This window comes from Rutilus rutilus, assembly GCF_951802725.1.
Source record: "Rutilus rutilus genome assembly, chromosome: 2".
NCBI lineage: Eukaryota > Metazoa > Chordata > Actinopteri > Cypriniformes > Leuciscidae > Rutilus > Rutilus rutilus.
The window spans coordinates 50,056,660-50,192,854 of NC_140210.1; the positions used below are offsets into that span (position 1 = coordinate 50,056,660).

Sequence of the window (136,195 nt, forward strand, 5' to 3'; positions counted from 1 at the left end):
TAATGCAATATTGGTCTTCATATATTTTTCAATGTATTTATATTAATCATAAATATGTTTAATATGGAATTTAATATGGAAATATATTTTGGTTCGGTAAGATCATGTCTACATCAGGGAAATCACGTGATCATATTAACAGTAATCTCACATCACCTTGTAGATAGAAAAGCAGAGACAAACGCCACCCAGTGGACAGACTAGAACAAAACACAGAATATATCTGGACTGGGATTATGCAATATTTATCAGCTGATATCAGTGGTTTACTGCACATCTAGGAGAAAGAGTATGCCAAGTGCTATTTTATATTTTATATTTGTTTAACTTCTGCAATGAAGTCATAAGGAGACAGAGTGGTTGTATGCAAACTTATGCATTCAGCTGTTTGGTTCAAGATGAAACATACAGCAGGTAAAAGTTTGTTTAAAAGACATTTACATGTAAACAAAAGAAAGGACAGGCTCATTGTGTGTTGTGAAGTGCAAATGTCAGTCATGGTAGCCTATTTATCTAACACATCCAATGTATTTAGCACTTTTAAATTAGGCTACGATTTAACTAAATTAATAATACCTTAATATTTTTATATTGCACTTGGTTGTATTATACACGTATTCAATTAAACTATCGCCATTTATAGAAATTTGTTCACGGTATAGCCAACATCATTTAATTTTAATGTTTAGCATCACCACTTATCACAGGCTTATTTAGACAATATCAGCTGGATAACATAACTAAGATTATATCACTGATACGGATACAACATCAAGGTAAGTTTCAGTTTCTCTTTCCCATTGAACAATGAGCTCTAAAACACACACACACACACACACACACACACACACACGCCTGGTAAACAAGGGTGGGGCGCATAAGGACATTTGCCTTCCCACTGTTGTGCCAGCTCGCGCTTTGCGACATGCATAATGGGCATCTTTCATTCTTGAGCAGGAGATCAATCATTTAAATTGCCGTCCGGTGCTTTAACTAGTTGTTTCAATGCTCAATCGGAGCTCTTCGTTGTTGCTGTTATTAATGGCAGGAGGAAATAGCGCAACGTCCTCTTGACGTGCACGCTCTGCGCGCGCTCTGGTCTAGCGCTCGTCCACAGTTGCGGTGAAACACTTTTTCGTGTTTTCACAGTTCCTTTTTGAAACACCATCGTCACTTTAAATTGTTTACATAATCTCGAGACTGAGAGCTGCATTATTAAATGCAACCGGTATCCTTATTTGGTCATTTGAAAGTGTCAGCAAGAACTGTCGTATAAATCTTTCTAATCAGTTAGCTTATGACAAAACAGAGTGACGCCCTGGTGACCTGTATTGAAGAGAGCGTCATCACACACAGGAAGAGACAGACCGAGCAAGGTAATATTTTCACATACAAGTCACACATAACTACAATAAGGAAATATGAAAGAAACATAATAATAATTGAGTCAAATGTTTTTCAACTAGGCTAATTACCATGACATCACTATGTTACCTGACATGAAATGTTATCTTGTTTTCCCTAGGCCTATAATCCTTTTAATACACCTTAGTTTTGTACATGTTTGTTGTTGTTGTTGTTGTTGTTGTTGTCAATTATTACTTTTTTAATTTAAAACTGTACTTTGGTTTACAACATAAAGCCTTTCTAGGCTAACTTTAATTCCTTGATTACTGACTCAATGTTCTCATAACTTTGGCTAACTTTAAGGTTTTTTTCAAAGTTATGAACAAACATTCTTCCCGTAACATTAATAAAGTGTTTCTTCAATGTCATTTGGTCTTTAATAATGTTCTCAAAAGGTTCGCACAAAAATATTATTTATACATTGTTTGTAGAAGGTTCTTTAAATGTCGCCATAATAATGTTAACAACTTTAACATAATAAACAACTTTCTTGAAACATCCTTTAAACATTAGAATGACAACGAACTTCAAATGAATAATGTTGTGTTTGCTCTTTCAAAAGAACACCCTTGGAACGTGGGAAAGTGTTGTATCCTGTCCCATAGTTGTTCCATTGTAAGTTTTCTCTTGAATGTATTTAACGTTTATGTAAGCTTTAGAATTAAAGACTTTAAAAACAATCTTCATGAAATCATCACAAAATGCAATTAGTATTTGATGAATGTTCTCATAATGTTGGCAGAAAACATTCTTTTAATATCATTCTTCGAATGTCCTTTAAATATTAAGGATCACACATTTTGTGACTTAAAATGGCATACGGTTGGATGATACACAGCAAATCCCTTGTGTTTCAGTAACACAGTGTTCAATGGCCCTGATTTATCATTCTTGCATAGAAACGGGCGTATATGTTGGCGTAAGATTATGCTTACACTCCTCTCACCGCCTGATTTATGAAGCTGTGCGTACCTTTGAAATCCAGGTGTACGCAATACCTGCCCTTGATAAATGCCGCGGCTGAAATCGATCGTCATTAGAATAACACACGCCCCTATATATTTAAGTCTCCGCTCCCCCCACGCCCTCTTTTTACGCCATGGACACACGGAAGACGGCAAAGAAGAGAAACTTCTTTGAGAAAGAGAAAGAGAAACCAGGGAAGTGGAAAGAAACAAAATTGATTTCTAGATTTTTATTAATGACGCTTATTGTTATTTAGAAGAAGAATGTCATTATTATTATTATTATTTGTATTATTATTATTATTATTATTTAAAAGAAGAAGAATGTAATTTTTATTATTTTGTCAGTCTGAATTATTTTTTTTGGTCATTCAAAGCCTTTCATTACTAAACCCAGTCCGTGCGCTCCTGCCGGGCCTAACCCTGGCCTAACCATCGTTTCAAAGAATAGTACAACGGCGAGCACGTCGAGTGTAAACGCCTCGTCCGTTTGGGGAGGTGCGCGCGCAGTCTGCGGAGACTCGCGCTGCGGAGCCAGGCGAAAGTATAAACCAGGCTTGAAACGTCAGGTAAAGCGCACAGGCTCGCAACTTAAGGAATACATATGCCTACAATTCAAATGCTTTGGTAAAGTCACACAAATTAAACATTGAAGTCCATGTTGCACAAAAATAAACACTGAAGTTTATAAGTACTATGTTTTTTTTTTTTTTACAGTGGGCCATAATATATCATATCTTTTAGTTTGTCAGTGCGTTTTGTGGTGTTATAGGAATTGTTTTTCTGCGCATTCCCGCACTCAAAACATGCGTACACCACCTCCTGAGCTGGCGTAGGATTTGAGCGTGACGTACGCCAACGTCCATATTGATAAATCTCAAAGTCACCGTGGTTTTGGGTGTACGCCAGGTGTACGCTGGAAATTTGGTGTACGCACTTTTGATAAATGAGGGCCAATGTGAGCATTAGTGACGACTCTGAAGTTGCAAAAGGACCATGGCTGCGTTCTCCGAAACTACCTTAACGCTACGTCGTTCTTAAGTTGTACCTTAAGAAGTACCTTATCGTTAATACGTGTTTTCTGAAACCTTCTTAGTTAAGTATACCTTCTGTAAGTCATACGTTCGTAAGGTTGGTCTGGAGCGCTCTTAGCTATACCTTATCGCTGCTGACGGTTCATACCGCTAGTGGCCACCACTACGCAAAAAGCTTTTTTACATCGCAGTTTTAGTATTAAAATTACATTTTTACTTTACTTTAAAATTTTACACATAAAATACTTAAGTTGTTATAGCCTACACCCAGTGTATGGAAGTGTTTTCATTAATAAAGTTTCCATACACTAATGGTTGTTAGCTTTTTTAATTACTATCCTAAGGCACATCAGCTGGCAAACCATTTGACAGAAAAGGCTTAGGAGTCTATATAAAGAAAGATGAGTTTACACAAACTTTATAGCTATGGCAGCGAGACAGCGAGTACTTGTTTTAAATCAAAGACGGCGCCGTCCGCGGAGCCAGTTAGTGTATGTCAACTACTTTATAAGAGAACACTTTAGTCCACTGACTACCATGTCAGAAGAGACCATTGTAAAAAAAATTACTCAGCATACGTTGTGGAGAACATTAACACACTTATGGCCGTGAGGGTTTGGGATTGCACACTTGCTAAATTATAAACACATACTCATATTTATTTCTGCATGTACATATTTCAATGAGCCCCGATAAATGCAGTTTGTACTATTTCTAAAACGCTTCTTTATAAAGAACATTGTTTTCTCAATACTTTACCTATACCGCTGTGAAGGAAAGAGCGCACAATCGATCATCGAGGCATCGATATCAACCTATTCAGCGCCTCCACCATGGACAGCGCCTGCTAAGGTCGAACTTAAGAAGGTTTACCTTAAGCAACATCCTAAGGTATAGTTCGGAGAACACACGTAGGAAAGGTATACCTGTAGTTAAGGTGTACCTTTTGAGTCTTCGTAGCGCACTAAGAGACAACGTTATCGGAGAACGCAGCCCATATGAAGGAAAGAGGAACACACATTTGAATTGACCATTGTCTTGCTCAGTGTTTCCTCTAGTTGGGCTCTTCCCTTATACAAATAAATATATATTTCCTATATGAATGATCAATATATTAAATGGTTTTACAATATTTTGGAAAATATTACATAATTGTGTTGATAAATTACAATATATTGATTAATACATAAGAAATTGCAACTTTTCATATATTAAAAACATGTGACAATATATTTGCTAATATATAATAATGTACTTAAATATTTATTCAGTAATACACTTAATATATATATATATATATATATATATATATATATATATATATATATATATGTGTGTGTGTGTGTGTGTGTAATCAGTTATGATATTGAATTTGTAATATATTGCAGATATATTTACTCATGCAGCATAAACACACACAGAAATAATGTATTTATATTTTATAATGTACATTATATAATGTATTATTATTTGTATATATTTTAATTATTTACATTGTAAATATTCCTTATTTGTATGCTAATTAACCAATGCACAACCGCATGTACTAAAGTATTTATCACTGTGCGGAAAAGTAAACAACTATTACTTCTATAATTCAGCAGGTGTAATCTGACTTATCTTAGGCCAATCATCAACCTCACCACATGCTCTACTCTTCAGCACAATGGTCACCCCAAAAACTCAGAAAAAATATCAGAAAACCTTTTAAATTCCAAAATAGTAGAACTTTAAACACTAACAGATCTCCCCACTATGTTAATATTGAGCAAAACAAATTAAATAACACTTAATTTTAACATTTGCTCTCCTTTAACAGTCAGAAGCAAAGCACGCTGGGAACTATTGTGTATATATATGAACATACTTTCACATTTATATGGGCACATCTATGTGCAATATATGTACACAATAAGGTATTTTATTACACAAACCACTTTGTGAATATTACATGTAATGGTATTTTTGTCTTCATTTATAAATATTTTATATGTATTCATATATAGCCATACATGGTCAATGCATACATGTATATTGCAGTATATTGAAAAATATAAGCACTAGTTTCCCATATATGGAAATGTACAGTATTATGTAATATATTGAATTATATTTTGCAGTGTATTCCCATGTAATTTTGTTCTATAAGGTTTGACCCTTAATCAATTTAGTAGATTTTATCTGGCTATATTATTAGTGTGTTCAGTGACCAGATTACCAAAATCAGATTTGTTGAAAAATGAAAACATGACTTAAGCCTGAAGTTAATAACAACAGGATTAGTTTGACACTCACAGACATCAACAATCAGCATATGAAACTCAACAATGGGGAAATGTTTCATCAGCATACAAAACTCATTCATAGCTCCCAGCATGCATTGCGGTATGAATAAATCATGCACCTGGATTCTTTTACTATTTGTATTTGATGATTTTTTATTTTATTTTATTTTAACCAGTTATGAGGTTTGCATGACGATTTGTCTATATGTCTCAACTTTTTATCTTATAATAAGTTTTGGACAATCTCACACAGATCACTTCAGTGTTACAAGTGATAGTTATCACATCAGTTGAGTTTCAATAATGCTTCAATTCCATAAGTCAGCTAAACAGAAAGAGCAGTTGTTTAAACTAGGGGTGGGCGGATCGATCCTGAAGTGTCGATACTATCGATACTGACGTGGTATCGAAAAGGATCGATCCTCACATAAAAATATCGATCCAAATGTGTTTTTTTTTTACCAGTCATTTTTTATTAATTTAGCATGCAATTCAGTGCGTAAAATAAGCTTCTAAGTGGAAAAATAAGCGAATGTTAGCAGATAATTTTTTCTCCTAGTCATCTGGATACAAGACGAAACCAATCAATCACAGAGAGCGTTCGATGCTGGTGCTTCTCTGAGCTCACAGGCCCAGTGCGTTTGGGAAACAAAGCCTTGCTTAGATGACAGAGAAACAATCGGGAGTTATCTCGCAATAAACAAAGCAAAAGTGTACATAACGGTTCAAAATGTTGACGTCAGTAAGATGTCTTTAATGAAATTTATATTTTTATTCAACAAGGATCGATGCATTGATCAAAAGTGACAGTCAAGGGTTTTACACTGTTAAAAAAAAAATCTACTACTGTTCTCTCAACTTTGTTCATCAAATAATTCTGCATAAAATGTATCATGGTTTCCACAAAAATATGAAACTGTTTTCGACATTGATAATAATAAGAAATGTTTCCTGAGCAGCAAATCAGCATATTAAAATGAATTATCATCATGACTGGAGTAATGATGCCGAAAAATTCAGCTTTGATCACATGAATAAATTACAGTTTACTATGACATAGAAAACCTATGTTAAATTGTAATATTACAGTTTTTACTGTATTTTTGATCAAATAAATGCAGAAGAGAATTAAAAATCTTACAGACCCCAAACTTTTGAACAGCAGGCTAGTACTAGTAGGCTAGTAGTAGGCTAGTACTATAATTAGGGTAATTTTGTAAAAGTCACTGACTAATTACAGGCGAGTTGAGAGCACAAATCACAAAATATTTAGTAGTCATGAAAACGTTTTCAGATTTAGCATATTAATGATACATTCACCTCATAAATCATGACACACTGCTCTAGCACAGGAAAGTGCATTCAAGTTCAAGTGCATGCTTTTAAAATTAAAAAGTATTGGTATCGGTATTGATATCGGCGATACTGGCCCTGTATTTACTTGGTATCGGATTGGTACCGAAATTTGCAGTATCGCCCACCACTAGTTTAAACCACTTTAATGTAGTCACTTGACTGTCATCAATGCAGAAAAAAATCATAACTGAAGAATACAATTTCAATAAAACATCAACATCTAAACCTCTGTTAATTCTCAATAAGAACTCCTGTAGACGTCTGACAGAAATAAAGTTTATTTTATTTTATTATTAAGTACTTTTGTCATTTTATTAAATTAATTGTTGTAGAGAATGTTTACCTACAACCTATCTAAATGTTTACCTACAAGTTCAGTCTTTGTGTTATTTTTATACAGAAATACTGCGATCACTGGCACTGAGATAAGAAGAGGAGTGATTAAGTGACAACAAAAATGGCCTCAGCACAACACGGTCAGTAAATGTGTAAAATGTAGGTTGCCAAACAGGTTCCTGGAGCCTCCTTTTATTCTAGCTTCATGCATTTTTTTAATCAACACTTAAATGTGCAGAAGTTTCATAAAAAAGCAACATTTTGAGCAAAAAGCTGAGCAAAAGATCTGGATCAAATTCAGAACGATGATTGAAACATGGAGTAGATCGAGTCCATCAACACCCCTAATGCTCCTATATAGCTCATCCTGGGTCGACATTTCATTCAGTAACATTTGGCACTTTTGGTTTATATGCTGTTTAATATTGGTGATCGAATTTACTTTTGAAGCTAGTTAAGTTATTTCTAAAAAAAACTTTAGTAAAAATTTATTTTGTTTGTTATTTTGGCCGTTTCCCCTCCTGAAGTCCTATCTTTATATCCCATTGATTATGTTAAAATGAAACTTGTGTGAAATTTTTTTACTTTATAAACTGGTGTCCTTGTAATTTGTGCTTGTCCTGGGACCTGGAGATGGGAGTTCTCTCACTCTCTCGCCGAAACTTTTGTTACCTTCCTTTCCTTTCCTGCCCCTAGACCTGAAACTGATCGTAACATTCCTTAATGGCATTTAAAGCTATATTTGTGTTTTACCTTGAAATATCAGTTTCAATTATGCTGATGGCACACTGACTTCTAATAAATCAAATGGCTTCTTTCGCTGCCCATAAAAGACTGTTTTGAGACTATGTAAGTCTGGTGAGAGGAACTAATGCAAAAAAGGCGGACTGCTTTTATGGGAGCAACGGATGCAATAATTCAGTGTTTGGAATTAACTTAATTTTTGTTTTAATGAAGCATGAAAAATCCTGAAAAAAAATCAGTCACAAGAAAAGCATCAGCTAATTAAGTTCTAATGCCTGTTTCACAGACCCTGATGAAGCACCTGATTCACATGATCTGAGGATTGTGTTACTGGGAGTCTCTGGAGTTGGAAAGAGCTCAATAGGAAATGCAATACTGGGTCAAGAGGCATTTAAAGAGAGCAGAACCAGAGAGAGTGAGATACAGAGAGGAAGAGTAGAAGACAGAAACATCTCCATCATCGACACTCCAGGATTCTTCAACACTCAACTGACTGATGAAGAGATGAAGAAGCAGATGATGAAGAGTCTGTATCTCTCTGATCCTGGTCCTCACGTCTTCCTGCTCGTCATCAACCTGGAGAACTTTAAAGAGGACCAGAGGAACATTGTGGAGCAAATTCAGGAGAACTTTGGAGCTCAGGCTTTGAAGTTCACTATGGTGCTGTTTATTGGACGAGAAAAAATATCCAGAGGAAAATTTAAGCAAATCACTGAGAGTGAAAATTTCAAAGAGTTGCTGAACTATTTTGAGGAAAGATTTCATGTGATGAACAGCAAAAATGAGAGTGATCCCAGCCAGATCACAAAGCTCCTGAAGAATATTGATGTAATGGTGGAGAACAACGGAGGACAAAACTACAGCAATGAGATCTACCTGAAGGACCTGAGAAAACTCAGAGAGCAGAAGGAGAGAGTGAAGTCTGAAGAAAAGAGTCATACACAGGAAGAAGAGAGAAAGAAACAAGAACAGGCGTGGACAAGACAAGAGGAGAGAGATGCAAAAAAGCAAATAGAAGGGGTAAATCAAGAGGAGGAAATAAAAACTAAAAGCAAAGTAGAGAGAATAAAAGACCATAATGAGAGGAAAAAAGAGGATGTGAAGGAGAGAGCACAATATCTGAGAGTGAAGGAAGATCTCAGGAAACAGATGGAAAGTCGCAAAGAGAAAGAAAGACAGAGATGGGCACTGGAAAAAGAAATGACACCTGGACATTCAAGACTAGGTAAATATTGAACCATTTGTGGTTTTATTCCCAACATTTTTTTTTTTTTTTTTAAATACATAACATGTCATGTTTACTCAGTAAATAAATGACAGCAAACTAAAGCCTTCATTTGTAGATTAAATATCTAAAGACTTAATGATCAGTGAGCTGTTGAAGTGCTTTCCAAGTGTGAAGTTGCACTTTAACCAATCAAGCCCCTTCATTTGGCTCCTTTGCATTTGAAAGTGACCGAAGCCTTGAAATGGCGTAAAACTTTTTTATCTATATACGTGACACAAACTTGCAACTTGTAAATAAATGTTCATCAAAACCTGATGTATCATATTTGATACTCACATTTGACCATGCTTTTTTAAAATCTTGTATGGATAATTAAGTAAACTTAAGTTGCTTCAGTCCAGTAATTGTTCATCCTGAATTATTACTAATACTAAAGTTATTCTTATGCTTACTTTATAAGAATCCATAAAGATTTCACAGCAAAAAGACATGTGAAGCACAGCCTGAAGCTGAACATTTGTACACTAAATGATATTTTCCTTGATAAAAAATATAAACTATCAATCAGACGACAGGAGTAGATTATGTACAGCAGGTTTTTCAGTTTTGATCAATTTTGAGGCCTTATCAAATATGATTGAATTTTGTTGAATGCTGTTGAACTTTGTGTGTAAACAAAGCATATATTTATCTAATTTAGCAGATCTAAGGATTGTGATTCTGGGTAAATCTGATGTGGGAAAGACTGCAACAGCAAACACCATCCTGGACAGAGATGTGTATAGATCGGAGGCTCATTCTGGTACTGTAACCTGTGAGAAACGAGAAGCATTGGTGTCTGGAAGATCCATCTCAATCACTGACACTCCAGGACTGTTAGATGCGCCGTGGTACAAGCACTTTCAGCATGGACTCAAGCGTGATATTGAGGAATGTTTAGAAATGTCTGCTCCTGGTCCTCATGTGTTTCTGCTGGTCATCAGACCGAATGGCAGATACACAGATGAAGAGAGAAACACAATGAGATGGATTCAGGAGAACTTTGGAGAAGAAGCTGTCCGTCACACTTTTGTTCTGTTCACTCATGTGGATTTGCTAATGGGTGAATCACTGGATCAGTACATCAGGAAAAGCCCTGATCTACAGTTAGTGATTGACAGCTGTGGAGGCAGATTTCACACATTCAACAATAAAGACAGAAGCAATCAAAATCAGGTCACTGAACTGCTGGAGAAGATTGAGCAACTGGTGAAGGACAACAGAGGAGAACATTACACCAATGAGAAGAGAAAGAAGAAACAAGAGGAGTTGAGACAAGACAATAGTCAAGAGGACACAGAAAGTGACTTAGATAAACTGCGTAAAGAAACTGAGGACCTTATGAACCTCATGATGAGACTCGAGTTAAGTGAGATGGCTCTGAGACTGTCACTAGAGAGAGCAACTGCACACAGCAATCTGTCAAGACAAGGTAAATATCAAAACATTTGTGTTTGGATTCCAAACATATTTTCTTGTGGTTCTGCATGTGTTACGTGTATAAGCTGAAGACATGCATTAGAAAATCACATGGGAACCTCATTTAAACTGAAGTAAATGAGACGTTTTATTTTACTTCAGCAACATTTTAGGTTTCACAATTACATTTCTACTGGCCGAGGACCCAGCATTTTTTAATTCTTAATAACCCTAATATATCCTTCTTACTTGAACAGATCTGAGGATTGTGCTGCTGGGTTTTCTTGCAGCAGGAAAGAGTTCAACTGGGAACACCATCCTGGGAAGAGATGTGTTCAGAGCAAGTTTAAGGACATCCACTAGGAGCTGTGAGAAACAAGCATCATTGGTGTCTGGAAGAATGGTCTCAATCACTGACACTCCAGGACTGTTAGATCCATTCTTTTTCAGGCACACTCATAATCATAATAAGTCTGATGTTGAGAAAAGCTTAGAAATGTCTGCTCCTGGTCCTCACGTGTTTCTGCTGGTGATCGGGATGGAAGGGTTATCAAGGGAGGAGAAGAACCCGGCTAAATGGTTTCAGGAGAACCTTGAAAAAGATGCTTTAAATCACACCGTTATTCTTGTCACTCATGCTGATTGGCTGAATGCACTCATAGATCAACCTCTGAATGAATATGTACAAAAAAACAAGGATCTTAAATCAGTGATTGACAGCTGTGGTGGCAGATATCACACATTGAACAACAAGGACAGAAACAACCAAGGTCAGGTCACTGAACTGCTGCAGAAGATTGATGAAATGGTGCAGAGAAATGGAGGGAAGCATTACACCAGACAAAACATCTTTAAAAGACAAGATGATACAGGTGGTTGTAAGATACAATAAAACCCATTGATACCTAGCTAACCAATTTTTGTTCAAAAAACGTTTTCCAAACATTTTTGTTTTGGTTATGGAAACGTTCAAACGTCCAGTAGGAGAACATTACACCAATGAGAAGAGAAAGGAGAAACAAGACGAGTTGAGACAAGACAATAGTCAAGAAGACACCAAAAGTGACTTAGATGAACTGCATAGAGAAACTGAGGAACTTATGAACCTCTTGATGAGACATTCCAAGACAACTCAACATTCCAAGAACATAAAAATGTACAGTTTCCTTAATGTTAATAGAACGTCATTTAAAGGTTAGTATGATGTTCCTGAAACAGCATTTCAATCAGTCAAACACCTGCTGTGAACAAGCAGAATCACTGAAGGAAAGAGAAACAAGAACTACAACTGACTTCAGACACAGCCTTAGATGAAATCAACTAAAGAGAAATGAAGACATTAAATCTGTGAAGATCTCAGTAGAGGAGGATTAAACAACTCCATAAAGCTGCCTGATTTTAAGCAATCTATTGTATAAAGCGCTGTATAAGTAAATGTGACGTGACTTTACTGGAGTGCTGAATTGCAGAGCTTGTGCAAACATATCCACATTGCTATGATCAGATGCTTTTCTTGTGCTTAATTAAAATGCTTGTTGTTTCTCAATTTTGTTGTGTTTATTTTGTAATTAAATATGTGCTGCACACTTTCCTCTCAGTGTTATTCACTGATCTCATTCAAGGTTTAATCACTGATTTTATAGGCAATGTTTTATGAATATCACCTTATTGATGAAAGTAGCCCTGTCAACACATCTTGATATTAAAGTGTTGTGTTATTATGAAAAACAGAAAAAATTCACTTTTGTATTTTTTTAAATGCTGCTTCATTTGAACACACAGACATCAAGAATCAGCCAATGAATCTCAACAATGGTGACACGCTTCATGCTGCAATGCATTCTGGGAGCCGCCATAGTTTAAAACATTTGCCAGCATTGAACTTTTTAATATTCTATATTTATCCAGCCCTTGCGTTGTTTTTAACCCAGTGTTTTTCAGTGTCCGTAAGATCACGACTCAGCCGACATGAGACTCTATTTGACATCGGGTCCCTAATGAAAGAATAATTTAAAGTATGGGATACCCAGAATAATCAAATATCTAAATTTAAACACGACTAATCTTATGATCTGCTGCTAAATTAGAAATTAGAATAATCATTGGAAATTGGAGTTAGATTAAGCACATGAGCTAAAGACAAATTTCCAATAAATTAAGTGAACTCCCCAGAAAAGCGAGTAAAAGACCTTAGCCCACATTGTTGGAGTGGACCATACAAGGAAAATAATAAACTACTGATATAATATACTGTTACTAAATAATTGGTTAACCTTTACAATAAGGTTTCATATGGTGACACTGTTAACCACATTAGGAGTGTCTGTCATCTGGATGTGGGTGCTACAATGTGATATGATTATTATGACATCATGTATATTATTAAAAGAGGGATTTACATGAGGATCATACCTGTACATTGGATGGGGTGCCAGCAGTACTAAGGTTCGAGTTTTATTTTTAATGTCTTGATTTAGTAGTTACACACTCTAATGAGTATACCAATTTTTATTTCAAGTAATCTTGTCTTTGTTTTTTGTTTTTTTTAACATTATGTCCTATAGATGTCTTGTCAAGGATTGAATTTACATCTATATTCCTTGCTTTGTTTCTTTGACCTAACAAATGGAGGACAGATGAAGCATATGGGGAAGCTTGAGCTAGGAAGCACAGGTCCAAATGCTGAAGGATTTTATTTTTTTTATTTTATTTTTGTCAAAACACCTGATACAATAGGTTTCATTCACATTTTACATTTGCAGTTTAAAACAGGCCTGCAAACACTTTAATTAATTATCACGTTTGGCATCTCTTTGGTGAGGTGGTAGTTTGGGAGGAGCAGAAAGTGTCATGATGAGTAATGAGTCAAGAATGATTGCACAAACACAAATACATTCCAGCTTGAAATTTGAGTAGGCCTACCTACAGAAATGCAAGTCATAACTGTTTCCATGAGATGTTATTAAGAATGTGTGATGTAAAATAAAAAGGTGTGTCATGAGAACCAGATCTGTCAGAGTCAGAGACCAACAAAACACTCCACCCAAAACACATTCATTCAAGGTAAAGATTCAATGGACTCAAAACAAAACCATGACGAAGAACCACGTTTCGCCAGCTACACGCAATATTACCACTCCCAGACCTTGATACTAAAAATAGAGATACAGTTATCTCTGTTTCCGTCACCCTGTTTTTATGCACATTTTGAAGTTTCGCATCAGAAACCAGTGATGGAAACGCCAAAAAAAAAAAAAAAAAAAAAAAAAGTTATTAAATATTCACAAAACCAGTTTTTACGCTTGCTTGAGGTGGTTTTTGAAATGTGTGAAAAATAGATAATGCGAATAATGGGAGATGGATACACATTTGCAGAATAAGTTCTGACAAGCGAACACTAAACCCACGTGACTAATTGGCTGAATCCGCTGACGGTGTTTTATTTACTGTTGGTTGCTAGGTTACCAATACCACCGTCATCCGCTCCAACAACTTGATGGAAACGCACCAACTCGCATTTTATGTTTTTGTTAGTCAAACTTTGACAAGATTCGCTTCATGTTTGGATGGAAATCCAGCTAATGTTAGAATTACAGGAACTGGTAGCCACGCCCCGAACTCTGACCATTTGTTGAGCCAATTAAAACATTAAATAAAACATAAAACTTCCGTCGCTGAGCCACACCGATTAGCCTACAGTTTAGAGGGAGATAAACCAACAAATAGCTCATAGTTTGCCTTATCAACATTTATTAAAAATAAAAGTAAAGAAATGAACTACATGAATGTAGGCTTAATTCTCAGTGAACACAAAATTATTGAAAGGCAGAAAGCTCTTTTTTTTTTTTTTACTAATAACTAATATTAACCACTGAAAATGGCAAAATACTGTTTTAATTAAAACACCTTTTTCTTTAAAAAACAAAGAAAAGCTCAAACACAAATATTTATATTTTCTATATTTGGAACATATTAAACCTATATTTGGCATACATTTTAGTCAGAGATCATATATTTAAAAACTCTGATGTTTAATGGGTAATACAATCTTTAGGTCCAGCCTAATGAAAAAGTATGAACAGTACAATTTATATAGTCTTTCACTGGTTTTTTTTTATTATTTTTTTGTCTTTTTTAGAATCTGTAATATTGAAGACAATCAAAATGGGATTTTCCAGTTTTGTTCATATTGCTGTGCTGTTGTTCCAGATGTTCATCATCCCTCAAAGCCAGTCTGAGCGACCGCTGCAGCCGCGAGCGCTATGAAGAAAATAAACACTCCTTTCAACCAACTGGATGGGTTTTCATTGAGTTTCTCCTCTTTCTCTGTGATGTAGAGCTTCCCTGCATTTCTCTCCACCATCCTCTCAATCTTCTCCAGCAGTTCAGTGACCTGAGAGCGGTTCTTCATGTCTTCATTGTTGAATGAGTGAAATCTGCCACCAAAACTCTCAGTAAATGCCTGTAGATCTGGAGAGTTTCTGATATACTCATCTAATGATCGACCCTTCAGATGATCAGCGTGAGTGAACAGAACGATGGTGTGACGAACAGCTTCTTCTCCAATATTTTCCTGAATCCATTTGACTGTGTTTTTCTCTTCATCTGTGAATCTGTCGTCCAGTCTGATGACCAGCAGAAACACATGAGGACCAGGAGAAAACATCTCCACACACGTCTCAATCTCAGCCTTCAGCTGGTCCCTCGTCATCGACGGATCCAACAGTCCTGGAGTGTCGATCACTGAGATGTTTCTTCCACACACACCGGCTTCTTGTTTCACACAGGTTTCAGGGCTTGATGGGAAACTCTTATTGGTTTTGAAGGCATCTCTGCCCAGGATGGTGTTTGCTGTCGAACTCTTTCCTGATCCACATTTACCCAGAAGAACAATCCTCAGATCAGACGCTGTGAAGAAAAACAATATGCATATTAGTTCAATAACTGTCTATGATAGTTTTGAGGCTCAAAACACTGTGAAAAATGTCTTAAAATATTGCAAACGCTGAATAAATGCAAATGTTCTGTCAATGTTTCTGTAATATCATGATTTATGAAATCATCTGTAAATTTATATCCAATACAATGTCATATAATCATCAGTGAATATTAAATAAATAATTTTATGATGCATAGAGTAATATGCATATTAGATTACTAACTTAAAACTTAATAAAAAGAGGTGTACATTTTCATATTACAATTTTATTGTGTTGTAAATATTAAATAACTTAATTATTTAAATATATAACAATAATTTAAATCTAATACAAAAGGGAACATATTATATTTTCACATCAGAATATACAATTGTGTACAATTTAACAGCTAAATATTTACCTATTGAATGATTTTCTGGTGTTTCTTTCTTCTCCTCGCCGATCGAACATGTTTCATGTTTTCTGTCGCTTTGATTTCCATCCAAACATCCTTTTTCTCTCTCATTTGTTGCTCTTTGTTCTTCCTGAACACTGTTTTCTATCTCTTCTTCTCTGATCTGATGCTCTGCTCTGCTCTCCTCTTTCTCTTGGCTTGTTATTTGCTCCTCTTGACGGATCTTCTCTGTCCTGTCTTGTTCCGTCCTCGTCTCGTCTTCACTGTTCACTTTAACGTAATGTTCTCGTCTGTTCTTCCTCACCACTTCATCAATGTTCTCCAGCAGACTGGCGATCTGCTTCTTATCTCTCTTGTTTTTGTAAATGATCACGTCGCATTTCTCTTCACAGAAGCTCAGGAGTTCTCTCGTTTTTCTGTGCAGCCTGAACTCGATCCATTCCCGTTTGGACATCGCCTCTTTTCCCGTGAACAACACCATGGTGAACCTGAAAGCTTCTTTTCCGAAGTGCTCGTGAATCTTTCTCACGATCTTGTCCACGTTTTCTGTGAATCTGTCGATTCTGATGACGAGCAGGAAGACGTGAGGACCGGGATCAGAGAGATCCAGACTCTTCATCATCTGCTTCTTCATCTCTTCATCAGTCAGTTGAGTGTTGAAGAATCCTGGAGTGTCGATGATGGAGATGTTTCTGTCTTCTACTGTTCCTCTCTGTATCTCACTCTCTCTGGTTCTGCCCTCTTTAAACGCATCTCGTCCCAGTATTACGTTGCCTATTGAACCCTTTCCAGCTTCACTTTTTCCGATCAGCACAATCCTCAGATTCTGTACAGCAAGTGCTTCATCAGACTCTGGGAATACAGAAATAATCATTAGAGGAAAGTTGTGGACTAAAGCCTGGTAGTTGCAATATGATCTTCAGTAAATGGTTACGGTATCATAAGGTAGTGTATTAGATACATGTCAATGTTTGGATCATGATCATCGTGGATCATCGTGTTACGTAATAAAATATAGCATGTGACTGTTGAATAATAAGAGGAATTGGGGACAGTAAGTTCCATAAATTAGTGGAAAACTGTGTAAAATGTATCTAAACTAATTTTAATGTTTCTTAACAATTTATATATTTATTTTAATTCCAAAATAGATCAAACCCTAACCCTGCCCCTAAACCTACACTGTAAAAAGTGATCAGTTGACTTAACTTAAAAAAAGTGAGGAAACCCGTTGCCTTAAAATTATTCAGGAAAGAAACTTCATCCTTAATTGAAAAAATTAAGTTATGTAAATTTGCGTAATTGAACATATTAAGTTACGTGACCACATAACTTAACTCTCAATTATGCATAAAGTTTATTTACCTAATCTTAAGGCAACGGGTTTCCTTACTTTTTTAAGTTAAGTCAACTGATCACATTTCACACTGTTATCCATCCCTGGGGTTTAAACAGATCGTACTAAAACGTACGAGTGAGATTTTTTGGGAGAAAAACTTTACTTCCACAGGAAGTGCTGCCTTTTCTTAAAGAGACAGTGTCTTAAAGACCAAGCACATGATCCACAAACATTACTATATTAGTAACTAAAGTACGAGATTAACACAGGAAAATTTACTTTTATTGTATATTATTAAATTGACTGTAGATTATGGCCGATGAACAGTGTTGTCAGACGACAAGACAAGACCTTTTTAAAAGACTAAACCCTATTTTTGATTTTAAAAATATATATATTGTAATTGGAACAATGTATAAATAAATCATTCACAATAATACCAGACAAAAAATGATAAATGGTATACTAATTAAACTGGCTCATGTTAACTTTAAAACTGAGGAAGAGATTACTTCCGCCTAAATTGACACATCTACAAACATATTGATTGTATCTGTATCGTATTGTATCATATTAGCTAAATGATCATATACTTGATAACCTGACAGCACACAGATTGTTGTATGTGAACTATGGTTTACTATTGTATTTACTGCCTATTAGTGCAAATATACACACATCTTTGATACAACATGTTTGATATATAATTATAGATATTGTTTCATTGTTTATGTGAAGATACATATACAAAATCTAGGCTATATCACACACCTTAACACTGAGAGTCATTGAGATCAACTACAGTCTAGTTAAACAGGTTTTGTCGTGTATGCTTTGCCTTTGCCTCTAATAACAAAATGATTATAGTAGTTGGTTAGAGTTGGTTAAAGTACAGTAATTGAAACGTACCTGTACGCGCTGGATTCATTTCTCTGTTTGGTTTATTCCTGTAGTTTCTCAGCTGTTCAATCTCAGTGTGAATCCAGAGACAGAATGAAGGTATTTGAGCTCAACTCTTGTGACTGTGAAACTCCCTCTATTGTCATGAACTAATGACAGTTATTGCCTAACACTAGTGTGTGGTTAAAAGGCTTTCTGGCACATGCTTTCATAAATGAAAACACATTTCATGCCAGTTTAATTTGCCTTGATGGGATTCAATTTAAATACATCATAGCTAAACTGATATTTTTGTGTACAATTTTAGTGAGCACTGGACAACAAGAAACATGAAAATTTCACATGTTGACTCTGGCGTTCATCTCATAACTCTGTTCACATCCCTGATCTCTATCATTCGCTTCACAATCCATATTGAGCTGCAACACAAAACTGCTGAATATATATCAGTTCAGTTTGTTTCTGTGCTCCACCCTTCAGCACACGTTAAACCTGTTCAAATACACCTGAAGTGTTATTTATAGACCTGAATGACACTTCAGTTGTTTTTGTTGTGTTTGTTGAACAGGTTTAACGGCAGGACATTCATTGTGTGGTTTTAAAGCTGCGGTGCACCTGTTGAGCTCCAACTGAACAAACCAATGAACGGAGAGTGAGAATCATCACTGAAGAGACACTGAAGAAAATGAAAAACTATGATAAATTAATGAATAAAAATAATAACTAAAAATTGTTCAAGCATTTATAACATTGATTCATAGTGGATTCAAATGTGGATGAAATGGTCTTACATGTTCTGTCTCAGGTAAATGTACAATCTGATCACCATGTGCCCATGTTTAGATAAAAGATAGCATATTACTCAAAGAGTAAAATTACAAAAATAATAACATTAAAATCCAAATAACATTATAAACATGAGTTAAGATGGATATATATATATATGGATATACATATATATAGGCCAAAAAAAATTGGTGCAAACTGCTGTCCCGCAACCAAAAAAAAAAAAAAAAAAAAAAACCCACATATTTAAAAAGCATTTAAGTTTTCAAACAATTCAAAGATGTTTACTAAGATCCTTCTATTATATAATGAAACCCACAATAATATTCAAAATATATTAACCCTCTGATGGTTTATGGGGTCTTTTGGGACCCCAAATGACTTTTACTCAAATAAAAAAAAATGTTCCCTTTGTCCAAATGGTATGAAACCTTCTACGGCTCTCAACACTTTCTAGATCTACAAATTGGAATGATATCTGTTTTTATGTTAGCGTGACAAAAATTGTGACACTCGTTGTCAGACCCCGCAATCAAAATAGACACAATTCATCATCAAAATCAGAAACAACGCAGAACACATCGACAGAAATGGCACAAATTAAGTGGCACACTTCCACCAATGCAAAAAACATCCACAATGCTAAATTATATTGCTCACAACACGCGTGTACACACACACACACACACACACACACACACACACACACACACACACACACACACACACACATATAGAGGAATACATGTTTGAGACTATAAAAACTGTTCTCTTATCATTTGTAAAATAAAATCATCCAAAATGCAGTACCACCACAAAAATAAATTGGTGACACTGACACATTGAAAATGTGCACACACACACACACACACACACACACACACACACACACACACACACACACACACACACACACACACACACACACACACACACACACACATTTGTAAGGCTATAATTTGTCAAATAAAATCATCCAAAATGTTTGTTCAGGTTTGGTTCTAATCATAATGTAACATTATTGAAAAACTGGGTTTTTTTGGTACAAAAAAATGCTACACTTTGACAAAAATATTTTATTTTTGTTATAATTGTGATTTTATAATATTTAGATATGAATCCAACTGAATCCAACTTGTGAAAAGATATATTTCAGGTAGTCTAATAGCAAATAGCATATACTGGAGCTCTATAGCCATATAGTGGTTAAAATTATTATTTTTTTATTTTAAAACTGCATTTTCAAAAAAATGGGCAAAAATGTTACATTAAACCATTTAAAATTATCCATGTTATCCCCATGAATGAAAGTTAGAAATCTGGGTCTTTTATAAAGTGCATTTTACATCAAATGCTGTTTTTTTGTAAAAAGGCTATTTAAATATTTATTTATTTATTTATTTATTTATAGAAATTTAAAAAAATATCATAAATTCTCCAAAAACTGCACAAATGTTGAGTAAAAACATTAACAAACAGAATAAAATTACATTTGTAAAAAAAAAAAAAAACTATTATCTTGTTACAAAATTAAATGTTATTGTCTGGGGTCTCTAGAGACCCCAAAAACCTCAAGTGTAGACATAAAAAAACCCATCAGAGGGTTAAAAAAAGCATAATGTATATAAAATCATTATTCATTGCACAGCAAAATCCTCAGAGAACATTTGGTCCCTCTCTACAGAGAGTTAAAGTAACTCTGAATCCGTATTAAAGTTAATGAGATAATTATTAAAATTATCTAAAATTGTCACTACTGAAACCGTCATGACCAAAACATGTGGTGAAGTTTCGGTTGTGACATCATTTAGGTAATGACAAAAGGGAACAAATAATGCTTGATTTGGGGGATATAAAAGAATGCAAAGCATTAGTATTTTAGTATGTTTTAGTGTTTTATCATGTGAGTTAAAATTCTGAAATGTGATGTGGCCACTACCAAAACATTACTGTCACTACCGAAAATGCGCAGTCATGACTGAAACATGGGATGTTTTGTCAAAAATAAAGTATATTGAATTATCAACATTATAATGTTATTTTAGTGTTTGGTTCAATGCATATTCAAACTAATGCATCCTTTGAAACTTTATGCCTTTTACACAGAAAGATTAGATTAAGAATACAACAAATCTCATAAATTACACTTTTTATTATAGTCAATATTATTGTTAAAATTGTAATTGTTATTGATTTACATGTGATAGTAAAATAGCAAAAAATATATTTATAAGGTAGATGAAAACAAAATCTTAATAGTTCAATATAAGCCTTCTTGTTAATTAAATTATGTATTATTGTGTTTCGGTAGTGACAAATTTGGGGAGAGGACAAATATTCTAAAACTTTATGAAAATACATGCAACATGAGAATTAACTTAACAATTACTAGAAATGTGTACCTCGATATTATACAATTTGCATACATAGAAAATTTGTGGAAAAAGAAATTTGACGTCAATATGTTTTCAACTCTGACTTTGAACCAATTCTGTTGAATGGATATATTAAAATAAATTTGAAATAAGTATGTCGAGAGCTCAAATGAACCCTACCAATTCCATGAAATTATGTTGCAAAGGGAAGAAAAAGAGCAAAAACTAAAACTGGAAATAAGACATCATGACTCAATTAAAGGGAAAACATTCACAAATAGACAGCTATACAGATATGACGAATTTTGTGTTAATTCACCTCAATATATTTAACAGTATAATTTCTATATTGGTAACATTAGCTATATGACAGAAAATCTGTACGATCCCATCTCTTATTTGCACTTGTGGAAGTTGTACTCCATAGCTCATTGAAGGGGAACCTTGTTGTGGTTGTGACTTTATATCTGTTACTGTTACAATTTGGTTGCAGCAATGGAGGAAATAAGATCTAAGTGCAGCAATCTTTTATTGAACGAAATCCAAATCTTACAAGGAACAGAACAACCAACTTAAAGCAATGATAACAACTGACAAAGAACAAGACAGAACACAGGGTTTAAATAGACAGAACTGAAGAGTAAATTACCAATACACACCTGAACTGAACTAACAATCAATCAGAAACTATAGGAACAAGCCAGCAGGGGGCGAAGGAAGACAGAACTGAACTAATTGACAGATAAACCAAACACAAACAAGAACAGAAATCAAAACAGACTGACATTATGACAATTTCTTACAATGTGACTTTAAATCTTGTAATTGCAACTACTTCTCATAACTGTAACTTTATATCTCACACTGCAAATTTATATTACAATCTGACTAGTTTTTCACAAAGCAACCTCATGCATTGTGATTAAAGCTCACAATGTCAAAAAATTGTCAAAAAAATTTACTATTAATTGATTTCACAATTGTGAGAATATCGCATTGACAAGATATAAAATTGTAATTACTTTTCTTTTTTTCGTGAAAAAAGGTTTAAATGTGTCTGTGGTTTCTTGCAGGAGGTTGTTAAATCTGACACAGAGACACTGAAGATTCGGGATAAACCCCAAATCCAGCATAGAGTGGTTCAGTGAATCTGGTGTTGAATGTGTGTATGTGTGTGAGTGTGTGTTTGTCAGAGACGCTGTAGAAGGACAGAGTGCCGGCCAACACGTCCACATACACTCCTACTCTATTAGAGCGGGCTGAAGGGCCAGATACATCAGTGCTTTTATTATTGAACCAGACTGTGTAATTCATATCAGAACAGTACAGACTCCAGGACATATCATTCAGTCCAAACCAACAGTCAATCCCACTTTTCCTGCAGATTTCTTTATATGCCACTGCTACATGCCCCGAGCCACTCCATTTAACCTCATAGTAACAACGTCCAGTCAGACTCTCTCGACACAGAACCTGCTCCTGCAGCTCAAATCTCTCTGGATGATCAGGATACGGCTGATGATCTTTCACACATGTTGTTTTTTTGTTCTTCTCAGACAGAATGAGTTGAGTGTGTGCTGTATTTGGATCCAGTGTGAGATGACAGGCATCTGAACACAAAAAGAGAGATCAGAACATCCCACATAGCAACATTTTGATGACCCAGATACGACCCACATCTGGCACACGTGGAAAGATGTTCTGGCCCACATGCAGCGTGGAATAACGGCCATTGGGTGGCTCACTCCTGTTTGCCAGATCTGGGCCACAAGCAGGCCATAGCAATGCCACATGTCAGCCAAGAGCAAAGAAATAAACCACAACTGGACCTTATCTGAGCCACAAAATCTGTGTATATTAAATATGGAGTCATCTCAGCCTTAATAAGTCTGTTAACAAGCAGAATCACTGAAGGAAAGAAGAGAACAGAAAAAGAGACGAGCAGAAACACAAGAACTACAACTGACTTCAGACACAGTCTAAGATGAAATCAACTGAAGAGAAAAGAAGACATTAAATCTGTGAAGATCTCAGCAGAGAAGGATCAAGCACAAACAGCATTACCAGCTTCACTTATTACTAACCAGACTGACTTTATTTATTACAGTATTTCATACGTCTACAGAAATTCCTAAAAAACATTTAATAAATTAAACTTCACAAGTTTATAGCAGTGGCTATTTATAATAAATAGTTTATAATAAATGATTGAGCTGAGAGTATCTTACTCTTACCTGACACTGATATTACAATTTCCATTATGTGGCTCCATTTATTAATTGTATGTTATTGTTTCATTGGATACCATCCATATTGAAATGGAATTAAAGCATGCCAAAGATTGGTGCACAAACAATAGCTCTGGTAGGTGTGTGTGTGTGTGTGTGTGTGTGTGTGTGTGTGTGTGTGTGTGTGTGTGTGTGTGTGTGTGTGTGTGTGTGTGTGTGTGTGTGTGTGTGTGTGTGTGCGTGTGTTTGTGAGGACATACATTTTCCAAATCCTGGTGTGATCCTGGAATATCCTCCATGGTCCATACTATACAGAGACAAAAACATACTCAAAAACAAACAAACAAACAAAAATTACATGATATGTGGGAAGGTTCTTAAGGCCTGTTGTTTGTATTTTACCCTGTCTGGATTATCTTGATCTCAGTATGTTTGGACCTTTGCCTGCTTTTGACTACTTTTTGGATTACCCTAAATAAAGACTGCATTTGTATCTTCAGCCAAGTCTCAAAGGATTGTTCTGAACAGGTGCAAATACTTCTCAAGGAAAGCTCAAACTACAGGACTGTGAAACTACCTGAATTGCTGTGGTGCTCTCACTACAGAACAAGGTTCCTTGTCATCTGTCTTATTCTTGTCATAGCAGCAATAATACACAACATAGATGAGGTACATAAACCTCAAGACCTTGTTGGCCATGATCCAGGGGTTTGGTCGTAGACCTTCTGTCCATGACACAATCTGTCTGCAACAGCAAAATCCTGTGGTGTGAGACTGCCTTAAGCTGTCCTGGGTTTAGGAGCTAATTGTAGAATTTAATGCTTGTTGAATTACTCCTAGATGAAAAATGTATTATTCCTAATATTAGGAGCAACATGCCCCTAGGTTTTAACAGTTGCTCCAAATTTTTTGCATTACGAGCAACTATTAGCCTTAAGATTTTTTTGTTTTTGTTGTGAATACAGCCCCTGATTTTGCATCTGTGTCACGTGAACCACCGCAGCACACACCAGTGTGCTCCAGACGAGAGACAGTATAGCACAGAATTAATCCTATGTGCAGGTCAGCACAGATAACAAAACATTGCAATCAAACATTGCAAACAAAAGGGCACAATAAAGTTTTAAATAAGTACTGCAAATTGTGATAGCATTTAACCCTTTAAAACTAGGCTCCCTTGAATCCTAGTAGGACTTTAAAAATATATGGGTTGTAGTAATTTGGTATTAAAGTAACAGGTCTCTAGTTTTACACCCTACATTTTTTTTAGAACAACTGTTTTCACTTATCTGAGATTTGTGGATTCTGCTGTATTACATCAGACAAAGCTATTTAAAAAGTAATGAGACCATAAAAAATATTTCAGTAGCAATTTCTTAACCAAAGATCCCTCTTAGGTGACCCCTAATCACATACAGACACACATATGAGTTATAACGTCTACACTGTAAAACCTAACAGTAATATTAACTAAATACAATTGAGTTCACAGCACTCAAATATTACCGAAACTTGAATGACTGAAACAGAACTCAAACTGAATGAGTTATAGAACATTTCTAGATCCCAGAATGATAATTGTATAATTAAGTGATTAATTAAGTGATGATTGAGCATTAGTGATGAGCACCTGCTGTTAACAAGCAGAATCACTGAAGGAAAGAGAAACACAAGAACTACAACTGACTTCCAGCCACAGCAAAATCAACTGGAGATGAAAGAAGACATTAAATATCTCAAGATCTCAGCAGAGGAGGATTAAACAACTCCACAAACAGCATTACCAGCTTCACTTATTAGGCTACTAACCAGTTTGACTTTATTACTGCCATTCGTCTACAGAAGTTCTTATTAGAATTAACAAAGGTTTAGAAGTTGATGATTTGAGTTTCATTTAAATCACCATGATGGAGATCAGCGTTTGCTTTAGTTGAGCTCTTGGCCCTTGACTTTTGCACTTAAGATTTTCTTTGGCTGCTATAATTGAGTGTTTATAAAACATATTGGTTATGGCACAAAAGGCAAGGAGAAGTCTGATTGGGCGCTGATGGTGAAGGACTGATGATGACAATCATCATTTAGTGACTTGATTCACTGATTTCATTCAGAGTCTGATCTCTGATTAACAGGGTAACATATTAGTTTCACTCAAAACTGTTATTCTACAGTATAAGAGCTAGCCATGTTGTGACCATCAGATATTATGAAGGATTTTACAAAGAGTTGTGCACAATAAGTTTCACAGAAAAGATATTGCTTTACTAAGACTCACACAGACATCAAGAATCAGCATATGAATCTCAGCAATGGTGACCATTAACAAATTATTCATTCTGCAATGCATGCTGGGTACTAGCATAATGCAAAACTTATCCATGGCTCCCAGCATGCATTGCGGCATAAATCATTTTTTAATGGTCACCATTGTTGAGATTCATATGCTGATTCTTGATTACTGTGTAAGTCAGCATGATACCATAGAGGTTTTTAAAATCTGATTGTCACAACAATGGGTCTTACAGCAGAATCAGTTCTATTATAATGAATAATACAAGTAATACATCACCTGTCTAATCAGAGATCAGAGAATCAAGTCACTAAATGATGATTTGTATCATCTAAACACAAGCACATGCTCATATTTTCTTTTGGCGTATGTGCCATAACAAATGTGTTTTATAAACACTCAGTTACAGCAGCCAGAGGAAAAACTGGTGTTATAAAGTCAAGGGTCAAGAGCCCAACTAAAGCAAACACTGATCACTATCATGGTGTCTTTAAATGAAACTCAATAAATCATTAGCATCTAACCCTCTGTTCATTCTCAATAACAACTTCTGTAGACGCATGACAAAAGTCAAACTGTTTAGTAATAAGTGAAGCTGGTAATGCTGTTTGTGTAGTGGTTTAATCCTCCTCTGCTGAGATTTTTAGAGATTTAAACGTCTTTTATCCTGAGTTGATTTCATCTAAGGCTGTGTCTGAAGTCAGTTGTAGTTCTTGTGTTTCTCTTTCCTTCATTGATTCTGCTCGTTAACAGCAGGTGTTAATCACTAATGCTCAATAATCACTTAATTAATCACTTAATTTATTGACTGCAATGTATATCTACTTTTAGTAAACTCAACTGAAATAATTGCAGAGTACTCATAACTATTGTTTTTATAAACTTAATTGAATTAAGGCAATCGGTTTCCTCAAATGTAATAAGTTAGCTTAACTTATTGAATTTGACTTTGTGTGTGACATTGTGAGCTAACAGTAACTGCAAGTGCTCTGAGTTCATTTAAAGTTTGTCATGTCACTGTTTTTACTCAATAAAGTGAAGTTTCAGCTATATAAAGTATTCAAATGCAGTGTAAAGTTTAATTGTGTATTAAGAAATATTATTGTTTTAGTGAACTCGATTAAAATAAGTTCAGAGTACTCATAACTATTGTTTTTATAAACTTAATTGAATTGAGGCAATCGGTTGCCTCAAATGAAATGAGTTACCTTAACTTGTTGGGTTTTACAGTGTAAACATACTTGAGACTCTGCAGTGAGCAGGTTGGATCCTTCAGTTTGTCGTTGAGCAGCTGGCCTCCTGATTCTCCTGGGTGATTGTAGCTCAGATCCAGCTCTCTCAGGTGTGAGGGGTTTGAACTCAGAGCTGAAGACACATAACCACAGCCTACCTCTGTCACCATACAGCCAGACAACCTACAGACAAACACACACACAGTCAGATCATTTACAGACACACATCAACATTATGATCGGCTGACTGACTGTACATTATCCATTATATGTTCTAACACACCTTAGTATCTCCAGCTGACAGTTTGTGCTCTTCAGTCCATCAGAGAGTAGCTTTACTCCTGAATCATGTATGTCATTGTTACTCAGGTCCAGCTCTCTCAGGAAACAATTTGTGGATTGAAGAGCTGATGACACAACTTCACATGACTGACTACTGAGATTACAGCTAGCAAGACTGAAAAAGATTAAAACACATGAAAATTAAGTTTTTAATCTCATTCTTCAACTGTATTTCTATATCATATATTTGTTTTTGCAAAATACGTTCAAAAGAAAAGATTAAGACACAACATTACGACAAAATTAAACACATACAGAGCTTTTGTGCAGTTGATCACAGCTGGTATCAGTCTTCTTCTACCCTCATCTGATGTGTTGTATTTCTTGAGGTCCAGCTCTTCCAGCAGCTCCTCTGACATCTGAAGCATGTAGGCGATTGTTGAGCAGTGAGCAGCAGAGAGTTTCTTCTCTGAGTGTTTGTCTGATTTCACAAACTCCTGAATCTCTCTGGACAGAGTCTGATCTTTCACTTCCAGCAGACAGAGGAACAGATTGATGGATTTTTCAGTGGAGATTCCATGTCCATCATTGATTTTCTCTTTAATGTACTCTGTGGTTCTCTTGATGCTCTCTGAGACGTTCTCTGTGTGTGTCAGAAGATCATGTAAGAGTCTCTGATTGGACTCCAGTGAGATGCCCAACAGAAACCGCAGGAACAGATCCAAATGTCCATTCTTACTCTTAAGAGCTTTATCAGTTGCATCCCTATGCAGATTATGCATCACATCACAAAATTTTAACTTATCAAAAATTTCGATAGCATAATGATAAAATGCATAGAAAGCAGCGAGAAACTCCTGAAAACTCAGATGAATAAAGCTGTAGACTTTCCTCTGATGAATAACAGATTCTTCCTTAAAGATCACAGTGCAAATCCCATAATGCACTGAGACATCAGTGACATCTATGCCGCTCTCTCTCAGGTCCTCCTCATAGAACATCACATTGCCCTTCATCAGCTGTTTGAAAGCCACTTCAGCAAGTTTCACAATCACTTCTCTGTTGGACTGCAGGATTTTCTCTGGATCTCTCTCCTCATATTTCTGATTCCTCATGTTGATCTGAATCAGCAGGAAGTGGATATACATTTCAGTCAGAGTTTGAGGGATTTCTGCACCCAGATCTTCTTTCAGGAGTGTTTGAAGCACTGTGGATGAGATCCAGCAGAAGACGGGTATGTGGCACATGATGTGGAGGCTTCTTGCTCTTCTGATGTGTGAGATGATTCTGCTGGCTTGATGCTCGTCACTGATCCTCTTCCTGAAATATTCCTCCTTCTGAGGCTCATTGAATCCCTGAATTTCTGTCAGACGGTTGATGTATTTCGAGGGGATCTGATTGGCTGCTGCTGGTCTGGAGGTGATCCAGATGAGAGCAGAGGGAAGCAGATCTCCTTTCACGAGGTTTGACATCAACACACCCACTGACGAAGTCTGAGTCACATCAGAAACTTTCTGAGTGTCTGAAAACATCAGTGTAATTCTGCTTTCATCCAGACCATCCAAGATGAACACAACTTTACACTCCTCATAAATCTTTGAGTCCAGATCTTGAAGTTCAGGATGAAAATCCAGCATAAGTCTATGAAGACTATACTGATGATCTCGGATCAAGTTCAGCTCTCGAAATGGAAGCACAAATATGAAATCTACATCCTGATTGGCTTTTCCCTCGGCCCAGTCCAGAATGAACTTCTGCACAGAGACGGTTTTTCCGATTCCAGCGATGCCTTTAGTAAGAACAGTCTTGATCTGGTCTTTCTCCTCACATCCTGGTTCAGGTGAGGCTTTAAATATGTCATTGCAGTTTATTGGAGTGTCTTGTGAGTGTTGTGTTCTGGCTGTTTTCTCCATCTGCAAAACCTCATGTTCTTCATTCACTCCTTCTCTCTCTCCCTCAATGACACTGAGCTGTGTGTAGATCCTGTTCAGGAGGGTTTGATTCCCCTGTAGTTTAATTCCCTCAAATAGTCTCTCATACTTGTTCTTCATGCTGGTTTTGTGCTGATCTTTGACTCTCTGCAGGTATCCAGTCTCCAGTGTGTGTGTCTGCAGGACTTCTTCAGTTTTGTCCTGCCTCATATGGGTCTGATTGTAGGATGTAGAGGACGGCACAGATCTGATCACAACATACAAAAGACACAACATCAACAAAATGCATGCGTTAAAAAGTTCACATAACATTATAATTAGTGATGCACCGATCATGATTTTTAATGGCCAATTTGGATACCGTTTTTTTTACAAGCAAACTGTCCGATTCTGAATTCCGTTTTATTCTTTCTTTAAGCAACAAACAAGAAAGAATGAAAGTATTCATAAACAAGATGTTTATTTGGTATTTAACCCTCTGAGGTCGGCAAACGCGCCCCCGCGTTTTGTTGGATTTTCTTCACATTGTAGCACTTTAAACTTAAATTACTCCATCATTTATGGTCATACAGAAAAAAAGAAATATAAAAAAAGAATCTGTGATATTTCTACTTTTGTATGTGTCCACTTACAATCAAATCAAAACATTGTGCTTTTGAAAAATAAAGAAAATAAACAGGGTGTGCGTTCTGCCTCTCCGTCGCGGTGAACTTTTTTTTCTTGAGCACGTCTATAAACTGAAACAAAACTCAGCGAATACTTGTCACACATTTATGAGCCATATACCTTTATAAACATTTAAGTGTGTACTTTTAAATGATCGGATTCAAACTGAAAACAAATATTCTCTGTTTAAGTAATTTGTATAAAACCAACAAGATGTCCAGTATCTCAAACGCTTGCTCATTAGTTTTAATTTGACCACGCCTACTCGCGCAAAAGATATTCACATGCAAATCTCCACATGGAGCGCGAACGCGCTCATTACCTCAAAAACAAAACACCAAAACACTTCATCAGTCTCTGCTTTTCGTCGAGATTGAAAGACGCGTCGTGAGCTTACATTGGCTTTACCCCAGAAGATGAACGCGATTTGAAGACAAGAAAGATAAGGTAAGAAATTCTTACATATTAGTTTGTTATTGTTGCATAAATTTCACATTGCAGTTGAACTGTTGCTAGATATATGGTGACTATTATCATATTTAGACCCGTGTTTACTGTTACTGTGTCTGTGGATATCTGGTCAAACGTAGATATGTATGGTAACCATAATGTTTTATATTTGAGCACGATCGCGTTTGAATGTATCACATTTTGGATCGCGATCGCGTTTGAATGTATCATATTTTGGAAAAGCAAAACGCTCCAAACGGCTTCATGTTTTTACTATTATCTCATTTCATATCATCATAACGAATGGAAACATTTGAAGTAACATGATAATCAATATATTTTTCTCTAGCTTAGTTACTGAAATCTTTTGGAAGATTTATATAGGCTGCTATATTGTTATTATTTTATGCAGCACTGCGCATAGCCTATACCTACAAGGCACAACAAACGTGGTGTTCATTATATAATATATTGTTGGAAACATTTGTGTGTGTGTGTGTGTATTCTGTGAATTTTAAAAAGCAATTTTAACCAGAAAAATCTAAAATGTATTCCCAAAATCGTGCAGGCCTTTCTCTTGATATCAGTGTGTTCACTTTTTTTTTTTTCAGGACCCAGATGCCACTGAGTCCTGCTGACTTCAACATTCACAGAGTCTCTGTACATGAACATGGTAAAGTGAAAATCAAACACCTTGGAAATGAAAGGTATGTACAATGTTTTTAGGAATGGCACAAAGGTCTCTTTCTTTGGATCATGTTGTGTTGTAAATAGTGATCGACCGATATTGATTTTTTATAACCGATACCGATACCGATTATTTGCATGTTTATGTGCCGATTACCGATATGCAGAACCGATATTTATTTACTGTTATACTTCTGTTTTTGACACAATTATTACAACACAAATGAACTGAACAAACAATTTTATTTATAACAATCACTCCCTCCTTGCATACATAAAAAACTTTATATTTATACACAAATAAATAGAGGGGTCTGAGTCCAAAAAATAAAGTGCATTGTTACTAAGTGTCTTTGTTTAAAAATAAAAGCTTTGATGAGGTAAAAAATAAAGCACAAAAATTATTCTAACATATATTCAAAGATAGTTGAGTGATGTATCTTTAAGTGGTTCCACATGTTGGAGGTATTTTTTGTATTGTATTGAAATGTAATTCATTTTAAACAGTTTTAGAAGGTTTATATGTGCCATTTAATAGGTTTAAAGAGTGAGGAATAATTCACTGAATAATATTAGCTGGAATATAACATTATCAGGAAAGTAACAAACAAAACAGCATATTTGCATTTTCCAACTAGTATGTTATTAATTATTAATAATGTTTTTGTCGGTCTAGATCATGAAATCCTTTCTGACAAAGTGCTGTTTATCTATGCGTTTACACAGAACTATAACTTAGGCCTACTCAACCGCGATCGCGCGTGGAGATAATAAATAATTAATTTCCACAGAGCGGTATTTATTTAGATTTGTATTAGCGAAATAATGGTTATGCAGTAAATGATAATATAATTTAGGTTGTTTAAACGAGATAATCTTGTCAAAAGTTTCATGCAGTAGCCGTGCTTGAGCATTCCTGGTCATCAACCCAGTGAGTGCGCAGCAATATGAACAAACTTTTTTTTTCGAGACTATATAAACAGCACTTTGTCAGTTGACATTTCATGATCTAGATTGAATCTAGATCATGAAATGCCAACTGACAAAGTGCTGTTTATCTATGCATTTATTTTACACAGAACTCAACCGCGATCGCGCGTGGAGATAATAAATAATTAATTTCCACAAAGCGGTATATTTAGATGTGTAACGTTATTAGCGAAATAATTGCTATGTAGTAAATAATATAATCTAGGATGTTTAAACAAGATAATCTTGTCAAAAGTTTCATTCAGTGGCCGTGAGCATCAACCCAGTGAGTGCTCAGCAATATGAACGAACTTTTTTCTCGAGACTAATGGTGAGCAAATACAACTGATAGAGAATTAAATTCAGTGCTTTTATTTTCAACATGCACTCATTCATGTCTGTTGTTTTATTTAATTCATGTAAAGTTACGTCTTTATTGGGGCAGGACATGACGGATTATGCTACGTGACTCCATGAGTTCGTCTCAATTTTTTAGAACCAAGCTGCATAAATAAACTAGGCTATATCAGGCATTCATGTCTCAAATCTCATTTCTGCATGTCTGTTATGTTAAATAAAGTTGAAAAATTAAAGCAAAGCAAGCAGAACATATGTTTTACCTGTGCACAGAGTTGTTGTTGACTGATCTCCTCAGACGCGGGCTGCAATGGCGGAATTCTCAAAACAGCCACAAGATGGCGCCGTTTATCGGCGAATCCGATATTACAAAACCGATACCCGATTATGGGAAAATGCTTAAATATCGGTAAAAATATCGGTAAACCGATACATCGGTCGATCACTAGTTGTAAATAAATCCAAACAATCTAAAAGCCATTCTTTTTTAAATCTCCTCATTCTTTGTGGAAGGTTGGTCAGAATGATGGGCCCTGATAAGCTCCTAATAGGGCCATTAGGGTGTGTCTTTGTCTTTCTCAGGTGTAAAAAGCCTTACATATTAATGAGATGATCCGCCCCTTCGCATATTGCTTTTTCACACAAAACACGTCGTAAAAATTTCAAATCAATATATTGTCTTCTCTGAATGAGCAGTCAGGGTGATTTTCACATAGTTTTGGAGCAAATATTCTAGGCTACGCCATACAATTTTCAAAAGTCTTGTGAAGAAATAATCAGTATGGGTTTCATGACCTTATTTCAGTGAGAATTTTTTTTGGTATTTTCACAAACCACGCATAAATGTCATTATCTCAAAACTACAAACTTTTACACACATGCTGCTGATATATTATTGTAGCAGAGTTTGTGCTGAATACAGTGTAATTAGACTTTAGCCATGAAAATGTCACAAGTAACAGAAATAACCACAAATGTCAGAGCATGTCAGAACACCTCCAGGGCCCAGAAAACAGCTCAGACCTCAGAGGGTTAACAGACCAAACTGGATTTTGGCTATTGAAAACAAAAACTTTAACCATCTGAAATTAACAACAATAACTGCACAGTAAGCACATCTTTTAAACAAAGATGGTACTGACATTTAGCATCAGCATCCCTTTTGTTTTTAAATTTGGTTGAACTTGAAACTACATAAAACTGGACTTAAATGAAAACATTAACTGTAACCATGTGAAAATAAAGGCAACAACTGCATAGTTCTGCAATCCAAACAACACAATTAACACACATTCAGCAATCCAAACAAAGATGTTAGGCTACTTAATCAGCATTCAGTATTTTTATTTTTTTTTATTGGTGTGAAGTAAAATAGAAGTTATGAGTGCTTCATATTTACACTTAAATTGGTACTTTCTGCACTTTGCTGCAACATAAAATATAATCCGCTCTGTGCTGTCCAGTGGGCCATGCAGCTTTGACACACAGACACAGATTTTGATAGTTGGACAGCTAAATAAAACCAGAAAGTGTGCCAAAAAAGTAGGCTGATGAGTAGTGTGGGTGCATTCATATTTTCTGAAATAATCAGCTAATATTTTTCCTGGAAAGCAGGTTGTTGAAACCATGCCTATAGAGGAGAAAACCCTTTCTGGGCCCTGCCCAGTGTGATTTATGTCAAAGCATTCCTTAGCCCAGTTGTTGGATTTAAAAAAAGAGGTTATTTGTAACAAACGCTTTAAGAAGCCAAATTCTCATTTTCTTTTTCTTCATTTTTTTCAATATATAAAATATATATATATATTTATATTATTTCTACTTTAAATTGTAAGTCGAAAAATGAAAAATTTACATGGACCACCATCCTTACAATTTAATTATTTTCCTATCTGTTGGAATGCTTGCTCACAAATATTGATACCAAATGTATACATACTATTTATAAATTGGCTCTTAAAGAGTTTTTTTTCTCTGCCACAATTACATTTGGCTGTTCACTGGAGACATTAAGCATACTATAGGCACACAATTAGGCAGTGTTTCTCAATTGCACTCATTGGCACCCACCTCCTAATATGTTTTACTCTCCCTGTTTAACACACTATCAAGCTGATGAGCTGAAAAAGGTGTTTTAATTTGTAAGACATCTTAAACATTCTGGGAGGTGGGTCCTAGGACTGGAGTTAAGATACACTGCATCAAGGCATTACATTTAAGACAATAAGGCATAGTCTTCTGTGAAGCTGCTTTAAAACAATATATATTATGAAACCAACTGTATTCAGATTTTTCTAATTTTGACCTATTGATAGACAAATGTTTGTCTATCAATCTGTTGTCCCAACATGTTGGACTGGGTAGCCTGAATGCACTGTAAATTGTTTTGAAAGCAATTGCCACATGCATTCATTGGTATCGTACTGTACCTGAGGTCAGAGGTGAAAGTAATGGGGTTGTGCATGGACTGATCACTCCTCATTGACACACAGCTGGGTCCTGCACCACACTCTTCTTTCTCCTTACTGTCCTCCTCTCTCTCCTCACAGTGATGCATTTTTGAGGTGTGTTCCCCTTCCCGTTCTCTTGTTTAAGGCCTTTATCTGTTAATTATCTTCAAAAGGACAATAAAAACAAATTTACAGTAACATTGGAAACAATCATGTTTCATCTCTCAGATTCATGGATTAAAACAGTACTTTTTAAGCTCCATTGCTCTTAAACTAGTTTCTGGTCAAACACCTCCTGCTTGCAGATGGCAAACTAAAATCTGATTATTACCCTAAACCAGTGGTTCTCAATTCCAGTCCTCGTGACCCACTGCTCTGCACATTTTGTATCTCTCTCTTATCTGACACACTCAGTTCAGTTCATGGAGTCTCTCTTAACCCCTTCCCCATCACCCCCAATTTTGGCAAGTGCTGCATACATGAAATGCCCAAAATAAAAAGGTTACTGCTCATAAGTAATTCTGAATAGAAACATAACACACATACATTTAGAAAGCCAACACTTGAGAGTTTATAGTTCAAGACTCAAAATTAACCAGACTGTTATTAATATTGAGATATATAAGCTCAAACATATTTTGAACTAAAATAATCTGGGATCACCAGTGATCCCTGACAGGTAAGGGGCTGAGCTGATGATCTGGTTCAGGTGTGTTAAATAAGGGAGACATACAAAATGTGCAGAGCAGTGGGTCACGAGGACTGGAATTGAGAACCACTGCCCTAAACTGTGTGCTTTCATCATTTTTTTTCCTTCTGCACTGGCACTTCAGTGTGTTTCTCAATCAGAAGGATATCCTACTAAAGCCGTCTCAGTGTGAAGGATCCTTTGGAAGGCAGCTTTCATTTTGCGTCCATCATTTTGAAGGATATATGCATCATGTGTATCCTTCACGTCCTCCAATCACCCACAATCCTTTACACAGAGTTCAATTCACAAGAAAAATAATAAGCGGAAAATGAGTCGACACTGAAAATATGTGGATCTCATAATGAACTCAGGCGAACTCAAAGATAAAGGCATCATGATAAGGGCATTATTTTATTTTTTTACATAATGCTTAACTTTCCATGATACAAATGACTGGGAGACCACAAGACGTTTTTCTTCACTGTGCTGTATTAACAGAAAGACATATAATATGAAGATTTTAATTATTAAGTATTTTTCAAAAGTAGTTTTAAATAGTATTTTTGCACCGACACTGTGGGGCAGAAACCTCTGACATTGCCATACGAACTCACAAGACTGTCTCATAGCCTTCATGCTGTCTTCATGTATTACCCGAAATATCGGAGAACAATTGTTGTAACAATTAACTCTGAGATGTAATTAACATTAACCATATGTTTGAAAGCAAATTATTCATTAATTGTCGTTCTGGTGTTTAGTGATGTTACACCATCTACATAATGCTCAGATAGACAGCAAGAGGCAAGGGCGTAACTTTGGGTCTACCATTGGGGGGGTTAAACTCGCGGCATATTTATTTATTTATTTATTTATTGAATAATTTTCTTGTGTAAAAGGTAACATGCTAATTTACGAACATCTAGCCAGCCAACTCCAGTCAACAAAACAAATCATCAGCTAACTCAGTGTTTCTCAAACTTTTTCTGCCATTCCCCACTTCGGAGGTAGGAAAGGGTTCCGAGCCCCACCTGTCCCCAATCACCCCAACAAAATGTTAATAAACTAGGCTTTAAGTTTAACTGATAAAATGTTTTTTATTAACATCACATTTTAAAAACTTAACATCAAATAACAGCATTAAAAACTTTCAAATAGAGAAAATGAAAGTGCAATTATATTATCACTTTGCATGAAATAAGACTCAAAAGTAGATTAAAAAAATGTGTTTGCATTTAGCCTCTGATAACATCAAATTCAGAAACTGAGAAAATACAAGTGTGGACTAACGTTAGTTGTGCTTCGATTCATTTTGTCACTTTGCAAACTCATGCAAAAAAAAAAAAAAAGAACGAAAAAAAAAAAACTTAATAATCTCAAATTCCTAATAATGTACGTATTTTTTTTAGGTATTTTAATAAGATAGGTGGCGCATACAGCTCAACTAACGCGATCGTTATAAAGGTGTTTGAACAACAAAACACATCCTCTTGCACATATTTGACAATCGGAATATCAGATATATCCTGCTATAGCTAACAAATTTGTGAAATTTTGAATAAAAAGGAAATAAAAGCAGATCATCAGTCATTCAGCGCTATTGTGGCTGCGGTGTGACCATAGGTTTGACAAGCAATGAATGACTGATGCGTCTCCATGGGAACCATAAAGTGATACTACGGATAACGAATAACGGTCGCCTTGAAAAACTTTTAAACTTACGTGTGAAAAGGTTAAGTAAGGCTTACATTTAAATGTGTCTTTGTTTTTTTTTTGTTTTTTAGTGTATGGTCAATAAATAAAGGAATAAAAAAATGGGCACAAAACCTGTTTGTCGCGCCCCACTTGTCATGTCTCTATTCCCCACCAGTGGGCCGCGCCCGCACCCCACACTTTGAGAAACGCTGAGCTAACTTAACAGCTAACTTAGCAATAGGTACCTCCGTTTGGTCAGGATTTTTCCTCTTTTTGGCTGGTGTCGACCAACAATGAAAAATCGTTGTCTGGCTGACTTTCAGTGTCCTTTTCATCTTTCCATCCGTTAGCATGTACCGTCAGCTTTATCCAACCATTCATACCAGCGACTGCGCAAAATAGTTAACAAACTTGATAGAGAAAGCGGGTTGGGTAATACCAAGTAGTCGGTGCGGTGGGCGGGGGGAACATTACAGATTTATTTAAAATATGATACTATCTTTCTTGCTGGCAAATGAAATTAATAAAGAAAACGAACAAAAGTATTCATTCGAAATATTACATATTTATTTTAATCTGAATGATGTGATGATATTGGGGGGGTTATATTAGCTGGATCTGATTTTTGAGGGGGTCATGACCCCCGTAACCCCCGTGCAAATTACGCGCATGATTAGAGGTGACACATGGCAAGGGTCAGCAAGTAGGTTCAGCATCAGGCCAAAAAAAACATTTTCGCCACTAGATGGCGGGCCAGAACATAGTCAAATGATAATTTAAGAAATGAATTGATGAAAAATGCAACTAGAATTGCCTGTGACAGACTGTTATGTAACTGGTAGTGAGCTGTTACTCTGTGTTAAAGGTCCCATTCCATGGATTATTTTATTATTTTATAATGTTTCCTGGGGTGCCCTTATAATGTTAGTATGTTTTTTAGATAATTTTTTTTTATAATTTAGAAATAAAAGGCATTTTTCCTAGCCTGATTTCATCCCTAGATTTGAACACTCTGTTTGAAGGGGCGTGTCTGCTGTGAGACTTCAGTGTAAACGCCCTCTGCTGTGATTGGCTGACATGCTTGCATATGAAATATCTGGCATTACATGTGGAACTATCTGGAAAACTTTTACTATTACAGCTATTATAAGTTTTTACTATTACAGCTATCGGGATTAACGAATCATGAGAAGTTTTTTAAGTATTTAGATATATTTCAATCACATAAAAGGTTGCAGTGATGAGCATTGAGCAGATGACAGTCTGTTGATCGCGTGAAAAAAGATCTTATCATTGCAACGCAGTTTCTGCACTATCACTAATGATTTCACCAATGCAAACATGAGGTATATAAATACACTAAGAGATTCGTTGTGCAGTGTAACAGCGTCATTGATTTCATAACGAGTTTTGGCAAGTGTCCAGATAAACTCGCGCTGTGTGATTGACAGCTTGGGCGATTGGAAAGGGATTGTTCTTTGATCGCTTTCTGTATATTAATCACAGTTTAAGTAAGATTATTTTCATCCTTATAAGAGAAACGATGTGAAGTTGATCGCTACTTCCATAGTAAATCACTACTTACCGCTTGCTGGAATATAGTTGAAATTTCCCCCTTCGTCAGTATGAGACGCTGAGAGAAGTCTGCTTGATATTATCCCAGGTTAGAAAAACAGTCCGTGGTGAAATGGACAGAGCAAACTAACAACTTCGAATTAAACTTTTGCGGTATCCGATTATAGATAAACATCAACCCAGCCAGCACAGCCATGTGGGGCCCAAATGGGTTTGACCTGGGCTATCTAACTGGGACCCAGCCAGTTTTGTCCTCGGTTTCCATGTAGGCCCCACATGGGTTTGCCCAGATGAAATGAACACTGCTTAGTGTGCACACTACAGGCTGTTTAATGTAACACTGAATCAGTGTTGGAGGTAATGAGATAATTAAGTGATTGAATAATGATTGTGTATTATTGACGAACACCTGCTGTTAACAAGCAGAATCACTGAAGGAAAGAGAAACACAAGAACTACTTCCAGCCACAACCTTGGATGAAATCAACTGAAGATAAAATACATTACATCTCTCAAGATCTGATTAAACAACTCCACAAACAGCATTACCAGCTTCACTTATTACTAACCAGACTGACTTTATTTATGTCAGACATCTACAGAAAATAATTAAGAAGAGGTTTAGATGTTGATTACTTATTTGAAAGTAATAGTTTGATTTGATGTTACCACTGTGGCGATCAGTGTGTGCTTTAGTCAGGCTCTTGACTTTTTAACATTAGTTTTTCTCAGGCAGCTGTGTCTGTTTGTTATGGCGAGAACAGCAAGAGAAAATATAATCAGATGCTGTAAGCTGATTGATGATAAGAGTATAATCATCATATAGTGGCTTAACTCATTGATTATGTGTGAGGATTATACGGGTAGTATGTTATTCATTTTGTTTATTGTTGTGATTCTACAGCAAAAAAATAATAGAATTTAATCAGATCATCAAATGATTTTTAAAACCCTATTTACACATGTTGGACTACTGAAAGTTCTACTTGCACACAGACATCAAGAATCAGCATATGAATCTCAACAATGGTGACATGCTTCATGGTGCAATGCATTCTGGGAGCCATGGATAAGTTTCGTATGATGCACTCAGAATGCATTGCAGCATGAAGCATGTCACCATTGTTGAGATTCATATGCTGATTCTTGATGTCTGTGTGCAAGTAGAACTTTCAGTAGTCCAACATGTGTAAATAGGGTTTTAAAAATCATTTGATGATCTGATTAAATTCTATTATTTTTTTGCTGTAGAATCACAACAATAAACAAAATGAATAACATACTACCCGTATAATCCTCACACATAATCAATGAGCTAAGCCACTATATGATGATTATACTCTTATCATCAATCAGCTTACAGCATCTGATTATATTTTCTCTTGCTGTTCTCGCCATAACAGACACAGCTGCCTGAGAAAAACTAATGTTAAAAAGTCAAGAGCCTGACTAAAGCACACACTGATCGCCACAGTGGTAACATCAAATCAAACTATTACTTTCAAATAAGTAATCAACATCTAAACCTCTTCTTAATTCTTTTCTGTAGATGTCTGACATAAATAAAGTCAGTCTGGTTAGTAATAAGTGAAGCTGGTAATGCTGTTTGTGGAGTTGTTTAATCAGATCTTGAGAGATGTAATGTATTTTATCTTCAGTTGATTTCATCCAAGGTTGTGGCTGGAAGTAGTTCTTGTGTTTCTCTTTCCTTCAGTGATTCTGCTTGTTAACAGCAGGTGTTCGTCAATAATACACAATCATTATTCAATCACTTAATTATCTCATTACCTCCAACACTGATTCAGTGTTACATTAAACAGCCTGTACTGTGCACACTAAGCAGTGTTCATTTCATCTGGGCAAACCCATGTGGGGCCTACATGGAAACCGAGGACAAAACTGGCTGGGTCCCAGTTAGATAGCCCAGGTCAAACCCATTTGGGCCCCACATGGCTGTGCTGGCTGGGAACCACGTCTGTCGTTCGCCATCAATACGCCTGTGTTCCTGTGGGCGGAGGTTAGTCTAAACACGGTTCTGGTGATGTCACTAATGACGGAAGTAGAGGGGTGTAGTCCAATCCAGCCATTTTTTGTAGTCAACTTCTGTTAAATAAAATATCTCGCTTGGCATTGAACTTTGAGCTTCATAATTTTACAGATATTTTTTATACTCTAACAACAACATTACACACTAACTAAAGTTTGAAACATGGGATCACGAAGAACGGGACCTTTAAATCCTGTAGTAGAACAGTCATTAACAAAAAGCCGCATTTGTGTGGCGGTGTCTGGGTTTTACACTGGATAAATTAATAAAGTAGTGACAGGTAACCTGGCAAGTATCTTCATTCACCAACTTGCAACAGAGACCGCCTTGCTAAAACACACATATGTGGGAGATGCGGAATGGATAAAAATAACATTAAGAAAATAAATGAGGACTTGAATAAGCCCATTAATGGCATGTTTGAGTCATGCTCTTAACGAACTATGTCTTATTTCCTCTTTCCATATTGTGAATAATAAAGGTGTATCATTTTAATTTGCTTGTTACACAATTATTTGACACTTTTACACTCAGAATTATTCCTTGGCATCCTCACGTACTAAACTTTTTTTTATTATTATTGTTTGCGTGCTGGAGGTACACTATTACGTCGTGTGCAGAGTGATGTTAACATAAGAGAAAATGGCACTATCAAAGAGTCTAAAGAGGAAAGTTGACAGTGAAAATAGGGCATACAAAGAAGAATGGAAAGACCATATGCGTTAATCTACCTAGTTTTGTCAATGCAAAGCCGGTGTGTCTTATCTGCAACGACGCGATCCACAGACTCTTTTGAATGTCTTTTCAAATTAAAAGCTCTCAATTCATCTCAAAATAAAACATTGCTGCAAAAACGTTCTCATACTTTTATTTTGAAGGCACAATCAATAAAGATGAAGTGATTGTGAGTAACTGTTGCTGTCATGACAGATCTATTTCAGAACCAGCCGCTATCAAAATAATCTGGCTGCGGGCTGCTGTAGTGTACAGCGACATGCTTCGCAACAAGGTGTGTTCGACCGCAGATGACAAACATGACAAAATACTTTCATTTCTAACTTATAAGGTTGCACAGAAATGAGGAATGAGGAAGGAATGAGCGGCATTAACCCAGATAACAGAGGATCTTGATTTGTAACATTCCAAGAACATACAAATGTTACTAGAACATTGCTAGAATGTTATTTAAAGGTTAGTGTGATGTTCCTGAAACATTCTTTCAATCCTTCAAACACCTGCTGTGAACAAGCACTGAAATAAGAACACAAACTACAACTTTCTTCAGACACAGCCTCAGATGAAATCAACTGAAGAGAAAAGAAGACATTAAATCTGTGAAGATCTCAGCAGAGGAGGATTAACCCTCTGGGGACCAAGCTGTTTTTGGGGCCCTTGAGATGTTCTGACATGCTCTGACATTTGTGCTTTTTTCAGTTATTTATAAACATGTTAATGGCAAAGGTGTAAATTCACTCTATATAGCACAAACAGGCCTACCATAATATGCGAGCAACATGTATGTAGATGTTTGTATTTTTAAGAGAATAATGTTTATGCGTGGTTATTTAAAAAAATAAAAATGAAAGTTGCTGAAATAAGACCACAAAACTCATACAAAATATGTGCCCACAAGACTTTTGACTAATGGATGTTTTCTCTTCGAGTTCTAGCTTCAAAATTATGTGAAAATAGTCTTGCTTTATCGTTCACAAAAAAAAAATACATTGATTTAAATGGTGTAAAACAGGTTTTGCTTGGAAAGCCAATATGCCAGGGGGAGGAGTAGTTTACACCTTAGTCCCACCCACTCTGCATAATGACTCTGCATAATTAGCCATTCATTCAGGTGTGACACTGACTGAGCCACAATGCAAGGACAAAACATGTATTTAGAAGAAGACTTATATTGACCATTTAAGATTTTGCTTACATCTATCTTGTAAATATGTTTTGCTATTTTATTAAAAAGGTTACAATTACAACAATAATTACAATTTCAGCAATATTTCTGCAAAAAAGTACTCTTTCTTTGTAAAAAAAAAAGAAAGATTATAGGCCTACATTTTATCATATGTATTCATTAGTTTGAATATAGCCAACATTGGAACATCTTAGTCTATGACTTTATTTTTGACAAAATAGTATTTTATATATATGAGCAGAAAAGCTTATTTGATGTGACAGTATATTCTACAGTAAAAACTGTACCCAAATCTAGTCAACAAAATATTGTCTTTCATACTTCGCCTGACTAACGTTGTTTTTATGAAATATTAGGGCATAGCCTATAAATGTTAATTTGCAGTTTAATACGTTGCTTATACAAATACATTTTATTTCAACATATTTCAGTCGATTTTTACTCATCTCAGTAGGCTATAGCAAAGCAGTTTATTCTTTCACACACAGACGCGCGATTCATATTTAGGCTAAACAGTCTTTACAAATATGTACCCTTCATTCATCTCACAGAAACGCGATTCATATTTAGGCTAAACAGTCTTTACAAATATGTACCCTTCATTCATCTCACAGAAACGCGATTCATATTTAGGCTAAACAGTCTTTACAAATATGTACCCTTCATTCATCTCACAGAAACGCGATTCATATTATAGAAACGCGATTCATCTTTTTGTTTACATAAGCCTACAACGTTATTCCATAACGTTATTCCACATTAACACTTTAGAAAGGATAACTTAGCCTACCTCACTCCTCAGCGGGATCTGCTCCTCATATTGCTCCTCATATCAGCACGGAAACTTTTCTCCCTAAGGTAGGCTATATTATGCCTCTTTGTTTACAGCTGATGTGGGCGTTTCACAGACTGAAATGGTTCTCAGAATTTGCGTTTGAATAGCACGCGCTCTCCGGGGCGTGGTCAAATTACTTTTGAATGGCTCGTAATGAGCTCGACTGGAGTCGCTCTCTTTTTATACAGATTACAGAAGCTGATAATATTAGTTTTTTATATAAATTACTTCATTTAAAAGCTGCGATCTCAAGCTTTATGCCCGTGGGTCTGTTTGCCTGAATTTTCGCGGAGTTATAGATCATTTTCGAACGCGTTTCAAATGGGAGTTTACTGACAGAGAGAAGGCAGAAATAGCATCATGTTAGTTTTTCTTTATTTGTCAAAAAGCAAAACACTTTATTTTTATTGTGAGTATACAGAAAAAAAATAGAAACTGAACAGGATCGATTGATGTATTACACGAAAATGAAAGATCAAAATTAACAGAGCATTTTGTGTTTATTTTTCATTGCTAAAAAAAAAAAACGAGCAAAACGCGCAGGCGCGTTTTTGGTCCCCAGAGGGTTAAACAACTCCACAAACAGCATTACCAGCTTCACTTATTACTACCCAGTCAACACGTTGATCTCACAGTGATCTCTCCATATGACCACAATGTGAGTTCACAGTGAGCTAAAAGTGTAACCTCACAGCGTACTCGCTGTGTGCTCACTTTATGGCCACAATATGAGGTCACCCCAGCTATAAATGTTATTGGATTTGAACATTTTAGTTGAAAATGAAAATTAGGTTGACGTCTAAACATTTGATGTCAGGCTCCAACTTCATTAAACAACTCCACAAACAGCATTACCAGCTTCACTTATTACTAACCAGACTGACTTTATTTCTGTCAGACGTCTACAAAAGTTTTTATTGAGAATTAACAGGTGTTTAACTCTAATGTGTTTCTTTTGAAGTCACCATAACAGTGATTAGTGTTTCCATTAGTTGGGCTCTTAACTCGTATTATATCTTTTATCTTTTTTGGCAGCTGTGACAGTGTGTTTGTCAAACAAATTTACAGCAGCAAAGAAAGTTAAAGTGAAATGAGATCAGTTGATGATGGTTACCTGTTGATGGCTTTATAATCATCATGAAATAGACTGCTTCACTGAGGTAATTTGAATCTAACAACTGTGTTGTACCAATAATATATTCTCATCACAAACCCTGTGTAACTGCAGCATGAGGTCCAACAATATTATAACAATCAGTTAGAAGATTTTAACAAACATGAACATGAAAAATGAATCCACCGTGACACACAGAGATATCAAAAATCAGCACATGAATCTCAACAAGGGTGACAATATATATATATTTTTAGATAAACAGATTAATTCATAACATCACTGAAAAGCTACTAAATGTCACAAAAAAAACAACAGCAAAAAATAAAAGCACATATTTAGAATTAAAATAACTAGTGCAAAATGCCCATGCAAAATCAGTTTTTGTGTGTGTTTTTAGTAATTGTTTGTTTCTAACCTTCTAAACCTTCTAAAAATGATATATTTAACGATATCTTTTGCATTTCTCATCCAAACAACGTCAAACTTGTCACTGCACTTACTCGTGCCCGTGGCAAGACACCTGTCGAATTTGAAATCCATCGGACTAAAGGTTCGAGAGATATGTGGTTAACAGGCACACACACACAGACAGACAGACAGACAGACACACAGACAGACAGACACACACACACACAGACAGACAGACACACAGACAGACAGACGTCTGTCTAGTGCAAAATGCCCATGCAAAATCAGTTTTTGTGTGTGTTTTTAGTAATTGTTGGTTTGGTTGTTTGAGTGCTCATTGTTACAATTACACAGCAAAAGTTCAGTGACTTTTTTTTTATTTGTGCATGGTAGAAAGCACACAGTGAACTCTGAGAAAATGCTATGCTTGAGCAAACAGTTTGTGAATAGGCAACTACAAATGATGCCCGTGAAAGAGAATGTGAACGCACTGAAAAGGATATGTTTAGTTGGTGAATAGCATTTACACAGTAGCGATAATGTTAAGCGCACCAGAATGAATTATAATATTCAGAAGTAAACAGCATAGCTGACTTATAGATTGTTTACATCCACAAATGAATAAGCACGTTGATTCAGAGAGCAGTGCAAAATCAGTTTTTGTGAGCTGATCGCCGTCAAAAAAGTTCAGGAGATATTTCTTAGCGTTGGCTGATTTCAACAGTTTCAATATAATAAAAAATAACTTTTATATTGATTCAATGGATTAATTGCATTTTGGAAAAAAAAAGTGTCATGAATTTATTGCATTTTTGGGAAAAAATAATCCGTTTTTATAATAAATCTTTGAAAATCAAAGTCTGGATTTGATTTTTTTATGATATTATAACCTAAAGATGCTATGTGAAAGTTTGAAACAGAAAATAGTGGTTTTCATCTTGCCACTTTCTTGGTAAAGAAAACACATTTTTACTCAAATTAATCAAAATGGATTTATCACGTTCTGGAACCAAACTATAATATTCAGAAGTAAACAGTGTAGCTGACAGAGTGTTTATGTCAGAATGTTTATTTTTAAACCACAACCTTCTTGGGGCTTCTTTGAACGATACAACCCTCTAATGTCAGAATGTTTATTTTTAAACCACAACCTTCTAAAAATGATATATTTAACGATATCTTTTGCATTTCTCATCCAAACAACGTCAAACTTGGCACTGCACTTACTCGTGCCCGTGGCAAGACACCTGTCGAATTTGAAATCCATCGGACCAACGGTTCGAGAGATATGTGGTTAACACACACACACACACACACACACACAGACAGACAGACAGACAGACAGACAGACAGACGGACATACAGACAGACAGACGTTTCTGTAATTTATAGATAGATAGGACAATTCAGCTGCATAATTTATTCATGTTGCAATGCATGCTGGGAGTTTTGTACAATGATGGTACCCAGCATGCATTGCAGAAAGGTACTTTAGATTGTCACCATTGTTGAGATTCATACGTTGATTATTGATGTCTGTGTTTGTTATCGAACAGTAATTTTTCGTGCTCATGTTTATTAAAATCTTCTAATTGATTGTTATAATATTGCTGGAACTCATGCTGTAGTAACACAGGGTTTGTGATGAGAATATATTATTGGTACAACACAATTGTTAGATTCAAATTACCTCAGTGAAACAGGTTACTTCATGATGATTATAAAACCATCAACAGGTAACCATCATCACGTTTCGTTTCACTTTAACTTTCTTTGCTGCTGCAAATGTGTTTGACAAACACACTGTCATAGCGGCCAAAAAAGATAAAAGATATAATAAGAGTTAAGAGCCCAACTAATGGAAACACTAATCACTGTTATGGTGACTTCAAATGAAACACATTAGAGTTAAACCTCTGTTAATTCTCAATAAAAACTTCTGTAGACTTCTGACAGAAATAAAGTCAGTCTGGTTAGTAATAAGTGAAGCTGGTAATGCTGTTTGTGGAGTTGTTTAATCCTCCTCTGCTGAGATCTTCACAGATTTAATGTCTTCTTTTCTCTTCAGTTGATTTCATCTGAGGCTGTGGCTGAAGTCAGTTGTAGTTCTTGTGCTTCTGCTCGTCTCTTTTTTCTGTTCTTTTCTTTCTTTCAGTGATTCTTTTTGTTAACAGGCTGAGATGACTTCATATTTAATATACACAGATTTTGTGGCTCAGATAAGGTCCAGTTCTGGTTTATTTCTTTGCTCTTGGCTGACATGTGGCATTGCTATGGCCTGCTTGTGGCCCAGATTTGGCAAACAGGAGTGGCCCACCCAAGTGCCGTAATTCCACGCTGCATGTGGGCCAGATCATCTTTCCACGTGTGTCAGATGTGGGCCGGATCTGGGCCGACACAATGTTGCTATGTGGGTATTGTGGTCACAGTTTGAGCACAGTGAGAGCGCTGTGAGGTTACACCCTGACGGTATGACCACATGGTGACATCACTGTGAGATCAAAGTGTTGACTGGGTAACCAGATTGACTTTATTTCTGTCAGACGCCTGAATTAACAGAGGTTTAGATGTTGATGATTTATTGAAAATGTTTGATTTCATGCATCATGGAGATCAGTGTTTGCTTTAGTTGAGCTTTGACCATTTTGTTATGTTAGTTTTTTTTTAGTTTTTTTATTGCAATTGCAGGTGTTTTTAGAAAACATTTATGCATTGATAACACATCAACATGGCTGCTTAAAATGTTCATCTAAAATAAAGAAAACGTATATATTCTGATATTCAGATTTCATCAGATTTAATGTCAATCAGTTATTTAGAATTGTACTGTATGTATTGAGTGAACTGATGAATTTGACATATTTTGGGTTGGTTAAATATTTTATTGAATATCTTTGTTTGATCATGTGTAAATAATTAATGTATTCTTAATTTAGATACAGGCACTTTTTTTTTTTTTTTTTGATAAACCAGGACGGCCCAGTTTACCTGAAAAAAAATGTGTCTGGAGTGCATGATGCAAAAAAAAAATAATAATAATAAATAATTGTATTGGTGCAAATAACACATCATATGACCTGTATTCAAATTTAAATATTATAGCTGGGCCTTATAAAATGTATGGAAACTAAAAGAAAAGGAAAGGGAAAAAACATCTAGTTTATATACATTACAGATTTAAACAAAAGTTGCCCACTTTACCTGCATTAACCAAATAACTACATTTTCTAATATTAAAACAAACATTGTTGGTTTTAATGAGAAAATAATAATAAACTAATCGTGGGCGGATTAGAACTCAACACCAGCGAGACAAGCATTAAACGCTGATATTTACTGACTGATAAGAACAACATGCATTAGGCTACAGTATAAGGACAAAACATGAGTTGTGTCGACAAATTAAATTTAAACTCCTGCCCCACCGACTTTTAAAAACAAAATTCGCCAATAGTCTAGATATTAGTTTAATCGAGGACGTTTTCATCATTTGTACATTCAACTATCGTCCGGTTTGAAATCCTCATAAGGAAGTGGAGAAACTTAAATGACAGCGTAGTTATATCCTACATTGTAAAGTTTAACTTCTGAACTCACCTAAACAGGCTACCGGAGTTAAATACACAGGGTTTTTGTTTTATATCTCCGGACTGGCGTCTCTTCCGTTTTTTCTTTTACTTTTGTTTTCTCACATAAGGTGACTCGAGGTGTGTTCACTGCACCCGTCAGTGCTCTGAGTGAGATTCCAGTCCGCGCATGTTCAGTGCGAACTCGCATAGGGTATGAGGGCACATCGATACATAGCCTACATTGGAAGTGGAGAGTGAAATACCTGTCACTGCCGAGACGCGACAGTTACAATGCACCTATCATGATTATGTTTAAATAAGAAAAAATAATAAATAAATTACGTTAAAACGTTGTAAAATAAACTACATTTATTTTAATATTTAACATGGCAACAGATATTTACCACTTAGATTGGCTTCAAGTTTGATATATTAACTAAATAATAATACAATTTCTTTAACAGCAATAGTAAATATTTGTATTACATAATAGGATGTAGCTAGCCTATATATTGCATTAATGTATGGTAATTTATATTGCATTTATTTACACATGTAGGGCTATTATGTCATAGTATAGCCTACTGTAATAATATAGTTTTGTATGTTGTATGTATGTTTGATGATGTTGAAAGTGTTCTGAATTCACACATTTGTCAGGTGAACTGGACTTAAACGGTGATAGGTAATATCCCGTTCTCAGGGAATACACAGCAAAATCCCCAGTGTTAAATTAACACTCCTCAGTGTACATATGTGTCCACACTCCAGGGTGTTAAAATTAACACTGAAGCAGTGTTGAAGTTAATGAGATAATTAAGTGATTAATTAAGTGATGATTGGCCATTAGTGGTGACACCTAATGTTGATAAGCATCATTGATGGAAAGAGAAAAAACAATAACAGAAAAAAGAGAAACACAAGAACTGCAACTGACTTTGACACTTTATTGATTTGCAACAACTCCTTAACAACAATCAAACTCTTTTAATTAAAGCTTACAACATGGAAAAATATTGTTATTATTTTTTTGAGTTTATATACTGTATATATACATATTTAGCAGATTTCATAATGCAAGTGATAGCAATAGATAATCTAAATAAAAATGGAAAAGCTGGAATACTACTGATAAAACGTGCAGTAATTTTAGGAGAAGTTTGATATCGTAATGCAGGATGGCTGAAACTATATTATGGATACTTCTTAGCACATTTCCTGCTCAAGTTTAATTGGCACCCATAAAACACCCCAAAAAACAACTGGATCTGTCACTAGACGACAGTTTTGCCGAGTCAAACACATGTTTGGCAACATCCACATGAGCTGAGCTCAGTATCCGGCAGGAAAACCGCCTTTCCTGCTGTCAGATTCAGCACACACTGTAAAAAAAAAGAAGAAAAAAAAGAAGAAACCGTAATTTTTTTTTAATTTTCTGGTAGCAGGGGCGCCAGAAAATGTCTGTTTAAAAACAGAAAAACACTGTCAGGAAAAAAACATAGATACACTGTAAAAAAAAAAATGTAATTTCTTACCCTATAATTACGGTTTATTACTGTTCTACAAAATAAAATCTTTAAAAAAAAGTCAAATGACTGTCAGCTACGGCTGCCAAACAAAAACTGTAAAAATAAATTAAAATATCCTTTTTTAAATGAATTGCAAATTACTTTTACAGAAATCTTCTTTTAACAGAAACACAGTTTTTCACATTTATTTTCTGATTGTTTTACTGAAAACCATGCAGTGAACTACATGCATGATTTGCTGTGACTATACGTCACTGCATCAGCAACTACACAGTTACTGTCTGTTAAATAAAGCAACATGCAACATTTCATCAGTGTTTCTCTGCTCATCCTGGACTGAAGCTCAGGCTCTACTCTTCAACACAATGGTGACACACAAAACACACCATACAGAAACACTTTAAACCCCAACAGATCATTAAACACTACCAGGTCTCTCATGATCTCAGCATCTTCACTTATTACAATCAAGACTTTAGTTCTTTCATACTAACATTCTTATTGAGAATTAACAGAGGTTTAGAAGTTGAAGCTTTATTGAAAAGAATCAAGTTTGATGTCACCATGATGGAGATCAGTGTTTGCTTTAGTTGGGCTCTTGACCTTTTAGTGTTTAATATGAGTTTTACTCTGTTTGCTTTAACTTGTGCCTTTGATGCATATTTGTTACAATAGGTATCCAAGAGAAACTGAACTCAGATGATTTTGATTACTTGTTAGTGATAATAGTCATCATGTAGTATCCTGCTTCATTTATACTTTCTGAATTGTGTGATATCTGTTGAAGTCGATAAATATTAGTTGTTAATTTTGCATGATAAAACTGCTATAGAAGATCCTGCAGTGCTGTGGTACTCACATTTTATGAAGTCATTATACAGAAAATGTTTAGACAGGATCAGCGTATGAATCACAACAATGGTGACAATGAAAAAAAAAAATCTGAACTACTATAAAGTCACAAAAAGGCTTTGTTGGTTGTCACCATTGTTGAGATTCATATGTTGATTCTTGATGTCTCTATCTATACTACTAAAAAAAATGAACGAGCTCAAAAACTTTTCTGTATAATATATATATATATATATATATATATATATATATATATATATATATATATATATATATATAAATATAAATAAATAAGATTGTTACAATACTGATGCCACAATATTTCAGGGATCATGTGAAAAATTATGACATTAATTATAGACTTTGTTTAAAGCTAAACTCCATCTATATATAATCTAATCAGAGATTTGACATATCAGTGAATCAGATCATCATATGATGACTACAAAATCATCATTAACTGACCAAGATCATCTGACAAAGCAGCCAGAAAAAGTTAATAATTCACGGGTCATGAGCCTAACTAAAGCAGACACTGATCTCAATCATGGTGACATCAAATAAATTTTTTTCAGTTTATTTAATGACAGTCATTTGACCATTTTATCGTTTTGTTACTGTAATTTGTAATTTTACATACATTTTTATGTAATTTATGAAAACAGAAAAAAATACTGTATGAAAAATACAATAAATTTTCTGTATAAAAAATTTGGATTACTGGAATTTGTCATTAATGTCACAATACCTAAAATAACAGCTGAATTTTTATTTTACAGATATTATTTGTAATTTTACAGTGTTTTGAGTACAATTTAAAATTAAAGAAAATGATCATCAAAAAATCATAATTTTACAGTGTACCTTCTTTTCTTTGTTTTCTAATTTCACAGAAAAAATCTGTAAAATATTACGTAATAATTTCTGTAAAATTACACATAACTCTGTAAAAATACAGACAAGTTCCTTTAAAAAAAAAAAAACAATTAAATTGATGTAAAACCAAAATACAAGCAATTACCTGTAAATGTAATAGTGGACCTTTAAATTACAGCAAATATCTGTAATTTCAAATTCTGTAAAAAATACAGACCATTACCTGTAAAATTACACTTTTTTTTTACAGTGCAGAGTGTGTCCCCCTCTCGGACAATCGCCTGGATCACTGATATTTCAGAACTGTTTTTTATTTTATGATTCTTCTGCTCCAAGCCTTTAATTACTTCCTGAATACATAAACACAGAGAGACAATTAAAATATTTCTCACTTTTCTGACTTTGTGTATCTTATTGAGATGACAAACCTTTGTTGTCAAGTGTAAGAATCCTACCTTATCAAAGTCCTCCTTTTCTACAAATGTCTCCTCTCCCCTGATCTGAATTCTGGGTGCTTCAACAGCTTTCTGCAAGTCATCATAGCCAAAGAACAGGTAGTTCATGATCACCTGAGAGGAGAGAGACGGGAGAGGGGAAAAGGATTTTAGATAAAAGAAAAATAGCTTTTTCTTCATTTATTAAACTCAACCTATTCAGGATAAGCAAATGTTTTTATTGTCCTGAATGATCATTCAGAATAATCAAATGTCAAATTGCTTTCTGTTCTGTGCTGTAGACATGTAATGTAAAGTATGTAAACTCTCGTCAGTGTTTTTTGTTACCTGAGCAACTGCGGTGGTGATATTTGTCCCTCCTGCACCTCCAACCACCATTTTGACGTTTTTATCTTGGTCCAATATTATTGTGGGACACATTGATGAAAGTGGCCTTTTACCTTGTCGAAACAATTAGTATTTATGTGAACATTTATATTTATATACAGCAGTAGGTAGTGTACAGTACAATATTACCTTATTTACAGAGAGTTTATGTAACTCAAGGCATGCCAGTTTTATTTATTTACCTGGTTTAATTAAGTTGTTTTTTATTGTTTTGTTGTCTCCACTCTCACACATCATATCAGGATCCATGAAATCATCCATTTGGTTATTAAATACAATGCCTGTTGAGTCTGACATCACCCTAGATCCAAAACTGTGAGAACACAAAAAAGATTTAGACAACAATATGAAAAAAAACAGTAAAGCAACAGAGCTTCATAAAAATAGACACCAAAAGTACATTAACATTTTTGTCTTTAAAATGAGGTCTTCTTAATATATAATTAAATTAATCAAAATTACTATAATTAAATTAAATTAAATTAAATTAAATTAAATTGAATCAAATTAACGAAAAAAGTGTGGTATTTTACTCTTTTGAGTACATCTTGTCAGCATTGTTTGATAAATATTTCTCAAGGCTTTGTCCCACTGGCTAGATGAAACATCTTGATTTTGTAGGCGATGTCAAAAATATCTACTTTAAATAAACACAGTGTTCAGTCCTTGCTTCATATTTTATTAGTCATTTCATTTTAGTTGAATCCCAGAAAGAAATACTTAAGGACAAGGCTTTGTCTGTCTTGTGTTTAACAAAGAGCTTTTTAGTAAGTGAAAGGCCTTGAGAACCGGTTGCACTGGCTCTGATAATGTCAAACATGTACTGAAGGAAGTTGACATACAATGATAACTCCCAACATGTTTGATTTTATCAGAGCCAGTTGGACTAGAGTTCAGTAGATGAATCTATTAATGCTCTACTGCTGAGAGACCGCAGAGTTTGAGTTTGTTTTCTCACTGCCTGTCAGGTTCATTATTAGTTACTATGGTTATGATTTGATTCATCATTCTGTTCAGCTGTTTGATTAATTACCTCTGTCTCTTGTATTTAAGTTACTGTGTTTATGTTCTTTGTTGTCCGGTCTTGTCAATGTTTAATGGTTGTTGCTGCCTTCATCTTCTCTATGTGGATTATTAATTAAAGACTTTATACTTTCATTATTTTTGTTGTGTATGCTATACAACCAGTTCGTGAAAGACACATAGCCATTCCCTCCAACTCATGATGATTGCAGATGATTGACTATGCAAATAATTCTAAAAAAAACAACAAAAAAATTGTATAGTGAGAAGTCTGCTGTCTGAAGCTGCAGTTTTGGACCTATATATTGTAATTATAAGATATATGATGTTTTACAAACTGTAACTTGGTGAGACAGATCCAGGTGCCAGTTGCATGAACAATGCCATTTTGTTAAGACTGTGTCTTAAGAACTAATCTGGGGTGTGTTTCCCAAAAGCATCATTAGCCAATGTTCGCAAGTCCCGTCGTTATCAGCAGAGGTGGGTAGTCCAGGGGTCAGAAAGTAGAAGTCATGCTATCCCAGCGGGCACCTTGATGTCAAAATTAGGTCAAGAAATAGGTCAAAAATGAAAGTCATATTGACGTCAAGAGTTTGACCTCTGCTGATGTCATTTTGCCAAACAAAAAGGTGAAACGCATGGCCGTACACTTATTCAGAGGTGGAGATTCCAGGGGTCAGAAAGTTAAAGTCCTGCCATATGTTTATTCCACCCATGAACTCACACAGCAAAAACTCCAGTGTTAAATGAACTCTCCTGGGAGTTTATTTGGCTCCAGACTCAAGAGTGTTAAAGGTAATGAGCTAATTAAGTGATTGATTGAGTGATGATTGACCATTATTGAAAACACCTGATGTTAACAAGCAGAATCACTGAAGGAGAAAAATCACAATTTTAGACACCGTTATGGAGATTAGTGTTTGATTTAGTTGGGCAGTTGACCTTCAAATAATTATCTTTAGATTTTGTTTGGCTGTTGATCTGAGTTATTACAGCCAGATGAACAAAAAGAAAAGTTGATCAGGTGGTGTTGGTTGTATTTGAACATAATTTGATCTGAATCACTGAACTCAATTAGAGCCTAATCTCTGACTTAAATGTATATTGGTCATTACAACATCACAGTAATTCTACAGATTAAGTTCCAGATTTTTCAATATAATTCAAATTATTTCTTAAAAGTAGTTCTGAAAAAGAAAATCTTTCTTTAAGGCACACACAGACATCAAGATTCAGTGTATGAATCTCAACAATGGTGACAAAAAGAATATTCAATTAGGAAAACAAGACAATTCAGATCATAATTTATTCATACCGCAATGCATGATGGGAGCCATGGATGAGTTTTGATTGGTGGCACCCAGAATGCACTGCAACATGCTTTATTATTGTCACCATTGTTGAGAATCACAGGCTGATTCTTGGTGTCAGTGTGTCCAAATAATACAATTTTTCAAAGTCCTTTGATCAGAACAACTTTCAAGAAATCTTTCTGATTACATTGAAAATGGTTAATATGGCATAATATTAGAACTCTCTAAATGAGTTTTGTGATTCAGGTCAAATTTTGATTATGTCAAAACATAACCAACACCACCTAATCAACGTTTCTCTTTGTTCATCTGAGAGCTATAACTAAGATACAACAGCCAAACAAAATCTAAAGTTATTAGTTTAAGGGTCAAGAGCCCAACTAAAGCAAACACTGATCACCATAATGGCAACTTAAAAAAGAGATTTTCTCCTTCAGTAATTCTGCTTGTTAACATCAGGTGTTTTCAATAATGCTCAATCATCACTCAAACAATCACTTAATTATCTCATTAACTTTAACACTCTTGAGTCTGGAGCCAAATAAACTCACAGGAGAGTTCATTTAACACTGGAGTGTTTGCTGTGTGAGTTCATGGGTGGAATAAATATATGGCAGGACTTTTACTTTCTGACCCCTGGACTCTCCACCTCTGCACTTATTACCAGCTTCACTTAAAACTAACCAGATTTACTTTATATAATTTCCATTTTTATGAAATCATAAAAATTTTGTATTTTAAAGTCACCATGATGGTGGTTAGCGTTTGCTTTAGTTGTGCTCTTGACTCTTCACTCTTTAATATAAAATGTCTTTGGCTGCTATTCTTGTTATAGGCAAAATAGTCATGAGAAGATAAGGTCAGGGGATGTTGGCTGTTTATAGATGATGACGACAATATCATCATGTAAATGCCTGATTCCCTAATTGTGTTTAGTGTCAAATGTTTTGATTATATAGAATTTATGGTTTTTATGATGTATTGCAATAGAATCAATTTAATTTTACAGCATTAGAGCAATTTTGTTTATCGAAGACTATAATGGATTTTAAAAACATTTAGTGCATTAAACATTTTCCTCTACATTATTACTTAGCCATCAAGAATCAGTGTATGACTCTCAACAATGGTGACAATCAATGAAATGCTTCATGCCGCAGTGCATGCTGGGTACCACCAATCAAAACTCACCAAAATCTCCCAGCATGCATTGCAGCTTTAATAAATTATGCACCTGGAGTTGATCTGATTATCTGGATATTTTGTTTGATTGTCACCATTGTTGAGATTCATACGCTGTTTCTTGATGTCTGTGTGTGTCTAAGTAATGCCATAGATGACAGGGTTTTGTGCACTTAATAGTTTTTAAAAACCAAGTACATTATTTGATAAACAAAACTGCTAGACATGCTGTAGAATCAAATGACTTCTGTTATGAATAAAACAGTTTTGAAACTGCAAGTCCTATATAATCAGAACATAAGACACTGAATAAGATCAGGGCTTCAGGCATTTACATGATGATATCATCATCATCATAATCAATAAACAGCCAACATCACCTGATCTCATTTTCTCACGGCTTTTTTTAGCTACAACAACAGAGCTTTATAAACACACAATTATAGCAGCCAGAGAAAATTTAGTATTAAGAAGTCAAGGGTCAAGAGCACAACTAAAGCAAACGCTAACCACCATCATGGTGACTTTAAAATACAAAATATGATTTAATTAAACCGGAAATTAAATAAAGTAAATCTGGTTAGTGTAAGTGAAGCTGGTAATAAGTGTACGGCCATGCGTTTCACCTTTTTGTTTGGCAAAATGACATCAGCAGAGGTCAAATCTTGACATCAAATTGACATCAACAATTTGACGTCAATATGACTTTCATTTTTGACCTATTTCATGACCTAATTTTGACATCAATTTGATGTCATATTGATGTTAAATTGACATCAAAAGCCCACTGGGATATGTTTATTCCACCCATAAACTCACACAGCTGATTTCACTAATTAGTTCTCTCTCCTGCTGAATTAGCAAATCCAGGTGATGGGAACAAAATACGTTTACTTTCTGAACCTGGACTTTCCACCTCTGATTAAGACACACTGATATATATTTCTCTTACATGTCATTGATACTGCTGGTGACTGCCACTGCATTCCCATATTTATCGATGACTGACAGGTGAGATGTCCCAGAGTCATACATCCCATTAGAGCAACCGTAGCTCACTTGTTTGATGCTATCATTAATCTTTGCCCTGATGTCGGCAGCAAAGTCGACTGAGGTCATATTTTGGACAGTCTGTAAAACAATCTGTGACAAAATTCATGAAAATAGGAACAGTGAAAGGCTCTGAGAAAATAATGTCTGTTATAACATAAGTTACTCCTGTGTATAGGGCTGGGCGATATATCGCACGATATTGTTATGCGCATCTCATCAGTAAAGCCAGTTCCTTGATTAGTACACAGCAAAAACTCCAGTGTTAAATGAACTCTCCTGGGAGTTTATTTGGCTCCAGACTCAAGAGTGTTAAAGTTAATGAGCTAATTAAGTGAAAGAAAATCTTTCTTTAAGGCACACACAGACATCAAGATTCAGTGTATGAATCTCAACAATGGTGACAAAAAGAATATTCAATTAGGAAAACAAGACAATTCAGATCATAATTTATTCATACCGCAATGCATGATGGGAGCCATGGATGAGTTTTGATTGGTGGCACCCAGAATGCACTGCAACATGCTTTATTATTGTCACCATTGTTGAGAATCACAGGCTGATTCTTGGTGTCAGTGTGTCCAAATAATATAATTTTTCAAAGTCTTTTGATCAGAGCAACTTTCAAGAAATCTTTCTGATTACATTGAAAATGATTAACATGACATAATATTAGTATCACAGGCTGCTATAATCAACAAGGTAAACTTAACTCTCTAAATGAGTTTTGTGATTCAGGTCAAATTATGATTATGTCAAAACATAACCAACACCACCTGATCAACGTTTCTCTTTGTTCATCTGAGAGTTATAACCCAGATACAACAGCCAAACAAAATCTAAAGTTATCAGTTTAAGGGTCAAGAGCCCAACTAAAGCAAACACTGATCACCATAATGGCAACTTAAAAAAGAGATTTTCTCCTTCAGTAATTCTGCTTGTTAACATCAGGTGTCTTCAATAATGCTCAATCATCACTCAAACAATCACTTAATTATCGCATTAACTTTAACACTCTTGAGTCTGGAGCCAAATAAACTCACAGGAGAGTTCATTTAACACTGGAGTGTTTGCTGTGTGAGTTCATGGGTGGAACAAATATATGGCAGGACTTTTACTTTCTGACCCCTGGACTCTCCACCTCTGTGCGCTCCCCAGGGCGGTTCAGCGCAAAGAGGAGGCGTGTTCCGGCGCAAACGTTCCCTCATGCTATTTTGCAGGTTTAGAAAACAATTGCGCCACTAACCAGGAAAAAATAGTTTAAAGTCAGTGGCGCGTTGCGCATGTTATTCATATGCTATTTTAAGGGCGCATGTTTGGCCATAATCAATGTAGCGTGTGCACAACACACACACACTTTGATTCTCTCATCTACACAGAAGCAGCAGTTTTCATTTTTGCAAATCATACATTATTACGATAGATAGATAGACAATTTATTATAAAAGCATACATCTAGCTTACACATTTACCCAAATTATCATACGCCTTTTTAACCTAAGTTAATTTGGGTGTGTTTCTCCATCCTCAACGTCCCTGACGAGAGCGTTGCTCTCCTTGGCTGTGAACCGCTCCTGGCAAATCCGCCGTTATAATAGGAATCCGCTTTAGAACAAGCGCGCCTGCTCTTAAAGGGAATGTGAGATGATGCTCTGATTGGTTTATTTCATGTTACGCCCAAACCACACCTATGAATAATGAAGCTACTTCAGAGCAACCCATTTTAGATTTGCGCCGGGCGCAAGAGTCATTTATCCCGCCGGGAAAATAGCAACAGCGCCGAGACCCGCCCACAAAGTTACTTGCGCTTTGCGCTTTGACACTTGCGTTTCAGATCGTTAAAATAGGGCCCCTGACCTGAACTAACAATCAATAAGAAACTATAGAAACAAACAGACAGGGAGTGAAGGAAGACATAACTCAACTAATTGACAGATAAACCAAACACAAACAAGAACAGAAATTAAAACAGACTGACATTGTGACAATATATAAGAACAGTTGAACTCACCTCAGTGATGTCCTCATCGAGTGGGTCTCCCAGTTTACTCTTTTCGACATCAGCCAAGTGGAACGCCTCTATCATACGATGATAGGTCAGAGTCTTGTTCTCTGTGGACACACTGGTGTTTGTGAAGTTGTAACCTAATAGGAAATGTTTAATAATTATTTAAAATGTATCTTAATAATAATTTTCCATTCTCGTTTTTACTCTCTGAATGAACACTTATTTTAAAGGAGCGTTACAATGTACACTGTTAACCCTTGCTGTAAAAAAAGGCGTAATTCAGACAGTATCATACCATTTTCCATTAAAACAGTAATATACCGTAGAAAACAAAAATAGCCTACAGGAATATACTGTAAATTAACAGTGCTCAAAATCGACACTCAGAGGCTGTTTTCCCAATCACACCCTATACCCTCATTCACTATTCCCTACATTAGTTCACTAATATAGTCCACTTGACAGAGTGAATGAAAAGAAGTGAGTGAATTGAGAAACTGATGAACACCTGATAAGCAGAATCACTGAAGGACAGAAAAAAAGAAAAGTGGTACCGTCAGACCCGGAGTTCGGCTGAATGGATTCTAAAATGGTAAAACTCAACTGTTTAACTCTGGGGGAGATGTAAAATGAGCATATTTCCGAAAAAAGTGGAGTATCCCTTTAACTCTTAATATATCTTTTGTCTTTTTTGGCTTCTATGACATTGTTAGATTCAAAAGACATCAGTGAATCAGGCTATTTCATTATGGTTATAAAACCATCAACAGGTAACCATCATCACCTGATCTCATTTCACTTTAGCTTTCTTTGCTGCTGCAAATGTGTTTGACAAACACACTGTCACAGCAGCCAAAAAAGACAAAAGATATAATAAGAGTTAAGAGCCCAACTAATGGAAACACTAGTTGTTTAATCCTCCTCTGCTGAGATCTTCACAGATTTAATGTCTTCTTTTCTCTTCAGTTGATTTCATCTGAGGCTGTGGCTGAAATTACTCCATATTTAATATACACAGATTTTTTGGCTACGATAAGGTCCAGTTCTGGTTTATTTCTTTGCTCTTGGCTGACATGTGGTATTGCTATGCAGAGGTGTAAAGTCCAGGTTCAGAAAGTAAAAGTCCTCCTCAGTATTTTGTTCCAATCACCTGGATTTGCTAATTCAGCAGGAGAGAGAACTAATTAGTGAAATCAGCTGACTGAGTTTATGGGTGGAATAAACATATGGCAGGACTTTTACTCTTTGGCCCCTGGATTACCCACCTCTGCTTGTGGCCCAGATCTGGCAAACAGGAGTGGGCCACCCAAGGGACATCATTCCACGCTGCATGTGGGCTAGATCCGCATTCCACAAGTGCCAGATGTGGGAGGGATCTGGGCCGAAACAATGTTGCTATCTGGGAATTAATGAAATCAGCTGGCAGAGTTTATGGGTGGAATAAACATATGGCAGGACTTCTACTTTCTGACCCCTGGACTATAAACCTCTGAATGCACCCCACAAACGGTGAGGAGAGTGAGTCGCTCGCTGCGTGAGGAGCAGAGGTGGAGATTCCAGGGGTCAGAAAGTAAAAGTCCTGCCATATGTTTATTCCACCCATGAACTCACACAGCAAACACTCCAGTGTTAAATGAACTCTCCTGGGAGTTTATTTGGCTCCAGACTCAAGAGTGTTAAAGTTAATGAGCTAATTAAGTGATTGATTGAGTGATGATTGACCATTATTGAAGACACCTGATGTTAACAAGCAGAATCACTGAAGGAGAAAAATCACAATTTTAGTCACCATTATGGAGATCCGTGTTCGATTTAGTTGGGCAGTTGACCTTCAAATGATTATCTTTATATTTTGTTTGGCTGTTGATCTGAGTTATTACAGCCAGATGAACAAAAAGAAAAGTTGATCAGGTGGTGTTGGTTATATTTGAACATAATCATAATTTGATCTGAATCACTGAACTCAATTAGAGCCTAATCTCTGACTTAAATGTATATTGGTCATTACAACATCACAGTAATTCTACAGATTAAGTTCCAGATTTTTCAATATAATTCAAATTATTTCTTAAAAGTTGTTCTGATAAAGAAAAAGAAAATCTTTCTTTAAGGCACACACAGACATCAAGATTCAGTGTATGAATCTCAACAATGGTGACAAAAAGAATATTCAATTAAGAAAACAAGACAATTCAGATCATAAATTTATTCATACCGCAATGCATGATGGGAGCCATGGATGAGTTTTGATTGGTGGCACCCAGAATGCACTGCAACATGCTTTATTTTTGTCACCATTGTTGAGAATCACAGGCTGATTCTTGGTGTCAGTGTGTCCAAATAATAAAATTTTTCAAAGTCCTTTGATCAGAACAACTTTCAAGAAATCTTTCTGATTACATTGAAAATGATTAACATGGCATAATATTAGAATCACAGGCAGCTGTAATCAACAAGGTAAACTTAACTCTCTAAATGAGTTTTGTGATTCAGGTCAAATTATGATTATGTCAAAACATAATCAACACCACCTGATCAACGTTTCTCTTTGTTCATCTGAGAGTTATAACCCAGATACAACAGCCAAACAAAATCTAAAGTTATTAGTTTAAGGGTCAAGAGCACATCTAAAGCAAACACTGATCACCATAATGGCAACTTAAAAAAGAGATTTTCTCCTTCAGTAATTCTGCTTGTTAACATCAGGTGTTTTCAATAATGCTCAATCATCACTCAAACAATCACTTAATTATCGCATTAACTTCAACACTCTTGAGTCTGGAGCCAAATAAACTCCCAGGAGAGTTCATTTAACACTGGAGTTTTTGCTGTGTGAGTTCATGGGTGGAATAAATATATGGCAGGACTTTTACTTTCTGACCCCTGGACTCTCCACCTCTGGTGAGGAGAGTGAATCAACATGTTGACTGGGTATGTCGCTTATGAAGGGCCGGTCCAGTGATGGCTGTATTAATATGGAGAATTATTTGCAGTAATTGGAGAGTACTGGCCTTAGAACTCCCAACCTGTAATCCACAGACAGACATACACTCACTGACCTTCGAGTATATTGAGTATCAGAGCGAGCACAGGTCCACCGAATGGAGCAGTAGGAGCATGAAACGTGTAGTTTCTCAAAGTAAAGTTTAATGCATGCTCATTTAGCTCTGCCGTATAATTCTTCAGGTCCTCACGTGTTATATTCCCTCCTGTGATATAAGACAAAAACCCCTCAGAAAGAATAGCATACTTTGATGAAATTACTGTAGGTCTGCAGATCCTGATAAAATTTAAAGAAAGAAATAACCTGCAGCCTTTATATCTTTCAGTATATCATCAGTCAATGACCCATCGTAAAAGGCTTTTGCTCCTTCTTTTGATATCGTCTCGTAGGTGATAGCAAGTTTGGGAAAGGGTTTAGTATCATTTTCCTTCCAAATTTTTTTTGAGCTGTAAATCATTTCACTAGAACAAAGAGAGACAAAAGCAGATACAAGATGATGTTATGTAAGTGAAAAGGCTGAGGCTTTAGGGAGCCCTGTGTAAATAGAGACATTCAACATACACTCAAAAAAATGCTTTGTTGGCTTTAATTAACTTTTTTATGTCAACAGGTTTATGTCAAAACAAATTGGGTTGAATGTAAAAATATAAATTTTAGGATAATTGAACTTAATTAACTTAATTGTTTTGAACAAAATTAAGACTGTTAACCTTATTCAACTAAACGGCATTGGATTAACCTTATGTAATTAACTTAAGTTAATTGAAATAAATAATGTTACATAAATCCAATGTAACCTAGTTACGTAGAACCTGTTGCAATAAAAAAAGTTAATTAAAGCCAACATAGCATTTTTTTGAGTGTAGTATTATAATACAGCGTGTTGACAATTATTAGGCAAGTCGATATTCTGATCATATTTTTGCATCTTTATTTTTCTCGAACTGTTGTTTTATGACCCAGCTGTCCCAATGAGTATTTCTTTAGAGTCATTTCTATTGTAGGGGAGAGCCGGGACAGTTGAAACACTTTTCAGATAAACGTCGTTTTCTAAGATAAGGTTACAGATAGATTTTTAATTTTTTTGTGATGAACAACTCACATATGTGTTCTCTTAGTATCATGTGTTATTCGGTACAAATATAGAATGATTTAAGTAAAATATGACTTTGAACGGGAGTTGTGCTTTGTTTCAATCGTCACGCCTGTGCGGGACGGTTGAAACACAGGGGTGGGACGGATGAAACATGACAGTTTAAATGGCAGCTATTCATCTAATGCTTTTTTTTGTGAACAACACCTGACAAGTAACTTGTGTACATATTGTTACAAACATATTTTGTAATTTATTTTCATTTAAAGGTTCATATTAACCATTTTTGTTCTGTCGCCCAATAAACAATAAGCGATAAGCCTATGCGCATTTTGTAATCTTTCTAACAGGCTATTTTGACGAAGACAGACAAATCAGTTTACAATTAATTTTCTTACATTTCTTCCTTGAGTCATATTGAGTGTTTGCTAGTTGAATAGCCTGTTATTATGAAGAAAACGAGGTCAACCAGACGACGATAAATGAAATTTATTGAATATTGAAGATTGGACAATTGATGATTATTACAGAGATAGCATGTGTTGCGTAATTGAAAATTAATTTGCATTAAAAGAAACACAAGTCTAGAAACAGTATATGAATCTATGAACAGTATAGGCTATGACCAGGTTTAACGGGCAGGACGCGCGGGCGGGACGGTTGAAACACTGTTTCAACCGCCCCGACAGCGCATCCTGTCATTTAAACCTCTTTTGCTCTTAAACTAAAAAACTCTGATATTGCACACTTAAGGGTGTGTTGCAGTACTAATACACCTGCCGTATTATCATTACAATGGCACATGAAACAATAAATCCAACTTGTCAGTCCAAAAAAAGTACCGCACGAAAGAATTCACTCACCGCATTCAAAAACAGCTTTGCGGCTTTAACTCCAAAACGACACGACGTAAAGAAGAAATGTTTTCGCGGGTATGTTAGGCATTGCGTGCTGTACGTGCTGACGAAATTTGACGTACATGACGTGAGTGGTTTTCAAGAAAATCTCAGTGTTTCATCCGTCCCGCGTTTCAATCGTCCCGCCTCTCCCCTACTGCATCCTTATGATCCCCACTGCATCCCCACTGCTTATGGGCATTTACTTTATTATTATTATTATTATTATTATTATTATTATTTTTCACTGTGAATTACATCTCTATTTTGGCCCATTTTACCTGTAAAAAAATCTGCTTTATAATAATTCATATAATATAAGAATATAATATAATATAATATAATATAATATATGAATATAAGGCATTTTTCACTTTAAGCCCTTGTTAACAATTATATATCTCTTATAAATGATTATATACAAAATGAACATTGGTTAATAACATTTATGGGGTTTGGAATTAAGACGTGATTGGAATAAAAATGAACTAAAAGTGCATAATGCACACACTGTAAGGTCAGATCTGCCTTTTGGCCAAAACCGCTGCCACAGAGAAAGTGTTTTTTATTTTAATTTTAAAACAGCCAACACTGTTAGACCTTACCAGGCTTTTTTACAGTAAAATACTGGTAACTGTTAATTTTACAGTTCTTTACTGTAATCTACAGTATGTTACTGTAAAAATTCCATGCACTTAATTAAAACTCGAGTTAACTAATAACACTTGCAGAAACCGATTGACTTAAATTGACCAACTGTCGTTTAAATTTTTTAACTAAAATATATAATGCACTAACAATGTGAGCAAAGTATTACTGTGAACGTATTTAATTTTGAGAACACTAAAAAACTATTGAACATAAAGATATTTCTACTGGACCAGCAACTACACAGTCACCGCCTGGTAAAAAAAGCAACATGCAGCAAATCATAGGCTCTACTCTTCAGCACAATGGTGACCCAAAAAAAGGATCACCATTTTATTTTTAATTCATACTGCGGTATGTGCTGGGAGTTTTATACTATCCTGGAACCCAGCATACATGGCGACATTATACTTATGACATCACTATTGAGATTCACAGTCGATTTTGAGCACTGTTAATTTACAGTATATTCCTGTATTTTCTCGAAAGCATTGTTTTATACGGTATATTAGTGGTTTAATGGGAAATGGTAGGATGTTGTCAGAATTTGGCCTTTTTTTACAGCAAGGGTTAACAGTGTAGTTTTTAGATAGTTCACAAATTATTTATTCTTACCACTAGTGTTGTCAAAAGACCCGGTACTTCGGTACCAAGTCGGTACTAAAAAAATGTAAACGTCACGGTACCAAGTTTTCTTAAGTACCGGTGGTACCGAGGACCCGTTCAAACCCGGTTCCTTGTTGCGCATGAATGCACTCATGCACAGAGCGCGTGCAGTTGCGCGTCCTCTTTATTAAAGCGCTGAGACATGGCGACCGGTGGTGCTGCTGATGTGGTGGCTGTAAATCCACTTGTTGATAAGAAAGGAGGAAAGAGACACATATGGAAATATTTTGGATTAAGCTAATGTCACGTTGCCATAAGTGGCCGTTCACATAGCGCGCTTTTTGCGCGTGCAGATTCGTTATTCCAAATGTAGGCGCGCGGCAAGCGCGCTCATAATAGAAGCGACTCGGCGCGCTCGAGAGATAGACGCCAAGGGTAGAGCAAGCGTTTGTGGAAAGCAGAAACATGTCAATCTCCGAATGCAATGTTACATGAGGAGAGTAAAGATGGAAAGCTTTTAAAGATTAGTTCCATATAAATTCACGGATAATTTGTTGTTTTGTCATTAGTGAAAATCAATATTGACCTTGTATTTGAAAAAGGATCCTCATATAAAAACAATACTAAAATTCAGAGTAAGTTCATTCGCATTCGGAGATCGACTATTTTTGAAGCAGCGCTCTCCATGATGACGAGGAAGTATCAGCAAAGAATTTATTGATTTCTAGCCCTTTGGTACCAAAATTGGTACCGAGAACCGTGGATTTTCACTGGTATTGGTACCGAATACTGAAATTTTGGTACCGTGACAACACTACTTACCACAATGCATTATCACAAAGTTTGTGGTCTTCGTCTTCAATGGCTTTGGCAAAGGCCTCGCCAATCTCAATACCCTTCTTTGCCAGCTCTATACTGGGCTTAAACAGCTCCTCCCATGGCAGTCTCCCGTGCCTATCGTGTGCCATCTCATAACCACGCAGTTCTCCTGGTACAGCTATATATGATGCTACCATTCATATGAAACAAAAGGAGTGGTCAAGTCATTCAAAGGCCTAACTGGCAATAAATCATAAGAACTACTTATTTTACTGTTTTAATGATAACTAACATCCCTGTCAACACGCTCATCACGCACAATATGAGTTCACAGTGATCTAAAAGTGTAACCTCACAGCGCACTCACTGTGTGCTCATATTATGGCCACAATGTGAGTCACCCCAGCTAGAAATGTTATTGGACGTGGAATCCAACATCACTCAGACGTCAAATTTTGGTTGATAATGAAATTGGGTTGATGTCTAAACATTTGTAAGGTTCAACGTCATAAAACAACTCCACAAACAGCATTACCAGCTTCACTTATTACTACAGTCATATATGTACAAAAGTTCTTATTGTGATTAACAGAGAATTAGATGTTTAGAAGAAACAACAATTTTGAACTAACATTGACATTCTTAATGCCACAATGCATTCTGGGAGATACTGATAAGTTTTGGATGATGCACCCAGAATGCATTGCTGCATGAAGCATGTCATCGTTATTGAGATTCACGTGCTGATTCTTGAGGTTTGTGTTTGTCTTTAAATGATGGCTTAAAACCTAATGTTTCAATATTTTGTTTTTTACATTAAATACTTCAGATTTTCTGATTAAAATAATGCAGGATCCGCTTCTTTCAATTTCGTTTCAATTAAACCGGTTATTTTATGCCCTCATGTAATGAACTCAATTCTATCATCCCGGCAGATAAATATCAATTCAGATAAAGGCATTTGTAATCATTAGGTCAGTTAAATAATAGTAATCATCGTCATAATCATCAATGTGCAAACACAGATGTTTTACATGTCTAAACGATAGCCTATAAAGTGAATAAACTGGTCTTCATTTGTTATTAAATAAACTTATTTCGCCAAATTCAGCCCCTCATTAAGTCCTCGGTTCACCCTTGCTCATGTATCAGCACAACATGCAGTTGGCCGAAAGAAAGTTTCAGAGACAGTGCTATCACGCATGCTCAGTATCTCCAGTTCATCGGTTCTCCATATCGAACGTGTCCGAAAGAAACAGTTCTCGGTTCCGTACTGGTGATCAGAGAACTGCTGTAGCAGAATACATGTGCTGAGCTGAGAACTGCTGAAACCTGATTGACCTATATTTGACAAAACTAAAAAGTCGATGCATGTCTCCAGTATGTTTAATACGTTATGTTTTTTTTTTTATCAACACATTATAAACATTTACTTTGTTTGCACCCTTAAAACCTTGGCAAGAGTTTACATCAAATATCAACTTACTTAGAAATTGAATTAGCTGTTCCTGAAAATAATATTTTAGAATAATAATAAATATTTAGTTGTACAATCCATTCATTGTGTTTCCAATCTTTAAAATCATACAGTGAAAAGACAGGAATTATGTGATAAACATATTTCCAACATGTTTTATTTTGTCACACTTATTGATGTTCAACAAAATACTTAAGAAACATGCATTTCATCCCTCAGAAAAAAATTGCACGTATGGTCAGCTCATCCGGTTCCCAGTGTGTTGATCGTGTCCGAAAAGAAACAGTTCTCGGTTCTGTACTGGTGATCCGAGAACCGCTGTACCTGTACGTTCGGTAGTGCGCGTATGTATCAGCTACTCGTGCTCATCACTTCTCTCAGCACATGTCTCAGTTCATTAAACTGTTGGAGTTACTGGAGTAACATATACTCCAGGATATTGGTTTATTTCGAGTCAGAGAAATGTCAGACATGTCCGAAAGTGAGTAGTTGTGGATCAGTGCTGACCCAAGACGCCAACTGTTTCGAACGATTCAGTCCGAGTGTTCCTGGTTCGACCGGTTCACTAAAAAGAACCGGACATCTATTGATTACAACAAATACATTTATTAATTTGTTATTAATTGATGCAAATCCATGGAGAAAGTCAGGCCACTACACTATGCTAATATCTTTATTCTCAACAAGTAGCCAACATACATAAACCCACTTTCTTTTGCTATAACAAACACTTTATAGCATCTAGAGAAAAACTGACATCAACCACTCAAGGCCAAAGAGCCCAGCTTAAGCAAACACTGCCTCCACAATGGTGACCAAACCGAAGTATCACTTTCAAACAAACTACACTTTTTTGGTAACTACACTTTTTTGGTTACACTTTTAGATCCCTGTGAACTCAGATTGCTGACGTTGTGATCATATGGTGACATCACTGTGAGATCAATGTGTTGACTGGGATGCTTACTGAAACTTGTAAGTGTAAAATCATCATGGTGGCTAGATTTTGTGAGATGTTCTTCCTTGTTGGCTAACCTTTATTTGCATCATTGCAACATGTCTTATTCTCAAACATGTTCTGTGTAGCAGCCCTTGGAGCAGTTTCTCTGGCATTAATCGTCTCCACATTTCCTGAGAGGGAAAACATGGAATTTAATTTTCATTTAACAGTGAAGTGTTAGAGGCTTTATAGTCATGGCAGTCACTGTGTTTCCTGGATTACAATTCCTGTGTGAACACAGTCCTATAATGTCCAAACCATAACCTACCCCAAAATCAGAGGGAAATAATAGGTTGATAACAATGAAATACAAGCCCATTAACTAAATCTGATTAATCTACATGGAGGTTGGCCCAGGAACATGGCCAAAGGTGTGGTTTTCTGATGAAAAAGCAGCATAGTGCCAATTAAGTGTGTCACCAGAACTGGGGTCAGTATGTCAGCCCCTTTCTCATGGAAACTGTTTCTTTGATTAGTGCACTAAATTTCAAGCTTTGTTTGAAAAATATCTGCTGGACATTAAAAAACATTTTCATCCTCTTAAGTTCCTGTAACTATTTAGGAGATTGTTGTGGGAGTCTGGTTTAAGTCTAAGTCTTAAACCCACATACCTGTTGATGCATTGTATATGGTGAAAACCACACCTCCTCCGATGCCCATGCTTTGGGGATTAAACAGACTCATACACAGCAGAGCAGCAATAGCAGCATCAACTGCTGTACCGCCACGCTTCAACATGTCCCTGTAAACACAAAGAGCTATGTGTAAAGTTAAGAAAAGAACAATGACTCCATATTAGTAAGGCCGACTCTAGGGTTTCAAAAGTCTCTTTTCTCATGCAAAGAATCTTTCCCAGAAACATAAATGTGGCTCTTTGGCATCGTACCTCCCGATCTCAGAACAATTTCTGGCATCCGCTGCCACCGCTGCTTTACAGTAGCATTTATCAGAGAGTCTCTCAGAGCAAACCCCGGCATCTGCAGTCACTGCTGCTTCAAAGTGGAATGTCCAAATGGAAAACAATATAAAAACTGTCAGAACCACTTCAATCACGAAGGCGAACAACAGACATCTGAAAGTAGAACACCAGAGTAAGAGATATTTTATATTTATTCATCACACAAACAGAATTCAATTGTTCTTTGATATCAATTTATTTATTGATAAGGTTAACTCGTCCTCCTCAAACTGGCATACCTGACCAAATCATGTCATGTAAATTATTCTGTCAGTTGATCCTGTTATCAGATAAAATGGAATATGCCACATTTGACTGCACTGTTAACCCTTGCTGTAAAAAAAAGGCCAAATTCTGACAATGTCATACCTTTTCCATTAAAACGGTAATATACCGTATAAAACAATACATTCTGGGTTATATTTGTAGTTTTTGAGAAAGTAGCCTGTAGTACAGTAAGTAGTACTGTAGTAGTAATACTGTGAATTAACAGCACTGGCTGTGTCACACCCTATGCCAGGGGTGCCCAACCCATCGACTGTCCTGCACAGTTCATCTCCAACCCTAATCAGACACACCTGCCTTTAATTTTCAAGTGATCCTGAAGACCTTAATTGGTTGTTTCAGGAGTGTTTGATTAGGGTTGGAGATTAACTGCAGAATTGGGCACCCCTGCCCTATACCCTCATACACAATTCCCTACATTAGTTCACTAATATAGTCCCCTTGACAGAGTGAATGAAAAGAAGTGAGTGAATTGAGAAACTGATGAACACCTGATAAGCAGAATCACTGAAGGACAGAGAAACAAGAACAGAAAAAAGAGAAACACAAGAACTACAACTGACTTCCAGCAACACTGAGTGTGAAACCAGTTTACAAACCAGTTCAAAACCAGAACAAAAGTTCTTGTTGAGAATTAACAGATATTTAGTTGTTGATGTTTATATTGAAAATAATAAAGTTTGTTGTCACCATGATGGAGATCAGTATTTGTTTTAGTTGGGCTCTTGACCCTTGACTTAATAACATTAGTTTCTTTCTGGCTGCTTTAATTGTGTGTTTATAAAACACATTTGTTATGGCAAGAAAAAGCCAAGAGGGACATGATCAGGTGTTTTAGGATGTTGAGATGATGCATAATCACCCTATACATAATAAAACTATATTTAACATATATTTGTTAATCTAAAATGTGACATTCTGCAATATTTCTGTAACCAGTTATTCTGAATAATATTGAAAGCATATAATGTAAAAAAAATTTTTTTTGTAATATCCTATTTGACTCAGACACACACGAAAATCAACAATCAGCACATGAATCTCAACAATGGTGACAATCAAAAGTTTCATGTTGCAATGCATGTTGGATTCCAGGATGCACTGCTGCATTAACAAATAAATAAATAAATATTGCCACCATTGTTGAGAGACGTGCTGATTTTAGACATCTCTGTGTTTCTTCGATACAGTGTAGCTTTGTTTTGTTTTTTGCATTATGTGTAAAAAAATAAATAGTCATTGTAATTCATTACTGTAGTTTCACAGTGGTGGTAATGTAACATTTTGATACAGAATTCAACTCTGAATGAGATTAGCCAATGAACAGGCCATATGATGATTTAATAAACATATTCTCAATGATTCACAAACCATGTGTGCATGCGAATTGCAAACACAGTTCAAGCAGCAAGAGAAAAAAACTAATGTTAAAAAGTCAAGAGTCCAGAACCCAACTAAAGCAAACACTTATCTCTATAATGGTAATTTCAAGCCAAACATTTTCAATTAAACATCTCAATAACAACTTCTGTAGATGTATGACAGAAATAAAGTCATACTGGTTAATAATAAGTGTAATAATGTGTAATGGCTTTAAGTCAGTTGTAGTTCTTGTGTTTCTCTATTTTCTGTTTGTGTGTTCCTCTTTCCTTCAGTGATTCTGCTTGTTAACAGCAGGTGTTCATCACTAATGCTCAACAGTCACTTATTTCACTTATTCTCTTATTATTCAACATATTCCCTTAATTATCTCACTGCAACACTGTCTCAATGTTACTTTTCCTCTTTGTAGTGTGGATTTTCCTGTGGGGTTGAAAGGGTTAACAGTGTAAGATAAAAAGACACACCCACAGAATGTATCTTAACAGTAATAAACTGTAAATTATAAAACAGGTTTATACTGGCAACACTGTTGCCAGTAGTTTACTGTAAAATTTAGTTTTTTGGGTCACCGTTGTGCTGAAGAGTAGAGCCTGTGCTTCAGTCCAAGATCTAGATATATTGATGCTATAGGTAAAGATATATACAGTAGCACTGAAGGATAAATTTAAATTTTCTGTTTGCCTAACAATTACCTGCAGCTCGTGCTGAAATGGAAACTCCACCCACTTCTGTACCTCCGCCAACTGCTTCTGCCAAAAAAAAATTTATATAAATCTTATTTTGTGTTTTTGTTAGTTGCAATGGTGTATTGTATAAGTATATTGTTATTTATTAAAATATTTACAATAGTAATTGATATGATTTATCAGAGAGTTGCACAATATATTTTAAGAAATAAAGGAGCAGAAGCTTGAGGGGTACACTGTACAAAACACAACTTGAAAAAAGTTGAAATGACTGATTGTGTTGTGTTGGTTCAGCAAAAATCCACACACTGCCAAAAACACAACTTGAAAAAAATTGAAATGACTGATTTTGTTGTGTTGGTTCAGCAAAAATTCACACTGTAAAAAGATTGTACAACCAAAAAAAAAAAAAAAAAAAAAAAAAATTACTAATTTCCCCTAGCTTTTTCTTGTTGACTCAACTTTTGTAAACAACAGTTATATGAACTGAAAATAAGTTGTCTGTGATACAAAAAAACGTTTAGTTGAGTGAACTTGACAATATTTGTTTTCTGGAGAGGTGCAACTATTCTGTAACAAATCTTTAGTAGTTGAGCCAATTCAAAAAATGTTGTCTATTGAAATCATTTGGTTATCACCATTTTGGTGATGAGTGTTCACTGCAAGATATTCACTTTTTACAGTGAATGTTTGTTAGTAAAAATGCAGGAACTATATGTGAAATAACTGTTTTTGTTAAAAAGTTTAATGAAGATTACTGTTAAAAGTCTTTTGCACTTTATTTAAACTAAAATATTGTACATTCATTTTATGGTTTCTGTATGGCAAGCCATTGCTGACAGTCATTTGACCGTTTTTTTGTTTTACAGTGAGGGTGGTTGATCGAAATAATTCAAGAAATAGCTGTAAAAGTGTTTTTCTGTAAAACATTTAAGGAAAATTTCTGTTAAAGTTTTTTGCACTTTATATAAATTATGATATTTTACTTCATTTTTACGTTTTTTGTTTGCCAGCCGTAGCTGACAGTCATTGACCGTTTTATTAAAATGAAAAAAAAAAATTACAGTGATACTGTCACTTTTGATCAACATAAGTCATCCTCTCTAGAATAAAAATATTAATTTATTTTAAAAAACAAAAACAACATTGATCAGCAACAAAAAACTAAACTCTTACTGAGCACAAACTTTTGAATGGTAGTGAATAATGTTACAATACAGATCTCTATTTCAGATAAATGCTGTTCTTTTGAACTTTCTACTCATCAAAGAATCCTGAAAAAAAGTACACAACTGTTTTCAACATTCATAATAATCAGAAATGTTTCTTGATCATAAAATCATCATATTAGAATGATTTCTGAATTCTGAAGGATCGTGTGAAACTAAAAACTGGAGTAATTATTTATATCACAGGAATAAATGGCTAGCAAGTCTTTAAATAGTCCAATGAATATAAATAAAAACTTACTCATCCGAAATTGTCTCCATGACTGGATCAAGTCGCTCTTCTTCTGAGGAAATATATATTTCGGTTGTTGTGAAATACCACCATGTGATATTTCAGTTTTTCTTTTTTAATAAATGTGCAGATTTTCAATAAATGTTTTCTTTTTTAATAAATGTGCAGAACTGTCAACAATTCTGTGTTCTTCTGTCAATATGGGGTGCTGTGTGTACAATAATGAGGAAAAAAAAATGAACTTAAATGATTTTAGCAAATGGCTGCAATATAACAATGAGTGAAACATTTAAGGGGGTCTGAATACTTTCCGTACCCACTGTATATTATTGATATTGAGTATTCAACAATACTTTGAATATAATTTCACAGGATTATCTAACAACATCCTCTCTATAAGTTGGTCATAAAGGGAGGGTGTTTACAGTTTTACAAAAAGATAAAACTGTATGGCCTAAACCTTTAAGCTTGACTTTTTGATCATTATAAATCTTAGATGGACTTTGAAATTCTGGCCTATTTTATGTAACAAGACTATAGGACACAATTCATTTATCACTGAAGTCAAGTTTCCGCATGAGGAAAATCAGCAAAACTGAATAATTTAAAGAGAAATTATCCTGAAGCACATGATACAGGTTATAGACAGGGATTCCTCACTCGCTCGACTAGATCAGTGGACCAGTGATTCGTATTTATATATTTGGATTAACAGAAATGTACAGTACTTGTGCCATGAAATTAAAACACAGAGGTTAAACATTAACTCAGATAAAGAAACTGAAACCACCCAGTGGGCATTTGATGTCAATTTAACATCAATATGACATCAAATTGATGTCAAAATTATACCATAATAACATATATATCATAACAAATCATTTGATTCTACAGCATGTCTAGCAGTTTTGTTTATCAAATAATGTACTTGGTTTTTAAAAACTATTTAGAGCACAAAACCCTGTCATCTATGGCATTACTTAGACGCACACAGACATCAAGAAACAGCGTATGAATCTCAACAATGGTGACAATCAAACAAAATATCCAGATAATCAGATCAACTCCAGGTGCATAATTTATTAAAGCTGCAATGCATGCTGGGAGATATGGGTGAGTTTTGATTGGTGGTACCCAGCATGCACTGCAGCATGAAGCATTTCATTGATTGACACCATTGTTGAGAGTCATACACTGATTCTTGATGGCTAAGTAATAATGTAAAGGAAAATGTTTAATGCACTAAATGTTTTTAAAATCCATTATAGTCTTCGATAAACAAAATTGCTCTAATGCTGTACAATAAATAGATTTTATTGAAATATGGCATAAAAACCATAAATTCTATATAATCAAAACATTTGACACTGAACACGATTAGGGAATCAGGCATTTACATGATGGTATTGTCGTCATCATCTATAAACAACCAACATCCCCTGACCTTATCTTCTCATGACTATTTTGTCTATAACAAGTATAGCAGTCAAAGAACTTTTATATTAAAGAGTGAAGGGTCAAGAGCACAACTAAAGCAAACGCTAACCACCATCATGGTGACTTTAAAATACAAAATTTTTATGATTTCATAAAAATGGAAATTATATAAAGTAAATCTGGTTAGTTTTAAGTGAAGCTGGTAATAAGTGTACGGCCATGCGTTTCACCTTTTTGTTTGGCAAAATGACATCAGCAGAGGTCAAACTCTTGACGTCAAATTGACATCAACACTTTGACGTCAATATGACTTTCATTTTTGAACTATTTCTTGACCTAATTTTGATATCAAGGTGCCCACTGGGTAAGCTGTGATTTACATTTATGAGGTCGATGGTTAAAAGCATTTCTGAATCTTAAAATGACAAGTCATCATAAGTTTGTCCATACGCTACACCAGCCTATCATGCTGGATTACGGATTAGTCTATCATGGATGTCAAAAAGAGAGCAAAAACATGGCAAACACACAAGCACCGATCAATGAAGGAAAAAAGAAAATTAATATCAAAATACATTAAAATACAATAACCATTACAATACTTTAATCCCATCACATATACGCTTCATATTATTAAAAGAATGTTTCAAATCAACCTCTTTTTTTAGTAATTCCAATGTTCCTTTATAATGACAAATATCTGGAACTTCTATTCTCTAAAAAATATGGAACATTTCATTTAAATCAGAAACAATGACAGTTTTCACAGAAAACAATGATTGAAATTGTATGATACATTTATCATCCCTGAAGTGCCTGAATCTGATGTTTCTGTTCCTCTCTAATCACGTCAGTCTGATAAACCTGCTCTCTGCTGCCCCTGCTGGACTGGAGCAAATAAAGCCATAGTGCAATAAACAGATACACAAGAATGAAATATGAAATAAAAATAAAAATACAGTTTACTAAAATAATAATAATAATAATAATAATAATAATAATAATTGTTATTGATCATTTTATTAAAAGTGAAAGCAATACAATTTAAAAGCAGTTTAACAGACACTCAATATCAGAATAACAGTCATGAACACATCAGAGGTTTGGTGTCCCAGATCACCCTCATGCACATCGTGAGAAACAGGATGTTTTGAGTTTATTATAGCAATGAGAAAATAATTACAATTTTACTTTTCCCTTCTAACTAATTCGTATGAAAATCAGATGGCAGTTTAAAAAAAAAAACAAAAAAAAAAACAGACACCTGAATCAGAAATACATTCACAATAAGAATGATTCACTAAAATAATAGAAGCAAAAGCACAACAAGACTGGATGAAACTTATTTCTCACAAATACATTTCCTCGTATCAGAGCATGGCATATCATCCCAGTCAACACGTTGATCTCACAGTGATCTCTCCATATGACCACAATGTGAGTTCACAGTGAGCTAAAAGTGTAACCTCACAGCACACTCGCTGTGTGCTCATTTTATGGCCACAATATGAGGTCACCCCAGCTATAAATGTTATTGGATTTGAACATTTTAGTTGAAAATGAAAATTAGGTTGACGTCTAAACATTTGATGTCAGGCTCCAACTTCATTAAACAACTCCACAAACAGCATTACCAGCTTCACTTATTACTAACCAGACTGACTTTATTTCTGTCAGACGTCTACAAAAGTTTTTATTGAGAATTAACAGGTGTTTAACTCTAATGTGTTTCATTTGAAGTCACCATAACAGTGATTAGTGTTTCCATTAGTTGGGGTCTTAACTCTTATTATATCTTTTGTCTTTTTTGGCAGCTGTGACAGTGTGTTTGTCAAACACATTTGCAGCAGCAAAGAAAGCTAAAGTGAAACGAGATCAGGTGATGATGGTTACCTGTTGATGGTTTTATAATCATCATGAAATAAACTGCTTCACTGAGGTAATTTGAATCTAACAACTGTGTTGTACCAATAATATATTCTCATCACAAACCCTGTGTTACTGCAGCGTGAGGTCCAACAATATTATAACAATCAGTTAGAAGATTTTAACAAACATGAAAAATGAATCCACCGTGACACACAGAGATATCAAAAATCAGCACATGAATCTCAACAAGGGTGACAATATATATATATTTTTTTAGATAAACAGATTAATTCATAACATCACTGAAAAGCTACTAAATGTCAAAAAAAAAAAAAAAACAACAGCAAAAAATAAAAGCACATATTTAGAATTAAAATAATAGGACAATTCAGCTGCATAATTTGTTCATGTTGCAATGCATGCTGGGAGTTTTGTACAATGATGGTACCCAGCATGCATTGCAGCAAATATTGTTATAATATTGCTGGAACTCATGCTGCAGTAACACAGGGGTTGTAATGAGAATATATTATTGGTACAACACAATTGTTAGATTCAAATTACCTCAGTGAAACAGGTTACTTCACATGTGGCATTGCTATGGCCTGCTTGTGGCCCAGATCTGGCAAACAGGAGTGGCCCACCCAAGTGCCGTAATTCCACGCTGCATGTGGGCCAGATCATCTTTCCACGTGTGCCAGATGTGGGCCGGATCTGGGCCGACACAATGTTGCTATGTGGGTATTGTGGTCACAGTTTGTGCACACAGTGAGAGCGCTGTGAGGTTACACTTTTAGATCACTGTGAACTCAGATTGCTGACGGTGTGACCACATGATGACATCACTGTGAGATCAAAGTGTTGACTGGGATTCCAGTTGTTCATATGGTCTCTTCCAGGATCCAGTTCAATACAGTCCTCATTTCCATACTGATAGTTATTCGGCTCACTTTTGTACCAATACCTGAATAAAGTGGGTCAGATTTTCAGTTATTCAGGACCCCAGATGTTCAATGAAAGTTATTATCATTCAGACAACAATAAATGATGAGCTTAACAAGCTATTCATCATAAAAGAGCCAACAATGTTCACAGCACCAGCCCAGCTAACAGGGAACAATCGTTCGGTCTAGTTTCTCTCCAAGTATTGAACAAACATTCTTCTAGTAACATTAATAGAACGTTTGTTCAACGTTATCTGGTCTTTGATAATGTTCTCAAAATCTTAGCACAAAAACATTATTTATACATTGTTTGAAGAAGGTTTTTATAAATGTTGTCATAATGTTGGGAGAAAACGTTCTTAGAACAACATTCTTGGAACATCCTTTAAACATTAGAATGACAACAAACTTCAGGTTGTGTTGCTCTTTTAAAAGAACATCCTTGGAAAGTGGGAACGTTTTATAGCCTGTCCCATTATCTTTCCTTACTTTTCTCTTAAATTTATATAAAGTTTATGCAAGTGTTAGAATTAAACACTTTCAAAACAATGTTCATGAAATAACAACATTTGATGAATGTTCTCATAATGTTGGCAGAAAACATTATTTGAACAATGAATATCCTTTAAATATTAAGGATCAATACATTTCTGGATTAAAGTCAGACGCTACACAGTAAAATCCCGTGTTTCATTAACAGCATTAGTATTGACGCCTGAAGTTAATGTTTAAAATCACTAAAGGAAAGAGGAACAAACATTTGAAGTCACCATTGTGCTGATCAGTGTTGCCTGTAGTTGGGTTCTTGAACCTTGGTAGTCTTATCAGTTTTTCCTCTGGCTGCAGTATCAGTGTGTACAGAAACACAATTAGGCTACTGTGTCAGAAAATAACATCAGATGATAATGATGACTGTAAATATATGGTGACTTCATCAGAACGTGGTCTGATTCAGTGATTTTTTATCACAGCAGAAATACATGCAATTGCAAAAAAAAAAAAAAAAGAAATGCCAAGTGGCCTTCTGGAGCAAACACTGATCACCAAAATGGTGATTTCAAACAAAACATTTGACTAAACATCAACATCTAAACCTCTAATTCTCAATAAGAACTTTTGTAGACGTCTGACAGAAATAAAGTAAATCTGGTTAGTAATAAGTGAAGCTGGTAATGCTGTTTGTGGAGTTGTTTAATCAGCAGAAGTTCAAATGTTTGAAATAATGTTTCAGGAACATCTAACTAACCTTTAAATAACGCTCTATTAACATTCACAAAACTTGCCATTTTATGTTCTTGGAATTTTACTAATTAACGTTTCTAAAATGTTAAAGGTGCTATAAGCGATCTCGGTTGGCGTAACCTCTTGTTGATGTTTGAATTATTATCAAACAAAACGGAGGCTAGCTAGACCCTCCCTCCTCCTCAGACATCCGCGCACTAACCCCCCGAACCCCACCCCCACATCATTCTTGTCGGTTATTGGCTGGAACAGTATGTTTCGTGCTGCGGGTCGCTCTGTTTGTTGCTCAGTTTGTTTTTGCTGCAGTTTGTGGAGCGTGGGCTGTCTGCATAGACCGTGTTTTTAACAGTGTGTTCAGGGGACAGGCAGCTAACGGATAGTGAGGAGATGTTTGCGGTATGTGAAAAAAAAATTGTTTTGGCCTAAAAAACACGTGAGATCGCTTATAGCACCTTTAAGTTGTTAATAAAAATGAAGTTGAAGAATGTTTCAAGAACATCATCAAGAACTTAAAGAAAACTGGACATTTTAACTTTCCATAACAAAAACCAACTGTTTGGAAAACGTTCTTAGAACACACAATTTTTAGCTGGGACAACAGCAGTGTAGTTCAGAAGTTAAAGTGAAGAAAAGCAAGAGAGAGAAGAATTTATCCATACAATTTAGTTATGGGAATTTTTTTTAATTTTTTTTATTAAAGTGGTTGTTGTCGTGATTGTGTTTATGACCCAGTCAGCATGTTGATCTCACAGTGATCTCTTCATATGATCACAATGTGAGTTCACCATGATCTAAAAGTGTAACCTCACAGCACACTCACTGTGTGCTCATATTATGGCCACAAAGTAAGTCACCCCAGCTAGAAATGTTATTGGACATGGACTCCAACATTTCTGCACTTTAACTTCTGCACGACTCTGCTGTTGTCAACTAATAATTTTGTGTTCGGTTTTGTGAATGTTAATAGTGTTATTTAAAGGTTAGTTAGATGTTCCTGAAACATTATTTCAAACATTTGAACTTCTGCTGTTAACAACCAGAATCACTGAAGAAAAGAGAAACAATAACAGAAAAAAAAATAAATAAATACAGCCACAGTCGTAGATGAAATCAACTGAAGATAAAATACATTAAACCTCTCAAGATCTCAGCAGAGGAGGATTAAACAACTTATTACTAACAGTCATGTACAGTCATCATCATCTGATGTTATTTTGTCTCATGTTTATCTGACACAGTAGCCTAATTGTGTTTCTGTACACACTGATACTGGAGCCAGAGGAAAAAAATTATAAAACTATATAACTGTATTATTGTATTATTTCAAACCTTTTTATATTAAATACTCCAGATTTTCTGATTAAAACGCTGCATGCTTCTCATGCTGAATAAATTCTGGATATTTATGATTACGTAAAATTGATACCCGAGACTAGTCCCTGGATGAAATCAGGCTACTGCGTTATGATAATATCATCAGTATTATTAACAAGTAGCCAACATACTTGATTACAGTTTTTCTTGCTATTCACTTTCAGCAGCCAGAGAAAAACTAACATCAAATACTCAAGGCCAAAGAGCCCAAACACTGACCTCCACAATGGTGTCCAAACCAAACTATTACTTTCAAACAAACTCTTTTAAGAGGTTCAGTCGTGTGTCTGCTGGGAAACTTCCCGCTAAAACTTTAGAATGTTAGGGGATAACCCAGTGGGCATTTGATGTCAATTTGACATCAAATTGATGTCAAAATTACGTCAAGAAATAGGTCAAAAATGAAAATCAAATTGACGTCAAAGTGTTGATGTCAATTTGACGTCAAGAGTTTGACCTCTGCTGATGTCATTTTGCCAAACAAAAAGGTGAAACGCATGGCCGTACACTTATTACCAGCTTCACTTAAAACTAACCAGATTTACTTTATTTAATTTCCGGTTTAAATAAATATAATATTTAAATAGTTTAAAATATATTAAACATATTTTGATGACACCATGATGGTGGTTAGCGTTTGCTTTAGTTGTGCTCTTGACCCTTGACTCTTTAATATAAAATTTTCTCTGGCTGCTATAACTGTGTGTTTATGAAGCACAATTGTTGTAGCTAAAAAAGCCATCAGAAACTGAGATCAGGAGATGTTGGCTGTTTATTGATGAAATCATCATGTAACTGCCTGAATCCCTGATCATGTTCAGTGTCTAATGCTTTGATTATATGGGATTTGTGGTTTAAAAGCGGTTTTATTCATGACAGAAGTAATTTGATTCTACAGCATATCTAATAGTGTTGTTTATCAAATAATGTACTTGTTTTTAAAAAACTATTTAGTGCACAAAACCCTGTCATCTATGGCATTAATTAGACGCACACAGACATCAAGAAACAGCGTATGAATCTCAACAATGGTGACAATCAAACAAAATATCCAGATAATCAGATCAACTACAGCTGCATAATTTATTAAAGCTGCAGTGCATGCTGGGAGATATGGGTGAGTTTTGATTGGTGGTACCCAGCATGCACTGCAGCATGAAGCATTTCATTGATTGTCACCATTGTTGAGAGTCATACACTGATTCTTGATAGCTAAGTAATAATGTTAAGTTTAATGCATTAAATGTTTTTAAAATCCTTTATTAATTAAAAAAAAAAACATTCTCATGCTGTTAAATTAAATGGCTTATATTATAATACAACATTAAAATCATAAGTCCTATGTAACCAAAGATTAGACACTGAATAAGATCAGAGATTCAGGCAATTACATGATGATATTGTCATCATCTTCAATAAACCGCCAACATCTCCTGATCTCATGGCTTTTTTAGCTACAACAGTTGTGCTTTATAAACACACAGTTATAGCAGCCAGAGAAAATTTTATATTAAAGAGTCAAGGGTCAAGAGCACAACTAAAGCAAACGCTAACCACCATCATGGTGTCATCAAAATATGTTTAATATATTTTAAACTATTTAAATATTATATTTATTTAAACCGGAAATTAAATAAAGTAAATCTGGTTAGTTTAAGTGAAGCTGGTGATAAGTGTACGGCCATGCGTTTCACCTTTTTGTTTGGCAAAATGACATCAGCAGAGGTCAAACTCTTGACATCAAATTGACATCAACACTTTGAGGTCAATTTGACTTTCATTTTTGACCTATTTCTTGACGTAATTTTGACATCAAGGTGCCCGCTGGGAATGTTCTATCAATGTTATCACTAAACATGTTTAAAATGTTTTTAGAGAGAGTTATCCTACCTTTTAGGAGAACATTCTAGTAACAAAAATAAAATTAGCTACAGAAACCAATACAAGAACATAAGATAATGCTCTAAAAACATTCATAGAACAAAAACATTTCTATCTGGGATGAGCTCATATTGTGGCCAAAGTTTGAGCACACAGTGAGAGCGCTGTGAGGTTACACTTTTAGATCACTGTGAACTCAGATTGCTGACGGTGTGACCACATGATGAGATCACTATGAGATTAATGCGTTGACTGGGGGAAGAGCCGAGTCTAATTTATAAAGGTTGTGATGATCTCATTTTTGAATAAGAATTTAAAGGATTTAACAAATGCATCTGAAGTGTTTCTCTGAGATGATGAAAACCTATTTTTCAGAGGATGAAACCAATTTCTCACAAACACATTTTTTCCTATCTGAGCATGGGTAATCATGCCAGTTGTTCAGGCTGGGGGCTGTAGGATCCAGTACAATACAATCCTCTTCACCACGGCCATTCGGCTGACCTTTGAACCAAAACCTGAATAAAATTAGTCAGATTTCCCATTATTCAGAGCCACAAAACTTTTCAATCAATCTAGATGTATAGTCTTAATTTTAAAATAAGAAACACATACACTTGATTTTCTGTGAGTGTTTTATCACTTACCCTTGTTTCAGTGTTGAATTATCAACCCATTTCATTCTGCCTTCAGTCTCAATGTCAGACAAACCAATCCACACTCTCTCCTTGACTAATGAAGTTATGAACCTCTGTGTGAATAAAAACAGGGGCCAGTTGCATAAACTGCTTAGACTAGTCTTAAAAGTAAGTCATCTAATTTTTTTTCTTCAAGATTGGGTTTTATTTTTTAAAGTCAGTTACATAAAAATGTAGATGGTTTCATTTGAATCAGAAAAGTAAGACTGGTTACCTCTTGACTAATTTCTAGCGGTCAAATTAGTTCTTAAGGCACAGTCTTAACATAGTGGCTAAGTTTATGCAACTGGCCCCAGGAGTAAGTGTGATTCCTCTCATTGATTAACAGTCACTCACACAAACTCACCTGCTTCTCTTCAGTGTTGATAATGATCAGATCAGCTCTTCGATCTCTGCAGAACTTCCTGCTCTCAGACCAGCTCTTCCGCTCATTGGATATGAAATAATAACAGCCATTTCCTTTCAATAAACACATACACTTTGCTCAATGTTTGTGTTGTAAAGTGCAAATAAACATATAAATACATTTGCACAAACCTGGTTCATATAACTTCCTTAGTTCAGCCTCCAGCTCCAGTTTCTTCTGACTCAAAGAGCTGAAGTTGTTCTCCAGTTGGTCTTTTTCAGTCATTAGACCAGTGTTCTTGTCCTGTAAGCTGATGATAGTGTGATTGAACTCTTCAACTGTGTTCTTTAACAGGTCTCTCTCTGCTGTGATGGTGATGTACAGTGTGATGAAGACCAGCAGAAGAACACAAATGAGCCCGAGACACACTGTCTTCAACACCAAACACCTGCTTCCTCCTGACAAACAGAGACAAAACACACACATATCAGTGAATAACAATTCACTCTATAGTAAAATAAATAACTAAAAATCAACATTCGAAAGTTTTTTTTGAAGAGTTTTATTCTGAATGCTCTTTTATAAATGACAATCATCAGAAATTAATATATGGCAAAATATGCAAACAAGAATATGCTGAAAAAGTAAAAAGAAAAAAAAAGATTCTGTTTTAATACATTTCATATAAACATTGACATATTGTTTTTAGAGAACAATCATTGAAATTGCATTTCTCAATTCCTCAAACATTATCGCCACCATCACTGCTTCAGAATAAAGTTTGTACTTACTGCACTTTTGAGCTTTTTCTTCATGCTGGTGGTGATTTGGTGTTTGAGGTCCAGTTGTATCCTCAGTATCTCTTCTTTCAAAATTGACATAATAGACGTCTGAGTCCATTATTTGCACTTTCTTACAGTTACAGTAGAGTATGTGTTCACAGATGAGCGTTGGTCTCTAGAATGAGTACGGTTTATTTAAACAGTAGTGACCTACCTGTCCATTTTTGCGGAACCCATGCAAAATGAAATGATGCCCTATCTTGGTTACATGGAATCTGCTATGAGCTGTTTAATTATTTATTTTTTTGCTCTGTTCTATACACAGCAAAGTCCCCAGTGTTAAATTAACACTGCTCAATGTTTATATGAGTCCACACTCAGAGTGTTATAAGCAGTGTTAAAGTTAATGAGATAATTAAGTGAATAAATGAGTGATGATTGAGCATTATTGAAGACATCTGATGATAACAAGCAGAATCACTGAAGGAGAAAATCAGGCCCCGTTTACACATGGTACATGGTTATTTTGAAAAACGGAGACATTTCCCTTCGGTTGTGCCCCTCGTTTACACGCAAACGGAGAATTCGCCTCTGAAAACGATTCTTTCTTAAAACTCCGGCCTGAGTGGAGATTTTGGAAAACTCTGTTTGCACGTTTGCATGTTAACTGAGATAAACTGAGTTTTAGGCAGTTGATGTCACAGTATGCGACAGAACTTGAACTGCGTCAAAGGTGCGACCTATATTTTCGGGATTCTGATTGGCTAACATGGGCTTGAGCTTCTTGTTACACTGCCACCTAGGGCTGGGCGATATATATCGCGATATTGTTATGCGCATCTCGTCAGTAAAGCCGGTTCCTTGATTAGTAGTAAATCGCCATCACCTGCTTTCAGATGGAGCGGCATTTACTACAAAGAGCCGTAGTTAACTGACAAGCTGAGCCATATCGCATCAATATCGCGGACGTATCGCCAGCGATAATTAATGCGATATGGCTCAGCTTGTCAGTTAACTACGGCTCTTTGTACACAGCAAAAACTCCAGTGTTAATTTAACACTCCTGGGAGTGTATGAGTCCACACTCAAGAGTGTTGAAGTTAATGAGATAATTAAGTGATTAATTTAGTGAGGATTGACTATTATTGAAGACACCTGATGTTAACAAGCAGAATCACTGAAGGAGAAAATCACAAATTGTGAGTTACCGTTATGACGATCATTGGTTGCTTTAGTTGGACTCTTGACCCATATATTATTAACTTTAGATTTTGTCTGTCTGTTGTTTCTGAATTGTAAGCACCAGTTGAACAAAGAAAAAAGTGATCTGATGGTGTTGGTTATGTTATGACAATCATCATTTGAACTTGATCACTGAACTCATTAAAATCCTTCTTTCTGACTTCAATTTATATTGTTGGTTAGTGAATCTGCATAAATGCCCAGAATTTTTGATATAATATAAAGGATTTCTTAAAAGTTGTTTTAAAAAAAATAAAAAAATCTTTCTTTTAGGCACACACAGATGTCAAGATTCAGTCTATGCATCTCAACAATGGTGAGGAGCAGAATATTCAATTAGGACAAGTAAATTACATAGACAATTCAGATCATAATTTATTCATACCGCAATGCATGATGGGAGCCATTAATGAGTTGTGATTGGTGGCAGCCACTGCAACATGCTTTATTATTGTCACCATTGTTGAGATTCACAGGCTGATTATTGATGTCTGTGTTTTAAATGAATTTATCTGAATGTGTTTTGATCAGAACAATGTTAAATATTTTGAATTATAAGTACTGATAATCATATCCTGAAGAATCACTAGACTGCTGCTAACAAGTTAAGCCAAACTACCTCAATAAGTTTCCTTTTTCAGATCACAGCATGATTATGTCAAAACATAACCACCACTATAAGATAACATTTTACTTTGTTCATCTAACTGTTATAATTCAATAACAGCAGACAAACAACAGTAAATATTAAAGTAAACATGTAATGGTCTAGAGCCCAACTAAAGCAAACACCCATCACCTTAATGGTAACTTATAATTTGTGATTTTCTTCTTCAGTGATTCTGCTTGTTAACATCAGGTGTCTTCAATAATAGTCAATCATCACTAAATTAATCACTTAAATATCTCCTCAGCCCTAAATGCCGCTCCATCTGAAAGCAGGTGAGGGCGATTTACTACTAATCAAGGAACCGGCTTTACTGACGAGATGCGCATAACAATCTCACGATATATATCGCCCAGCCCTACTGCCACCTACAGGTTTGACATGCTCTTGACGGGCATATACACGGGTTTGTGTAAACGAACACTTTTCTGAAAACGGAGAGGGTGAAATGTCCGTTTAAATTAATAACAAGGTCACATGAGACACAACCATCTTCTAACCGTATTTGTACACGCTGTGACTATACAAATCACAACATAAATAGGAAAATGTTGACGTTATTTTGTCACTTATTGGGAGCAGTATGCTAGCTGGAGCCGTTTACCTCCAGTCTTTGTGCTACTTTAGGCTAGCGGTGGGTGCGTCAGACAGAGTTACGGCACGCACGGAGATGAGAAGGGTATGTATGGACTTATCTAACTCTGGGGGATACGGTGAATAAGCTAAAGTCCCAAAAAGTCGGCGTGTTCCTTTAATGCTTTATTTATTGCCTCATAATGTTGTTTTAGAATGTTACAAGTTGTCGAGGAATTTCAGTGAGGAAAAGAAAGTTATTTCAATTCTCAGAACAAAAAAATAAAAGCACAGCAGCCTATATTCACATTAGCATGTTTAAACTTTCATTAATTTGATATGAAGAATGGGCATGCGCATGCCAACTATCTTAATACATTCTTTTTTATCAACTCCTGAATGTCGTTAAGTTTCATAAAAAAAGCAACATTTTGAACAAAGCTGAGAAAAACACATTTTTGTCAAACACTACATCCAGATCAGATTCAATTGGCTGTATATTAGACATTATGCATTTTTGCGCTGCAGCACCCTGAACAGAGAGAAGACTGTATAAAGATCAGCTATAAATCATATTCTTCTTTGTTTTGATTTATTTATTTTTTTTCTGTAAAAATGACAGCATTATCTGTCAGTGTGTTTTATAATTCCCATGTTTTTTTTTTTATTAAAGTTATATCAGCATTAAAAAAAAAAAAAAAAAAAAAACTTAATATAAAAGTGGTAATGATTATTTTATTTTTTTATAAATACATATTTTCTGTAATCACTGGCATTGAAATAGTAAAAACAAACACTTGACAATCAGAACCATGAGCAAAGAACAAGAGAAGCCAAACTTCAAATAAAAAAACAACACATTTTGAGTCTCTTAAATTGGTAAAAATACATATAAGAAAGCTATATTAATAACTGATACTCACAAACTTCATTAATGATAAGGATAACAGGATTTTTTTTTTTATTGAAAAGTTTTAAGTCTTTTTTTTTATTTTTTATATTTGTTATTTATTTTATGTTATTTGTAATTATTTGAAGTATAATATTTGTTTATGGACTGTGATGACTGAATGTTTGTAAATAAAAAATAAAAAATAAAAAAACACTATAGCGACCTCTAGTGAGGGATTTCATACAGAAAGTCCTGCTGTCAGTGCACATAAGCTATTACTCAGATTAGTATGATGGAGTCAATGAGGGGCCGTTTACACAACACCGTTTTCAATTAAAAAAGGAAAACTTTTCATACATTTTAGTCATTCACTTACACGTGAACTGAAAAACGTGGCCTGAAAACACAAACTTTTGAAAACGGGTTTAAAATTTTCAGTTTTTGAAAACGATACTGTTATCGTCTCCTTGTAAACTTCAAAAACATGAATATCCAACCCTTTCCAAATGACCTTGAGCCTCTGACGCCTAACCATTTACTGTTGTTGAACACTCAACCCAGCTTACCTCCAGGTGTCTTTAACAAGGAGGACCAACATGTGAGAAACCGTTGGAGACAGGTCCAGTATCTCGCAGATCTGTTCAGGAGAAGATGGACTCGTGAGTATCGACCCATTCTTCAGGAACACAGCAAACGGTGAAGATTTTAAAGGAACTTTGAACCTGGCTACCCAGTGGGCATTTGATGTCAATTTAACATCAATATGACATCAAATTGATGTCAAAATTAGGTCACGAAATAGGTCAAAAATGAAAGTCATATTGACGTCAAAGTGTCGATGTCAATTTGACGTCAAGAGTTTGACCTCTATCAAGAGTTTGATAATAAGTCATTTTGCCAAACAAAAAGGTGAAACGCATGGCCGTACACTTATTACCAGCTTCACTTACACTAACCAGATTTACTTTATTTAATTTCCAGTTTAATGAAATCATATTTTGCATTTTAAAGTCACCATGATGGTGGTTAGCGTTTGCTTTAGTTGTGCTCTTGACCCTTGACTTCTTAATAATATTTATGCACATTTATTAAAAAAGAAAAACTGAAATATCACATGGTGGTATTTCACAACAACTCCGTGACTGTTCTTGAATGGCCCAGCCAGAGCCCTGACTTAAACCCAATTGAGCATCTCTGGAGAGACCTGAAAATGGCTGTCCACCAACGTTTACCATCCAACCTGACAGAACTGGAGAGGATACCCAAATCCAGGTGTGAAAAACTTGTTGCATCTTTCCCAAAAAGATTCATGGCTGTATTAGATCAAAAGGGTGCTTCTGCTAAATACTGAGCAAAGGGTCTGAATACTTAGGACCATGTGATATTTCAGTTTTTCTTTTTTAATAAATGTGCAAAAATGTCAACACTTCTGTGTTTTTCTGTCAATATGGGGTGCTGTGTGTACAATAATGAGAAAAAAAAATGAACTTAAATGATTTTAGCAAATGGCTGCAATATAGCAATGAGTGAAACATTTAAGGGGGTCTGAATACTTTCCGTACCCACTGTATATTATTGATATTGAGTATTCAACAATACTTTGAATATAATTTCACAGGATTATCTAACAACATCCTCTCTATAAGTTGGTCATAAAGGGAGGGTGTTTACAGTTTTACAAAAAGATAAAACTATATGGCCTAAACCTTTAAGCTTGACTTTTTGATCATTATAAATCTTAGATGGACTTTGAAATTCTGGCCTATTTTATGTAACAAGACTATAGGACACAATTCATTTATCACTGAAGTCAAGTTTCCGAATGAGGAAAATCAGCAAAACTGAATAATTTAAAGAGAAATGATCCTGAAGTACATGATACAGGTTATAGACAGGGATTCCTCACTCGCTCGACTAGATCAGTGGACCAGTGATTCGTATTTATATATTTGGATTAACAGAAATGTACAGTACTTGTGCCATGTAATTAAAACACAGAGGTTAAACATTAACTCAGATAAAGAAACTGAAACCAGTAAGTGGAGCTTCAATCATCCAGAGCTGCAACTGGATATGTTGTAAGTGGTGGTCATCCTTGAATACAAGATTACTGATGGATTCCTTTCCTTAAACTTTTTTTAAGGAAAATGACTCAGCTTATGCAATCGCCATTTATCAAACCAGTAAGTGACCAATTATTTAGAAATTTACTATTTCTACTTCAAGTTGATTGAACATTTTCTGCAATGTTATTCAGGACATTATCAGGACACCTGTAGCAAGACTTTTCTAGCAAGAACTAATATTCCATTATGATATCACCATTTTCACGTATACAACAAATTGAAGATGAAATATATATATATATATATATATTTTTTATTGCTAATTAGTTTCTGTTGTACTGCATATCATAGTATATTCCTCAGATCAGGAATCAGTGTTCAAAATATAACTACATTTGTGCTTGACATTATATAGATATTTATTTATCGACAAATAAAAAAAATTGTGGGACTGTAGAACAATATTTTGCTACTCAGGCATGATAATTCACCCTATTTGTCCAGTCTGATTATTACCATATGAAACTCCTTTAAAACTCTTTCAGTAATGCAGAACTGAAGCCCTAAATTATAAAATAAATGCTCTAAATTTATATATGCACAAGATTTTTTACCAATCGAGAAATTTAATGCAATTCATAATCTTATCTTGTCTGATATAAACTTAATTCTATGATTGGTTGTGAAGCATCTTTTTGATGACTGGTTAAAAACAACATAACTGCCACTGGGAAAAGAGATATGACAGTGATTAATAAGGATACTATAAATGGCACTTCAGCAGACCTTTGCTCTACAGATATGTACTGTGTAACTGAGTCATCAAAAAAAAAAAAAAAAAAAAAAATTTGATGTTGCATAATATGAATAATGTTGCTTAGAGGCATGATCTGACACTTAACTGATACATTGTAATCAGTTAAATAGGAAATCATCCAAATAAAATAAGTAATTTGGGATGTTTTCTGTTTCCAGGGAGCTGTTTAAAAGATCAAGGACATCATTGTTCATGCAATCCAAGTCTACAAAATGTTGTGGGAATAGTGTCTAGACTAGACTAATTGTTTTAACAAGGCAAAAGTTTACTTCGAGAATGAACAAAGTGGCATGAATGCATTTAAATGGCAATCACTTCTCACCCATTGAGGGAACTGCTTTAATTATAGCCCTCTTCTTTTTATACGTTCCATTCCACGGAATAAACACTCTGAGATTGTTTACATTTTCATTAATGATGGCAGAATAAAATTATTGCAACCAAATATGAAGATGTACAAGCATTCATATCTTGTCTGATATGAAAACCTTTCACACAGAGTGTCCCGTTCAGCAGTGTGATCCAGGGAAGATTGCAGGATGGAATGATTATTACTGTTTGTGGAAAAGTTTTGCCAAATGCAGACAGGTGAGTCTCTCTGTAAAAGGATGTGTGTGTTCTTCTGTCATGTTTTGAGTGTATCTGCTCATGTTTAAGGGTGCTTAAAATGGAGAAGTTTTTCCTTTGAGTTTTCCGAACACAGGCGACACCACTGTCAAAACGATTCCCATTTACACGGATCCTCAAAAAAAGACTATAAACGCTGTATTCTGCTGCCAGGCCATTAGATGGTGATGAAACACTATAGACTGAGCACGTAATATGCATGTGCATGACGTCATCGTCTTCAGAGATTCACGTTTTTGTTGTTTACATGGAGACCGTTTTCAAAAAATGTGCACTTTGAAACCCGTTTTCAAAACTTTGTGTTTTCAGGAACCCAAAACGCCATTGTCATGTAAATGCTATTTCATTTATTTTGGTGAACTGTCCCTTTATATCTTGTTACATGTTACAGTTGTTATTCACCTCTTCTGTTCCTTCTCCAGATTCAACGTGAACCTCGAACATGGGACTGATGATGTTGTTCTGCATTTTAACCCACGGTATCCATGGCTCTTGCCCATCTCTGGGTATGTAGTGCACAACACCCGCCAGAACGGGAAGTGGGGCTGGGAGGAATCCAAGGTAGAAACTCCCTTCCCAAAAGGCCAGATGTTTGCTCTGCAGATCCTCGTCACCCAGGAGTCTTACAAGGTTTTTCACTCTGCTTTAGTCCTGCTTTCTGTCTGTTTTTTTTAGCCATTTAATGACAAGGCATGGAAAGGATATTTCCATCAACCACCACTACAGGCCTTTTTTTATTGTAGAAGAAGAACAACATTATCTTTGTCTTTTTCTAGATAAGTACAAATGGGAAACTCTTCTCGGAGTACAAGCACCGTATGCCGTTCTCAGATGTGGATCGCATCTGTGTGGTTGGAATGGTGGAACTGACTTTAGTTGCCTTCCACTATATTGTGGTGAGATATAAAACAATATTTACTTTACCATTTAACCATATATTATACCATCATCTGCATCTGTTCCTTATTTGGCTAGATGGGTTCTGTAGGTCTTTATCAATCTTGTGTGGGAAATGGTGAATTAAAAGCACTATACAGTATATTTTGTGTTCATGTAATGTATCAGTGTGTACAGATGTGTTTATCACAATGAAGTTAATTGAAATTCAATATGTTGAAGGATCTGAGGCTTCTCTAAAAATAGAGTTTGTGCTCCATGTTGAAAATTGACGATTGTCATCTATAATCGGCTCTGACTAAGGGGCTTCTTTTTTTTGATATTTTTTTAATGACTGGTAAGGGGAAGATTAGAGTGACAATCTCATAAATCAGGAGCAGGATTAGTCTGCAGTCATATAACATGTTTAGGGAGAGGTACTGGATAGGAAATAAGAATTTGTGAAACTTGTGAAATAAGGGAATGATATTATTTGCCTTCAGCACCATTATTTTTTAATACCAACATTTTGAATATCATCAGAGGTCATGTGACTCTGTTTTAATTGTTGGTTTGTTAAAAAAAAATATATATATCTTACTGCTGTGTCCTGCCTATAGTGATGTGTCCTATTTAGCTTACCTATGCTCTTGTTTTATTACTGCTGTACATGTAATATAATTATCAGCTCATTTGTAGTTTTTGCAGCTTAAATGTTTTCCCGTCCTAAATATCCACATTTATTTTCATTTACAGCCCCACCTTCCTGCGTTTCCAGGATCTTTGGTGAGTTATTTTAAAGTGGACCTATTATGCAAAATTCACTTTTATAATATGTTTGAACATGGAGATATGTACACAGTGTGTGTTTACAACCAGCCTATAAAGGTAATAATCCACCCACTCCTTTTTTTTTATAATCCCCATGAACGATAAACAGTCTCTCCAAACAAGATGTTCCAGATTTCTAATGTAAGATTAGGGGAAAGCACCGCCCATGACTGGTTACAATCTGCTCTATTAGCATAGATCCCGCCCTGAGTAAGCCATTACTGTTTCCTCACTGTAGCAGCTGGAGATACACAATGTCTTTCGCCAAAAAACATTACAAATGTTCTGTTATTTATTGAATTTACCAACAAACATACGTCTCCATAGACTCCCATCAACCGAGCCACTAAGGACACTGGTTTAGAAGGAAATATGCCAAAGAAAGTCGTTAAAGTGATATATATATTTGTGCAAATCTTTTTATGCCGGACTGCATCAAAAAGTAAGCTCAGATCATATCATTAGCATGTTTTATAGCATTGGCATGTTAGTCGATGAGTTGTATCAACTTAACTCCACAACAACTACATAAATGTATCCACTAACCATTCAGAAACATTCTTCCTGAGTCTCTCCATCATTGTCCAACTCCAGTTCGAACATGTAAGGCTGAATATACTACTGACAATTTCTGACATTTGGGCTGCATGACATTCTCCAGTTTTGTTATTGCTGGAGTGTCCAAAGCACAAGCTGTAACGGCTCCGCCCTCTTCTTGAAAGGGGGTGGGGAAAAGCAGCTCATTTGCATTTAAAGTGACACACATAAAAAAAATAAAAATAAAAACAGCGTGTTTTTGCTCGCAGTAGCTATAATGATATTTGGAATATTTTGAGCTGGAACTTCAGACACATTCTGGGTACATCAGAGATTTATATTGCATCTTGTGAAAAGGCATACAATAGGTCCCCTTTTAAAGGAAATGTTTGCTGATCAGCTTTGTATTGTTACAATGTTGCTAGTGTAGGTGAACAATGTGTACAGTTTCTCCATTTTACTTCCACCCAGATCTCCTTGACTTGTCAAGCAGAAGTCTTTTGACATCTCTAGAGCTTCCACAGTTTGACAGAGGGGCGGCGCCAAACGTGTTCAGTGTGAAACAATGTAGTTTTACAATATTATGGCAACAGAACCAATCGCATGCCTTATATCCACATGCTTTGGACAGTCACAGACGTTTCAGCTTTGGAGGGGAAAATTGTCAAATGATCACAGAAAATGCGACAATTGACCTTTCGCCGAGCCCCGCCCCCCTTAGTTACTGTTGCTACGTCCGACAAACAAATGGTCAAACACGACCAGCGCGACAGATTGCTATGACGGGAAGAGGGAAGAGGAAGAGACGTGTCAGAGACCATTTTTGGAGCAATACCTCCGCGATATCCTCCAGATCGAGGCAAAAGGGGTTACAGTATGCAGTGGAGGGATATATTCAAAATATAAAAATACGCAATGAAGGAGACACGACTACTATCTACGTCTCTATCGAGGCTAATGCTTACCGGTGTTCATACACATAATTTGTTATATGACAAAGAACAAGGAAACAAGTGTTTAAAAGCATTGAAAGACACTCACTGTTGTGTTTTTGTGTGAAAGAAAAAATTGTCTCTGTAAATAAAAGTGCTGTCAGCCATAATTTCTTATGTGTGTTTTTCGCATAGGAGTTAACGTTATATTCTCGATGCTGTAGTTTATTTGATCAGTCACAGTATATCATTAATCAAGCTTAATTTGACTTTTCAACTACAATTAGGCAGGGTGAACTGAAAGCTTTTACAATATTTTAGCTATATATCATTGACAAAAGTCTGTGGTGCATTTTCTTCCAAAAAAATGTTCTTTCTCAAATTAATGCTTCAAGTTGACAACGCACAATAAACGAAATCACACAATAACTGTTTAACCAGACATAGCCTTAATTTGCATCTAAATAACTTTCATTGATTGTCTTTCATAATTCACTTACCATAATATTTATTAGGGGGACAACAGATCACAAAAATCGCAGTTCAGACAATATTATGTTTTTTGAGTTACAGATAGGATAGTTTTTCAGATCAGAAAAACAAAACTAAAAAACCTTTAAGTAACGTTAGCCATCGATCGATACCACAGCCAGCAGACGTATTTATGCTTCGTAATGTTCGACACATTTAACTGGGAGTGGGGCCGTCCACACTGTTTTATCCATTGTAGGCATCGCTCACGCTGTGTTTTCGGCTTTGAGAATGGAAAGAACAAAACTCCTCCAGACAATCTCTCGGGGTATCTAGTGTCCGATTTACAAACGCCGTGGGCGCACGCTTCACCATCTTGCTAATGTTTGTCGGACCTGCCCACATAGTAACGGTTGCTATGATGTGTGATTGGACAATGGCCGTTTTGGGGGCGGGGCCGGCGAAAGGTCAATTAGATTAAAGGAGAGACTGTTTCATTCATACATTTTATAATCCGAAAAGTGGAATGAATAATTTAAACTTTGACAAAGGAGTATCACATTGCAGTATAAATAATCATTATCTTTAATTACTTTGATCCACAATCAGATGGTCCCATACAAAAGCATCATATATGGTGGAGTACAGCCTGGCAAATGCTTTGTCATCCAGGGAGTCATCAACCCCCAAGCAAAAAGGTTTGACAATATCATGTCTCTCGGACACAGATGCAATATCATTCATTTTTCTGCTTTAAAATGCTGTTAAATGTTCTCTAATGCTGTTGTAATGACACATCTACTTTAAAAAATGTTCTTTCTCCAACAGAGTAGGGTTTAGTCTACGGCACAAAACTGGAATTGCGTTTGACTACAGTCCTGATTTTGATGAGAAAGTGGTTGTGCGCAACCGATATGAGGACGGGAAGTGGGGCAAGGAGGAACGATCTGGAGAGATGCCGTTTGAGCCAGGGCAACCATTTCTGGTAGATGACTATGATTCTTGTATAAAGCATTTCTATTCAAATGGGCTATACAATAGAGATTGCAATATTTTACATCACAAAACTGTATCATTATCCATGCATGCAAAATGTTATCTGATTGTGAAATTAGGATATATATATAAATTTCACATCTTTTCCTTGTATCTGTATTTCAGGTCACCATTTGTTGCAGTTCTGATAAATATGAGGTGTTTGTCAATGATAAACAAGTTCACACTTACAGCCGTCGCAAAAATGAAATGGAGGAGATTGACGTTTTTGAAGTTAGTGGAGATGTGCAGTTGACCTTTGTGCACCCCTGACAAGATTTCATCCAGAGACATACAAAACCTGCATCGATCGACATAATTTTTTTTTAACAATCTATGGTCATATGCAAAGATGTTTTATGTGATCATCTACATCTTCAGTGAAAAAAGTTATTATAAATGAATAAACGTACTGTTCTACATGGATGTTTCCAATCTCTTTGTGCAATTCTTTCTGTAAATTATGCCTTCAAAACTAAATGTGTCAATTGCACAAGCAACAGACATGTCAAACACATCATTTATTTATACATTTGTACATTTTTATCCCTGTTTTCTTAGTTGATATTTTGCATCTGATCAGCAGAAAATTACAAAGCAAACATTCAGAAGATTCTAATCACAACTCAACAGAAATGCTCCTGGCCACTAGAGGACAGTGTTGAGCTGGAAATGCCATGGAACTTGGTTTTGTTTTCACGTTGCCTCAGGTTTGATCAGTAAAATAAATAAATACTGTGGCTGCATCAGAAATCTACGGAGCCCGGGAAGTCACCTGTGGGAGAAAAAAACAAAACAATCCGTCTGCTAAGTTTATAAACCGTACTCACGAATTCTCAAACTGTTCCCTCGGTTTAACAAATCATGCCCACAGACAGCATTACCAGCTTCACTTATTACTAACCAGATTGACTTAATTGGTGTCAGACATCTACAGAAGATCTTATTGAGAATTAACAGAGGTTTAGATGGTGACGATTTATTGAAATATCACCATTATGGTGATCAGTGTTTCCTTTAGTTGGGCAGTTTGACTCTTGACTCTTATTTGAGGTTGTGGTTTTTGTAACAGTTTTTACTAAAACATGTAATTTGTTACAAAGAAAACCAGAACCAAAGATGACCAGGTGATACAGTTTTCAACAACACAAAGTAGAATAAGGCACTTATCTCATCACTGTCCAAAAGTGGTTATTTGATGTTAATAGATTATATTCGTTAACAATTCTTTCTCTTCATAATATGAATATTGTACACACTTAAACAAACTCATGACCTCTGTGGGAACCAAGATTGTGTATAAACCTAAACTTTGTCTGGAAATTATCTTAATAATGTTTTTGCCTATAATATTGTGTATTACATCAATTACAACAAAGTAGCTAAACTGACATATTTTTGTTTAAAGTTTTAGTGAGCACACAGGAGAAAAAGAAACAGACAAATTTCACATTTTGACCCTGGACTTCATCTTACAACTCTTTAGTAAAAGTTCACATCCCTGATCTCTAGTATCATTCACTTCACAACCATATTGAGCTGCAACACAAAACTGCTGAATCAGTTCAGTTTGTTTCTGTGCTCCACCCTTCAGCACACGTTAAACCTGTTCAAATACATCTGAAGTGTTATTTATAGACCTGAATGACACTTCAGTTTTTGTTGTGTTTGTTGAACAGGTTTAATGGTAGGACTCTGCCCTGTAGACGTGCATTGTGTGGAATTAAAGCTGCGTTGCACCTGTTGAGCTCCAACTGAACAAACCAATGAACAGAGAGCGAGAATCATCACTGAAGAGACACTGAAGGAAATGGAAAAACTATGATAAATGAATAAATAAATAAAAAATACTTCAAGCAATTACTAACATTGATTGCTTGAACTTCTTTTTACACCTAAACAATGACCAGAAAATATATTGGGGCCTATATACTGGGTTTGGAACGACATGAGGGTGAATAATGACAGAATATACATTTTTGGGTGAACTAATATTAAGCCTATAAATGTAGTTAGCATTTAGCCTGCAAATGTGGATGGAATAGCCTACTTTTGTATCCATCATTTAAAATTACATTCTAAAATTCATTGATCAGCAACAACATTAACATTCTTTTTTGAAGACAGGGTACTTTTTTTTTTTTTACATTGTAAAGCATGTTCATATTCGTTAAATGTGAAATGAATGTTCTTGATGTTATGCCCGGTACACAATTTTATTTCATTGTATCAGCCTAAAATTCAATAGGTGTCATCATCATATAGTCTATATACATGTCGTACTCAAGTTTATTAGATACATGCCGCACAGTGTGAATTGTAATGATAGGATTGCTGATATCGTACAGTCTGCAGCAGGCATAAGGAATATGTTCTGTTCAGTGTGTTTGGTTCTGTCATTCTAAGTATACCTAATTTCCATGTCCGTTTCATTCTGTCAGTCAATTAACTCATTAGTTCCCTCAGCACAATAATTATTTACTGTAAAAAAAGAAAATTTGATCAATACGTTATATGACACATGTTTTACATTGCTTGTTTAACCCCTCAAAATAAATTAAGCAAATTTTCAATTATAATTTTTATAAGTTATTCAAGATTCAACTAAATTTTAAGTCAGTTTAATGCAATTTAAGTTGAAATTACTTAGTTGATTAAAAATATAAGGCAGCAACTTTTTTTTTACAGTGTACCATTTATTTGTTTTTTCTAACATGCTGTCTATGACAGTTTATTCTGTATAGTATTCCTGCACTCATTTCCGTGTTTTCTTTTTTTTGTGTCAAAGTTTCAGTTCTACAAAACATTTCACATGCAGACTGAAAACAAGTGCACTGTTTAAAAGGATAAAAGGCTACACATATTATAAATTATGAAAATGAAAAGGGCCTTCATATAAAAGCTTCAAAATATTAAATGCTAAATATGGTATGTCCACATATATTTTGATTAAACCCTAAGATTAAAAAATTACATAAGATAAATTTCAGTTGTATCGCTAATCATATCGCTAATCATTGGCCATTAGTGCTTGGACCCCTCTGATTGACAATATTATTATTTTTTTTATTAGACTGACTACATAAATTGCATAAAATTCATAATTTTTTTTGGTGAAAGTAAATAGACTCCAGCGCCCGCTGCTGCTCCCAGCAGAACTGCACCTCCTGCTCCTCCTATTAATGCTGCTTGTTGTACAGTAAATGCATCTTCTCCTATCAACGCTATTGTTTCTGCTGTTACTCCTACTAATACTCCTGCTACTGTTCCTCCTAAATATCCTACCATTGCTCCTAAAATTACTCCAACAAGCCATATTAAGTGTAGAAGATCTTTCTGAGCCACTGCATAGTCCTGCTCAGTGTATCTCCTGTATCCATTCTTCCTCCTCAGTTTGTTGATCTCCCTCAGAAGCTCGGTGACTTGAAATCGATCTTCTTTTGTGTTGTTAAAAACATGATAACCTCCTGAACACTTATTAACATATGACCGTAGTGTTTGACATTTATTCAGGTATTTCTCTACTGGCCCGTGTAACTGATCTCCGTGAGTAAAGAGCACTATTGTGTGATTTGAGAACGTTGCTCCAAAATGATCCCAGATCCATCTCACTACTTTACTGTCACTCTTTGTGAAAGTCTCACCCAGTTTGAACACCAGGAGAAACACATCAACACTATGAAGTGTAAGCATTCTCTCTATTTGAGTTTGAGCGTCTGTGAACTTCACTGATGTATCAGAGAGTCCTACAGTGTCGATCACTGTGATTGTTTGTCCACCCAGCTCTGTTTGTGCTGACTCACAGGTTCTGGTCACAGCCTCAGGAGATAAATCATCTTCAAACGGGTTTCTAGCTCTGCTCAGGATGGTGTTTCCTGAAGAACTCTTTCCTGATCCAGTCGAGCCCAACAGCATAATATTCACTTTTGACACTGTAAATAACAGACAAACAGATGGATGGATTTAGTTGGGCTCTTGACTCCTATTAAACCTTTTTTTGTTTCTTTTCAACATTAGCAATAGTGCTTTACTAATGCTGGGTACACACCACAAGCTAATTGGGCTTATTTTGGGCCGATTTATCCCCTTCCGACAATCCTAGGTAATTTTCTGATTATGTTGATGGTTCTGCAGATGTGGTGTGAGGTATGTTAAGAGTGACCGGACCTGCTCTGAAGAACGTCGGAGCCGTTGAATATTTACGATTAGAAAGGACAAACACGCGCACGCTCTGGAGATTATCACGTGAAACGAAACAATATCCAATCAGAAAGCAAGCTAGCAAGAGAGTTGGAAGCATAACAAACACAGTTTAATTGGGCAATTTCAAAGAGAATAAGATCTCTTTTCCAAGAGAGACCTGAGAACAAACAAGATTTATAGAAAACTTAGTTGTGTGATTTCCTGACGATTACTCACCTCCAACTCACTCTGTAACATGTTCCGACCGTCTCCAAGACTTCACCCAAACCCTTTTCTTTCTTTTTTTCGTGAATTTTCTGTCAACATCATTCCAAACACTATCATCGCAATTTCTTCCTGCCTATCATCTGCCATGCTTATTCTGAAGACGCGAGAGATTTTGCGAGATTTCCTGTGCTCACAGTCGGGACTCTGGTTGAAAATCTGTTGTGTGTGCTGTCTTTGTCACATCGCGGCACACCACACACTAGGAGCAAAACGGTTAAATCTAGGATTTTTTTTGTCCTCATGTTTGTGGTTTCTCACATTTTTTAAAAATCTTATAAGCTGCTAAAAAATCTTTTGTTGCGGCCCCAGCATAAGGTTTTACTGTTATATAAATATTTCTAACAGCATTTAGACACAAACACTATACACACCTCAAAGATATGGTGCATGACAATCAACACAATATTCAGATAAACATCTCTGAACATCACACAACAAGCTGCTAATGTCACAAAAACCGCAAAAATAAAAGTAAATAGTAAGAATTAAAAAAGCCAGATAATTCATAATTTATTAGAAATTAAGAAAAATAAGTCAGTTAGTTGTTGTGTTTCTGCTCATCTCTTTATTCTTGATTCTTTTTCCTTGAGGGTCACGTTACACGACGATGTACTAAAATCGGATAAGTTTTGCCTTTGCGTGTTTTGTTTATAGACGTCAACATTGTCAATATGATCCCATTCACACAGATCCGCAAAATAAATGCTGCCAGGCCAGTAGGTGGCGATGTCACTTTGTAAAAAAAAAACAAAACAATAGTCTGATGTAATACACATGTACATGACCTCACCGCTTTCACAAATTCATGTTTTTGTTTGCACTTTGAAAGCCATTTTTCGCAATGGTTGTGTAAATGAACGGCCAAACGCATACAAAGTTTTCTATTTTGCGTTCTGAAAACAGTGTCGTGTAAACAGCCTCTCAGTGATTCTGCTTGATGATGCTCAATCATCACTTAGTTAATCACTTAATTATCTAATTTACTGCAACCCAGATTCAGTGTTACTCTAACACTCTGAGGGCCCTATCATAAAACCGGCGCAATGCAGCGCCAGACGCGACGCAAGTGTTTTGCTAGTTTCAGCCTGGTGCAGTTTTCTTTTGCTCATCCTGTGCCACGTTGTTTAAATAGCAAAGGCATTTGTGCGCCCATGCTGGTCTGTGAACCAGGTGTGTTCAGGCGCATTGATGGAGTGTTGCTATTTTGAGGAGCTGAACAGACTGAGCCATTGACCAACTGAAACCTGTTCTAAAGTCAATGGTGCAGTATTTATCTTTTTTTGTTATTTAAAGAGCGCGTTAGTAATATAAGCCTATAGGCGGGTCCACAACACAGTAAACTCTGCCTAACACACAGGGAGGCGCAGCAGCACACAAACATGCCAAATATTTAAAATAAAAGGATTACAATTTAAAAGATTATTATTGTGTACATAAAGATATGGTGGAATCCGGCTTGTCCTGTAGAAGGTCTGCTGTTTTCTCCTCTCTGGAGAAGCGTTCGGTCTTTCTGCTTGCAAATTCCGACATGTACATAGTGAATCCGCCATGGCCCGAGCGCAACTGGCATTTAAAGGGAATGGGAGATGAGACTCTGATTGGTTTAACGCACGTAAAGCCTAAAACACACCCATTACTCATTAAGAAAAAAGGCCGACCATTTTACCCGGTGTTAAACTAGCAAAAGTGGATTCGGTCATGCCCTAAGTGAACTTGCACCGTGCGCTTTAGACCATGCGCTTAGATCCTTAAAATAGGGCCCTGAGTGTGAATTAGAACCACTAGATGCACTAGTTCATTTAACACACATGGGGGTTTGCTTTTAAACTGTTAAAATCATATTATGATCTTGGTAACATTTTACAATAAGGTTCATTAGTTAACATTAGTTAACTACTTTAGTATTTGTAACAAATGCACTGTGAACATAACATGAACAAACAATGAACAGCTGTATTTTTATGAACTAACATTAACAAAGATTAATAAACACTGCAACAAATGTATTACTCATTGTTAGTTCATGTTAGTTAATACATTAACTAATGTTAACTAATGAACCTTATTGCAAAGTGTTACCATGATCTTTCATTGAGCTATAAGGATGTTGCTTCATAGTGAAGCATAATATGCTAAATTTAGTGGGCAAGGTTAAACATTAACCTTTACCACTAATGTAACTTAGCAACCCACTGCCCTTCACTTGTTAGCCTACATAAATAAAAATGCATTTACTGTTTTGTTCATTATTAATACTCAGAGAAGTATGACTTAAAATTAATATTTTAAATTAATATTATTGTGTATCACAACGCACAGACCCTAAAATTAATTTATTATCATAGAGTCACAAATACACTCTACATTTAATTAAGTCATGATTTCATTACTGTTGTCACTAACCCACAGCATAGTCTAATATAATTATTCCAATCCATATATATATATATATAGCTAATTTATTTAAATGTAAGTAAATAAAGTTTGACTGGCTCTATTTTAAAACGACGATTTGGAATTAAGAATTATCAACGGAGACTTGGGCTGTTTAAAGTTTCACTTTGACTCGACACGTATAGTTCTATAAGAACACTTTGAGTTGCAAATAACGCAAACAAAATTCATCCGTCAATGAGAACGCAAATGTATGGAAGCCCGTTTCCGCCACATTGAGTAAAAAAAAAAAATTCTTTAAGTCATAATAATGAGAAACTTTCTCATAATAATGAGAAACTTTCTCGTAATAATGACTTAACATCTCGTAATAATGAGAAACTTTCTCATAATAATGACTTAACATCTCGTAATAATGAGAAACTTTCTCATAATAATGACTTAACATCTCGTAATAATGAGAAACTTTCTCATAATAATGACTTAACATCTCGTAATAATGAGAAACTTTCTCAAAATAATGACTTAACATCTCGAAATAATGAGAAACTTTCTCAAAATAATGACTTAACATCTCGTAATAATGAGAAACTTTCTCATAATAATGACTTAACATCTCGTAATAATGAGAAACTTTCTCATAATAATGACTTAACATCTCGTAATAATGAGAAACTTTCTCGAAATAATGACTTAACATCTCGTAATAATGAGAAACTTTCTCATAATAATGACTTAACATCTCGTAATAATGAGAAACTTTCTCATAATAATGACTTAACATCTCGTAATAATGAGAAACTTTCTCGAAATAATTACTTAACATCTCGTAATAATGAGAAACTTTCTCGTAATAATGACTTATTTTCTCGCATGCGCAAAGCAGCGGAGCAGAAGAGCGTGCCACACTAGCGACATCCCCTGGTCAAAGACGTGTAAATGCATCACAGCAAACATGGCACGCTCTGCAAAACAGTTGTTTTCATTAAAGTCAGTTTGATCTACTAAGTGCAATCTGTAGTATCATTAAATAACATCATCAGTAGGCCTATATCTTCCATACTTTTCCATGCGCACGATAAGGTGTGAAAGTGGAATGCAGAAGCAGGACGGTTACCATGGTAACGAAGGACGCCTGCTTGTGCGCACTGATGGAAATTGTTACATGAATTTACAAAACTATCAGATTAAAGTTGGAATATTACATTTATTCGTCAAGTTTAAGTGTAACACATGTGTGTTAATATAACACGTATTTTGCAGATGCTTCTAGGATATTTGATGTGCAGGTTCATCTGGAAGATACAGAAATCACGTTTAAGATGTTTATGACTTTGGGGACATTTACACATAAGTGGGCAGTGGAATGGGGGAAAACGCAAGGTCGAGACGTGTTTTTAAAAGCTGAACTGCTTTTCAATTGAGCGCCGCGTTTTTAGAACGCCGTGTCATGCGCGCGACGCTGCAGAAGAGCGAGCGCAACGTCCGCTAGTGCGCGTTTGCCTAGAAAAGCAATGAAAAAGCGCGTTCTGTATGAACGGACCCTTACACAGATTTCCAGATGAAGTGTTCTTAAACAGATTTGGAAAGGTGTGCTGTCTTATCATTCCTCCATCTATTTGAAATGCATGGATCACACTTGTGTTGCTGCTTGTTCATACACAAAAATACACATTAATATTACAAATGAATAAAAGACAATCTATGGAAGCCTGTCTCATATACTGATCATTTATCATTAATGTTATTCACTGCAGAGCGTGCCATGTTTGCTGTGATGCATTTACACGTCTTTGACCAGGGATGTCGCTAGTGTGGCACGCCCTTCTGCTCCGCTGCTTTGCGCATGCGTAGAAGTGCGAGAAAATAAGTCATTATTACGAGAAAGTTTCTCATTATTACGAGATGTTAAGTCATTATTTCGAGAAAGTTTCTCATTATTACGAGATGTTAAGTCATTATTTTGAGAAAGTTTCTCATTATTTCGAGAAAGTTTCTCATTATTACGAGATGTTAAGTCATTATTTCGAGAAAGTTTCTCATTATTACGAGATGTTAAGTCATTATTTCGAGAAAGTTTCTCATTATTACGAGATGTTAAGTCATTATTATGAGAAAGTTTCTCATTATTACGAGATGTTAAGTCATTATTTTGAGAAAGTTTCTCATTATTTCGAGAAAGTTTCTCATTATTACGAGATGTTAAGTCATTATTTTGAGAAAGTTTCTCATTATTACGAGATGTTAAGTCATTATTATGAGAAAGTTTCTCATTATTATGAGATGTTGTCATTATTATGAGAAAGTTTCTCATTATTACGAGATGTTAAGTCATTATTATGAGAAAGTTTCTCATTATTACGAGATGTTAAGTCATTATTACGAGAAAGTTTCTCATTATTATGAGATGTTAAGTCATTATTATGAGAAAGTTTCTCATTATTACGAGATGTTAAGTCATTATTATGAGAAAGTTTCTCATTATTACGAGATGTTAAGTCATTATTACGAGATGTTAAGTCATTATTATGAGAAAGTTTCTCATTATTATGACTTAAAGAATCTCTTTTTTTTTTACTCAATGTGGCGGAAACGGGCTTCCATACAAATGTGTAGAAATGAAACGTACAAGATGTCTTGATGTCAGGTGACCTGCGGGTATAAGCGGAAAAATTTTGACGCGCCTTTGAATTATTGAAAACATATTCGCCTCATCACGGCCCTTCGTTCATTATTCCTTGAATAAAATAGTCTACTATATGTTTTGTTTTGGCATTTAATTTTAATAAGGGTATGTTATAAATTTGAACTCCCTTACCCCATGCTTTTTCTTCTGCTATAGGCTATTTTCTCTCTCTCCGTCTCTCTCTTTTTTAAGTCTGAGAAGGAAACACCTTTGATCGATGACTGAACTATCACAGTGGGCTGTGCTTATACTATCACCTGTATTTTTCCTGGAAATAAAGACAAAATTGGAGTTGGTTTGAATGAATGAATTTAATGTGACAGAAGTTTTCTTGAAACAGCCTAGACTTGTATTTCTTTAACAGTTTGGCTCCATAATTAAATGTATGTATTGCATTTGAAACCCTGCATCATTATAAGGCTGTGTGTCTTTTCAACAAAATTACTTTAAAACAGTTGCTCAGCGCTTATGCATTCTATAGTTAAATATAATTATAAAAATCAGTATATATTAAAGCTGTTCATTATGAACAAAATGATGCAATGTTGAAGAAAACACATTAATGAGTATCTTCATTCAACACTTCCCACCACAAGATGGCACAGTAACAGCAAAAGGGTCACCTAAATCTGAAGAATAACCAGGATCCTGCCTGAATAGCTGGGGAAAACAGCAAAGCCAGAAAAAAATTATGAAAATGAATAATTAATAATCAAAACAACTGATGTCTAGTCATTAACGGTGATGATAAAGCCATAAAAAGTATCAAGCTGGACAGCTCTGACAGTTCACTGACAGGTCACACTCTTACAACAGCATAATGCATCTAATATGGGTTGATTTATTTGTTCATTTATTTTGCAGAGACAAATATCGGTCTAATTTTTAAAGCTGTGGGTCAAAATTAGAATGATATTTGTGTCCGTAAAATAAATGTGTTGACCATTTCTGTTTAACAGATTTCGTTAACTAAGTGATTTTAAATCATTTAGATAAATTAAAAGAATGAACAAATAAATCAACCCATATTAGATGCATTATGCTGTCTCAACAATGGTGACACTCAAATGAAACGCTTCATGTCGCAATGCATGCTGGATTACCACCACAGTATAGAATTCCCAGCATGCAGAAATTATGCAGTGGGATTGTCTTATTTTATTTTATTCTTACCATGTGCTTTTATTTTTGTTGTTGTTTTAGATGTTTGTCACCATTGGTGAGGTTCATATGCTTATTCTTGATTATGTGTGTGCTCAAGAGACACAATAACTTTAAAGGTTTTAAGAATATCATATATTTAAAACTCAAATTACCTAATTATACCACAACTGAACATCATGCTGTAAAATCAAAGGACTACTACAATCAATAAGGTGAAATCTATAACAACCTCATCTTCATAATTAGAGAATAGACTCTCAAGATCAGTGACTACACTGTTAGAAAAATCTGTAGAAATTACAGTATTACTGGCAGCTACTTGCCAGTAACTTACTGTAGATTTAAATTGATGTTATTTACTGGCAATAATTTGTTCAAAATTAAATGAACATTAAACATTAACAAGTCTTTATCTTTACAGAATAAAACTAAAATAACAGCCTCATGCAAAGCATTCTGGGAACCAAAATCTGAAGGAAAAAAACAGAAAAAAGTTGATGAACATTTCTGGTTCCCAGAATGCTTTGCATTAGATTGTTATTTTATAATTTTATTCTGTAAAGACAAAGACTTGTTAATGTTTAATGTTCATTTAACTTTGAACAAACTGTTGCCAGTAAATAACATCAATTTAAATCTACAGTAAGTTACTGGCAAACAGCTGCATAACTACAGCACATTTTTTACAGTGTAGATGTTGACAAGGCCAACATCAATACACAACCATCAATACCTGTGTATATTTTTCCTTTGCTTTTATTGTCATAACAAATTAGTTTTTGTAGAGAAATGGTTATAGCAGCTAGAGAAAATCTAATGTTATATTAATGAAGAGTCAAGAGCCCAACTAAATTAAATCACGACCGTGGTAACTTCAAATGAAATATTTTCAATAAATCATCAACATCTAAACCTCTGTTATTTCTAAATAAGTACTTCTGATTATGACAGAAATAAAGTCAGTCTGGTTAGTAATAAGTGAAGCTGGTAATGCTGTTTGTGGAGTTGTTTAATCCTCCTCTGCTGAGATCTTCACAGATTTAATGTCTTCTTTTCTCTTCAGTTGATTTCATCTGAGGCTGTGGCTGAAGTCAGTAGTTTACTGTAAAATCAAATTTACTAAACAAAAAATTTAAAATTCTGTGAATTACTTTATTTGATTGTATGTGCAAAAACATACCATATGATATTGTGGAGATCTGTTAGTGTTTAATGTTCTGTTGGGTTTTTTGACACTGTGAGAAATGAAGTGTGAGTGTCAACAGCATTGAGAGCAATGCCATACATAGCATTCTTGTAGCTTAGCACTAGCAATGTCAAGGTCATGGGTTTGAATTCCAGGGAATGCACAAACTGATAAAATATTCAATGTAATTAGTTTCAGATTAAAGCATCTGCAAAATGGATAATTCTCATGTTTTTTTTTTGTGTGTTTTTTTACAGAACATAATAAAACTCTATTCTTATGCAACTGTTATACTGAGCTCTATAATACTATTCATTATAACTATAATAGAACACAAGTAAATTCAGACCAGCTTTAATAAATGTTGTAATATGACCAATAAATAGACTAATGAAGATTACATTCACTTTCTATATTCTGTTTTATCTTTTAGTGTTATTACCAGAAAAAAAGTAGTATATAATTCAATTGTCACTATTGTAATATTACCGCTGTGGTCTATGAGTACAATATAGGTAATTTAATTTACACTAACCTTCATACACTGATGCCATTATGACTCTCGCAGTTTGTTCTTGTCCTTCAGAGTATCTCGGTTTGTGTCTGACTGCATGAACTGAACTAAATAAAAGAAACTGGAAGTTAGCCCACATTAAATATCATGCATTGCTTGGCCATTGGCTGTTTATTGGACACCTGCAGGTACAGAGGTATTTTCCCTGTAAATAGAAGCACAGTGTGAACAGTAAATTTGGCTAAAATATTTTAACACCATAAACACTGATGGCTCTCCAAGCTCCAGTTTTCATGTCACCTATTTTTTCAAATATTTCACCTGATTTTTTCCCTTGAGCTAAGAAATTGTGACCGTCATGTCACCTAAAATATAAACTTTTTTTTTTCCTTAGGCTATATATTAAAATAAAGTTTAACCCAAAATATGTTGTTGATTAAATCTTTAGAGTTGACATGACATCAGCTATGTGCATGTGTAAATCATGCTTATGACAATTATGTGTTTATGAAGTTTATGAAGCCTATAGAGAGAAATCCTCACCTGGAATATTGTTGTAAGACAGAGAAGACAAAACATGACCAGTTTAGTAAGAGATAAGGACTTCAGCTCAACACTGTCCCCTAGTGGCCAAGAGCCTTTCTGTTGAGTTTTGAATTTGAATCTTCTGAATGTGTTTGCTTTGTTAATGTAAATGTGTGATGATTTGTTAAAGTCGACATGAAATCAAAATTGACCCTATTTACTTTGTTAGCACATATTACTAGTCTAGTGGTGAACAATTAATCCGTGCAAGTTAATGCACCGAAAAAAAAAAAATGGTTTGCCGTGGTAATCTTTAATCAAAATCTGAAAAGTTACTTCCGGTCTGGAATGGTGAAGCATTACCAGCTTCACTTATTACTAACCAGACTGACTTTATTTCTGTCAGACGTCTACAAAAGTTTTTATTGAGAATTAACAGGTGTTTAACTCTAATGTGTTTCATTTGAAGTCACCATAACAGTGATTAGTGTTTCCATTAGTTGGGCTCTTAACTCTTATTATATCTTTTGCCTTTTTTGGCCGCTGTGACAGTGTGTTTGTCAAATACATTTGCAGTAGCAAAGAAAGCTAAAGTGAAACGAGATCAGGTGATGATGGTTACCTGTTGATGGTTTTATAATCATCATGAAATAGACTGCTTCACTGAGGTAATTTGAATCTAACAATTGTGTTGTACCAATAATATATTCTCATCACAAACCCTGTGTTACTGCAGCGTGAGGTCCAACAATATTATAACAATCAGTTAGAAGATTTTAACAAACATGAACATGAAAAATTAATCCACCGTGACCAGGGTTATTATAGTTTTGCATTTTTCATTAGTTTTTATTTTTATTTCGTTTTGACTTTTTGTTTTCAAATTCAGTTTAGTTTTAATTAGTTTTTAAAGTGAGTTTGCTAGTTTAGTTTATTTTTTATTTTTTTTAAAATGCTTAGTTTTAGTTTAGTTTTTATTAGTTTTAGTGTTAGTTTTATTCTTTTTTTGTAATTTGGGTTATTTGTCAGGGGCAAGATTCAAAAAAGTCAGAAAAAGTATTGTGTAATAATAACTCAACAAAAACATCATACAATTTTAGAAAAAAATTCACACCCCATTGAAATTCCTTTACCTCTTACAAAATCCACACGCTGTACCAAAAATCTACACATCTTCTATACAGAATTCACACCCATACAAATACCACAGCTATACAACCCTACCTATACAGTCAATAGCCTACTCATCTGGATTGAAGAAGCAAACATTAAGTGTAAAAGTAAAAAAATGACATAACATTATTTAATATTTGAATCACAGCTTATATAGTGTTTGACATCGACAACCACAACCAAAAAGTGCATTTTACCTCAAACTTGCGACTAGTTAACTTCCTAAAGAAGGCGCAATCGCTTCTCGGGTCGACATCAACACACTGACAAAATTATATTCCGAATTTAAAATATTTTATACCACTTTTTAATGTGTGATTGTGTAAAGGATTGTGTAAAGGTGTTCACGAGATAGAGATACCAACCTTTAGCGAACTTGCTTTCAACGTCGAACGAACACTCGGAGGGGAGGGGCTGTGTGTGTGTGTGTGTGTTTGTGTGTGTGTGTGTGCGCGAGCGCATGTGAGAGACGCATGAGAGACGGTGGGAGAGCAGGGAAAGGAAATGCAGAACGAATACACTGCGTGTTTTAAATAGCGTTAAAAAATGAAAGACCTTGACAAAGACGAAAACTAAGGACATTAGTTTTGCCAAACACACATTACAGTTTTAGTTAGTTATCGTTTTTTTGTAATGCCTCGTTTTTATTTTTATTTCAGTTAACGACAATGTTTTTTCCCACCTAGTTTTCATTTTTTCGATTGTTTTCGTTAACGATTATAACCTTGACCGTGACACACAGAAATATCAAAAATCAGCACATGAATCTCAACAAGGGTGACAATATATATATATTTTTTAGATAAACAGATTAATTCATAACATCACTGAAAAGCTACTAAATGTCACAAAAAAAAAACAACAGCAAAAAATAAAAGCACATATTTAGAATTAAAATAATAGGACAATTCAGCTGCATAATTTATTCATGTTGCAATGCATGCTGGGAGTTTTATACAATGATGGTACCCAGCATGCATTGCAGCAAGGTACTTTAGATTGTCACAGCTGCCAAAAAAGATAAAAGATATAATACGAGTTAAGAGCCCAACTAATGGAAACACTATTCACTGTTATGGTGACTTCAAATGAAACACATTAGAGTTAAAGCTCTGTTAATTCTCAATAAAAACTTCTGTAGACTTCTGACAGAAATAAAGTCAGTCTGGTTAGTAATAAGTGAAGCTGGTAATGCTGTTTGTGGAGTTGTTTAATCCTCCTCTGCTGAGATCTTCACAGATTTAATGTCTTCTTTTCTCTTCAGTTGATTTCATCTGAGGCTGTGGCTGAAGTCAGTTGTAGTTCTTGTGCTTCTGCTCGTCTCTTTTTTCTGTTCTCTTCTTTCTTTCAGTGATTCTTTTTGTTAACAGGCTGAGATGACTTCATATTTAATATACACAGATTTTGTGGCTCAGATAAGGTCCAGTTCTGGTTTATTTCTTTGCTCTTGGCTGACATGTGGCATTGCTATGGCCTGCTTGTGGCCCAGATTTGGCAAACAGGAGTGGCCCACCCAAGTGCCGTAATTCCACGGCCAGATCATCTTTCCACGTGTGCCAGATGTGGGCCGGATCTGGGCCGACACAATGTTGCTATGTGGGTATTGTGGTCACAGTTTGAGCACACAGTGAGAGCGCTGTGAGGTTACACTTTTAGATCACTGTGAACTCAGATTGCTGACGGTGTGACCACATGGTGACATCACTGTGAGATCAAAGTGTTGACTGGGTGGCACATTCATATTCATAATATGAATATTGTACACAGTTAAACCAACTCATGACATTTGCAAGCACCAAGACTGTGTATAAACCAAAACCTTGTCTGGAAATTATCTTGATAATGTGTTTGCCTAATATCTATTGTGTATTATATGAATTACAACAAAGTAGCTAAACTGACATATTTTTGTTTAAAGTTAAAGTGAGCACACAGGACAAAAAGAAAAAGAAAAATTTCACATTTTGACCCTGGACTGAAAGTTCATTGAGACCACTGAAACCTGAAAGTTCAGGTCCCTGATCTCTCATTTCATTCGCGTCACAACCATATTGAGCTGCAACACAAAGCTCCTGAATATCAGACCTCACTGGATTCTTCTTCAGTTTGTTTCTGTGCTCCACCCTTCAGCACACGTTAAGCCTGTTCAAATACACCTGAAGTGTTATTTATAGACTTGAATGACACTTCAGATGTTTTTGTTGTGTTTGTTGAACAGGTTTAACGGCAGGACATTCATTGTGTGGTTTTAAAGCTGCGTTGCACCTGTTGAGCTCCAACTGAACAAACCAATGAACAGAGAGCGAGAATCATCACTGAAGAGACACTGAAGGAAATGAAAAACTATGAACTAATAATAATGAATGCATAAAAAATTGTTCAAGCATTTCACCTTGTTTAATCAGTAAACTGCAGGTAGAGTTGAGTCAGGATGTTTGTTAACAGTAGGTATTTCAAATTTCTTTTTACCCTTAAACGAAGAACAAAAAAGTTTGGGCCTTTGTATGTTTGAATCGACATGATGGTGAATTAAACATTTTTGGTGAACCAGCATGAGGGACAGCAGCCTTATACAAGTACACCTGGGCTGCGTTCAGCCCCGACAAAACGTTGCACAACGTTTTTTAAAAAGAAACAGTGATGCGTTGAATTACCTAATTACCTAATTCAGACTAAAAAACATCTATTTAGCCTCACATACTGACTTTATTTGTAGTTCATACTGTTTTAATACCCTGTATTTTCTGTCTCATTTTTAGGAAAAGCACTTAATTACCATTGTTTATTTCTATACCAAATGTCATACACTTGCAATGAAGCTAAAAATATAAACAACTACATCATTATGTTGATATCCTATATTTTTTACAATAAAACTTTCGACAAACATGTCTTCGAATATCCTCAGTTGTTGCGTATACCGAGCTGCATCGAACACAATTGTAAATTACTTTCCTTGAACCCATTGTGCGAGTTCACTTTAATACTGCGTGCTTTATATACATGTTGCTGCTGATTGGACTGCAGTTCTGACACACCCACCAAACAAGAGAAAACGTATCTCAAACCCTGTTGCACACCGGTGCACGCCGTTTCCAGGAAACATGACGTTCAACCCGGAAACCGTAGCAAAACGTTGCGCACCGTTTTGAACTTGAACCTGCCCCTGCACTGTAAAAATGAATACGCTATATTTACTCAATAAAATTGTGGCAACAGATTACAAGCAATATTATTAATTAAATTGAACAAATTAGAATTGAGCAATAATTAATCAAATTAATTCCTTAAAAGTTAACCATTAATTTAACCAAAATTTACTTTTTTTTTTTAAACAAAAATATCGAAATAACAGACAGAGGTCAAAGATGAATTAAGAACTCTTTATATTTTATTGCCAACATTGAAGACACCTGATGTTAACAAGCAGAATCACTGAAGGAGAAAACGTAATTTTAAGTCACTGTTATGGTGATCAGTGTGTGTTTTAGTTGGGCTCTTGACCTTAAATCATTATCTTTAGATTTTGTTTGGCTGCTGTACCTGAGTTATAACAGCCAAATGAACAACGAGAAAAGGTGATCTGATGGTGTTGGATGTGTCTTAACATAATCATTATTTCACAATCATTTGACCTGATTCTCTGAACTCATATACACAGACATCAAGAATCAGCCTGTGAATCTCAACAATGGTGACATTTATAAAGCATGTTGCAGTGCATTCTGGGTTCCACCAATCAACACTCATTCATGGCTCCCATCATGCATTGCTGCATGAATATATAATGAGCTTATGATCAGAGGTGATCTGTTTGTCACCATTGCTGAGATTCATACGCTAAATATTGATGCCTGTGTGTACCTACATAAAAAAAAGTTTTTTGTTTTTTTTTAATAATTTTAATTTCATTGAAAAGGCTAAACATATTATGCTGTACAAGGACAGTGCTGCTATAATTAATGAAATAAACACAACTCAGACACTGGGCTCTGTATGAGTTCAGCGATTCAGGTGAAATAATGATTGTTAAAACACAATCAACACCATCAGATCACCTTTTCTCTTTGTTCATCTGGCTGTTATAACTCATGTACGGCAGCCAAACAAAATCTAAAGTTAATGATTTAAGGTCAAGAGCCCAACTAAAACAAACACCGATCACCATAACGGTGACTTACAATTACGATTTTCTCCTTCAGTGATTCTGCTTGTTAACATCAGGTGTCTTCAATGTTGCCAATAAAAATTTTACTCATTTTAAATGGTTACCTTTTAAGGAATTAATTTGATAAATTATTACTCAATTCTAATTTGTTCAATTTAATTAATAATATTGCTTGTAATCTGTTGCCACAATTTTATTGAGTAAATATAGCGTATTCATTTTTACAGTGTACCTTCATTCACTATTCCCTACATTAGTTCACTAATATAGTCCACTTGACTGAGTGAAAGAATAGAAGTGAGTGAATTGAGAAACTGATGAACAGAGAAGGACAGAGAAACAAGAACAGAAAAAAGAGAAACACAAGAACTACAACTGACTTCCAGCCACCGAGTGTGAAACCAGTTTACGATTATTTCTTTCATACATGTACAAAAGTTCTTGTTGAGAATTAACAGAGATTTAGTTTATAATAACGTTTGTTGTCACCATAATGGAGATCAGTATTTGCTTTAGTTGGTCTCTTGTCCCTTGACTTCTTACTGTTCATCTCTCTTTGGCTGCTGTAACAGTGAGTTTATAAAACACATTTGTTATGGCAAGAAAAAGCCAAAAGGAAGATGATGAGGTGTTTTTATTCTTTTGTGATGATGTCACAATCATCCTGATCATGTCTGATTCTCTTATCATTCCTGTATTTATTCTTTGAAATTGATTTATTTCATATTTAGCATATGTCTGTAAATCTACAACATAAAATCAATATTTATGTAATAAGGTCTTCTGATGAATATCGTATAGTGCATTAAAACATTTTGAACTCCTGCTTGATTCAGACACACACAGATATCAACAATCAGCACATGAATCTCAACAATGGTGACAATCAAACAAAAGTTTCATGTCGCAATGCATGCTGGGTTTCAGGATAATATAAAACTCCCAGCATGCACTGCTGCATGAATAAAAAATATATATATTTTGCCACCATTGTTGAGATTCATGTGCTAAATTGTGATATCACTGTGTTTCTAATAGACATTGTAGCTCTGTTTCTCTGGTTATGCATGATGTGTTAAAAAAAAAAAAGAGTCATTGTAATTTATTGATGTGGTTTCACAGTGGTGGTAATGTAACACTTTTGATTGAGGATTAATCTCTGAATGAGTGAAAATGAATTCCTTGGTGAATGAACAGGCAATATGATGATTTTGTTATCATAACCGCAATCATTCATAAACTGTGTGTGTACAAGTGTGACTTGCAAAAACAGCTCAAACAGCAAAGCAGAAAATAATGTTTTAGCATCAGCATCCCAACTAAAGCAAGCACTGATCTCTATAATGGTAACTTCAAACAAACATTTTCAATTAAACATCTTAATAACAACTTCTGTAGATGTATGACAGAAATAAAGTCATACTGGTTAATAATAAGTATAATAATGTGTAATGGCTGGAAGTCAGTTGTAGGTCTTGTGTTTCTCTATTTTCTGTTCTAACAGCAGGTGTTCATCACTAATGCTCAACAATCACTTACATATTCCCTCAATTATCTCACTGCAACACTGTCTCAATGTTACTTTTACTCTTTGTAGTGTGGATTTTCCTGTGGGGTTGAAAGGGTTAACAGTGTAAGATAAAAAGTCACACCCACAAAATGTATTTTAACAGTAATAAACTGTAAGTTATAAAACAGGTTTATACTGGCAACACTGTTGCCAGTAGTTTACGGTAAAATTAATTTTTTGGGTCACCATTGTGCAGAAGAGTAGAGCCTGTGTTTCAGTCCAGGAGAAGATCTACAAACATTGATGATATGCTGCATGTTGCTTTATTTAACAGGCGGTGACTGTGTAGTTGCTGGTCCAGTGGAAATCTCTTTATTTACGAAAGTTTTGTTGTGGTTTCAAATAAAAGATGTTCACAGTGATACTTTGCTCACGTTATCAATGCATTATAAATTTTAGTTAAAACATTTAAATGACACTTGATCAATTTAAGGCAGTCAGTTTCTGCAAGTGAAATTAGTTAACTCGAGTTTTAGTGCATTTTTACAGTGACATACTGTAGATTACAGTAAAGAACTGTACAATTAACAGTAAATTACTGGCAACAGTGTTGCCAGTATTTTACTGTAAAAAACCTGGTAAGGTCTAACAGTGTAGGTATCACTGCAGTCACATTAGCCTATTGCAGGTCATTTACTTATCATACAATTGCATGACCAATAACACCTTCTGTAACTATAGGTGTGTCTTGTTATGTTACTGATTACGATATGATTTATCCTTTTCATTTCCTTTCTCACAATATGGTAATATGAAATAATCAAAATGTCATAAATCATTTAGCCTAAATCATAATTCATTCCTCTATCTGAAGACCTGAACCTCCTGTTGTGGATAATCAACTAATTAAATTGTTTAAATGTTGTGGTGTCATACGTGCGTTAGCCTAAAGACCAGCTTCATTTATCAAAACAATCATATCAGGGAGATTGCGAGTTACAGGCTAATGGGTTTTTTTTATGTTTTTTTTTTACTTCTATGCATTATAATGAAGGCGTTGTGAAACTGCACAGCTTTTCAAGTTTTTTAAATGACATACTCCATCCTTTCTACACTGTAAAAATGAATACGCTATATTTACTCAATAAAATTGTGGCAACAGATTACAAGCAATATTATTAATTAAATTGAACAAATTAGAATTGAGTAATAATTAATCAAATTAATTCCTTAAAAGGTAACCATTTAAAATGAGTAAAATTTTTATTGCCAACATTGAAGACACCTGATGTTAACAAGCAGAATCACTGAAGGAGAAAACCGTAATTGTAAGTCACCGTTATGGTGATCGGTGTTTGTTTTAGTTGGGCTCTTGACCTTAAATCATTAACTTTAGATTTTGTTTGGCTGCTGTATTTGAGTTATAACAGCCAGATGAACAAAGAGAAAAGGTGATCTGATGGTGTTGATTGTGTTTTAACAATCATTATTTCACCTGAATCGCTGAACTCATACAGAGCCCAATGTCTGAGTTGTGTTTATTTTATTAATTATAGCAGCATTGTCCTTGTACAGCATAATATGTTTAGCCTTTTCAATGAAATTCAAATGATAACAAAAAAAAAAATTCCACAAATTTGTACTTATTAATAATACTTATTCCCTGTGTCATTTCACTTTATTTATTATGATTCAACTTGTATACTTAAATGTTCTGATTTCTTTGTATGAATTCAATATTTGGCTTGATGGCTACATCTGGTGGAAATTTTGTGTCAATAGCCCACTTAGAAATCCCCTTACTGATAAAAATGCTGATGTGTCAAATACTTATTTTCCCCGCTGTACATTACACAACTTCAGGAAGGCACTTTTGTACTGTTGTGGTATGAATAATAAAACACAAACTGCAAGAATCAGTAATCATACAGACAGCACAGAATAACTTGCATCCCAATGATTCTTCCATTTATTTACTTTTTCTAACATGCTGTATTAGGTAATTTAACAGTTTGTTCTGTGTATTTCTGCATTTCAGTATTATACTATATTATAATGTCTACACATTAAATTATACTTCATTAAACTGTTCAATTGGTTTTAATTTCAGTTCTACAAAACATTTAACATTCGAGTTTAAGCTCAACAGTTTTAAATACACCATTTTAAAGGTTAGAAGGCTACACATATTCTACACATATCCTTAATAAATTCTTCACAAAAAAAACATTTTGAGCTGCAAATGATATCTTCATATTCATTTGAAATTTCCCAATGACATTCAATGAGATGCAATTCATCTTAATTCCAATGTTGAATATGAGACCTCACATACATCACATATGATCTTTCAGTGAAGATTCAAGATGGACTTGCTATAAAAAGCACATAAGATAGATTTCATTTGGATCACTAAACATCCATTGGTGATTGGACCCCGATGATTGGCGCTTGCGGATATATAATTATTTTGTAATTAGAAACTGTAATTAGATTGAATACATGATTGTCTTAAAATAAAAAAGAAAGGTCCAAGAGAAGTAACATTTAAAAACGTACAGATCATCAATTATGCTGCTGATTCATGAGTGATTTAATAAGTAGTGAGGATGTAAACTGTCACCTTTATCTTTTTTATCTATGGGTATGTTGTGGGTATGACAATAAATAGACTCCAGATCCCACTGTTACTGCCGCCAGAAGTGCACCTCCTGCTGCTCCTATTACTGCTGCCTGTCCTGCAGTGAATGCAGTTCCCATCAGAGACGCTATTGCTGCTCCTGCTGCTGCTACTATTCCTCCTAACACTCCTCCTCCTATTCCGCCTACCGCTGCTCCAGTAACACATTTTCTGTGTAGTATTTCATCCTGAATCTTCTTATAATCCTGCTCAGTGTATCTCCAGAATCTGTTCTGCCTCCTCAATTTGTTGATCTCTTTCAGAAGCTCGGTGACTTGAAATCGATCTTCTTTTTTATTGTTAAAAACATGAAAACCTCCTGAACACTGATCAACTACTGACCGCAGTGTTTTACATTTATTCAGATATCTCTCTACGGTCCCATGTAACTGATCTCCGTGAGTAAAGAGCACGAATGTGTGTTTTAGGGCCTTTGTTCCAAAATGATCCTGGATCCATTTCACAACTTTACTGTCACTCTTTGTGAAAGTCTCACCCAGTTTGATCACCAGCAGAAACACATCAACACTATGAAGTGTAAGCATCTTCTGTATTTGAGATTCAGCATATTTAATCTTCACTGATATATCAGAGAGTCCTACAGTGTCGATCACTGTGATTGTTTGTCCATCCAGCTCTGTTTGTGCTGATTGACAGGTTCTGGTCACAGCCTCAGGAGAAAAATCATCTTCAAATAGGTTTCTAGCTCTGCTCAGGATGGTGTTTCCTGACGAACTCTTTCCTGATCCAGTCGAGCCCAACAGCATAATTTTCACTTCTGACTCTGTAAAATAGTTGAACAGATGGATGAATCAAAGCAAAATACCCAGTGTTGAAAGAACACTGCTCAGTGTTTATGCGAGTCTGTCCTCAGGGCCCAGTTGGTCAAAAGTAATCTGATCAGATTGGATCAAAGCTTAAAAATTAGTGGTTCAAAAGAAAAAAAAGTATTCTGAAATCGGATTAGATCATAAAATCCAATCCAGTTTTGATCTGGAGCAAACCATCAGTATGTTTTGTTCAAAACTGTTTAACAAGATTGGGATAACTTTGATCCCAAATAATTAAAAACATAAAATAAAATATGATCAGAAAATATAACCTCATTTAGAGCAGGTAATCCAGATTTGGTCATCTGAAAAAGTGTGTATCTGGATCAGGGTGATTTAATTCAATAATGCTTTGAAACATTTTTGTCACGTTTTTGAGTATAATAGCTCTTAGATCATGTGACACTATCACATACAAACCAGCATTGACAAACAGATAATTCGTTCAAAAAATTATCAAGAAAAGTTGTTGACCTTTAGAATGTTTTAGACCAACAGCGTATGAATCTCAACAACGGTGACAATCAACAAAATAATCAGATAAAACTCTGAACATCACAAAACAAGCTACGGAAAAGTTACAACAAAAACAACAGCAAAAATAAAAGCAGATATAATAATCAAAGATAATACAAGGCAATTCAGCATAATTTATTCATATATAATTTATTCATATATTATTCATATATAATGTTTTTTTTGTTTTTGTTTTTTTGCTGTAAATTAAGTCCAAAGTAAGGTTGCCACCATATTTTTTACAGTAAAATACTGGCAACCACAGCTGCTGGTTTTTTTTTTTACTGTAAATTTCACAGGTTTTTTTTTTAACAGTGTACTAAATAAAGAAAATTACTTGACTTGATTTAGACTTACTAAAGACTTGACTTGAACTGTATGACTCAAGAATGACATTTTAACAATTAAAGTATTCTCAGTCACTTAAATCAGCGCTTTGAACGAATCAGTTGAATGAATGCTTCTATAACTCATTCATTAAGACATTGATTTCACCACCAACTGGTAGTTTTAATTCCATAATTAAAAGTACAATTTAAATTAAGGCGTCAAATATGTGCCCTTATTGGGAAAGTTCATTTCTGTCACTTCCCTAAAGGTGATATTGCGTCAAAACATATATAGGCTATGAGTTAAACATATGACATTATCTATAAAACCAATATAATTAATGCATCACACTTGAGAATTTATCTTCAACATTTTTCTAATAATTGTTAATATAATAATATGAAAGAATGTCAGTAATTATAAATACAAAATATAATAAATATTACTATTATTATTTATACGGTATTAATTTATAATTAAAAAAAAGTTAATCGTTTCTATATCACAGTGCACAAACCCTAAAATGTTTTTTAGTATTGTGATTTCACAAATACTCTATATATTTAATTAACAGTCATTACGATTCAGGATTACCAAAAATAAATAAAACATTTATGTCTAAATTTAAGATTTATATATTTGAATTGCATATAATATTTTCATCCATTTGGATTACATATAGTTTTAACACAAACTAATGTGAAATATATCCTATGTCATACATAAGTGAAAAAGGTAAGATTTATGTAATTGTATTAATAAACTGGCTGTGATTTATATATGTCAGTCATACATAAATAAAAACAGGTAAGATTAATGTAATCGGCCACTGAACACTGCCTACACAGCAAAATCCCCAGTGTTAAATTAACACTCCTCAGTGTTTATATGTGTCCACACTACAGGGTGTTAAAAATTAACACTGAAGCAGTGTTGAAGTTAATGAGATAATTAAGTTAACACTGAAGCAGTGTTGAAGTTAATGAGATAATTAAGTGATTAATTAAGTGATGATTGGCCATTAGTGGTGACACCTGATGATAACAAGCAGACTCACTGAAGGAAAGAGAAACAAGAACAGAAAAAAGAGAAACACAAGAACTACTGACTTCGAGCCATTATTGCACTTATTATTTTACCAGTTTGACTTTATTTCTGTCATACATCTACACACGGTCTTATTTAGATTTAACAGAAGTTTAGATGGTAATGTTTTATGGAATGTTTCGTTTCATGTCACCATTATGGTGACCAGTGTTTGCTTTAGTTGGGCTCTTGACCCTTTACTTTGTAACATTAGTATTTCTCTGGCTGCTCCAACTCTGTGTTTATAGAACATATGTGTTGTGGTAAGAGAAACTATGACTTTGGCTGTGTTTCCTGAAAAAATTGCAAGCCTAATTTGATCATATAGACCATTTGTTGCAGTTGGTCTGCAATCAAGTTAAGTTTAAGATGCTTTTGGAAATTCAGCCCTGGTTATGTTTCAATGATGAAATTACTAGTGACCTGATTCAATGATGTCACCCAGCATTATAAACTGATTATCTAACTGTTTTATTAATTTTTCACTACAGTAGTTACTTCAAGCAATGTTTTAAAAATCTGAAGGATTTAAAATCACACACAGACATCAAGAATCTACATATGAATCTCAACAATGGTTACAATCAAACAAATGCTTAATGTTGCAGTGCATGATGGGAGCCACCAATCAGAACGCATCCCTGGCTGACATCATGCATTGCAGCATGAATAAATTATGCAGCTGAATTGTCCTGTAATTTTCATTGTTTTTTTCTGTTGGCTTTTATTTTGCTATTGTTTTGTTCTGACTTTAGTATCTTGTTTTGTGATGTTCAGAGTTGATCTGCTTGTCACTAGTTTGTTTATTGTCACCATTGTTGAGATTCATATGCTGATTCTTGATGTCTGTGTGTTTAAACAATAACTTCTTCTCTCAAAATATTTTCAAAATTTTTGATATTGCTGGTGGATCTCAAACTGTAAAATCTCAGAGCTACAATCACCAATACTAAAATGAGACATCAAGCATATAGTCAAAAATGTAGAGTCTGAATGACATCAGTGAATCAGGACACTACATGATAATGTTTTTATCATCAAAACATATTGGGAGCAGGTCATGTTTTCTCTTGCAGTAACAAATGTGCTTTATAAACACAGAGTTGTAGCAACCAGAGAAAAACTAATTTTAAAAAATGAAAAGTGTCAAGAGCCCAACTAAAGCAAACACTGACCACCAAAATGGTAACTTGAAAAGAAAAATTCCATAAAATATTACCGTCTAAACTTCTGTTGACTCTCAAGAACTTTTATCGATGTATGACAGAAATAAAGTCAAACTGGTAATAATAAGTGCAACAATGTGTAATGACTCGAAGTCAGTAGTTCTTGTGTTTCTCTTTTTTCTGTTATTGTTTTTTCTCTTTCCTTCAGTGAGTCTGCTTGTTATCATCAGGTGTCACCACTAATAGCCAATCATCACTTAATTAATCACTTAATTATTGCATTAACTTCAACACTGCTTCAGTGTTTACTTAATTATCTCATTAACTTCAACACTGCTTCAGTGTTAATTTTTAACACCCTGTAGTGTGGACACATATAAACACTGAGGAGTGTTAATTTAACACTGGGGATTTTGCTGTGTACTGTTTTCACTGACCCATAGTGTATAGTTTATTATAATCCCTTTATAGTTTAATTTGAATGTAGCCTAAGTTAATAAAGTTTAATTGGTTCCATTCTAAAACGACGATTTGGAATTGGGAATTTGCAACGAAGACTCGGGCTGTTTAAAGTTGAACTTTTTTTTAACTTGACACAGAGTTCTGAAAACACTGTTACAAATGACGCGAGACACGAACGCAAAGCGTCCATCAATAGGAACGAGTTATGCGTGAACGTCCAGTAGCCTAGGCTACGGAAGTGTTTCTGCACACAATATAGTTTAAAGGGCAAAAACCTGAAAATGTCTTGCAATGAAACCTTTTGGGTCACGTGACCGGGATATTGCGGAATAATTTGAATGATTAAAAACGTAACGAAACCGTTGTCATGGCTTCCTCACATAAAACACTGTAAGTTTCGTTTTGGCATTTACTTATATTCAGGGTATATTATAAATGGTAAATTACCTGACTGCTTGCTTGCAAATGTTCCAAAAAATAATGGGTCTTCCATGGTTTTTCCTGTGCTGTGCATTTTCTCTCTCCGTGTCTCTCTTTTTTATGTCTGAAGGGAACTGAAAGTGTTTTAGGAGTGGACTTTGCTTCAGTGGGCTGTGCTTATGCTTATGTCTTACTCTAGATGGAGTTTTCACTGGAAATGAAACTGGAGCAGTTTTGAATTAGATCTAATTGTAAATGTGACTGAAGGTTTGCTTTTTCCACCAGGGTGAATTAATTAAAGTCTTTCAAAAGTCTTCTTTTTTTTTTTTACTCTGGAAATCAATGGGTCCAGTTAACTGATTGGTTACTGACATTCTTTAAAATATCTTCCTTTGTTCAGCAGAAGAAATAAATTCATACAGGTTTGAAGGGAGAGTATATGATGACAGAATTTTCAATTTTGAAGTGAACTATCCCTGTAACTGGAAAACAAAGAGAGGAGCGCCACCTATTGGACAGACAAGCGCAGACAACAGAGAGGAGAAATGGGCAGATTTGTCACAGAAGCTGTCAGATGAAATCAATATATTTTGTTGTATCTTTTTCCTTTCTTTCTTTTCTATTCTTTCTTATACTTTGTGTTTATCAAAACAAATCAGACATGTCTGCCATCTTGAACCAAACGGTTTGGCACTTATGTGTCTTTGCATGTTTACTAGTTTGCTTCGTAATAACCTAAAAAGAACATACAGAACGTTCTCAAATAATTATTTTTAGGCTTTATTTTTACAACCTAGATTATTATTTTTATTTTTTACAGAGATCTTTCCCTTCAGGTTATTTGAATAAAGTGAGTGATATAGGATATTTGCAGGTTTTTAAGGTCACAATACAATCAATATGCATATCGTAGGCTATGTAAAACATGACAATGTGTAATTATCTAGTTATTCTCATTAAGTCTTTCAAAGAAGTCAATTAGACAGAAATTAGTAGTCAAACATTTAGCCTTTCTTGTTTAGTCTGATTAACTGTGGTCCCTATTTTGCTTTTGCTATTGCGATTGCTGCTAATGCTACTGCCCCTCCTAGTATTAATTTTTGTTTAAAAGTCACTTGTTCAATCTTTTGCTGGGCTTTTTTATATATCTCATCTGTATAGTGTTGTCCACCATTCTTCTTCACCATTTCATCAATCTTCTCCAGCAGTTCAGTGACCTGATCGCGGTTCCTCAAGTCTTCATTGTTAAATGAGTGAAATCTGCCACCGCACTCATCAACAACAACCTGAAGATCATTATTTTCTCTGATATACTCATCTAATGGTTTCCCTTCAGTTGATCAGCGTGAGTGAACAGAACGATGGTGTATCGTGCAGCTTCTTCTCCAAAGTTCTCCTGAATCCATTTGACTGTGTTTTTCTCTTCATCTGTGAATCTAACACCCACTCTGAGGACCAGAAGAAACACATGTGGACCAGGAACGGACATGTAGACACACTTCAAAACCTCAGCCTTCAGTTCTTCTCCAGTCAGGGACGTGTCATTGAGGATGTTTTAAGGATTTTCAATTCAGGCTTGTTAAGTTTTTTTCATTTCTTTTTTTTTCAATAGAAACAAAAGAAACATGCTCCTGCTTCACTTACGGAACAAAAATATATTTCAAATATATATATACAGTATATACACTCACCTAAAGGATTATTAGGAACACCGTACTAATACTGTGTTTGACCCCCTTTCGCCTTCAGAACTGCCTTAATTCTACGTGGCATTGATTCAACAAGGTGCTGAAAGCATTCTTTAGAAATGTTGGCCCATATTGATAGGATAGCATCTTGCAGTTGATGGAGATTTGTGGGATGCACATCCAGGGCACGAAGCTCCCGTTCCACCACATCCCAAAGATGCTCTATTATGTTGAGATCTGGTGACTATGGGGGCCATTTTAGTACAGTGAACTCATTGTCATGTTCAAGAAACCAATTTGAAATGATTCGAGCTTTGTGACATGGTGCATTATCCTGCTGGAAGTAGCCATCAGAGGATGGGTACATGGTGGTCATAAAGGGATGGACATGGTCAGAAACAATGCTCAGGTAGGCCGTGGCATTTAAACGATGCCCAATTGGCACTAAGGGGCCTAAAGTGTGCCAAGAAAACATCCCCCACACCATTACACCACCACCACCAGCCTGCACAGTGGTAACAAGCAGGGCCGGCTCTAGGTTATTTGGTGCCCAAGGCAAGAGTCCTCAAGGTTGTGCGTGTTGTGGCTTCACAAATGCTTTGCTGCATACCTCGGTTGTAACGAGTGGTTATTTCAGTCAAAGTTGCTCTTCTATCAGCTTGAATCAGTCGGCCCATTCTCCTCTGACCTCTAGCATCAACAAGGCATTTTCGCCCACAGGACTGCCGCATACTGGATGTTTTTCCCTTTTCACACCATTCTTTGTAAACCCTAGAAATGGTTGTGCGTGAAAATCCCAGTAACTGAGCAGACTGTGAAATACTCAGACCGGCCCGTCTGGCACCAACAACCATGCCACGCTCAAAATTGCTTACATCACCTTTCTTTCCCATTCTGACATTCAGTTTGGAGTTCAGGAGATTGTCTTGACCAGGACCACACCCCTAAATGCATTGAAGCAACTGCCATGTGATTGGTTGATTAGATAATTGCATTAATGAGAAACTGAACAGGTGTTCCTAATAATCCTTTAGGTGAGTGTATATATATATATATACATATTTTTTTTTTTTCAAATAATATATTGTATTATATATATATATATATATATATATATATATATATATATATATATATATATATATATATATATATATATATAGTGATCAATGTTCCCTTTGGTTGGGCACTTTGAAATATTAGTAAATATTAGATAAACATTATATGCATGAATAAATGAATGATACATAAGCATACTTCATGTCAAAGAATGGTCTTTAAAAAAAATGCTAACACTTATGTCATAATCTCTATATTTGTGACAACATCTTTGATCATGCTTGAGTCACACAGACTTCAACATTCAGCATGGAAAACACAACAATGGTAACAATTAAATGTTATTTAAACTAAATGATCAAGTTCTCTCAGTTCTTTTTAAGTTTCTAGAACTCTTGTGTAAGTGAATTAAAATAACTAAGCTTTTGTCAGTGAACATACTCTTACAATTTCACTTTACTTAGATTTTAAAGGCAATTGGTTTGCATGCTTTTTTTAGTAAGTCTAACTAAATAGATTTTTAGTCTGTACTTTTATGCAAATATATCAAATTCTATATAGTAGGAGAGCTTTAAATCATGTATTTCATGTTGTAACATGATACTTTCATTTTTTACTTTCTGTTTTACTGTTTCATTATGTCAAATGCAGATGATCAATTTCTCTGTGTCGTATTAAACTGGTCTGTGAGTGTCATATTTGGTTATTTTGTACTGACCTTTAAATGCTGATGTCATTATTTTGCTTGCCTTCTCTCCGTCTTTTTCATGTGTGAACCTGAATAAGAGGAAACTGCCTCATACAAAAAATACAGTTAACGCCGCCCATTGGCTGCCTATTTGACCTGCTGGTATTAAAAACACGCAGAAGTATGTTTTTGTCACCTTGAGTATGTACAATTGTTGTCATTTGAATGGAGTAACTCATACATTTACATTAAACTTATATTTACATTTTGCCATGCCACAGTTACAATCTAAACTCAACTTTAAAGGGGGCCTATATGCCCCTTTTTACAAGATGTAATACAAGTTTTAGGTGTCCCCAGAATGTGTCTGTGAAGTTTTAGCTCAAAACACCACTCATTCATTATACCATGTTGTAAATGCCCACATATGAATGGAAGAGAAAACATGCTGTTTTCATGCATGTATCTTGATTTATGTATGAATACACACAAGCTGCTGTTGCTGCCCAATTTTACATAATAGGTCGCCGTTTTTTTTTTTGCCTCTAACATTCTCTCACAACACAATCCCCAGTGTTAAATTAAGTGTATTAAGTAAATTAAATTAACTGATTAAAAATCAGTGTTGAAGTTAATGAGATAATTAAGTGATTAATTGAGTGATGATTAAGCATTACTGAATACACCAAGCAGTTAACGAGCAGAATCACTGAAGGAGAAAATCACTAATTTAAAGTCACAATTATGGTGATCAGTGTTTGTTTTAGTTGGGCTCTTGGTCTTTTTAAATCATTAACTTTAGATCTAGTTTGGCTGCTTTAACCCAGTTATAACAGCCAGATGAACAACGAGAAAAGGTGATCTGATGGTGTTGGTTGTGTTTTAACATAATCATTATTTCACAGTCATTTGACCTGAATTACTGAACACATATAGAGCCCTATAGTTCTGAGTTAGATTTACTTGATTAATTATAGCAGCACTGTCCTTTTAACAGCATAATTTAACATTTACAATATATTCTAAATGATTTCTTAAAAAATGTTCATATACAAAGTTTTCTTTTTTTTTTTAAAACACAGACATCAATAATCAGCCTGTGAATCTCAACAATGGTGACAATTATAAAGCATGTTGCAGTGTATTTTGGGTGCCTCCCATCATGCATTGCTGCATGAATAAAAAATAAGTTTATGTTTAGAGTGGATGTCTGTATGTGCCTAAAAGAAAGACTTTTTTTAGAAGCTTTTTTTTGTTGTTTTTGTTATCAGAACAACTATTAAGAAGAAATCATTTACATTTACTGAGTTAGGTTTACAACAGTAAACCTAACTCAGAAATTAAGCTCTATATGAGTTCAGTGATTCCAGTCAAATGATAGTGAAATAATGATTATGTTAAAACACAACCAACAACAGAACACACTTTCTCTTAGTTCATCTGGCTGTTATAACTCAGTTACAGCAGCCAAACAAAATCTAAAATAAAATAAAAAATGTAAGGGTCAAGAGCCCAACTAAAGCAAACACTGATCACCATAATAGTGACTCACACATTTAAATGTGTCTTCAATAATGCTCAATCATCACTCAATTAATCACTTAATTATCTCATTAACTTTAACACTGCTTCAGTGTTACTTATAACGCTCTGAGTGTGGACTCAAATAAACACTGAGCAGTGTTAATTTAACACTGGGGATTTTGCTGTGTACAACTGACTTCCAGCCTGTGATCGCAATCCGTCTAAATGTTGAACTTTGTTGCTTCTTCTTCTTGGGTGAGTGTGATTTGAACTCAAATAACATCCCATAGTCCAGTAACTTCTTTTAAGTAAGTTAAATAACAAAATTAACTTGAAAAACGGTTACACGGTCAAAAAGCTACATCGATCCAATATTGTATCACACAACAAAATAATAGTCATTGCCGGAAATTACATCATCGTCAATATGAAATATTATATTGCATTGTATTTTTTATTCATAATTATTTACCAATTGCTTAATACACACAACTATGTATTCCACATCTATATAAAGAAACATACCTTATGGCTCTTACACACCCGACCCATAATTGGTTGGCCAGGAGACCAAACAATTATTATAGGCATTTCAATACTAAAGAGCCCTTAAACTTGAACATTTATAAATAAGAAATAGCTACTTAGTTCTTTAACCTTTCCCTTTGGTTATCTTTACTCTTGATAGTTCTATGTTAGTAAGCGTAAATTGCACAAGTTATTTACAGGTCTCTCCAGTATATTTGTTGTGGTGTTTAATTTTAACACTGCAGTTCCCCTGGAGTCTGTTTGAATTACTCTTCCTATTATCCATGTATTGTGAGGAGAAGTACTGTCCACAACTAGCACCTCATAACCAGGTTAAAAGTTCCTTTAAAGTCTTCACCGTTTGCTGCGTTCCTGAAGAATGGGTCGGTACTCACGAGCAGAGGTGACATTGATTCAATGTTGAAATTCCATCAGAATCATCATTTTGGTTGAGGTTGAAAATTCAATCCTAAATAATATTGGATCAATGTTGATATTTCAATGCCTTTCAGTGTTGAAAAAGACAAACATTGAATCAATGTTGATTTTTGGTCAGCTTCATTTTCCATTGAGGAACTTGAGACCCTGCGTCAGACGTTTTTCTGATGTCACGGCACACGAGCGTCTTGAACTTTCTGCTCAACCATCAGAGGTGCACTGTTAGACCTTACCAGGTTTTTTTACAGTAATATACACTGTTGCCAGTAATATACTGTTAATTGTACAGTTCTTTACTGTAATCTACAGTATGTTACTGTAAAAATGCACTAAATTAAAACTCGAGTTAACTAATTTCACTTGCAGAAACCGACTGCCTTAAATTGACCAACTGTCATTTAAATGTATTAACTAAAATTCATAATGCATAAATAATGTGAGCAAAGTATTAATGTGAACTTATTTCATTTGAGACCACTAAAAAACTGTTGTACATAAAAATATTTCCACTGGACCAGCAACTACACAGTCACTGTCTGTTAAATAAAGCAACATGCAGCAAATCATCAATGTCTGTAGATCTTCTCCTGGACTGAAGCTCAGGCTCTACTCTTCTGCACAATGGTGACCCAAAAAACTAAATTTTACAGTAAACTACTGGCAACAGTGTTGCCAGTATATACCTGTTTAATAACTTACAGTTTATTACTGTAAAATACATTCTGTGGCTGTGTCTTTTCATCTTACACTGTTAACCCTTTCAACCCCACAGTAAAATCCACACTACAAAGAGTAAAAGTAACATTGAGACAGTGTTGCAGTGAGATAATTAAGGGAATATGTTGAATAATAAGTGAATAAGTGAAATAAGTGATTGTTGAGCATTAGTGATGAACACCTGCTGTTAACAAGCAGAATCACTGAAGGAAAGAGAAACACAAGAACAGAAAATAGAGAAACACAAGAAATGACTTCCAGCCATTACACATTATTACACTTATTATTTACCAGTATGACTTTATTTCTGTCATACATCTACAGAAGTTGTTATTGAGATGTTTCATTGAAAATGTTTGGTTTGAAATTACCATTAAAGAGATCAGTGTTTGCTTTAGTTGGGCTCCTGACCCTTGACATTTTTAACATACATTTTTCGCTTGCTTGAACTTTGTTTTTGCAAGCCACACTTGTGCACACACAAAAGGTTTGTGAATACAGTTTGTTAATTTGAGTATGTTAACAAAATCATCGTATAGCCTTTTCATTCATTAATCTCATTCAGAGTTTCATTCTGTATCAAAACTGTTATTTTACCACTATTGTGAAAATATAGGAATGATTTACAATGATAATTAATTTTTTTAACACCTCATGCAAAACCAAAGAAACAGGCTACACTGTCTTGCATATATATATATATATATATATATATTTTTTTTTTTTTTTTTTCATACTGGGAGTTTTATACTATCCTGGAACCCAGCATGCATTGCAACATGAAACTTTTGATTGTCACCATTATTGAGATTCATGTGCTGATTGTTGATGTTGATGTCCAAATAAATGATGAGTTCAGAATGTTTTACTGCACTATATGATTTCAATATCATTCATAATAAATGTTTACAGAAAAATTGCTGGATTTAATATTGTAGATTAACAGATATATGATAAATATTAAATACCCATAAATTCAAAGCTTTTATACTGGATGTGATCAGAGAATCAGACATGTCCAGGATGATTATGGCATCATCTCAACATCCTAAAACACCTGATCATATTCTTCTTGGTTTTATCTTGCCATAATAAATGTGTTTTATAAACTCATAGTTAAAGCAGTCAGAAAGAAACTAATGTTATAAAGTCAAGGGTCAATAGACCAACTAAAACAAATACTGATCTCCATCATGGTGACAACAAACTTTATTATTTTCAGTAAAATATCAACAATTAAATATCTGTTGATTCTCAACAAGAACTTTTGTACATGTATGAAAGAAATAATGTTAAACTGGTTTGTAAACTGGTTTCACACTCAGTATTGCTGGAAGTCGGTTGTAGTTTTTGTGTTTCTCTTTTTTCTGTTCTTGTTTCTCTGTCCTTCAGTGATTCTGCTTATCAGGTGTTCATCAGTGTCTCAATTCACTCACTTATTTTCATTCACTCTGTCAAGTGGACTATATTAGTGAACTAATGTAGGGAATAGTGAATGAGGGTACAGGGTGTGATTGGGAAAACAGCCTCTGAGTGTCGATTTTGAGCGCTGTTAATTCACAGTATATTCCTGTAGGCTACTTTTGTTTTCTACAGTATATTACTGTTTTAATGGAAAATGGTATGATACTGTCAGAATTTGGCCTTTTTTTACAGCAAGGGTTAACAGTGTGGGTAATCCAGGGGTCAAAGAGTAAAAGTCCTGCCACATGTTTATTCCACCCATAAACTCAGTCAGCTGATTTCACTAATTAGTTCTCTCTCCTGCTGAATTAGCAAATCCAGGTGATTGGAACAAAATACTGAGGAGGACTTTTTTTTGGGCTACGATAAGGTCCAGTTCTGGTTTATTTCTTTGCTCTTGGCTGACATGTGGCATTGCTATGCAGAGGAGTAAAGTCCAGGTTCAGAAAGTAAAAGTCCTCCTCAGTATTTTGTTCCAATCACCTGGATTTGTTAATTCAGCAGGAGAGAGAACTAATGAAATCAGCTGACTGAGTTTATGGGTGGAATAAACATATGGCAGGACTTTTACTCTTTGACCCCTGGATTACCCACCTCTGCTCCCGAGTCCATCTTCTCCTGAACAAATCTGCGAGAAGATACTGGACCTGTCTCCAACGTTTTTTCACATGTTGGTCCTCCTCGTTAAAGACACCTGGAGGTAAGCTGGGTTGAGTGTTCAACAACAGTAAATGGTTAGGCGTCAGAGGCTCACGGTCATCTGGAAAGGGTTGGATATTCATGTTTATGAAGTTTACATAAATTTGAAACCCGTTTTTAAAAAGTTGTGTTTTCAGGACATGTTTTTCAGTTCACGTGTAAGTGAACGACTAAAATGCATGAAAAGTGTTCCTTTTATAATTGAAAACGGTGTTGTGTAAACGGCCCCTCATTGACTCCATCATGCAAATCTGAGTAATAGCTTATGTGCACTGACAGCAGGACTTTGTGTATGAAATCCCTCACTAGAGGTCGCTATAGTGTTTTGTGTTGTTTTTTATTTGAAGTTTGGCTTCTCTTGTTCTTTGCTCATGGTTCTGATCATCAAGTGTTTGTTTTTACTATTTCAATGCCAGCAATTACAGAAAATATGTATTTATACATAACCAAATACAAAAAATTATCATTACCACTTTTATATTAACACTGATTTAACATTATTTTGATGGTTGCTGTCTATCTGGGACCCTAATCAAACACACCTGAACCAGCTAATCAATGTCTTCAGGATTAAAGTTGTGAACTTTTGTGAAAATTATTAAAAATGCTGGTGATGACTGGCAACTTTTTTTTAAATAATGCTGGTGGGGAAAGAGTTAAGTTGATTGTATACTGTGCTCAATTGTCTTAATGCCTGGTTATTCTTCATTTTTGCGTTCTGTTCACATCAAAAGAGAACTCCCTCAAAGTGAAAGGTAGAAATGCCTTTGACATAATATATTAATTTCTAACTTCTAAGGTTGCACATGAATGAGGAAGGAATGAGAGGCATTAACCCAGCTAACAGGATCTTGATTTGTAACATTCTAAGAACATAAACATTTTCAGTTTCTTGAATGTTACTAGAATGTTATTTAAAGGTTAGTGTGATGTTCCTGAAACATTCTTCAGTCATTCAAACACCTGCTGTGAACAAGCACTGAAAGAGTGAAAAATAAGAACACAAACTACAACTGACTTCAGCCACAGCCTCAGATGAAATCAACTGAAGAGAAAAGAAGACATTAAATCTGTGAAGATCTCAGCAGAGGAGGATTAAACAACTCCACAAACAGCATTACCAGCTTCACTTATTACTAACCAGACTGACTTTATTTCTGTCAGACGTCTACAGAAGTTCATATTGAGAATTAACAGAGATTTAGATGTTGATGATTGGTTGAAAATGTTTTGTTTGACATTACCATCATGGTGATCAGTGTTTGCTTTAGTTGACCTCTTGACCCTTCTCTTTTGTCAACTTATTAATATTATTTTTTTTAATTATTTTTTGTGACATCAAGAAAATATCAATATTCTGATGCTCAGATTTCATCAGTTTCAATGTCAACATAACATATGCTATAAGTTCATTTGAATGTTACACATGTATTGACTGAACTGATGATTTCTACATATTTTGGGTTTGTTAAACATTTTATTGAATGTTTGTTTGATAATGTGGTAATAATAAATGTGTTTTTTTTTTTATAAACCATAAACCTCTTTACTTAAAGAAATTTGTCTGGAGTGCATGATTTAAAAACCTTATAAAATTGATAGAAACTAAAAGAAAAGAAAAGGAAAGGAAAAAACATCTAGGTATCTAAATTACACATTTAACAAAAAGTGTCCCACTTTACCTGCATTCACCAAATAACTACATTTTCTCATTAAATCTAACATCATAGGTTTTAATGAGAAAATAATACTAAACTATTCGAGGACGGATTAGAAACTAACGGACTAGCACGCTAGTTCAACACCAGACCATTAGGAGACAAGCATTAACACATTACTTTATACTATTAGTTAATAGTATATGTTATTAATCAATTAATACGGATATTCATCATGGGGAAAATCATTTGCTCTAGAAAAAGTATTGTGACATTTGTAAATTAAAACACCAGTGAACATGAATTGATGAGTTTTATTTATTAATAACTATGTTTATTTGAAATGAATATGATCACATCTCTAATTATAACACGTCTCTGCTATACATTTTGATGTCCTTCAGGGTTGATCAAGCAGTTATATGGAGGTCAAGCTACTCCATGGTTGTTTAGAAAGTAGCCATTTACTATGCTTTTATTTCCAAACAAAACTTGCAAAGAAATCTTCCAGAGAAAATATGTCACAGACAGACATGCTCATCAGGTTGGGGCAGAAATATAGATTATGCAAGTTTTAGTCATGTGAAAACAGTTGATTGGCTGGAAATGCATGCTTCAGATTCTCAATGCGCTCATGAAAGTCCATAAATACAAACTGCATTCACAAGTTTAGGAGCCCGAAGATTCAAACTGATCCCTTAAACCTTCTAGAAAAGCAATGGGTTCAGGTAACAGCAAAGCAAGATGTAAGAAGTGCAAGAAGAACAATTGTAAATGCAGAAGCCGTGATGATAAAATTGGCAAACGCGTCAAAGTTTATAAATCTTCTACAGACTTGGGTGATTTTGGAGATTTCTCTGGAGACTTCAATGTGGGAGACTGTGGTGGAGCGGGAGACTATGGAGGAGACTATGGAGGAGACTATGGAGGAGACTATGGAGGAGATTATGGAGGAGACTATGGAGGAGATTATGGAGGAGACTGTGGAGGAGACTGTGGAGGAGACTGAGTTATGTCAGACAAGTGAGTTACATTTAAGTAATATTCACTCTCTCTATATAAAAATATTCCATATTATACATAATTACATTTCATTGAATTGATTATTAAAATCTGATGAATAAAAAGTCGTTGGAGTAGTTGGAGTAGTTTTTTGAGTAATCAACTTAAAAATTTGTTTGTTACACATTATGTAGTTGCTCTGAACTCAGTGTAGTTTGTTGGATGAACATAATTTCATTCAAAGTTTTCATAACTCAAAAAGATTAATGCAAACCATTACATTACGTTGTTTTTTATTGTATAAAAATATGGCATAAACAATTGCACTTCATTACATTGATTTAAATCTGATTAAGAAAAATAAACAAGATTCTTTCAGAAAAAAATAAGTACATTTTTAAGATTGTAATGTTTTATGAATGTTAAAATATTTCTACATGAGAACGATGCTTATTTTTTTTCCAGTGCATATGGAGGCATAATACACATTTAATTCAATACTGAATCTGTTTTTGTCCTAAGTGAATAATCTGTGCGGACTGAATGGATTTGTGGAGACGCTGCGCCGTTCAGGACGAGTTTCAGATGCAGAACATCATCAACACAAACACAACAGAACTACAAACTACAATCAACATCAGGACGTCTTTAGTGTCATTATGAATGTATCATTAAGACAGTGTTATTTAAATCATCATTGATTTACATGAAAAATAGACTGATTAATGATTTAGTTGGGTCACCTTTTAAAAGAATCCTACTTATTACTTCCCTTCGTTTGAAACCAAATAAGTGTGATTTATTGCTATATCAATAGGAAGACAGTTACAATATTATAAGTGCTCAACCAAACGGAACACTGATCACCATAACGGTGAGTTCAATAAAAAACATTTTAGACAAATCAACATCAATTTATGAATTCAGAAATGAGTGAATGCAACTAGAGAAAGATAACTGCAAAAGTGGATGTAATGAGTGAAAAGTCTATTAAGAATTTGCCTTTTAAGAATTTGTCTATTATTTAATTTTTCCCTTTTTTTGCCTTCTCTCCGTCTTTTTCTGACTGTGTGAACCTGAATAAGAGGAAATAGAATTGTCTAAACTTCCTCATACAAAAAAATACAGTGAACGCCGCCCATCGGCTGCATATTTGACCTGCTGGTATTAAAAACACACAGAAGTATGTTTTTGGCTGAGGCACATTGAGTATGTACAACTGTTGTAATTTGAATGGAGTAACTATTCATTTACATTAAACATTTACATTTAACATTTACTAATACATTTACATTAAACTTATATTTACATTTTTTCATGCCACAGTTACAATCTAAACTCAACTTTAAAGGGGACCTATTATGCCCCTTTTTACAAGA

The 136,195-nt window shown here is 35.1% G+C and overlaps 5 protein-coding genes across 9 annotated transcripts; 2 read left to right on the top strand and 3 right to left on the bottom strand.

The window, feature by feature from the left end:
* The first annotated feature begins 287 nt into the window (after positions 1 to 287).
* Positions 288 to 12,398, top strand: LOC311283511 (GTPase IMAP family member 8-like). 4 transcript variants are annotated; one of them, XM_084397969.1, is made up of 6 exons: positions 861 to 1,376; positions 1,970 to 2,022; positions 7,448 to 7,523; positions 8,414 to 9,352; positions 10,056 to 10,826; positions 11,071 to 12,398. In XM_084397969.1, exons 3-6 carry the CDS (start codon positions 7,505 to 7,507, stop codon positions 11,703 to 11,705), a joined length of 2,364 nt encoding a protein of 787 aa, XP_084254095.1. In that variant the 5' UTR covers positions 861 to 1,376; positions 1,970 to 2,022; positions 7,448 to 7,504; the 3' UTR covers positions 11,706 to 12,398. The 4 variants fall into 4 exon arrangements, with proteins under 4 accessions (XP_084254096.1, XP_084254094.1, XP_084254093.1 ...); XM_084397970.1 differs by lacking the exons at positions 861 to 1,376; positions 1,970 to 2,022 and adding an exon at positions 288 to 414; XM_084397968.1 differs by lacking the exon at positions 1,970 to 2,022 and having other exon boundaries at positions 834 to 1,376.
* A 2,266-nt stretch (positions 12,399 to 14,664) lies between these two features.
* On the bottom strand, positions 14,665 to 18,802 carry LOC311283638 (GTPase IMAP family member 8). Its single transcript, XM_084398176.1, has 3 exons — positions 18,396 to 18,802; positions 16,154 to 16,999; positions 14,665 to 15,721 (listed from the first exon to the last, which is right to left on the bottom strand). Exons 1-3 carry the CDS (start codon positions 18,412 to 18,414, stop codon positions 15,030 to 15,032), a joined length of 1,557 nt encoding a protein of 518 aa, XP_084254302.1. The 5' UTR covers positions 18,415 to 18,802; the 3' UTR covers positions 14,665 to 15,029.
* A 3,256-nt stretch (positions 18,803 to 22,058) lies between these two features.
* Positions 22,059 to 49,107, bottom strand: LOC311283486 (protein NLRC3-like). The gene is made up of 7 exons (XM_084397917.1): positions 48,970 to 49,107; positions 35,063 to 35,247; positions 27,892 to 29,754; positions 27,578 to 27,751; positions 27,304 to 27,477; positions 24,036 to 24,082; positions 22,059 to 23,157 (listed from the first exon to the last, which is right to left on the bottom strand). The coding sequence occupies exons 2-7, from the start codon at positions 35,188 to 35,190 to the stop codon at positions 22,628 to 22,630; spliced, it is 2,916 nt and encodes a 971-aa protein (XP_084254043.1). The 5' UTR covers positions 35,191 to 35,247; positions 48,970 to 49,107; the 3' UTR covers positions 22,059 to 22,627.
* Positions 49,108 to 50,273: 1,166 nt separating this feature from the next.
* On the bottom strand, positions 50,274 to 84,623 carry LOC311279538 (glutathione hydrolase 1 proenzyme-like; the record flags this gene model as incomplete). Its single annotated transcript, XM_084391113.1, has 17 exons — positions 50,274 to 50,323; positions 52,422 to 52,548; positions 52,654 to 52,767; positions 52,981 to 53,093; positions 53,223 to 53,353; positions 57,511 to 57,701; positions 59,620 to 59,753; positions 62,676 to 62,825; positions 62,881 to 62,896; positions 66,769 to 66,872; positions 69,195 to 69,290; positions 69,771 to 69,901; positions 70,046 to 70,231; positions 83,327 to 83,430; positions 83,724 to 83,836; positions 83,915 to 84,181; positions 84,515 to 84,623. 17 exons carry the CDS (start codon positions 84,621 to 84,623, stop codon positions 50,274 to 50,276), a joined length of 2,136 nt encoding a protein of 711 aa, XP_084247239.1.
* A 5,322-nt stretch (positions 84,624 to 89,945) lies between these two features.
* LOC311283758 (galectin-9-like) lies at positions 89,946 to 100,619 on the top strand. Of its 2 annotated transcripts, none has more exons than XM_084398448.1 (8): positions 89,946 to 90,062; positions 91,262 to 91,350; positions 91,812 to 92,019; positions 92,166 to 92,285; positions 93,022 to 93,051; positions 95,646 to 95,734; positions 95,865 to 96,021; positions 96,198 to 100,619. In XM_084398448.1, exons 1-8 carry the CDS (start codon positions 90,027 to 90,029, stop codon positions 96,342 to 96,344), a joined length of 876 nt encoding a protein of 291 aa, XP_084254574.1. In that variant the 5' UTR covers positions 89,946 to 90,026; the 3' UTR covers positions 96,345 to 100,619. The 2 variants fall into 2 exon arrangements, with proteins under 2 accessions (XP_084254574.1, XP_084254575.1); XM_084398449.1 differs by having other exon boundaries at positions 89,999 to 90,062; positions 90,921 to 91,350.
* The last annotated feature ends 35,576 nt before the right edge of the window (positions 100,620 to 136,195 follow it).

Bases quoted from the DNA above. Each gene is read 5' to 3' on its own strand.
- LOC311283638 (XM_084398176.1), bottom strand. The intron at 15,722-16,153 runs GTAAATATTTAG...TTTTCTTCACAG, and splicing joins ACCAGAAAATCATTCAATAG to CGTCTGATCTGAGGATTGTT.
- LOC311283758 (XM_084398448.1), top strand. From the start codon at position 90,027: ATGACTCAGCTTATGCAATCGCCATTTATCAAACCA. The intron at 91,351-91,811 runs GTGAGTCTCTCT...TTCCTTCTCCAG, and splicing joins GTTTTGCCAAATGCAGACAG to ATTCAACGTGAACCTCGAAC. The intron at 96,022-96,197 runs GTAGATGACTAT...TCTGTATTTCAG, and splicing joins AGCCAGGGCAACCATTTCTG to GTCACCATTTGTTGCAGTTC.
- LOC311283486 (XM_084397917.1), bottom strand. From the start codon at position 35,190: ATGCATCACTGTGAGGAGAGAGAGGAGGACAGTAAGGAGAAAGAAGAG. The intron at 29,755-35,062 runs GTACAGTACGAT...TGTTGTGATCAG, and splicing joins ACTTTCACCTCTGACCTCAG to ATCTGTGCCGTCCTCTACAT. The intron at 27,752-27,891 runs GTATGTGTTTAA...AATCTTTTTCAG, and splicing joins ATCAACTGCACAAAAGCTCT to TCTTGCTAGCTGTAATCTCA.
- LOC311283511 (XM_084397967.1), top strand. From the start codon at position 1,298: ATGACAAAACAGAGTGACGCCCTGGTGACCTGTATTGAAGAGAGCGTC. The intron at 1,377-8,413 runs GTAATATTTTCA...CCTGTTTCACAG, and splicing joins GAAGAGACAGACCGAGCAAG to ACCCTGATGAAGCACCTGAT. The intron at 10,827-11,070 runs GTAAATATCAAA...TTACTTGAACAG, and splicing joins CAGCAATCTGTCAAGACAAG to ATCTGAGGATTGTGCTGCTG.